Here is a 105,249-nt window from a genome sequence, read left to right on the forward strand (position 1 = left end):
CTCACAGAGAGTTGTGAGTCTGTGGAATTCTCTGCCTCAGCTGGAGGCAGGTTCTCTGGATGCTTTCAAGAGAGAGCTGGATAGGGCTCTTAAAGAGGTGGGGTAGCGTTGCTGATTAGAGAGGAGATTAACGCAATGGCAAGGAAGGACATTAGTTTGGAGGATGTGGAATCGGTATGGGTAGAGCTGCGAAACACTAAGGGGCAGAAAACGCTGGTGAGTGTTGTGTACAGGCCACCTAACAGTAGTAGTGAAGTTGGAGATGGTATCAAACAGGAAATTAGAAATGCGTGCGACAAAGGCAAAACAGTTATAATGGGTGACTTCAATCTACATATAGATTGGGTGAATCAAATTGGCAGGGGTGCTGAGGAAGAGGATTTCTTGGAATGTATGCGGGATAGTTATCTAAATCAACATGTAGAGGAACCAACGAGAGAGCAGGCTATTTTAGACTGGGTATTGAGTAATGAGGAAGGGTTAGTTAGCAGTCTTGTTGTACGTGCCCCCTTGGGCAAGAGTGACCATAATATGGTTGAGTTCTTCATTAGGATGGAGAGTGACATTGTTAATTCAGAAACAATGGTTCTGAACTTAAAGAAAGGTAACTTTGAGGGTATGAGACGTGAATTGGCCAAGATTGACTGGCAATTAATTCTAAAAGGGTCGACAGTGGATATATATATATAAGGATTTGAGTATAGGAGCAGGGAGGTTCTACTGCAGTTGTACAGGGTCTTGGTGAGACCACACCTGGAGTATTGCATACAGTTTTGGTCTCCAAATCTGAGGAAGGACATTATTGCCATAGAGGGAGTGCAGAGAAGGTTCACCAGACTGATTCCTGGGATGTTAGGACTGTCTTATGAAGAAAGACTGGATAGACTTGGTTTATACTCTCTAGAATTCAGAAGATTGAGGGGTGGGGGATCTTATAGAAACTTACAAAAGTCTTAAGGGGTTGGACAGGCTAGATGCAGGAAGATTGTTCCCGATGTTGGGGAAGTCTAGAACAAGGGGTCACAGCTTAAGGATAAGGGGGGAAATCCTTTAAAACCGAGACGAGAAGAACTTTTTTCACACAGTGAGTGGTGAATCTCTGGAACTCTCTGCCACAGAGAGTAGTCGAGGCCAAGTCATTGGCTATATTTAAGAGGGAGTTAGATGTGGCCCTTGTGGCTAAGGGGATCAGGGGGTATGGAGAGAAGGCAGGTACGGGATACTGAGTTGGATGATCAGCCATGATCATATTGAATGGCGGTGCAGGCTCGAAGGGCCGAATGGCCTACTCCTGCACCTAATTTCTATGTTTCTATGTTTCATATCACTGTCTATATCTCTAATTTCCCTTTCCCTAACTCTCAGTCTGAAGTAGGGTCTCGACCTGAAGCGTCACATTTATTTTCTGCTGAGATGCTGCCTGACCTACTAAGTTATTCCATCTTTTTTTACATCTGTCCATGTTAAACTAGACCCTACCCAGGAGATCAAGCAGTGCCTGTGGAGGCAGATGGGTGATTGACGTGGAGGGAGGGCTGTATCCTCTTCCGCAGGTCCCGCCCATCTGACCTTGACTGACAGCCTGTGACGAATCACAGACGATGGGACGGGTTCTATCCCTGACTGACAGCGCACTTCCCCAATCACAACGAGGGGCGAGGGCGGGCCCTTGTCTGATTGACGCAGTCCGGGGGGGGGGGGGGGGAGCGCCGTTGCCAGGTCACCAGCTGCGCGTTGCGAGGTGCGCGTCGGAAGCCGGCCGGTGCGGACGCGGAAGGGTGAGCGGCGCGGCCTGGGCAGGCGAGGCCGGGGATCGAGCGAGAGAGCGAGGAGCCCGGGGTCGGACGCTGCCTCCCCGCCGGCCGAGGAGCGATGGAGCGCAGGCGGCTGGAGACGGCGGGTTCGAGTTCAGGCTCCAGCTCCAGTTCGGGGTCGGGTTCGGCGGTCGCGGGCCTCCCTCCACGGGAAGACTCCGAGATGGCGCTGGCCGGCATCAACATGCTGCTCAACAACGGCTTCAGGGAGTCGGACCAGCTCTTCAAAAAATACCGGTCAGTCAGCACATTGACAGCGCTCCCGGCGCCTTCAGGTCCATTCGGCTCAGGCCCGCGGCCGGCCCCAGCGCATCGCGCTCTGTTCGGGTTCGGGTTCGGGTTCCCTCGGCTCAGGCTCGGGTTTGGTCCCCTCTCTGTCGCGCTCGGCTCGGGTCAGGTTCGGATCCCCTCAGCTGCGCTCGGCTCGGGTCCTCTCGGCCGCCCTCGGGCCGAACTCGATGTTGCGGATGGGAGAAGCCTGAAATAAGAAAAAAGGTTGTGAGGCAACAAGACGGCAGGTTGTCCAGCCGCCCCCTTCAAGCACCAGAGACACGGGTTCGAAGCTGACCTCGGACACTGTGTGGGTGTTTGAAGATAATCCCTGTGACTGCCTGGGTCCCCACCCCATCCCAGGGATGTGCAGGTTGTTGGGTTAATAATCCACTAAAAAATGTGTGTAGGGGAATGGTGTTGTCTGTTGGGTTGGGGGGGGGGGGGGGGATTTGATGGAAACGATGGCTATTTTGGTGCAAATATTGCCAACAATTTGTGCAACCACATCGAAAATGTGACCCAGAGATCAACACTTCTACTTCCTCAGGAGACTAAGGAAGTTCATCATATCTCAAGTTCAAGAGAGTTTATTGTCACGTGCCCCACGTAGGACAATGAAATTCTTGCTTTGCTTCAACACACCAGAACATAGTAGGCATGAATACAGAACAGATCAGTGTGTCCATATACCATTATATAAATATATACACACATGAATAAATAAACTGATAAAGTGCAAATAAACAGATAATGGGCTATTAATGTTCAGAGTTTTGTCCGAGCCGGATTTCATAGCCTGATGGCTGTGGGGAAGCAGCTATTCCTGAACCTGGTCGTTGCAGTCTTCAGGCTCCTATACCTTCTACCTGAAGGTAGTGGGGAGATGAGTGTGTGGCCAGGATGGTGTGGGTCCTTGACGATGCTGCCAGCCTTTTTGAGGCAGCGACAGCGATAAATCCCCTCGATAATAATAATAATAATACATTTTATTTGCGGGCGCCTTTCAAAGTCTCAAGGACACCTTACAGAAATTAACAAGAGAGAAAAAACATAGTCGGAGTAAAATAAATAATAAGGACATCACCAATACCCAAATTAAAGACAGAATTTGCTCCAAAGACAAAAAATCAAAAACACAATGTGAAGAGAGAGCAGCGGCAGCTAAAGCGTGCCAGCGTCCACTCTCCCTTCCGACAGCCATCTTGGACACAAACTAACATATTCACATTACACACAAAAAATCATCCCCCCACAATGGATACCACTATGGGGGAAGGCACACTGTCCAGTCCCCATCCCCAGTTCACCCAAAGTCAGGCCTATTGAGGCCTCCACTATTGCCTCTACGGAGGCCCGATGTTCCTGGCTGTTCTGGCTGCGTGCTGTTGCCCCGGAGTCGGGAGATGGAAGGGAGGTCAGAGCCGATGATGGACTGGGCAGTGTTTACTACTTTTTGTAGTCTTTTCCGCTCCAGGGCGCTCAAGTTGCCAAACCAAGCCACGATGCAACCGGTCAGCATGCCCTCTTGGTTCTTGGTTTCTTGGTCCTCCAAAATATTCCAAATGGAATTTAAACTGGAGATGGTGAAGGGAGGGCTTAAGCCAGAAAGGGTTATTGGGAAGAAAGAGCTACTTTAAATTTAGTTGCATCTGATTGGGTAACTATAGTGGGGTGGAGATTATTCCATGCTTTAATTGTGCGGGGGTAGAACGAATTGCTGTATACATCTGTCTTTGTAGCTGTGATCACAAATTGGATCGAATGCCCTTGTCTTCCCCTAATTGGTTTGGGTTTGGTGTAGGTCTTGTAGTCTATGTCGAGCTGACCATTTAACATTTTGTAAAAACAGGTCAAATTGTGAGCTTCACGTCTGTCTTGGAGAGGGTTCCACCCCAGAGCATTCAGAAGTTTGGTGACACTCGCTTCTCTCTCATAGGTGTTCGTAACTGGTTAGCCTCTCTCCTTGACATACCGACTCGCCATAATCTTCTCAGGAAATAGAGGCGCTGATGCGCTTTCTTTATAATTGCATCACTGTTCTCGGACCAGGATAGATCTTCAGAGATATGCACGCCCAGGAATTTGAAGCTCTTGACCCTTTCCACCTTCGACCCATTGATATAAACGGGACTGTGGGTCCCCATCCTACCCCTTCTAAAGTCCACAATCAGTTCCATGGTTTTGCTGGTGTTGAGGGCCAGGTTATTGTGCTGGCACCATTTGGTCAGTCGGTCGATCTCTCTTCTATAATCTGACTCATCCCCGTCAGTGATACGTCCCACAACAGTGGTGTCGTCAGCGAACTTGATGATGGAGTTCGCACTATGACTGGCTACGCAGTCATGAGTATAGAGTGAGTACAGCAGGGGGCAGAGCACGCAGCCTTGAGGTCTCCTGTGCTGATTGTTATCGAGGCTGACACATTTCCACCAATACGGACAGACTGGTCTGTGGATGAGGAAGTCGAGGATCCAATTGCAGAGGGATGCGCAGAGACGCAGTTCTGCGAGTTTGGTAACTAGCTTGGAGGGGATGATTGTGTTAAATGCCGAACTGTAGTCAATGAAGAACAGCCTGACATATGAGTTTTTGTTGTCCAAGTGGTCCAGAGCGGAGTTGAGAGCCAGCGAGATTGCATCCACCGTTGATCTGTTGTGGTGGTAGGTGAACTGCGGTGGGTCCAGGTTTTTGTCAAGGTAGGAGTTGATTTGCACCATGATCAACCTCAAAGCACTTCATCACCACCGACGTTAGTGCCACTGGTCGATAGTCATTGAGGCGTGTCACCTCGATCTTCTTGGGCACCGGTATAATTGATGCCCTTTTAAAGCAGGTGGGAACCTCGGATCTCAGAAGTGAGAGGTTGAAAATGTCTGTAAAAACTCCAGCCAGTTGGTCCGCACAGGTTTTTAGAACACGACCGGGTATACCATCAGGTCCAGGTGCTTTTCGAGGGTTCACCACTCTGAAGGATTTTCTGACGTTGGCCTCTGTGACTGAGACTGAAATACCATCACAGCGAATGGGGGCTCGAGAAGGCACATCAGTGTTCTCCCTATCAAAGCGTGCGTAAAGCTCATTGAGCTCGTCAGGCAGTGATGCTACGCCGACATTCGAGCTGCCTCCTGATCTTGCCTTGTAGGAGGTGATTGCATTCAAGCCCCGCCACAGCTGCCGAACATTTGTCTCATCCTCCAGTTTGGAGCAGAAGTCCCTTTTGATGGCCTTACCAAGGTCGTATCTGGACTTCTTGTAGACCACTGTATCATCAGACCTGAATGCCCGGTGTCTGGTCTTCAGAAGTGTGCGGATCTCATAGTTCATCCAAGGCTCCAATGACTCTTGCCAATTTTTACCGAGGTAACATAGAAATAATCCTATTGGGAGATATCCCAACTTGGTTTGTCAACAACTCTGCCCAAGACTGACAAATTACAGAAAGTAGCAGGCAGCCCAGTCCTTATCACAGGCCTGGCTGCCAACACACACATCACAATATAGACTTCAAACAACATCAAGAAAGCAGTCAACATAATCAAGGATCCTTCACACCCCGGTTATTCATTCTTCTACCCTCTCCTGTCAGGCAGAAAATACAAATGCTAGAAAGCTCATACCAGCAGAGTGAAGAATAGCTTCTTGGCTAGAACCAAGGAAAGGCAGACACTGGCTTACAAAAGAAAACACAAAGTTCTGGAGTACCTCAACGGGTCTGGCATCATCCATTTAGCAGGGTCAGTCTGTAGAAGAGTCCTGACACGAAACATCACCTATCTGTGTTCTCCAGGGATGACGCCTGATCCACTGAGTTACTGCAACACGTTGAGTCATAGCTTCTTTCCTGCTGTCATCGAACTCTTGAACGGTTCTCCTATTTGCTCAAGAGGTATTCCTGGTCGTTCAATCTACTCTGTTGTAGCCTTACACTTTTTTGCTGAACTTTCTCATTTACTATAACACTATATTCTGCAGTCTATTTTCACTACCTATAACCTTTTGTGTCTATGGTATGATTCCACTCGTCTCTGGGGAGAAGTAATGGGAGACCCTTCTTTCTCGACCCGAAACATCACCCATTTCTTCTCTCCAGAGATGCTGCCTATCCAACTGAATTAATCCAGCATTTTGTGTATCTTCAATGGAAATCAGCATCTGCAGTACCTTTGTATGTGTAAATGTGTATCAATAGGTCTAAGGACCTATCATTATTCTAAACATACCGGAAACACTCATCAGGTCAGACAGCATCCATGGAAAGAGAAACTACTAACCTTTCAGGTTCAAGACTGTACTTGCACCTTCAAGCCTAAGATCTGGGAACTGGGAAAGGGCGAATAAGAGACTGCACGGGTGTTGTTTCAAGTTGGGACCTTTATCCATACATCCCGACCCAAAACATCAACTGTCATTTCCCTTCACGGATTCTGCCTGAGCTGCTGAGTTCCCCCAGCATTTTGTCCTTAGCTCAGGATTCCAGCATCTGCAGTTCCATGAGTTACCACCTTATTAACCAGTTGGCCTGACCCTTTCTCTTATCCATCATTCTCCACCTTCTCTGCAACTGCAAGCTAACTTGTTTTCTCTCTTTTACATGACAATTGCGATGAAGGCTCCTTCATTTGGAATGTTAATCATGCCACTGCCTGGGCTGATGTTTCCAACATCTTCCGATTTTATTTTAGTTTATCTGCAATTAAAAAAAAAATCAAGGCAGTTAATTAAATGTAGAACATTCTAATTTATTGGAGGGGTTATGGAAAATGTAGTCAGTTGAGTGATGGTAGAAAGCCATAGCACTGAGTTCTGGTAGATGTACATTATTGTTTGTTTTGATGCTCTACGGATGCTGCCTGACCCACCGAGTTCCTCCAGCAGTTTGTTCTTTATTCAAGATCCCAGTGGCTGCAGCTTCTTTGTCTTTATTTGTTTTGAGAATTTTAACTTTAAAGGTTTATTATTGACATGTGACTGAGGTACAGTGAAAACCTTAGTTTTTGCATGCTATCTAAGCAACTCGGATACCATATGTAAATACAATCATCAAACTATATGTAAATACAATCGTACAATAGATAAAGCAAAGGGAAAGAGAAAGAATGCACAATATAATTCTCAACATTGTAATGCAACAATTGCATAGACAAAGTCCGATGTCTGTAATGGGGTAGAGTTGAATCGGACAGTACCCTGGCTTATGGATGGAATGGTCAGAAGCCTGATAATGGGAAGAAACTGTTAGAGACTCTGCACACTTTCAAGCTTCAGCACCTTCCGCCCAACGGGTGCAGGGTGAACGAATAACTGGGATAGGACAAGTATTTCGTTATGTTAGCTGCTTTTTCGAGGCACCGTAAGTGTAGATGGAATTATTCGTGGGAAGTCTGATATGTGGTGATGGACCGGGCTACATCCACAACTCTGCAGTGTCTTGCGGTCTTGGGCGTTTCCAAACCAAAGTATGATGCAACCAAACAGTCTACTTTCTATGGTGCCTGTGGAAGTTTGTATAACTCAGTGGAGACCTGCCAAATTTTCTCAGTCTCCTGAGGCTATTGGGATGTTGGTGTGTCTTCTTGGCTGTCGCCTCAACGTGGTCAGTCCACGATAGATCTTCATAATATTTGCACCAAGGTACTTGAAGTTAAGAAATGAGTTAAGTGTTTCACAAAAAGTGGTTGCAAAGTGTTATTCTGAAGTGTTTGCAGCTGAGTGTTGAGCAATCTTATAACATTTTTTTTAATGTTTTTTTTTATTTTTTATGATACTGCCTGTAAGGGAAATTCATTTTGTTGTCTCAAATTGAGACAATGACAATAAATTTGAATACAATACAAAGAATACAACTGTGGGAGAGATGTCTTATTTGCAAGTTACGGATCATACAACTTGTTTTAGTTCCCTTTTCCTTCATGCAATAGTCAAGAGAATTCAATTGGCTCAACAACGGAACAATGAGATTCTTACTTGCAGCAGAATAACAAGCAAACACAATACACGTAGATTATATTTAATTTTAAATTAAATGGTTGTTGGGATGAAGCTGTTCTTGAACCTGGTTGGGGTTTGTGGACTCCAGCACTGTAGGTTTAGGTTTATTTTTGTCACATGTGAAAAACAGATCAGATCAGATAATACTATACATCAATACAATTGAGTCTTATAAAGTTGGACCAGGCTCTTCGGCCCAACATGCCCATGCCAACCAAAAATGCCCTATTTACACTAGTCCCACCTTGATCCACAACCTTTCCTATACATGTACCTGTCCAAATGTATTTTTAATGTTGTTATAGCCAACAAGGTAGACATTATAGGTAGTAGTACATTGGGTGGTGAAAAGCGAAAAGTACAGAGAGCAGAATATAGTTCTCAGAATGGTAGCACACCAGTTCTATCGACAAAGTTGAATGTCCACAATGGAATTTAAGTGGATCAGACAGTATTTTTCCTGATAGTAGGAGTGAAATGAGAGCATGACTAGGTTGATGGTTCTTTGCAATTGGCTGCTTTATGAGGCAACATTTCCTATAGATCTCTTCGATGGTGGGGAGGTCAGTACCTATGATGGACTATGCAGTATTCACCACTCTCTGTAATTTCCTTTCCTAGGCATCTAAGTTGCAGAATCAGGCCATGGTGCAGTCAGTCGGTATAGAAATATAGAAAGTAGGTGCAGGAGGAGGCCATTCGGCCCTTCGAGCCAGCACCACCATTCCATATGATCATGGCTGATCATCCAGAATTAGTACCCTGTTCCTGCTTTCCCCCCATATCCCTTGATTCCATTCATAAGAACTATATCTAACTCTTGAATACATCCAGTGAATTGCCTTCCAGAGAATTCCACAGATTCACAACTGTCTGGGTGAAAAGGTTTTCCCCCATCTTAGTCCTAAATGACCTACCCCTTATTCTTCAACTGTGACCCCTGATTCTGAACTCCCCCAACATCGGAAACATTTTTCCTGCATCTAGCCTGTCCAATCCGTTAAGAATTTTATATATTTTTATAAGATACCTCTCATCCTTCTAACATTCCAGTGAATACAAGCCCAGTCGATCTATTCTTTCATCATATGACAGTCCCGCCATCCCGGGAATTAAACTGGTGAACCTACGCTGCAATCCCTCAATAGCAAGAATGTCCTTCCTCAAATTAAGAGACCAAAACTGCACACAATGCTCCAGGGCTCTGTACAACTGCAGTAGGACCTCCTTGCTCCTATATGCAAATCCTCTTGCTATGAAGACCAACATGCCATTTGCTTTCTTCACTGCCTGTTGTACCTGCATACTTACTTTCAGTGACTTACTTTCATGTACAAGGGTACCCAGGTCTCGTTGCACCTCCCCTTTTCATAATCTGACACCATTCAGATAATAACCTTTTTCTTAACCTCACATTTATCCACATTATATTGCATCTGCCATGCATCTGCCCACTCACCCAACCTATCCAAGTCATCCTGCACCCTGATAGCATCCGCCTCACAGCTCACACTGCCCACCAGCTTTGTGTCTTCCGCATACTTGGAGATGTTATATTTAAGTCCTTTGTCTAAATCGTTAATATATATATTGTAAATAGCTGGGGTCCCAGCACTGAGACTTGCGGCATCCCACTACTGGTCACTGCTTGCCATTCAGAAAAGGACCCGTTAATTCCTACTCTTTGCTTCCTGTCTGCCAACCAGTTCTCTATCCATGTCAATATCCTACCCCATGGATATTCAAGATATTATTTGTCGACAAGACAAATTTCAAATTTCTGAGGAAGTAGAGACATTGATGAACTTCCTTTATGATCACACCAATGTACTGGGCCCAGCTCAGAGATATGCATGCTAAGGAGCTTGAAGCCGGTCACTCTCCACCGTCAACTCCTCGATCAAGAGTGCTTTGTGGATCCTCTGCTTTCCCCCGTTAAAGTCAACAATTAGCACCTTGTCTTGCTGATATTGAGAGGGAGATTGTTCTTCTAGCATCGTCAAATCAAATTTTCAATCTCCCGCTTGTACTATGAGTCATTACCGTTTATTTGTCCAATAAAAATAATATCTTTGCTGGTATTATGCACAGAACTTTGTATGTGCATGAATTATTTTAAACAGTTAGATCAAGGTTTAAGATGAAGCTTGTATAAGAATTTACTGTAATATTCATATGACAGCAATGCGTTTCAGTTGGTCCTGCCCATAATCATGGAGTCTTTCATTCACTGAGTTTTGAATTCAAACCATTCTAACGTGGCTGTTCAAAATATCACTTACTAACGGATGAGAATTTACAGACTGTCTACATAATGAAGAGTAGAAAGAATGAGAATAACTGATGGTTTGAAATGGAAACAAACTCTGGACACTCATAAGTCAGGCAGCATCTGTGAAAAGACAAACAGTTAATGTTTCAGGAAAAGAACACAAGTTAGTTTTAAGTTGCAAGGATTGAATACACGATTATCTAATTTTTTAAAACTATATCGGAGGGAATTATGTGTCGAAGATGATTAGGGAGGATTTCGTTTATATCAAATTGATGTTCTGTGTGTGAGGTTAACTGGTTTTTGTTGAATGTTTTTCATTTGGTGACCAATTATGTAATGTGCCCACTTGCAATTGTTTAGTTTGTTAGAACTGCCAGTTCTCTTATAATCGTATCTGCTTTGAGGGTGATATAATGAGTTCCAATATATTTGCAAGGTTTCTGATTCTCATTTGCTACCTGATTGCTGATGAATTATTTGACTTTGGGTGGCTCTGTACAAGAAACGTGTGTTCATTGGTCGAGCAGGAACCACTGAAGTGAATTACTCGGTGTTGCAGTTTATATTGTGGGTTATCGGTCTGGTGGCATAGTGCAATTTTTTAACTTTAGTTCAGAATTAAGCGATGCAAAAGGCTGATTTAATAAAAAGCTTTATGAAATGTCGCCTGCGAAATGTTCCAGTACATTGCCTCATGCTCAATCATTCAGTTTCATAGACTGAGGTTGTTAAAAATCCAAGTGTCCATGCAGTTAATAAGTCATTTTTTTCCTATCTTTTTTAAAATTTTAGTTTGGCTTACAGTTTGTTTTGGAGTTTCTTTACTTTTTCTATGTGGGGGAGGGGGGGTAGGATAAGGGGGAAACCACTTCCCAGTCACCTCCTGGCGAGGACGCGACTATTCTCCGAGTCGCGTCCTCGCCTCCCTCCTCGCGGCCTACCAGCTGGATTGGCGCGGCCTTTCCTACCGGGGACCGGACCAGACCTCCAGCAGCGACGGTGCAGCGTTGGATTAATCATGGAGAGGAGATGCCTACCTGGATGCCTACCTGGAACATCGGGCCGCCCTTAGCGGCGACTGCGGAGGGCTTGGGAGGCCCCGACCACGGGTGAACATCAAGTGCCTTCCCTCCCAGTGGGAAACTTTGATTCTGCTGCGTGGGGATGTTTATGTTGGACTCTATCGTGTGTTGTGTTCTTTATTTTATTTGTATGGCTGCATGGTGACCACACATTTCACTGTACCAACTGGTACACGTGACAAATAAATGTATGTTGTATCTTGTATGAGGGATAACTGAAGATAGACACAAAAAGCTGGAGTTACTCAGCTGGACAGGCAGCATCTCTGGAGAGAAGGAATGGGTGACGGTTTGGGTCAAGACCTTCCTTCAGGAATAACTGGTTGGGTTGTGACCGTTTTAAAACAGAATATGCAAGAAGATTTAATTTGATGTCTGTATATAAAAAATTGTGCTTATTCACAGTGAAAAGCAGGGATCTATTTCCTTTGCTGGAGTGATAAATAAGTAGGGGGCAATGAGGTGGAGGAACTAGAGGAGATTTGAAAGGAATGCTTCCATCTGGAGACAGGCAGTCTGACATATTTGGAGCCCATGCCCGAAGGACTGCTTGAAGCAAAAAATATCCTCGCATCTGATGACCTTCAAGTCTTACAATATGAATGTCCAAATCATGAGTGGATATCCAGCAATTTCATTATAGCGAGAATGGTTAGAAAGAGAGGTTTTTATGTATTGACAATGCCATAAAATATTTGTAGCAGTGAAGTACTTCCCGACGTCTATAAGATCGATATAAGATAAGGCGCTATTTTTTACTCTAAAGTCTCTCTCCCCCTCCCCCTCCCGGGTCCTCATTACCTCCTTGAACCAATCGCTTGATCCTGTCCTGCCAGCCTTTTTTCAAAATTTAGCAACTCAAAATGGGGGTACATCTTCGAGGCAGGTGCGTCTTCTTCACCGGCAAATACGATACTTGTGAATGCAGTTATTTCTGTAATCTAGCAAATGCAGCTATAAACGTGTGCAAAACACAATATCTCGCATTTTAAGCTGATAATGACCAGATTACCTATTGATTTAGAATAAACGTTTGGCACGTTTCTGCTCTTAAAAATAGAGGCCTTTAACATGACTTGAGAATGTAATAGGGCCTTGATTTAATATTCACGCGTTCAATAGATATGGTCACTGCAGCCCCTTCTTGGCATGGCTGTGACATTTTTTAAACGTGTACAAACCCATAGTTTAGTCCACTGAGCCTTCAGGAGAAACAGTATTTATCATGCAGAAACGAGCAGGAGAGAAAAATATTTAAGTCTATAAAATATATAAGGTATAGGAAAGAACTGCAGATGCTGGTTTAAATTGAAGATAGGAACAAAATGCTGGAATAACTCAGCGGGACAGGCAGCATCTCTGGAGAGAAGGAATGGGTGACGTTTCGGGTCGAGGCCCTTCTTCAGTCTCATCCGAAATGTCACCCATTCCTTCTCTCCAGAGTTACTCCAGTATAAAATATATAAGTTTGTTGTCAAACTGGAAGGGGTTCTGTGTTGTACGAGGATGTTGCCAGGACTCGGGGGCCTGACCTATAGGGTGAGGTTGAGCAGGCCAGGACTTTATTCCTTGGAGTGCAGGATGAGTGATCTTTTAGACGTGTACAAAATCATGAGAGGAATAGATTGGGTAAATGCAGAGTGTTTTGCCCAGAGTAGGGGAATTGAAAACCAGAGGGCATAGATTTGAGGGGGGGAAAGATTTAACTTGAAGAACCTGAAGGGTAGCCTTTTTTACATGAAGGCTGGTGGGTGTATGAAACAAGCAGCCAGAGAAAATAGTTGAGGCAGAGACTATCTCATCTACTAGTGTAAATGGGACATATTGGTCAGAGTGGGCAAGTTGGGCCGAAGGGTCTGTTCCATGCTGTGTGACTTGACGACCCAATGGAAATGTGACATAAACATCACTGTGAAGTATATATTAGCTCTGAAGAATATACGGGCTGTTCTGGGCAAAATGCAAACTACCCTCTGTTTTGTAGTTGCAGTGGTGTGTGGAAAGTAGAACTCACCACAGGGCTGTGGGGTGCTTTAAATATCCATATTTTTGGTCAGATATCTCTGCGTATGATTCTGCTGCAGCAGTATTTGTATTTGCTGCCCTGAGATCCTGGAAGCATTCTCCGTGATGAAACCCGTGATGTGCCTCCCTCTCCTGTTTTATTTTCTTGAAACGTTTATCAACCTCTCCAAACTAATCTGTTCTTGGAGTTTGCAACTAATTTCAATTGGTAGCACATGTGGGCAATTTACTTCAAAGATCTATGAAATGTAAACCTCCTGACATTGAACTTTTCTCAAGTCTATCTTCTTTATCTAATGTATCTAATTTAAATGATATTTTACCACCTACACAATCTAGTTCTTTCATAACTTTTACTTCAATCAGATCTCTTAATTTTTAAGAATTCTTAACCCTGTGCCTAATTTTGGAAATGTTGGAAAGGAACAATTAGTAAAAGTGCTTAAAACTATTTGCTATACTCATCTTCCAAATAACATATAGCAAAGACGTGTATTTTCCCAAGTTGTAATAAAAATAATTCAAAAGTTAAATTGAGAAAGTTAATAGAACATGGAAACGTGCAGAACAGGAACAATCCCTTTGGCCCACAATCTCTATGCCAAACTTAAATGCCAACATAAACTAACCACACCTTTCCTGCACATATCCACATCCCTCCATTCCCTGCACGTCCATCTGCCTTTCTATAAGCCTCTTAAACACGAATATCATATCTGTCTCCACCACCACCCCTGGTAAAGCCTTCCAGGATGAGGAGGAATTTCTTTAGCCAGAAGGTGGTGAATCAGTGGAATTCATTACCACAGATGGCTGTGGAGGTCAAGCCAATGGATATTTATATGGTGGAGATTGATATAATTTTGATTAGTATGGGTGTCACTGGTTATGAGGAAAAGGCAGGAGAATGGCATTGAGCGGGAAAGATAGATCAGTTGTAATTGAATGGCGGAACAGACTTGATAGGCTGAATGGCCTAATTCTACATTCTAGAATTTATGAACTTGGGAACATGGATAGGTGACCCAAGAAGGGTTGCAACCCGAAATGCCAACTCTATGTTCTCCGGTGATGATGCCTGACCCAGGTTTCTCCAGCATTTTGTGTCTTATATTTGTGGTGTGATTGCTCATATGTTGATTGAAAAGGTATTAGGATTTGTCCATTTTCTCCCAAGTTTGTTGATGTGAACTTTTGGAAACAGATTTATTTCTAATTGGTAATAGGATAATAAAGGTGAGGTTACAAAACACTTGCATGAACTCGGGGTAGGTGGCCGGTTTCATAGTGGTCTTTGAACTCAGAAATAAAATGAAAGGCACCTTAAAACATTTGGACTGAATGGAAGTGTTCTGCAAAGTGTTGTCAGTCAGTACTTGTTCCACTTAATTTAGAGACACAAGGAACTGCAGGAATTCTGACATCTGGTGGAGAACACAAAGAACTTGAGTAAATCAGCAGGTCAGGCAGCATCTCTGGAGGACATGGATAGGTGACGTTTTGGGTCGAGAAGAATCCTGACCTGTAACAGCACCCGTCAAATAACCTCCAGAGATGCTGACTGATCCTCCGAGTTCCTCCAGAACTTTGTTAATTTAGATTAAATTCCATGTGAACAATATACTGACTTGGAAGAAGTACAAAGAACTACGGAGGGTCAGGGCCCTGACCACGGGTGAACAAGGGAGGAAGGGGAGGACTGTCTGAACTGTATTGCCTTCCATCACAGTGAAGAATGCTGTGGTGGATGCCTGTGTTGAATTATGTTGTGTATTGTGTCCTTTTTTAATTGTAACGCTGCATGGTAAATTACATTTCACTGCACCTTATAGTGCATGTGACAAATAAATTTGAACTTTGAAATGCATTTCTGTCTCACTGATAAGTTTTAGACTCCCTTGCCCTCAAAAGCCTATTACCATTCGCCTAATCTACGCCTCCTGATTTTTGTATACCTCAAAGGTATCAGGCTTCTGAATGGTTCTTCCACAAGATAGGGTACTTTTCGATTCACCTCTACCCCAATGTGGACATTGGCATTTGAACTGATGCACTACAATGCTGAGAACTATATTCCACACTCTGCGTCTGCCCCTTTGCTTTGTCTATTGTACTTGAGTTTGATTTAATTTATGTTAAGTATTATCTAATTGGATAGCATGCAAGACCAAAACTTTCACTGTACCTCGGTACGTGTGACAACAATGAACCTAAACCTTCAACTTCCTACGCTCCAGGGAAAAAAAAGTCCCAATCTATCCAGCCTCTCCTTATATGTCAAGCCCCCGAACTCTGGTAACTTTGTGGTGAAAGCTATTGGTTTAAAATGCCTGTATCTTAATGTGATGCACTTTGGCATTTCAATGGTTAAGCTCTGAAATAGGCAAAAATTCAATATTGACTGTGCTATTAAACCAAGCACAATTTTGCTGAATCGTGCCAACTGGCAGTGACTTCTATGCAACTGCTTGCTAATGTTCTTATGGCTAACATCAGCAGAAAAGGGAGGCCTGACATGATTCATCAGGATAAGAGGAGTATGCTGGTCATTGTAATATTCCTGTTGTCTCCCATGCCAGGATTCTGTTTTTGATGTATTACAGTTGTTACTGTACCTGAATTTGGTGACTGGATTACTTTAATATTCTGGGCTTGCGACAGCACGAAATAGGCTGTGTTTATTGTCCATTGTTTGGGCTGAGCCTTGAACTGCTGCTGTCTTTTTGGCACTCCCAAAATGGAGATGACCACGACATTACCCTAATAAACAGATGAATGCTGCTATATGTTCTGTTGTCGTGATGTGGGATTTAAAGTGGACTTCAAAGATGAAGTCGACTCTGCTCATTCTCCTTTAAGCAAGTTCTTCGGTTTCCTTCCACACTCCAAAGACGGTGTCCAATTGGCTTGGTAAATTGGTTTTGGTAAATGTAAACATTGTCCCCAGTGCGTGTAGGATACTGTTGGTCGGTGCGGACTTGGTGGGCTGAAGGGTCTGTTTCCGCGCTGTATCTCTAAACTAAACTAAATTCTGACCCAATGCTGCTGTCAGGACAACGGGACTTTAAGACCATGTTAAGACTACATTTTTAAGAACTATGAAACTTGAAGGATGCAAGATGGTGCTGGAGATATGGTGACTCGTGTGTGTAATCTCAGTGTAATCTACTAATCTTGCTCTCTTGTACTTAAATATGATTGTGCTTATGTATAGTAAGATTTTTATTGAAAGGGGCAGACCTTTTTGAAATTACATATTTATTGAAGTACACTGATGTAAAATGTCCCAGCTGTCCTGGTGGAATTAGATCTACTACTGTGGACTAGAACTTTGGCACAATGTGATAATTAGGTAATGTAGAATAATGTCTGTGCCAAAAGTTGCATTCCAAAGTGTTACATTTCAGTTGGTGTAAGGGGCAAATTCTCTTGAGCACATTGAATCTTTTGGATTCTCTACCCCAAGAGAGCTGTCTATCTCAACCCAGAATATATTTAGTGATGCAGAATCACCCTTTGGCCCACCGAGTCTGCGCCAACACCCCATACACTAACACTATCCTGCACGTGAGGGACAATTTTATACAACCTACCAAAAGACACTTCTTTCAGCAGTTTATTTTTTGCTTGAGAGGGCTGCATGACTGCCTCCTGTGTATTTTCTTCGGAAATTTAACCTTAAGATCCATTAAAAAATATTTATGTGTAAGATAATTTGGTTACAAATATGAGTTGATGTTACAATGAGTAGTATTGTTCCTAATTCTAAGCAATTTCATGTATTTTCCAGGAACAACAGCCCTCTAATGAGCTTTGGAGCGAGTTTTGTTAGTTTTTTGGTGAGTAATCATACAAAAGCAGTGTTTGTTTAATCATTTCCCCCCTTAAATAAGAGTAATGGCATTCTGCTGCAGTACTGGCCCTGATTCGTTATATTGTGGCAAGTGTTGCTGTTAATAAAAATTGGATATTTCGATATGTCCTAACCACGCCAAGGCATCGTGTTTTCATTTCATGGGGCTGTTTCCTTGCTGCTGGTTCCCCCTGTTGATGCATCTGGTGCAAGATTGTACAATTTAGCTAAACGTTATTCAACACAGCTTGAATAGGCCAGAGTGGTCACTCTACCCCTTGGTGAATTCTTCATTTTGGGGAGTTTTGGAAAATAAGTTTAATGTTTTGAAAGTTTCTTTGTTTTGTTTTAAATTTACCACCGGTGACTGTATAGTACTTCAGTCTAACTATAGATAATCAATCTATGTAGACACAAGGAACTGCAGATGCTGGTTTAGAAAAAATGACTCAAAGTGCTGGACTAATTCAGCAGGTCAGGCAGCATCTCAGGGGAACATGGATAGGTTATATTTTTGGGCGGGATTCTTCTTTGGACTGTGTATTTCGATCTGAATACTGCATTTTAATAGTAAGATTAAACGAGAACTTACCAGTTTGAAGTTTGATCTGTATTTTATGAGGAGTTACGATGAGGGATTACGTGAAGAATCCCGCCAGGACGCACGCGTGTCATTCTTCAAAGCAGCGGTGTGAGATCACAGGTAACTGTAATGACTAAACATAGTAAGATTAGAGAAGAGGTACCAGTTAAGTATATGATCAGGGTGGGAGCGGAGGGCACGTAATCCTTCATCGTAACTCCTCATAAAATACAGATCAAACTTCAAACTGGTAAGTTCTCGTTTAATCTTACTATTTTACTTCAGAGTCACGTGAGTGACTACGTGAAGATTTTAAAGCTCTGTGATTTCATGCCGTGGAACGAGTCCATGCATCACGTCTGCCTTGACTGTTGGGAGGAATTGTGTTAACATGATTTGGACATGAATTCGACATTGAAATCATAAAAATTTTTAACACAAGTTTATAACCCCTTTATATGGGTTTAAATTAATTTACAGAACTTAAATTGTTTCTGCAAACGTTCCAGGTTTCATTACTGGTTTATTACAACATAATTGGAATGTTTTCCCCTCCAGACCATCCTGCTGCCTTGAGGATTTGGTCCATTGGTACATCCAACTGTATCGCTGCCGATGTAGCTGCAGCCCTGGTGGAAAGATATTTTTAAAAATGTTAGTATCCACCCCAGCCTGTGTTAGCAACTGTTTCAGCCATCTTGAGATGGTCTGGACCGTCACTCTTGGTGTGGTTGCTAGTGGCTGACCAAAATGTGCCTTTTCATTGCCTCTTAGGATATTCGTTTTCTCCATGTATAACGACAGATGTTTTATTATACACAGACAGTCATCTGTTGGGTATGACCTAATTGTATATTGAGGCCTGCTGATCCCTTTTCTGTTCTGCTTACTATCTCATGAATATGAAACGTAATATTTTCTGTTGAGAAAGTCATGTTGTCCAGTCTAGTTTTTGCAGTGACTGTATCCTCTGTGCCGTGACCAATACCATTAGCATGACTGTTTTAATGTCAGTCTGTGTAGGGACAGAACTGTTGCTGGAGACCAATTCCTGAGCATCTTCAGGATTATTCTCACATCCCATATATGGGAGTATCTGGTTCCCCTCATAGGTTTTGTACCAGTGGGTGAGTCCCAACAGTGTAATGGTCTGTCCCCTGCCATAGGTAAGTCGATAGGGCACTTCTGGCGCAGTTGATGGCACTGTAACTAAGCCCCTCATCATAGTGGAGGCCTGCCAGATATTCCAGAACAGATGGGATGTTCATGTCTCTGATTCCATGTTTGATACCACTGGGAACCATGGTTGTGTAGGCCAATCGGGTACTACCAATACCAGATGCAGAGTCTTGTTGTATTTCCTTAATACCCGACTGATGAGGCAGGAAAGGAGGGAATGCGTAAATAAACAATTTCCCCTCCCCCCCCAATGCAGCGAAAATGCATCTGTCGCCGCTGCCCCAGGGTCTGGTTCCTGTGTAACATAACTTGATAACTGGGACCTGGTGTCTGCCACTGAATTTAGTCTTCCTGGTAGATAAGTGGTTGATATCCAAATATCTCTCTGGATACACCATTGCCAATTTGTATAGCCAGATTGTCACATGATGTCGATTTGTTTCCACCCTGTGGTTAATGTATGCTACCACGGTGGTATTGGTGGCTCCGCACCCAAGTGCACTGGCATCAGTTTGTAGTACCATGGAAAGGTTACTGACAATGCTTGGATAGGAACAAGGCCAGATGTTATCTATCCACCATTTTAGTTCCATTTTAGCTTGATTGGTAGTTTCACAGATCTGTCAAAGTGACCTGCATAATTTAGAGTGCTTGTATTGTGCTCTCTGTATGTTTTGGTAATGTAGAGGTCCAAATTGTGTGGCTGGAAAGGCAGCCATCATTATGCCAATTGCTTTAGCTACCAATCTGATGGATGGTTTGCTGATGTCAGTGAGGTTATTATAAGCCTCTATTAAATCTCTAGCCTTTCCCTTTAGGCAGAGTCACCGACATGTGAACTGAGTCAATTGTGAAACCCCAGGTAGTCCATAGTAGTGGAAGGCGTTAGTTTAGATTTAACTGGATGAAATGAATCCCAGTTCCCCAAAAAACTTTTTTGTGGCTGTTACAGTTTGTTTGGCCAATTCCAAAGTTTTGCCCATAATGAGTATGTCATCTAAATATGCTATGACCATGTGTATATGTTTCTGTAGAAACGCTAGGGCTGGTTTCAAAATTTTTTGTGAACAGCCTGGGTTGATGATAACCCATTTGGCAGTGCTTTATACTGTCAGAGTTGTCCCATCCAGTTGAATTTTAAGTAACATCTGTGGTCATCTTGTATAGGCACAGATTAGTAAGCATCTTTTAAAATCGATGCTGGCCATTGAAGTAACCTTTGGGAATTATTTGTTAAGCAGTAACAAAGGTATCTATTTTGTCAGATCATTGATGATGCGATGACCATCATCTTTTTTGTTTTTGATAGATATATTGGACACGAATTTTAATGGTTCGTGTTGAGTTTTCTCAATTACACCTTTTACGTAAAGCCGCTTCAGTTCAGCTTGCGTTTTTGATTTCCCTTTATCAGAAAGCACGAACATTCGGTTCAGTATATGTTGAACTGGAGGGCTGTACTTGTGTATAAACTCTGTTGTATATCCCTGGATACTGCTTAAGATGTAGATATCGGTTGTTATCATGCTCCATGCATTCAGAAAAGAGTGTAATCTCCACCCAATCTCCGTGCCCACTGTTTGTAGGGAACCAGACCCACCTACCTCCATAGTTACTAGTGGCAGGTTTACCTTTTTGTAGGTTCTTCGCTGTTGTTGTAGCGCTGGGGTCTGGATTTACGGTTTGGTTGGCGTTGGAGATCCCGCATCTTCCAAGAAGGCCGGCCTGGGCCATGGCCTCCTGCACACTTGTCTTTTCTTCTGCGGACCCCTTTTTCCAGGTCAGCCCAGAACTGACCCGCAGTGCTCCCCTCTGATGGGGTAGAAGCACTGTGCAGCCCTCAAAGAGGTACTTCTGTGGGTTTATCATAGGGCCCACAGTGACCCGACTCCATCTCCCAAAGTCTGTCACATTGGAGCAAAGCTCCATTCGCCGCTTCTTCCTACTCCAGTGCTCTCGGGCGCTGGCCGCACGCGGTTATTCAAAGTCGGACTCCTCCGAGTCCACGACCTTGTTTGTTTTATGTCTAGCCTTACCGCCCAGCCGCGTGGATCTGGCCGGTGCGGAGGCGACATCGGGCACAGCTGATCCCACTACGGGTAATCCAAGTGCTGCTGGCTGCCCGCTGCTCCACGGTCCTCCTTCTCCAGCTTTGTCCTTACTGTCCTTCCGTGGAGTGGATATGGCCGGTGTGGAGGACATCTGGCACAGCTGATCCCATCTAGCCCACCAGCTTTGTCGCAGCCCATTGTTTCTGCACCTGCAATCAGCATGGTAAATACAAAAAAGACCGCAGCTCTTATCTGCAGGTCCAAGTTAAAGTCGTTGCTACGGGTGAACGTCGTTCCACCCCGTCTGCTGCCGTTATTGACTGGTCCAAAGTCAAGGCCCCATTTGAATAGTCTCCCACCCGGCCGTGGTGTTCTGGCCGGTGTGGGACCAAAAGTCCCATTACGGGAGACTAACGTGCCTTTGGCTGCTGCTGCCGGCTGCCTGCGATTCCGCTGTCTTCCCCAGCCAGCTTCACTAGCAGCACTTGTGGACACTCCTTTGTCCAGCGTCCCCTCCTGTACAGACCCAGCGCAGGGAAACATTGGTTTTGCTCCCTCTCCCGCCCGGCTCGGTGCGGGAGCGAGTCGGGAGCGAAAGTTGGGCACAGCTATTCCCATTACGGGAGATTAGCGTGCCTTTGGTAGCTGATGCCGGTTGCCTGCGAATCCACGGTCCTCCCCAGCCAGCTTTACTAGCAGCACTCGTGGACACTCCATTGTCCAGCTTCCCCTCCTGTGGAAAAACCCCAGCACGGGGAAACATTAGTTTTGCTCCCTCTCCCGCCCGGCCCGGTGCGGGAGCGAGTCGGGAGTGAAAGCCGGGCACAGCTGTTCCCATTACGGGAGACTAACGTGCCTTTGGCTCCTGCCTTTAGCTGCTGCCCGCGACTCCGCGGTCCTCCCCAGCCAGCTTCACTAGCAGCATTTGTGGACATTACTTTGTCCAGCTTCCCCTCCTGTGGGAAAAAAACCAGCACGGGGAAACATTAGTTTTTGCTTCCCTCTCCCACCCGGCCGGGCCCGGTGCGGGAGCGAGTCGGGAGCGAAAGTCGGGCACAGCTGTTCCCATTACGGGAGTTTAGCGTGCCTTAGGCTGCTGCTGCCGTTGCCCACAACTCCGCGGTTCTCCCCCGCCAGCTTTCCCGCAACCTTCATGGATCCGGTCCATGTTTCCACCTAAAGGTGAGTGGAAAGGAATGCAGAGTCTTCTTGCCTGCTGTTCCCGACTTTCAAATTCTGGAACGCTGAGTCTCCTTACCTGCTGTTCCTGGTTTTCAAATTTTGCCGCTAGGGGAACGTCGTTCCCCCTTGCTGTGACTTGTTGCAATGTGTGTAGCGATATGACACGTATGCGTCCTGGCGGGGTTCTTCACGTAGTCACTCATGTGACTCCGAAGTAAAATCTAAGTCGATCTCTATTTCATTTTTAGTCATTTAAAATTGACTTGGAGGTGTTTTGATGTTGCATGTTTAAATGCCCTATTTTGATTAAACCCATTATCTGTTGTGCCAATTAAGGTTTACTCTTAAATATACAAGTAAATATATGGAGCTGACAGAAAGCTGTCGGTTCCATGGAGAATCTTAAGTGTTTTGAGTTTCTGTGCATGTCCAATGAAAGGCAGAAGTGGAAGACACGATAGAGATCAGATGCCAGCACATCAACTCATCTGCTTTGCCATTGGACCTACCATTGAGCTCTGTGGCAGAGGTGTGATGTGTTAAAGTATGGGACTGGTTGCCTCTCACATCTGGTCCCTCAGCTTTGTACCAGAGTAAACTCCTGGAAATGGGCAAGTGCTTCAGTTATTTTAATTTATTCCTCCATGCTTTAGACTTTGAGAAACTGGTGGCTATGTTTGTACACCATGCTTTGCCACCCCAGTTTAGTTTTAGTTTAGATTTTGTTTATTGCCGTGTGTACTGAGGTATAGTGAAAAGCTTTTTTCGCGGCATGCAGAAAGACTGACGATACCTGATTACAATCAAATCTTCCACAGAGTACGAATACATGATAAAAGGAATAACGTTTAGTGCAAGATAAAGACCGATTAAAGATAGTCTGTTTGAAAAGATTGACAATATATTCCCTCCTGACGATTAACTATTATCTCCCATCTTTACTTCATTACGTGGTACATTTGTCTCAACTTGTCTTTTCCTAACAAGGTTATATTTTTATATTGTAGCTCATTGTTTGGCCAAAGAGCATGCTTTTGCAGTAATGGAAATTGATGGCAATGCAACCTCAACATGTCGTACTTCGCTCACAGGGTTCCTTTATGAAAATTTTACATGTGCTCACGTTAATTTCAAACATACTGTTGAGCTGCATTGACGAGAATTTATTAAAGGGATCCAAATTTGAATTCCTGACATTTGGCTAAAATAAAGAAAACAGAATTGAAAGGAAAGTGTGATATTATTGTTTATCTTAAAATGTTTTGCAAGGCTCAATAGTTAGTTGAGTTTATTTTATTGTTGTCCGTACCGAGGTACAGTGAAATGCTTTTGTTGCATGCTTGCCAGTCAGCAGAAAGACAAACAATGGTTACAATTGAGCCATCTACAGTTATGAGTTTAACTTCAAATGTCATGTTACCAGCATGCTAAACTAATGAAAGCATCCTGCAATTATACAGTGCCCAGGATCTGCAGTGTTTTGTTTTGTGTACTTGGCTTGTTGAATGTTCATGGAATCGCAGTACATGGTCATTTGTCTCATGAGAAGCAGGATCAGGCCATTAATCCCGAGAACCTGCTCTGTCATTGAATAAGAGTGTTGGTCTCGATGCCAGTTTTCTGAGCTCTTCCCATAACCCCTGGATAAGCTGTGATTTAAATGTCTGTCCTGGATTGGGGGGGAAGTTGGATTTTAAGATGATATAAGACAGACATGAGCAAAAGTAGACTGTGAACTGTTACCCATATGCGAGTCTATAAATCAGACAAGTGGCAGTTTTTCATAAGTTAAATGGTGAGATTTCAGGACCAGCATGTTCCTGTAAAGGGCATGGACAATATGACCACAAATCCTGGGATGTCAGGGGATATTGAGGCAGGGAAAAGGGAACCGGTGAAATGAGACGGGCCAGTTTCTTCCCAGCTGTTATCGGGCAACTGAACCATCCTTCCAACAACTAGAGAGCGGTCCTGAAGTACTATCTACCTCTTTGGAGACACAATGAACTATCTTTGATTGGACTTTACCGGACTTTATCTTGCACTAAACATTATTCCCTTTATCCTGTATCTGTATACTGTGAATGACTTAATTGTAATCGTGTATTGTCTTTCCGCTGAATGGTTAGCACGCAACAAAGGCTTTACACTGTACCTCGGTACACGTGACAATAAACTAAACTAAACTAACCTAGGAGGCTGACAGTAGTGTAGAGGTTATAGTGGGGTATTTTTAAAAATGTAGGAAGGCAAAAGGATGAACATTTTGTGAGTTTGTTAGGAACAACAGAGATCCCAGGGAAAGAGTCGGACCCTTTGGGGACCAAAGGAGCAATCTGTGCATCGATAGGCACAGGTGAGGTGATGAATAAAAACACCCATCTCATTGTAGCTGGGGGATTTGTAGAGGCGTTGCAAATAAAAGGGAGTGGACAACGATAAACAAGGACTGTAGATTCAGATGTTGGTTAATACACAAAAGGATATAAAGTGCTGTATTAACTCAGCATGTCAGACAAACATGGATAGATGATGTTAGGGTTGGAACTCTTCTTCAGACTGATTCAATCAGTTTGCTGGTTTATACTGAAGACAGACACAAAGTGCTGGAGTAACTCAGCAGGTCAGACAGCATCTCTGGAGAACATGGATAGATGACTTTTCTTGTTGGGATCTTTAGACCTTGCTTCTCTAGAGATGTTGCCTGACCTGAGTTTTCTCCAGCACTTAGCACTTGTGGATTTAAAGATGGATATGTTTGCAGCAGTGGTAAGATAGAAGTAGGGAACTAGAAATTGTGTGGAGGGAAGATCTCCTGAGAAGTTGAGGCCAGAGACTGGGAAATTGGCCTGATGTCCAGTGTGGGGATAAGTTCCAGAGAAAGGTATGGTGTTCTGAAATATGAAGTTTGCACTACGTTATTCTCCTGCTCTACCTTTGTACTTTCTCCCTCTCCTCTATTCTCATTTATCTCTCTCTCTCTCTCTGCATTGCAAGATCAATCAGTTATGACTAACAAGCCTTCACCACTTTCTTTCAAATAGTACTACTTCATCTCCCACAGCCATTTCCATTGTTCACTCCATTCTTCCCCCCTCTGATCTCAACACCTGCTTCTATTTTCACTTCATCCGATGAAAGGTCATCGATCTGTATCATTAACAGTTTTTCCCTATCTACAGATGTCTGACCCAAGTATTTCTAGTATTTCTGCGTTTTTTATTTTTGCTTTCAGTTTGCAGTTGGTCTCCCTGTGCCGTCCTTTTCCATAACTATTGCTTCAAGAGATTTAATTTTGCAAATAAATTTGTCTCGCAGAAATAAATGAGGAGGGTACATTTTCTGAAGGTAGTTTTATTCCTTTTAGTAATTCCTTTTACTAAGGAATTATAGAGCAATTGCACAATATCAAATCACTGTGTACACTAATGTTGATTACGGTGCACTTTTGAAATAACTGTTAACAAGACTGACCTTTTGGGCTTGTATTTATTGTGATTGAAGCTAAGCTTGTCGCTAATCATGTCAGAAGATGAAAGAGTAATGCAGACTTTATATTTCAGAACGCCATGATGACCTTTGAAGATGAAAAAATGCAGCTGGCTTGTGATGATTTAAAAAGCACAGAAAAACTGTGTGAAAGTAGTGAAGCAGGCGTCATTGAAACAATCAGGAATAAAATTAAAAAAAACGTGAGTACATTGTATTGCAGCTTAAGCCAAATAGTAGGGAGAATATTGAAAGGATACAAAGGAGATTCGCCGGAATGTTCCCTGGGTTTCTCGGCTTGAGTTACAGGGAGAGGTTGGATAGGCTAGGACTTTTATCTTTGGAAAGCAGAGGCTGAATGGTGACCTTATTGAGGTGTACAAGATCATGAAGATAAAGTGAATGTCAGTCTTTTATCCCAGGTAGAGGATTCTAAATCGAGAGACCACAGGCTTAAGGTGAGAAGGGATTTACAGTGCATTCAGAAAGTATTCAGACCCCTTTACTTTTTCCACATTTTGTTATGTTACAGCCTTACTCTAAAATGGATTAAATTCTTTTTTTTTTTTATCATCAATCTACAGATAATACCCCATAATAAAAAACAGTTGTTTAGAAATTTTTGCAACGTAATTAAAAGGAAATTACTGAAATATCACATTTGCATTAGTATTCCGACACATTACTTAGTACTTTGAGGCACCTTTGGCAGCAATTACAGCCTCAAGTCTTGGGTATGACGCTGCAAGCTTTGCACAGTTGTATTTGGATAATTTCTCCCGTTCTTCTCTGCAGATCCTCTCAAGCTCTGTCAGGTTGGATGGGGAGCATCGATGCACAGTTATTCTCAGGTCCTTCCAGAGATGTTCGATTGGGTTCAAGTCCGGGCTCTGTCTGGGCCACTCAAGGACATTCACAGACTTGTCACAAAGCCACTCTTGCGTTGTCTTGGCTGTGTGCTTAGGGTCATTGTCCTGTTGGAAGGTGAACCTACGCCCCAGTCTGAGGTCCAGAATGCTCTGGCACAGGTTTTCATCAAGGATCTCTCTGTACTTTGCTCCGTTCATCTTTCCCTCGATCCTGACTAGTCTCCCAGTTTCTGCCGCTGAAAAACATCCCCGCACCATGCTTCATCGTGATGAGCGGTGCCTGGCTTCCTCCAGACGTGACGCTTGGCATTCAGACCAAAGAGTTCAATCTTGGTTTCATCAGATCAGGTCTCATGGTCTGAGAATCCTTTAGGTGCCCTTTGGCAAACTCCAAGCGGGTTGTCATGTGCCTTTTACTGAGCAGTGGCTTCTGCCTGGCCCCTCTACCATAAAGACCTGATTGGTGGAGTGCTGCAGATATAGTTGTCCTTCTGGAAGATTCTCCCATCTCCACAGAGGAACTCTGGAGCTCTGTCAGAGTGACCATTGGGTTCTTGGTCACCTCCCTAACCAAGGACCTTCTCTATTGATTGCCCGGTTTGGTCGGGCAGCCAACTCTATGAAGAGTCCTGGTGGTTCCAAAGTTCTTCCATTTAAGAATGGCGGAGGCAACTGTGCTCTTCGGGACTTGCAATGCTGCAGAAATTGTTTTATACCTTTCCCCAGATTTGTGCCTCGACACAATCCTGTCTCAAAGGTCTACGGACAATTCCTTCGTCTTCATGGCTTGGTTTTTGTTCTGACATGCTGTCAACTGTGGGACCTTATATAGACAGGTGTGTGCCATTCCAAATCATGTCCAATCAATTTAATTTACCACTGGTGGACTCCAATCAAGCTGTAGAAACATCTCAGAGGATAATCAATGGAAACAGGATGAACCTAAGCTCAATTTTGAATGTCAAAGCAAAAGGTCTGTGCACTTATGTAAATGTGATATTTTGCAAACATTTCAAAACATCTGTTTTTGCTTCTTCATTCTGGGGTATTGTGTGTAGATTGATGATAAGAAAAATGAATTGAATCCATAAGGCTGTAACGTAACAAAATGTGGAAAAAGTGAAGGGGTCTGAATACTTTCTGAATGCATTGTAAGAGGAACCCTGGGGGTAACTTTTTCAATCAGAAGTTAGCCTGTATTTGGAAAGAGCTGCCAGAGGTAACGATAGAAGCGGATACAATTATGACTTTTGAAAGATTTGGATAGATATATGGACAGGAAGCGTTTAGAGGGATATAGGTCCAATTCAGGCAACTGGAAAAAGCACAGAATGCCAACTTGTTCGGTCTGGACAATGTGAGCCGAAGGGTCCGGTTCCGTGCTATAGAGCTCTATGATTAACAACTTCTGTTACAAGTGCCTCTGAGATACGTACATGCAGTCAACGGTGGTGCGTAAAGACCTGTCCTGACTAATTTGAATGGGCTTCCTGGTAATCAGTTGAAGATGAATCAAACAATACCCTAGCTTATTGAAGGACCATTCAGAAGCCTGATAACATGTGAAGAAGCTGTTCCTGAGTCTGGTGGAATGGACTTTCAAGCTTCTGCACCTTCTACCGGATGAAAGTGAGGAGAAGAAGCAATGAGCAGGGTGGGACAAGTCTTTTGATTATGTTGGCTGCTTTCCCGAGGCAGCGTGAAGTGTAGATAGAGATGATAGTGGGGAGTCTGGTCTGTGTGACGCATGCACCGATGAAGGGCCAACGATATATTTTAGTCATAACAATGTTTGGCGTGGAGGGGAACCTGCAGGTGACGGTGTACCACCTAATTTTCTCCTTCATTATAGTGAGGGATGCTGCTGGAGTAGCTTGGGTGAGTAACTACACTGCCTGTGTAGATGCTACACACTTCACCTACTGTGAGTTTAAAGGTGAGAAGGTATGATTCTGTGAGTAATATAGCCAGGCTGTTATTTGTTGAGCTGTGGGACATCTGTCCACATGTGGTTGCTAGGGGAAGGAAGGATTTAGAGGACTATGGGCCAAATGCAGGCAATTGAGACTAGCCCAGTATTCCAACTTGCTCGACACAGCCGTGGTGGGCTGGCAGGTCTTGTTTCCGTGCTGTAAGGCTCTAATGTTGCAATGAAATAAAAAATAGTAAGGTAAGAATAGGGTAACACAGTGGCGCAGCAGAAGAGTTGCTGCCTTATAGCACCAGAGACCCAGGTTCTATCGTAACTACGTGTGATGTCTATATGGAGTTTGTACATTCCCCCTGCAACCGCAAGGGGTTTCTCTGGGTGCACCGGTTTCCTGCCACATTTCAAATGAATGAATGAATGAATGAGCCAAGTATTCACATACAAGGAATTTGCCTTGGTACTCCCCCCACAAGTGACAACATGACATAAAGTGACAGTTAAGAATGGTACATAAAACATTAAACATTAATAATAAAATATGTGAATTAAATAAAATACCAGAGCAAAAGGAGGCTCCAGATTTTTGGTTATTGAGTAGATCTACTACTCGTTGAAAAAAGCTGTTTTTGTGTCTGGCTGTGGCAGCTTTGACAGTCCGGAGTCGCCTTCCAGAGGGAAGTGATTAAAAGAGTTTGTGGCCAGGGTGAGAGGGGTCAGAGATGATCTTACCCACTTGCTTTCTGGCCCTTGCAGTGTACAGTTCGTCAATGGAGGGAAGGTTGCAGCCAATAACTGAATTGGATGATCAGCCATGATCATATTGAATGGCGGTGCAGGCTCGAAGGGCCGAATGGCCTACTCCTGCACCTGTTTTCTATGTTTCTATAACCTTCTCAGCTGATCAGACAATTCGCTGCAGCCTCCAGGTGTCGTGCTTGGTGGCTGAGCCAAACCAGACCACGATGAAGAAGGTGAGGACAGACTCTATGATGGCCGTATAGAATTGGACCATCATTGCCTGTGCAGATTGTGCTTCCTTAGCTGCCGCAGGAAGTACATCCTCTGTTGTGCCTTTTTGACTGTGGAGTCTGAGATGATGGTTCCCAGGAATTTAAAAGACTCCACAGATGTGACTGTGGTGTTGTTGATGGTGAGTGGGGTGAGGGGAGGGGGAGTTCTCCCAAAGTCTACAATCAATTCCACTGCCTTAAGTGCATTGAGCTCTAGGTTGTTGCGATGGCACCAGGACGCCAGCTGTGATATTTCCTGTCTGTAGGCAGATTACTCCCCATCCTGGATCGGTCCAATCAGGGTTGTGTCGGCCGCAAACTTGAGAAGCTTGACAGAGGAGTCAGTGGAGGTTGGTGTAGAGAGAGGAGAGGAGAGAGTACGCAGCCTTGCGGTGCTCCTATGCTGAGCGTTTGCGGGTCCGAGATGTGCTTTCCCAGCCTCATATGCTGCTTCCTGTCTGTCAGGAAGCTGGTGATCCACTGACAGAGCGGTTCAGGCACAGTCAACTTAGAAAGTTTGTTGTGTAGTAGCTCTGGCACAATGGTGTTGAATGCAGAGCTAAAATCAACAAACAAAATCCTCGCCTAGGTCCCCTGGCGGTCTAGGTGCTGGAGTATGAAATGCAGGCCCAGGTTGACTGCGTCATCCACAGATCTATTGACCCAATATGCAAACTGCAGAGAGTCCAGCCGGGGGGGTTTGTGATATTTTGCAGCTTGACCTGCACAAGCCTTTTAAGGGTCTTCATGACTACAGAGGTCAGTGAACAGGCCTGTAGGCATTAAGACCAGTAATCCTTGCCTTTTTGGATACAGGGACATTAGTGGAGACTTTGAAGCAGGCAGGGACAGTACAGGTTTGCAGGGACTGGTTGAAAATGTCTGTGTAGACTGGTGCCAGTTGTTCGGCACAGAGCTTGAGAGTAGAGGGGGAAACATTGTTCGGTCCTGGAGATTTCAGGCTTTTCTGCCATCGGAACAGCCTCTCCACGTCTATTTTTATTGTTGATGATTGAGAAGTGATGTTGTGCTGCACGGAGGGTGTGGGTAATTGGGTGTGAAGTGGTGATTGGAGAGTGGTGGGTGGGAAAGGTTCCAGTCTTTTCAGACTGGAGTCTTGCTTTAAGATATGCGGGTTTGCAGGTTAATTGGCTTCGGTAAAATTGTAAATTGTCCCTTATGTGTAGATTACTGCTAGTGTACGGGGTGGTTGCTGGTTGGTGCAGACTCGATGGGCTAAAGGGCTTGTATCCGTTCTGTATCTCTAAAGTAAAGACTAGAGCATTACTTCGGATGTCAGCATATTATTATCGCTTGCTACCTGTTACCATTATGCCTGCATGTGGTTGGTTAGTATCCCATATGTGGAGTTTGAAAATTACATGCTACTTTCCTGAAATACAAAAAGAAATGTCAATTTTGCATCGTTAACAATATCACCGGCTCTATTACTGAAATTTTTTGTTTTTAAATGTCCCCCACCTCACCCAACTGGGCCTTCACTGATGTGTCCAGTTCTTATCCAGCACTGAAAAATTCAAGCACCTTGTACTGGAACAAAAACCTGATCAATGTTTCCATATTCAACGTAGTGTTGAATAATTGATTATCTATAATGTTTAATGAGTGGAAGAAGCCTTGCAATGCATAAGTGAGCAAGATGAATAAGCAAGTGTGGTATTTGTACTGCGCATGGCCAGGTCATAGGACACTCGATATAAACATTCTCGGCAGCTGAGCTGCTGCGTGTATACAGACCTGCGATTCATCCGTAATCAGGATTGAACCCGGTTCTCCAGTGCTGCAAGCGCTGTTGAATTGCTACTGGAGTTCACAACACTATTTCTCCCTTCTCCACTGGTCCATGCAGAAATCTTAGCAGTGACAATCTAACATGCACAAACTGCATGTGACAAAAACGTGCGTCAGAGGGCCAATTTCTCGGCATTAATATTGGAGATTGGGCGGAGGTGATGACATGCCAGATGGCGGGGACTATTCGCAGCAAGAGAAAGGCCTTTAGAGTACAAACTAGAACCAAGATATTACAAAGCATCAAACGCCATGGAGTGCAGTTGTTAATGATGTATTGTGAAATGCGTCAATTGGTGCTGGTTTATTTCGTGACCTTTCCCCCATGTGGTGGGGGAAATCTGGCCATTTCCAAGCCTCGGGGATCGACTCTGACCTGGGTCACTGTCTGTGGAGTTTGCACGTGCTCCCTGTGCAATATAACGTTGGTTTCCTCCATATTCCAAAGATGTGCGGGTTCGCAGGTTAATTGGCCTCTGAAAATTGCCGCAAGTGTGTAGCGAGTGGATGAGAAAGTGAGATAATGTAGAACACGTGCGAATGGGTGATTGGCGTGGACTTGGTGGGCTGAAGGGCCTGTTTCCGTGCTGTGTCCCTAAAACAAATTGATTTTAGAAACATAGAAAAATAGGTGCAGGAGTAGGCCATTCGGCCCTTCGAGCCCGCACCGCCATTCAATATGATCATGGCTGATCATCCAACTCAGTATCCCATCCCTGCCTTCTCTCCGTACCCCCTGATCCCTTTAGCCACAAGGGCCACATCTAACTCCCTCTTAAAAATAGCCAAAGAACTGGCCTCAACTAGGAACCTTCTCTCTCTCCTTCCTCTCTCTTTCTCTCTCTCTCCCTCCTCTTTCTCTTTCTCTCTACCTATCTCTCTATCTTCGCCCCCCCCCCTCTCCCCTGCCTCCTATTCCCCACTGTCCCAACAGATGAATCACGGTCCGATCCCCCTCAGCCTGTGTGTATGGGTTCATTCTCACTCTGGCTGCCCTCCCGGGTTATGCCGGGTTATTATACAGGGGTGAACCACGCACCCCTCTCCTGCATAACCCCAGGAGGCAGATTTGTGAGTGGAGTCTCACTACCATCCCCTCCCGATTGTCCCATGCCTGTCCGGGGGGTTGGCCGGAGATGTCCAGGGTGACCCCTGGACTGACGGGACACTAGCCCGAAACAGTGGCGGTCCCACCACCGTACAGCCAGCCCGGAGAAGAACCCGTTCCCCGACGGGCCAGGGACCTCAACTGCACCTCTCGCCTTATCCAGTGTCTGTTGGTTAACCCCCTCGGTGCCGGCGAAAGCTGAGCTCCAGTCATCAATCGGGATACACACAAAATGCTGCAGTAACTCAGCGGCTCAGGCAACATCTCTGGAGAACATGAAAGGTCACCTGTTCCTTTTCTGCTGCCTGTCCCGCTGAGTTACTCCAGCACATTGTGTCTACCTTCGGTGTAAACCAGCATCTGCAGTTCCTTCCTACACGGTAATTAACGGGGTATCGATTACCCTATCAAATATCGATTAAACTAAAGAGAGAGAGAGAGAGAATGTCCTCCAACGCTGCCGGGAGAGGTTCTGCGGAATTCAAGAGGGTGGATTTGTGAAGTGAGATAGAAATAAGATTGAATTAATGTTCATAAACGAGCGCGCCTGTCCACATTTAAATTGACAGAATTCTAGATTAATTAATTGGTCGAATAGTTAACAATTTATTCACAGTTTATACAGCCAGCGCTTCGTTCACTTTTTCTTTATCACGATAACCTTTGACAAATCCCATGATTCCTTCCTCAGAATACGAAACTGGCTTATTGTTTTCTATCATGTTTTGAATTTGCCAAATATCCTATACACCGAAGATTGTTATTTAAACTATCAATTTAAATTGCTCATTCGCAACTGAATCTTTTGTGAATCAATTGAAGGATAGATTTATTTTATATTCTCCTGATTAATCCTTTCTTCAGAGCCATTTTGGATTAGACAACTGAGCTAGTGTAATTTCCAAGGTACAAAAGAACAAAAGATATATATTGATGGCAGCTGTAAGGCCAGTGGAGGAGGCAATAAACGTGTGTGTTCCCTAATTTCTCTGGCTTTGTCGAAGTTTGTGTCTGATGAGAATTACCTGATTAACCTTTGTTTTCCTTCTCTTCATCAGGTTGATATGCAGAGGCCAACAGCTTTAGACGTTGATAGACTCCAAAGGCAAATCATCATTGCTGACTGCCAGGTCTACCTTGCTGTACTGTCTTTTGTGAAGCAGGAACTCTCAGGTAGAGATACAAGCAATTGTTGATGCAGGTTTACAAAAAAAAAGAGGGGAATGAATAAGGTGAATGCACAGTCTTTTACCCAGACCAGGGGAATCAAGAACTAGTGGACACAGGTTTAAGGTGAGAGGGGAAAGATTTAATAGGATCCTGAGGGGAAGGTTTTTCACTCGAAGGGTAGTGGGTATATGGAACGAGCTACCAGAGGAAATAGTTGAGACATTTAAAATACATGTGGATAGGTACATGGATAGGAAAGGTTTAGAGGGATATGGGGCAGATGGGGCATGGGCTCAGTGTGGCAACTTGATCGTCATGAACAAAGTGGGCCGAAGGGCCTGTTCCTATGCTCTGACTCTCAGCATCAAATTGAGCATTTGAATCAGCATAACAGGCAGTGGATGAAGCACTGAATTGGTTGAAAAGGTCAGCTCACTACCAGCTGTTGAACTGGATAATAAATGCTGGCATTTAAAATCAAGTGCTGCAATTGACATATTCTTTCTCTTTCAAATCATAGCATATATTAAAGGTGGATGGATCCTCCGAAAAGCATGGAAAATTTATAATAAATGTTACAGTGAAATTGATGCTCTACAGCTAATGCATAAGAAAAGATCTCAAGAATCGCTGACATCAGATCGGGCAAATGATAATCATATTCCCGCTATGTCTTTGCACCAAGAGTCCCTGAGCAGACTGAAAGGTGCTGTCAGCTTTGGCTATGGGCTCTTTCATCTCTGCATTTCAATGGTGCCTCCTAACCTGCTGAAAATCATCAACTTGCTGGGGTTTCCTGGAGACCGTCTACAGGGATTGTCTTCGCTAATGTATGCCAGTGAAAGTAAGGACATGAAGGCCCCGTTAGCTACGTGAGTAGGTGTATAAGTATTTTTACTTTTGAGCTTCACAATAGAAAGTGGTACTTTGCATTTAGAACATACAGAGGAACAGGCCCTTTGGCCCACAATATCATTGCTGAATTTAATCTCTGAACTGATCACCTCGGTCTGCATGTGATCTATATCCCTTCACTCTCTGCACATCCATGTCCCTTTATAAAAACCTCTTAAACATCATTATTGCACCTGCCTGCACCACCACACCCCTGGCAGTGTGTTCCAGGCATCCACCATTCTGTGCAAGACAAAAATAAACTTGTACATGCTTCCTACAAAATCAACATCGCTGACCTTAAGCAATACCCTCTAGTCTTTCACATTTCTAGCCTGTGAGATAGGTGCTGACTCCCCCAATCCATGGCTCATAATTTTATAAACTTCTGTCAGGTCTCCCCTCAACCTCTGACACTCCAGAGAAAGCAACCCAATCTTTCTCATCGTTAATACCCTCTAATCCAGACAGTAACCTGGTGAACCTCTTCTGCACCCTCTCCAAAGCAAGAATGAAATGATACATGTTCAAATCATAATGTCAAAATATCCTACCTTGGCGGACACCAAATATGTAAACAATAATCAGTAATCTTGAAATGCTCTAATTAATTGAAGCATGACTCTTGCATTCCCATCCTTCTACTATTAAAGCTTATCAAATCATTTACTTTCCTAATTGTTGACTGTATCTGCACGCTCTCTTCAAAATCTCCACACGTGCACTCGGGTGTTTGAGTGCCATTTCCTAGTATTTCACCATGTTAAAAAATTACTGTTGGTTGCTACTTCCCCATTTACTTAGTCTGAGCATATTCCTTTACAGTCTCTTTAACTACTCCTCCCAGCTTGCCTTACCAGTTGGTTTTGTATTGTGAGCAAGCTTCGATACATTGCACCTAGTTTCCTCATCTAAATCAGGGGCCTCCAAACTTTTCATCATGAGAGCCACATTATATATTAAGGTAGGTAAGTCACGTACCTTTGAATGTTTTCTTGGAGTGTTCCTACCATTGATGCAAGAATCGCTGGTTGCAAGTTGCTTGCAGACGCGTTGAGCATTTTCAGTTTTTATTATGCCAACTCTCATATTTTATCACTAATAATAGTGATAAACCTCGCCGTGAATACAGGGTATCCTGCAGAAAGTATAAAAGTAGAAACAAAAAATTGCAGATGCTGGTTCATTAAAAAGGACACAAACTGCTGGTTTGGCTCAAAGGGTCAGACAGCAACTCGAGAGAACATGGATGTGTGGCATTTCAAGATGGGATCGCTGTCTGGGACTACAGATTATTTAAGGTATACAGACGTCCTAAACCTCTGCTCCTGTTCTGCTGCTTTCCCCACTAGGTTAGCCTTGCTGTGGTACCATACAGTAGTGCGTCCTTTCTTTGCATTGCCTCCTGATCCACGGCATGCAGCCAGGTTGCTCATCCCTCCCACAGCCCCTGATCCCGTCCTTACATTGAGTGAGCCTCGGTCATGCTCGTCAGGGAAGGGCTGTGGCTCCTGCCGCATCTCCTCCACCTGCCTCGCTTATGGCCACACCTCTTCCTTTCTCTTGGGGCTTCTTTCCTTGCTCACTGCCTACTGAATTAGTTAAACTGGTCGGGGTGTGACCATCCCCTGGCACAAAACATCCAGGTAATACTACTCCCCTCCCTGATGTGCAGCGTATGAAGTTGGGTCTCCAGCTCATCAATGCGGAGCTGGATAGCCCAACACTGGTTTGAGGGAAGCAAAGGAAATCCTGCGGACAAAGGAATCTATTTATCCAGACTCTTCATTGTTTCTGTTTTTCAAGGGACGAATTCAACGATTGGAGGTATTTGTTTTATATTACGTGCTTAAAATATAATGCTGGAAAAGATTACAAAATAACATAAGGGCAGCACAGGGATGCAGCTGGTAGAACTATTTCTTTACAGCACTAGAGACCCGAGTTCGATCTTTACTTTAGATTTTATAAATACAGCGCAGAATGGTTAAGACATGCTTGTTCATAACAATATTTTTTCAATTTATGAATTTACATTTTTCACATAAATTGTATTAGAGCACATTTTATTTTATGCATCAAACCTGGGTAGTCATTTGTGGGCTGTTTAATCAAGTGTAGCCTGTCATATTAACCAATCGGTCTGTTCTGAAGAAGGGCTTGACCTGAAACGTTACTTATCCATGTTCCCCAGAGATGCTGCCAGACCCGCTGAGTAACTCAAGCAATTTGTGTCTTTTGGTCATTTTCTATACTTTCTGTGTTCTTTGACCAGTGCAGCAGCAGAGCTCTTTGGACAAATTGTCCTAGCGTATTTATCAGTCAACGGTGTGGCTAGTCTCCTAAACAGATGTCAGTGAGGCCACATCTGGAGTATTGTGTGTTTGGTTATGGTCACCCTGTTACAGGAAAGATGTTGGGAAGAGTGCAGAGGTGATTTACGAGGACGTTGTCAGGACTCATAGACCTGAGCTATAGGGAGGGAGGGTAAGGTAGGCTAGGACTTAATTCCTTTGAGCACAGGAGGCCCAGGAGTGATTTAGAGAGGTGTATATAATCAGGAGAGAATAAAAAGGCTTGAGGAATTGAGAACCAGAGAGCATAAGTATAAAATCATGAGGGGAATAGATAGAGTGGGGAATTGAGAAGCAGAATCTTAAGTATAAACTTATGAGGGGGATAGATGGGGTAGGGGAATTAAAAACCAGAGGACGTAGGTTTAAGGTGAGAGGAAATGAAGCTGAGGGGCAACTTTTTTCAAACAGTGGTGGGGATATGGAAGGAGCTGGCAGAATAGGTAGGTGAGGTGGGTGCAATAATATTTAAAATACATTTGGAAAGGTATTTTGATAGGAAAGGTTTAAAGATATGTGGTCCAAACGTGGGCAGATGGGACTGGCTTAGATGTGCCATATTGGTCAGCATGGCGCGTTAGGCCGAAGGGCCTGTTTCTCTGTTGCATGGCTCTAACTCTATGACTCTGTCGTAACTTGCAACTGTGTGTTCACAGACTCCAAGAAGTTGCTAGCAATCTCCAAAACTTTTAACATTTATCTGACGAAGTCTCTTCTATAGTCTCATTATGTGGCTAGATGCCAACATTGTTTGATAATGGTTCAGAGGGATCTTTTACCACATTGTCAATGCAATGTTCATGATGCTACTGCTTGTATGAGGATATTTTTAAGATGTAAGTGGCTAAAGAACAGTCTTAACAACAGAAGACTAACAACGGAAGAAAAGTAAAGTCCTTGTGTATGGGCAGATTTTTTTTAGCAGACAGTTGATGTCATTTTTTTGTTTTCTTCCTCAGTGTAAAATTAACAGTGCCTTGACGTCATTTCAAACTGCATTAGAGCTTGCGGTGGATCAGCGGGAGATCCAGCACGTGTGTCTGTATGAGATAGGTAAGTGTTTGTTCTCAGGGTTCGGGTTTATTTTGCAAGTCTGACAGGAGCCATTTGCTGCGTGATTTATGACCTGCTCCATGCTGTACCTCTAGGGTGAGCTGAGGCTATGTCGTTTCTAACATTCATACAGTGTACGTTCTTGGAAACGGCTTGCACCTTTGTAGAACTTGCATTCTGAGATCCTGGGCTAACTCCTCGCGGGTAGCTGTGGGAGAGAAGGAGGGAAGGGAATAATAAAAGGAGGGGATTTTACGTGGCATCTAGGTGACCCAGAGTAGAGGATTCTAATACCAGAGAGACCTTTGGGACAAATTTTTCATTTGGAGGGTCGTCCATATCGGGAATGAGCAGCCAGAAGAAGTTATAGAAGTGGACACAATTACGACTTAAAAGAGACACTTGGCCAGATATATGCATAGGAAGGGTTTGGATGGGCTAAATGCAGGTAAATGTGAGGTGCTACACCTTGGCAGGACAAATCAAATCAAAATAGGACGTACATGGTAAATGGTAGGGAATTGAAGAATACAGTTGGACAGAGGGATCTGGGAATAACCGTGCATAGTTCCTTGAAGGTGGAATCTCATATAGATAGGGTGGTAAAGAAAGCTTTTGGTATGCTACCCTTTATAAATCAGAGCATTGAGTGTAGAAGCTGGGATGTAATGTTAAAATTGTACAAGGCATTGGTGAGACCAAATCTGGAGTATGGTGTACAATTTTGGTCGCCCAATTATAGGAAAGATGTCAACAAAATAGAGAGAGTACAGAGGAGATTTACTAGAATGTTGCCTGGGTTTCAACAACTAAGTTACAGAGATAGGTTGAATAAGTTAGGTCTTTATTCTCTGGTGCGCAGAAGGTTAAGGGGGGACTTGATAGAGGTCTTTAAAATTATGAGAGGGATAGACAGAGTTGATGTGGACAAGCTTTTCCTTTTGAGAATAGGGAAGATTCAAACAAGAGGACATGACTTCAGAATTAAGGGACATAAGTTTAAGGGTAACATGAGGGGGAACTTCTTTACTCAGAGAGTGGTAGCGGTGTGGAATGAGCTTCCAGTGGAAGTGGTGGCGGTATGTTCGTTGGTATCATTTAAAAATAAATTGGATAGGCATATGGATGAGAAGAGAATGGAGGGTTATGGTATGAGTGCAGGCAGGTGGGACTAAGGGAAAAAAAGTTGTTCGGCATGGACTTGTAGGGCCGAGATGGCCTGTTTCCGTGCTGTAAAAAATTGTTATATGTTATAAATGGGAATAGCCCAATATGCCATGTACTCGGCTTGTACTCGTTAGAATTTAGAAGATTGAGGGGGGATCTTATAGAAACTTACGAAATTCTTAAGGAGTTGGACAGGCTAGATGCAGGAAGATTGTTCCCGATGTTGGGGAAGTCCAGAACAAGGGGTCACAGTTTAAGGATAAAGGAGAAATATTTTAAGACCGAGATGAGAAAAACATTTTACACACAGAGAGTGGTGAATCTCTGGAATTCTCTGCCACAGAAGGTAATAATAATAATAATAATAATGGATGGGATTTATATAGCACCTTTCTTGATACTCAAGGCGCTTTACATCGCATAATTCATTCACTCCTCAGTCACACTCGGTGGTGGTGAGCTACTTCTGTAGCCACAGCTGCCCTGGGGCAGACTGATGGAAGCGTGGTTGCTAATCTGCGCCTACGGCCCCTCCGACCACCACCAATCATTCACACACATTCACACGCAGGCAAAGGTGGGTGAATTTTCTTGCCCAAGGACACAACCAAAGATCTTAGAGCGAAGCAAGATAGGTTACTCTCACGCAAACGTGAGGTCCGCTCATGGGCGGTTTCATGGGTGATTAAGGTGGGTGAATTTTCTTGCGGCCAAAAGGACACAACGACAGTATGCACTCCAAACAAGACAATGGATGTTTTTAAACCTTGTCTAGTCTGAAATACATTGTGTGTGGATTTTCATGTATGGGGTAACAAGGAGAGAAGGCAGGTCAATCACCCTGCAGCCGGGTCGGTTCTGGATCAAACACTGCTTGTGAGCCATTGGAAATTATTTAAAAAACATGACAATTACCAGAATCAAATTTTATTCTTGACGAGAAGTTTGATGACATCTGACCCACACAAACTGTTGCCCTGCAACATTGATTACAGTGCGAGTCGGGTCGGGTTAGGTAGGCTCAGGTTGCTAAAATGGGCGCGGAAAATGCCCATGATCCCCTCCATAGCGTACTACACGTCAGTCCATTGCATTTAGCAGGAGTGGCCTATCTTGCTCTGCTATAAGATCTTTGGACACAACGACAGTTGCACTATTCGCCTACACAGGGGGTATGGAGAGAAGGCAGTCAGGATACTGATGATGGCCATGATCATATTGAAGGCTTGAAGGGCCGAATCCACTCCTGCTGTGCCACACAGTCAGCTAAGGGCCGGATTCCACTATGACTAGATTTGGAATTAAATCAACATAGTTACTGAGGAAGGGGATTTTAATTTGCGATGTGGTTCATAACTTGGACAGTGCGGTGTAAATGTAGATGGAGCAGCTGTCCTTTGCAATTTAAAAAAAAATATTTTTTTTTAGATTTATTAGAAGCAAATGTACAAAAATAGAACCAACGGCATATGAAATAATACAGTTATTGTACAGCTTCAATTTTAACTTTTAGCTATAGCTGGAAGAAAAGAAAGGAGAAACAGCAAGAAAGAGAAAAAGTGAGATGTGCAAAGATAGAACCCCTAGACTACCAAAGTGGTGTAGCCAAAGCATGAATAAATGAAAGAAAGAAGAGAGGAATAGGAAAAATAAGAAAAATAAAGGACAAAAAGAGAAAGAAAGAAAAAAAGTGGTGATATACCTGTCTCACATATCCTCCCCACCCACCTCACCCAGCCCGTAATTAGATTTAAGTCCAAAGTTGTGTTGTACCATACTATCTTTGTAATAAATCAATGAATGAGGTCCATGTCTTCGAAAAATGATCTGGTTTTTCTGCCAAGACAAGTCTAATATTTTCAAGATGTAGCGTCTTGGACATGTTTATAATCCACATCTTAAGAGTAGGGACGGATGTATGTTTCCAAAATTTGAGTATTAGTTTTTTCGCCGTTATCAGGCCATAATTAAGGAAACGTCTTTGAAATAATGATAGCCCAGAGCAGGCTTCTGACGTACTTAGAATAATCAATTCCGTATCGGGATCCAATTTCATTTTTAGTGTTTTTGAGAAAATTTCAAAAATTCCTCTCCAGAAATTATGTAACTTTATACAAAAGTCAAAGGACTGTGTTATAGTTGCTTCCTGAAGAAGACATTTGTCACAAATAGGAGATGACTTTGAATAATAGAGACTGTGCAGTATTTTAAATTGAATTAACGAATGCCTAACGTTAATCGAACAATTGTGTGTATATATAGAAGGTTTTCTTCACATCTGTCTTTTAGAAGTTTTAGGCCAAGTTCATCTTCCCATCTTTGCAATTTATTTAATAGTTAATCATTTGTCCTCGTGAAGTACTGTGTTGGATCAACTGATTCAACTATTGATATTCAACAAGTTACTCGCCTATTTTCAGGTTGGTGTACCATGATAGAAATGAATTTCAAGGATGCCTACAAGTCTTTTGCACGACTTAAGAATGAGTCCAGGTGGTCCCAGTGCTATTACGCTTATTTGACTGCAGGTTTGTGTAATTTTGCATATTTGTTTTAAAAAGAAGCAAATGCATGCTGCAGTTATAACTTGTGATGTGTGCTGATTAATACAGATATTGGTTTCCTGCATAATTCAGTTCGTTATCCAGAATATATATGGAACCATACAGCACAGGGGCAGGCCATTTGGCCCACAATGTCTGTGCTGAACATGATGCCAAGGTAGATGGTCAGAACCTTTTTCTCAGGGTGGAATGACAAGGACTAGAGATCATAGCTTTATGGTGAGAGCGGCAAAGTTTAAAGGAGATTTGTGGGCCTCAGCTTTTTTCCCCATAGGCTAACGGGGGCCTGCAACACGCTGCCAGCGGTGGTAGTGGAGGCAGATATGAAAGTGGCATTTGAGGCTTTTAGATAGACACGTTGGTTAAGTATTAGATGACCAAGAGCTTGTTTACTAATTAATCTGTACTGAGAAAGATAAGAGCAGAAGAAATTATGAGCTGGGGCCAGAAACATGGTATCTCGTGTCTACTGCCTCAGTGTAATCTACCATTCTTGCACTCTTGTACGGGGTTTCTGTATGGTAAGATTTTTACTGAATTGTATGTAAAAAAGAATTTGACTGTACCTAGGTACATGTGACAATAAAGTACTATTGAACAACATGGATATGCATGGAATGAATGGATATGGTTCATGTGCAGGCACAGGAGATTAGTTTAATGTGGGATCATGTTCGACACGAACATAGTGGGCCAAAGGGCCTGTTCCTGTGCTGTACTCTTTAGTACACTGTTCCATGTTTTCTGGTTGCCAGGCTGTGATTCATCATGTGTCCCAGGGATTGATGCTTGGGCCCCAACCTTTCACAATCTGTGTCAATGGTTTGTTCGAGTTAATCAAACATTGTGTGTCAAGTTTGCTGATGACATGTCTGGGAAAATGAAGAGGAGTGATGAGAATGCAGAGGAGTTTCAGGGGGATGTGGATAAGCATAAAGAATGCGCAATAACCTGGCAGATGGAGCACAACATGGAGAAAGAAAGATGAGGTTAACCAGTTTAATACGTATTAAAAAAAAGATGTTGATAGGGCAGCATGGTGGCGCAGCGGTGGAGTTGCTGACTCGCAACGTCAGAGACCTGGGTTCAATTCTGACGACGGATGCTGTCTGAACAGAGTTTATATGTTCTCTCCGTGACCATGTGGGCTTCCTCGGGGTACTCTGGTTTTCTCCACACTCCAAAGGCGTACTGGTTTGTAGGTTAACTGATTTGTAGGTAAACTGTAAATTGTCCCTGGTGTGTAGGATAGTGGCAGTAATGGAGTCATCATTGGTCAGTGTGGACTCAGTGGGCCAAAGGGCTAGTTTCCACTCTGTAACTCTAAAGTCTAAAGTAATAGATGGATATGTGTGTACATTCAAAGGGCCCTGGATATCCTTATATACATGCTACTTAAAATCACCATGCTCGCAATTAGGAAACCAGATTGTCTAACACACGGTCACAGGGCGAACGTACAAACTCCGTACAGACAGCACCTGTAGTCTGGATTGACCCTAGGTCTCTGGCGCTGTGTCGCTGTGCTGCCCCATTAGTTTTATTTTTTATATATACCAAACTGGTTAACCTGAATCTGAACTCTGGAACAAGGGCACAAGAACAGGATGACATCCAACTCTAGACACCATTTTTAATTGAAAGATAGTCTATGATAGAATCACTCCAAGTCATCCCACGTGATCTGGTGTTAGGTGGGGAGAAGCATTATCATCTTCATAAATCTTGGTTTATGGTGCAGGGAACATTAATATTCAGATTTCTGAACGGTCCTTCCATAAGCTTGGGTACTGTCCGATTCACCCCCTACCCCATTGTGGACATTAGACTTTGTCTCTGGAACTGATTTGCTACAATGCTGAGAACTATATTCTGCACTCTGGATCTTCCCCTTTGCTCTACCTATTGTACTTGAGTTCGACTTGATTGTTTTTATTTATAGTATTATCTAATCTGGTGCAAAACAAACCTTTTCACTGTACCTCAGTACACTTGTCAACTTAAATCTATTGTTAGTAATAAAGTAATACATTATTTGAATTTATTTGGATATGAAAAAGGGTTCTGACCCGAAACATCACCTGTCCATTTTCTCCAGAGATGCTGCCTGATCCCCTGAGTTACTCCAGCATTTTGAGTATATCTTTGGTCTAAACCTATTACAGGTGCACAACCTTTTATCCGAAGATCCAAATAACGAAAAGCTCCGAATAGCGGACATTTTTTCAGTCCTTGAAGAAAGGTCCTTGAAGACGTTCACCGAGGGCGGCCCGCAGAGGTGACAGCGGAACCTCCGGTCGGTCCTCGAAGAAAGGGGAACTAAATCCCCAGCCCCGTTCCAACTCCAGAGGAACACGCTTCCCGTAGGGACAGAAGCTGATGGTGTGCAAGGTACGTCTTGTTCTTGAGGTTGCAGATGAGGGGGCGCAGCTCGGGCTGTGACGTCTCCGGCCACCCCCCTGTACAGGAGCTGAGACTGGGAACTGTACCGCCCTTGCAGGTGAGCAGGAGAGTGGGGTTGTTAGCAGTTGCAGAGGGAGGGGGCAAGTGCGGTACAGTTCACATTCTCAGCTCCTGTCCATGGGGGTGGCCGGAGACGTCAGGACCAACGGGACACCGACTGCAAGCACGGAGATCCCGGAGACTCACAGCCAGCAGCAACTCTAGCCCAGCCCCGTTCCAACTCCAGAGGAACCCGGGTTGCGGATGAGGGGGCGCAGCTCGGGCTGTGGGCGAACTGATACTTGTCGCTGTAGCAGCCCATCGGGGAGCGGGTTCCTGTTGGTCCTGACGTCTCCGGCCACCCCCCTGGACAGGAGCTGAGACTGTGAACTGTACCGCCCTCGCCCCCTCCCTCTGCAACTGCAAACAACCCCACTCTCCTGCTCACCTGCAAGGGCGGTACAGTTCCCAGTCTCAGCTCATGTACAGGGGAAGTGGCCGAAGACGTCAGGACCACCAGAAGCCGCTCCCCGATGGGCCGCTAAGGCGACAAGTGGCAGTTCGCCCACAGCCCGAGCTGTGCCCCCACATCGGGACACCGACCCCCAGGCCCACTGCAAGCACGGAGATCCCAGATCAGCAACTCCAGCCCAGCCCCGCTCCAACTCCAGAGGAACACGCTCCCAATAGGGGCAGAAGCTGATGGTGTGCAAGGTACATCTTGTTCTTGGGGTGGCGCAGCTCGGGCTATGGGCGAACTGCCACTTGTCGCCGTAGTGGCCCATCGGGGAGCGGATTCCTCTGGAGTTGGAGGGACAGGGAGACACAGCGGCTTTTGAGAATGATTGAAAGTTCTGCCCCACAGCAAGGGCGGTACAGTTCCCAGTTCACAGTCAGTACACCTCTCCTATACTTGTCTCCCGCACTAAGATTATCTCGCAGAGAATGATCCCAGCCTAACCCTCCCTATTCTCTCCTATTCTGCAAGAAAAAACTACATTGAAGACTCAAACTCGCGATCGAGTAACTGCCGGGATCGAGGCGCAAATTCGCGACCTTGTGGATATGAGCCGAGCACTCTACCACTGAGCCAGCCGTTAAAATCTACGCTAAAAATCTTCCAATCCGAAAGCCGAAAAATTCCGAATTACGAAAAGTGTCTGGTCCCAAGGCTTTCGGATAAAAAGTTGTGCATCTGTATTGTTAGAATGATTGTATAACATTTGATTGTTTTTACACTTCCTGTGCACCCTTTGCAAAAGTTAAATACAAAAGTTTTTTAAAAACCTAAAACACTATTTTGTTGCAGTCTGCCAGGGAGCAACAGGTGAGATTGACAAGTCACAAGAAGCGTTCATAGAAGTCCAGCAGCTATTCAGAAGGAAGAATAATCAAATAGAGCAGTTTTCCTTCCGAAGGGTGAGTAACTGAAGAGCAACTTTATTTTAGTTGTAATAGAACAAGATACTGGGTATTAGAAACTAATAGTGAATAATGTGCTTGAGAAAAAGTTTTAGAGACACAGTGTAGAAACAGGTCCTTCGGCCCAATGATTCCATGCCAACCAGTGGCAACCCCTTTCACACACTAGTCCTATCCTACACAATTTACAGAAGCCAAAGAACCAACAAACCTGTTCTTCTTTGAAATGTTGGAGGCAACCAGAGAAAACCCACGTTGTCACAGGGAGAATGTACAAACACTGTACAGACAGCACCTGCAGTCAGGATCGAACCTGGGTCTCCGGTGCCGTGAGGCAGCAACTCTACCTCTGTGCCACCGTGGCGATGATGTACCAACTCATATTATCCCTGCACATAAACTGTATCCCTCCTTTCTCTGCTTATCTAAAATCTCTTAAACACCACTATCTCCACCATCACCCCTGGCAGCCCATTCCAGACACCCCCATGCTTTGTGCAACAACAAAAAAACTTGCCCGCAAATCTCCTTTAAACTTTGCCCCTCAGACGTTAAAGCTATGCCCTCTAGTATTTAATTTTTCCAGCCTGGAAAAAGGTTCTGACTTTCTGATGGGCTTATTGTATCTATGCCTCTCACAATTTTACATGCTTTGAAAAATAGTTTAATATAAAAATAATGTGCTTATAAAAGTGATACTTCATATAATTAATATTGGGGATCTGTAAATGGTCATCGTCAGGCAGCATCTATGGAGAGTGAATCAGTTTTCATCTTCACCTTGACCACATTGGATATTACCTGACCTGCTCAGCACTTTGAATATTAGAATAGGTGCATTCATTCGGCCCTTGCCTGCACCGCCATTTTGACTGGCTGTATCAGTATCCCGTACTGCCTTCTCTCCATACCCCCTGATCCCCTAGCCACAAGGGCCACAAACTCCCTCGTAGTCAAACCCTCTGTGGCAGAGAGTTCCAGAGATTTCTCTCCAGAGAATATTCTTTTGTTTTTACTGGTATGCACTGTTATCTCTATAAACGTAGTAAATTACTTATTTCTCTGAATATGTTTACTTCTTTTTGTACAGGCTGAAAGATTTCAGAAGGAGAAGCCTACAAAAGATTTGTGTGTGCTTGCTGTCGTTGAAGTGCTGTATTTGTGGAAAGCTCTCGCTAATTGTTCCCCTTCAAACCTTCAGCGAATGAATCAAGGTAGTCCACTACAACAGCATAGCTTTATCGGATTTGAAAAAGACATAAAGCATGGTGGCGCAGCGGTAGAGTTGTTGCCTTACGGGGTTCGATCTCGACTACTGGTGCTGTCTGCACGGAGTTCTTCCCGTGACCTCCGAGATCTTCGGTTTACTCCCACACTCCAAAGACATACAGTTTTGTAGGTGTTAAGAAGGGTCTTGACCCGAAACGTCACCCATTCCTTCTCTCCGGAGATGCTGCCTCACCCGCTGAGTTACTCCAGCATTTTGTGAGGACTTAAACCAGCATCTGCAGTTCTTTCTTACACTGGTTTGTTGGTTAATTGGCTTGGTAAAAGTGTAAATTGTCCCTAGTATATGTGGGATAGTGTTAATGTGCGGAGATCGTTGGTCAGTGCGGATTCGGTGGGCCGAAGGACCTGTTTTCACACTGTATCTCTGAACTAAACATACCCTCGGAAATAGACCACTCATTCCCTCAGATCTACAAATGTCTTGGCTGTGCCCTATCTTACCCTGTCTTGTCTTGCTTTCTGTGAAAATCCTCAATGCTACATTCCTACTACAGTGCATTTAGAAAGTATTCAGACCCCGTCACTTTTTCCACATTTTGTTACGATACAGACTTATTCTAAAATGGATTAAATTCTTTTTTTTTTTATCATCAATCTACACACAATACCCCATAATAAAAAAGCGAAAACAGGTGTTTTTTCAAAGCAATTTAAAAGAAATAACTGAAATTTAAAAGAAATCACATTTACATAAGTATTCAGACCCTTCTTGCGTATGGCGTGCAAAGCCTAAAGTTGAATGTCAACTTGTTCTATTTGATCTTGTTTGTGCATGTCGGGTTGATTGCATTAGTCGAAACAGGGTGCAATCTCCCACCCCATTCATTCCCTTTACTCAGTACTTTGTAGAGACATCTTTGGCAGCGATTACAGCCTCAAGTCTTCTTCGTTATGACGCTACAAGCTTGGCACACCTGTATTTGGGTAATTTCTCCCATTCTTCTCTGCTGATCCTCTCAAGCTTTGTCAGGTGGGATGGGGAGTGCGATGCACAGCTATTTTCAGGTCCCTCCAGAGATGTTTGATCGGGTTCAAGTCCGGTCTCTGACTGGGCCACTCAAGGACATTCAGAGACTTGTCACAAATGAATGAATGCCGATTTGTCATTGTAAGCACTACAGACAACAACATTATTATTGCCACTCCATTGGTGCATAACATACAAACATAAAAACACAGGACACAATTTAAAAACAATGTTATAAAGCTAGGTATCAAGATAAATAAATAATCAGTATTGCACATGGTGATAGTAACGTGCGAGGTGGGCAGCAGCAAGGAAAAGTGCAGCATGAATAATACTCAGTGTTTTTTCATATTGAGTGTTCAGATTGCTTGGGGAAGAAACTGTCTCTGAGTCTGGAGGTGCGTGTTTTGGCTGACCTGAAATGCCTGCCAGAGTGCAACAGTTCAAAAAGGTGGTGACCAAGGTGTGTGAAGCCTTTGATGATGTTAGTGGCTCTGCTGAGGTAGCGCGAGGTGAGAAAGTCCTCCAGAGAGGGCAGTGGGCAGCCGGTGATTCTCTCTGCTGTTTTTACCGCTCTCTGGAGCGCTTTCTTGTCTGCAGCAGAGCAGCCTGCATACCACACTGACATGCAATATGTCAGTAGACTCTCAATGGTCACCCTGCAGCTTCTTCTCGGTGTTGTGTCTCCTGAGCACTCTCAGGAAGTGGAGTTTCTGTTGTGCTCTCTTGACAGTTGCAGTAGTGTTGGCCGACCAGGAGAGGTCCTCGGATATGAGGACTCCTCAGATTTTGACAGTCTGCACCCTTTCCAAACATGTTCATTTATGCAGAGCGGGGCCGGGTCTGTGGCCCGTTTCCTCCTGAAGTCCAGTATTAGCTCCGTTGTCTTTGTGGTGTTCAATGTCAGGTTATTCACTGAACACCACTCTGAGAGTCGCTGTATCTCGTCCCTGTATGCTGACTGGTCCTCCCCCCCCCTGAGATAAGCCCGACGGCAGTTGTGTCATCAACAAATTTAGTGATGGTGTTGGACGGGTGGGCGGGTGTGAAGTCATAGGTGTATAAGGAGTAAAGGAGTGGACTCAACACACAGCCTTGAGGTGCGCCAGTGTTTAGTGTGATGGATAAGGAAATGTGGGGGCTGGTGTTAACTGTGGGCGAATTGTGAGAAAGTCTTTGACTAATGTGCAGATGGGGGAGGAGAGGCCTAGGTCAAGCAGTTTACTGATTAAAATGTCTGGAATGATAGTATTGAATGCTGAGCGATAATCAATAAACGTAGCTTTCCTGGTGTTCCAAGTGGGTCAGTGCGGTGTGAGTTGCTATGGCGATTATGTCCTCTGGATCTGTTCTCTGTAGGCAAACTGATGTGGGTCAAAGGAGAGAGGTAGGCTGGTTCTGATGTGATGCAGGACTAGTTTCTCAAAGCACTTTATAGTCACTGGTCTGTAGTCATTCAGGTCCTTAGGGACTGGCTTTTTGGGAATAGGAATGATAGTGGCTGACTTTAAGCAGGGTGGTATGATGGCTTGTGACAGGGAGATGTTACAAATCTTTGTAAAGACCCCAGCCAGTTGGTCAGCACATGCCTGGAGTACTTTACTTTACAAAGCCACTCCTGCATTGTCTTGGCTGTGTACTTAGTGTCGTTGTCCTGTTGGAAGGTGAACCTCCGCCCCAGTCTGAGGTCCACAATGCTCTGGAGCAGGTTTTCATCAAGGATCTCTGTACTTTGCTCCGTTCATCTTTCCCTCGATCCTGATTAGTCTCCCAGTTCCTGCCGCTGAAAAACATTCCCACAGCATGATACTGCCACCACCCCATGAGGTATGGTATTGGCCAGGTGATGAGCGGTGCCTGGTTTCCCCCAGTCTTGACGCTTGGCATTCAGGCCAAAGAGTTCAATCATAGAAACATAGAAAATAGGTGCAGTAGTAGGCCATTCGGCCCTTCGAGCCTGCACCGCCATTCAATATGATCATGGCTGATCATCCAACTCAGTATCCTGTACCTGCCTTCTCTCCATACCCCCTGATCCCTTTAGCCACAAGGGCCACATCTAACTCCCTCTTAAATATAGCCAATGAACTGGCCTCAACTACCTGTGGCAGAGGATTCCAGAGATTCACCACTCTCTGTGTGAAAAATGTTTTCCTCATCTCGGTCCTAAAAGATTTCCCCCTTATCCTTAAACTGTGACCCCTTGTTTTGGACTTCCCCAACATCGGGAACAATCTTCCTGCATCTAGCCTGTCCAACTCCTTAAGAATTTTGTAAGTTTCTATAAGATCCCCCCCCCTCAATCTTCTAAATTCTAGCGAGTACAAACCGAGTCTATCCAGTCTTTCGTCATATGAAAGTCCTGACATCCCAGGAATCAGTCTGGTGAACCTTCTCTCTACTCCCTCTATGGCAAGAATGTCTTTCCTCAGATTAGGAGACCAAAACTGTACGCAATACTCCAGGTGTGGTCTCACCAAGACTCTGTACAACTACAGTAGAACCTCCCTGCTCCTATACTCAAATCCTTTTGCTATGAATGCTAACATACCATTCGCCTTCTTCACTGACTGCTGCACCTGCATGCCTACTTTTAATGACTGGTGTATCATGACACCCAGGTCTCGTTGCATCTCCCCCTTTCCTAATCGGCCACCATTTAGATAATAGTCTACTTTCCTGTTTTTGCCACCAAAGTGGATAACCTCACATTTATCCACATTATACCGCATCTGCCATACATTTCCCCACTCACCCAGCCTATCCAAGTCACCTTGCAGCCTCCTAGCATCCTCCACACAGCTAACACTGCCCCCCAGCTTCGTGTCATCCGTAAACTTGGAGATGTTGCATTCAATTCCCTCGTCCAAATCATTAATATATATGAATGAATGCCATTTTATTGTCACTATACACATGTACAATGAGATTAAAAGCAGCTCCTACTCAGTGCAGACATGTAATTAATCAAAAACAAAACAGGGGGGGGGGGGGGGGGGGGGGAGGGGGGGATAAGGTGCACAGTTCTGCGGCGCTATATACATATCTAAAAAAAGACAATGGATGAATAGAGTGAATGAATAGGATTCCTATATACAGTACGGGTACAGTTACAGTACAAATTACAGTAGGTGGATAGATGGAAGTCCGGGGGTTTGGCTGTGAAGTCAATACATGTGTGAGTTCAGGGAGGTTATGGCTTTTGGAAAGCAACTGTTCTTGAATCTGTTTGTCCTTGTTCTGATGCACCTATAGCGCCTCCTTGAGGGCAGCAGGTCGAACAGGCCAAATGCAGGATGGGAGCTGTCCTTGATGATGTTCTTCGCCCTGCTGCGGCAGCGGGAGGTGTAAATGTCCCTCAGAGAGAGGAGAGGGCAGCCAATGATCTTCTGTGCTGCCCTAACTACCCTCTGAAGCCTCTCCCTGTCTGCCATGGTGCAGCTGCCATACCATGCTGTAATGCAGTATGTCAGCAGGCTCTCAATGGACGAGCGGTAGAAGGTCAGCAGCAGGTTGGCGTCCAGGTTGTGCTTCCTGAGGACCCTCAGGAAGTGCAGCCGCTGCTGAGTTTTCTTGATAACCGCTGTGATGTTGTCTGTCCAGGAGATGTCAGCGGAGATGAGGACGCCGAGAAACCGGAAGGTGTAGACCCTCTCCATACACTCGCCGTTGATGTATAGGCTAGATTGGGTATTAGCTGGGGGTCGTAAATAGCTGTGGTCCCAGCACTGAGCCTTGCGGCACCCCACTAGTCACTGCCTGCCATTGTGAAAAGGACCCGTTTACTCCTACTCTTTGCTTCCTGTCTGCCAGCCAGTTCTCTATCCACATCAATACTGAACCCCCAATACCGTGTGCTTTAAGTTTTTCTATACTAATCTCTTATGTGGGACCTTGTCGAAAGCCTTCTGAAAGTCCAGATATAACACATCCACTGGTTCTCCCTTATCCACTCTACTAGTTACATCCTCGAAAAATTCTATAAGGTTCGTCAGACATGATTTACCTTTCATAAATCCATGCTGACTTTGTCCAATGATTTCACCACTTTCCAAATGTGCTGCTATCCCATCTTTAATAACTGATTCTAGCAGTTTCCCCACTACCGACGTTAGACTAACTGGTCTGTAATTCCCCGTTTTCTCTCTCCCTCCCTTTTCAAAAAGTGGGGTTACATTAGCTACCCTCCAATCCTCAGGAACTACTCCAGAATCTAAAGAGTTAAAAAAAATTATCACTAATGCATCCACTATTTCTGGGGCTACTTCCTTAAGTACTCTGGGATGCAACCTATCTGGCCCTGGGGATTTATCGGCCTTTAATCCATTCAATTTACCTAACACCATTTCCCGGCTAACCTGGATTTCACTCAGTTCCACCATCTCATTTGACCCCCGGTCCCCTGCTATTTCCGGCAGATTATTTATGTCTTCCTTAGTGAAGACAGAACCAAAGTAGTTATTCAATTGGTCTGCCATGTCCTTGTTCCCCATGATCAATTCACCTGTTTCTGACTGCAAGGGACCTACATTTGTTTTAACGAATCTTTTTCTCTTCATATATCTATAAAAGCTTTTGCAGTCAGTTTTTATGTTCCCTGCCAGTTTTCTTTCAAAATCTATTTTCCCTTTCCTAATTAAGCCCTTTGTCCTCCTCTGCTGGACTCTGAATTTCTCCCAGTCCTCTGGTAGGCTGTTTTTTCTGGCTAATTTGTACGCTTCATCTTTTGTTTTGATACTATCCCTGATTTCCCTTGTTATCCACGGATGCACTACCTTCCCTGATTTATTTTGTTGCCAAACTGGGATGAACAATTATTGTAGTTCATCCATGCAGTCTTTAAATGCCTTCCATTGCATATCCACTGTCAACCCATTAAGGATCAATTGCCAGTCTATCTTGGCCAATTCACGTCTCATACCCTCAAAGTTACCTTTCTTTAAGTTCAGGACCCTTGTTTCTGAATTAACAATCTCACTCTCCATCCTAATGAAGAACTCAACCATAACATGGTCACTCTTGCCCAAGGGGCCACGCACAACAAGACTGCTAACTAACCCTTCCTCTTTACTTAATACCCAATCTAGAATAGCCTGCTCTCTCGTTGGTTCCTCTACATGTTGGTTTAGAAAACTATCCCGCATACATTCCAAGAAATCCTCTTCCTCAGCACCCCTGCCAATTTGATTCACCCAATCTATATGTAGATTGAAGTCACCCATTATAACTGTTTTACCTTTGTTGCACACATTTCTAATTTCCTGTTTGATGCCATCCCCAACTCCAATACTACTGTTAGGTGGCCTGTACACAACTCCCACCAGCGTTTTCTGCCCCTTAGTGTTTCGCAGCTCTACCCATATCAATTCCACATCCTCCAAGCTAATGTCCTTCCTTTCTATTGCGTTAATCTGCTCTCTAACCAGCAACGCCACCCCACCTCCTTTCCCTTTCTGTCCATCCCTCCTGAATATTGAATATCCCTGGATGTTCAGCTCCCAGCCTTGGTCACCCTGGAGCCATGTCTCCGTGATCCCAACTATATCATAGTCTGGATCCCAACTATATCATAATCTGATTTCATCAGACCAGAAAATCTTGTTTCGCATGCCATTTGGCCAACTCCAAGCATGTTGTCATGTGCCTTTTACTGAGAAGTAGCTTCCGTCTGACCACTCGACCATAAAGGCCTGATTGGTGGAGTGCCGCAGATATAGTTGTCCTTCTGGAAGGTTCTCCCATCTCTGCAGAGGAACTCTGGATCTCTGTCAGTGAGTGACCATCGGCTCCGTTTGGCCAGGCGGCCAGCTCTATGAAGAGTCCTGGTGGTTACAAAGTTCTTCCATTTAAGAATGATGGAGGCCACTGTGCTCTTTAGGACGTGCAATGCTGCAGAAATTGTTTTATACCCTTCCCCAGATCTGTGTCTTGCCAAAATCCTGTCTCTGAGGTCTATGGACCATTCCTTTGTCTTCATGGCTTGGTTTTTGCTCTGACGTGCACTGTCAATTGTGGGACTTTATATAGACAGGTGTGTGCCTTTCCAAATCATTTCCAATCGATTTAATTAACCACTGGTGGACTCTAATCAAGTTGTAGAAACATCTCAAGGATAATCAATGGAAATAGCTTGAACCTAAGCTCAATTTTGAGTGTCATAGCAAAGGATCTGAATACTTATGTAAATGTGATATTTCAGTTATTTCTTTTTAATTACTTTGCAAACATTTCTAAAGACCTGTTTTCGTTTCTTCATTCTGGGGTATTGTGTGTAGATTGAGGATAAAAATGTTTTTTAATCCATTTTAAAATAAAGCTGTAACGTAAGAAAATGTGGAATAAGTGAAGGGGTGTGAATACTTTCTGAATGCACTGTATGTCGCTACTCGTATGTTCTTTACATAGAATAGTTAATGTCTGGGGCGTGTTGCCAGAGGAGATGGTAAAATCGATACAATTGTCACATTTAGGCAGACACTTAAATAGGCAAAGGCATAGGTGGAGACTGTCTTAATGCGGGCAAATGGGATTAGTGTAGATGGGCAAAAGTGTAGGCATGGATGTGGTATGACACTGGTTCAGTGGCCCATCTGGTCCTCTTCACTGTTCAATTTCTCGAATAAATGTAATTAAGTGTTGTGACTTGTAATTTGTACACTGAGGAGATAGTGTCTTCCTCACCTGGATTCTAGTCCTTGATGAACATATCTCTCACTCACTCTCACTTCCCCCCTCCTCAGCCAAATGGAGCACAGGTGCCAGTGTCTGGCAGGGTTGGTGGGGGGGAGACTACTGGTTCATGACTAAGACTAGTGAGTTGGGATAGCTCATCTTGCTAGATCTGTGCAAAACGTTGGTGGGACCACACTTGGAATACTGTGTGCTCTTCTAGTTGCCCAGCTACAGCAAGGATGTCATTAAGCTGGGAAAGGTACAGAAAAGATTCATCAAGATATCGAGATCGGAAGCATTGAGTTATAGGAAGAGACAGGATAGGCTTGGCCTATTTCCCCTAGAGCATAATGCATTTCGTTGTCTCTGTACTGTACACTGACAATGACAATTAAAATTGAATCTGAATCTGAGCATAAGAGGCCAAGACGTGGCCTTAAAATGATCAGGTGCATGAATAAAATGGATGGTCACAGTCTTTTTCCCAGGTTAGGGAAGTCTAAAACCAGAGGCCATAGTTTAATTTCGTTTAGTTTGGAGATGCAGTGCAAAAACAGGCCCTCCTGTCCAATGAGTCCGCACCGACCAGCGATCCCCACACATTAATACTATTCTACACACACCAGGGACAATTTACACATACACCAAGCCAATTAACCTACAAACCTGCACATCTATGGAATATGGGAGGAAACCGAACATCTCGGAGAAAACCCACACAGGTCATGGGGAGAATGTACAAACTCGGTACAGACAGCGCCGTAGTTGGGATTGAATCGGGTCTCCAGTGCTGCATTTGCTGTAAGCAGTAACTCTATCGCTGCGCCACCGTGACTGCCTGGTAAATGGTTGTAATGAAGCACCTCAGACCTGAAATGTTTCTGTTTTTATTTCTACACATGCTGCTCCTGGGTAAGAGGGGAAAGGGGACCCGAGAGGCTACTTTGTATTTTGGCTTGAAATATTCTGTTATGCTGCAGCAAGCAAGAATTTCTATCCAGAATTCCTATCTGGGACACATGACAATAAACTCTCTTGACTTGACTTGACTTGACAATAAAGCACCATTGAACTCTAAAACTTTCCTATCTAAATATTTTTTAAACATTGTCATTATACCTGACTCTACTACCGCTTCTGGTAGCTTGCTTCATATACCCTCCAGCTTTTTGTGTCTATCTTCGGTTTAAACCAGCATCTGCAGTTCCTTCTTACACCCTCCTATTTATTTGTCATTACAGTTTTAATCTGATGTTGACAGTGAGACAGTGGTTGTGCAGTGTAACATCTAACATGTCCTTTTTTTAAAATTTATTTAGCCTGCCAGGAAATGTCTGAGCCATTAACTATTGGGTTAAAACACCTACTCCTTGGTGCAATACACAAGTGTTTAGGAAACACCGACGGTGCTGTTGAGGTGTGTATTGTCTGGTTTTCCCCAAACAACCCCACCTTTGTGTTTTAAAAGTACAATATGAAATGTTAGGGGGAGGGGGGTGGGCAATACAACAGTTCTGTATTACCTTGTGCTAAAATATAACTAAAATGGCAGCACAGGGGACTGGCCACTGTGATTCTTGCAGATTATCCTGACCTCCCATCTACCGGGTGTTCAATCCTGACCTCTGGTGCTCTCTGTGTGTGGAGTTTGCACATTCTCCTGGTGATTGCGTGGGTTTTCTCCGGGTGCTCCGGTTTCCTCCCACATCCCAAAGATGTGTGGGTTTGTAGGTTAATTGTTTTCTGTAAATAAGCCCCTGGTATATAGGGAACAGATGAGAAAGTGGATAACATAGAATTAGTGTGAACAGATGATTGATGTTTGATGTAAACCTGGTGGGCCAAAGGGCCCGTTTCAATGCTATATTTCAATTCAATACAGAAGTATTTTAGTCAATTATGCAATGGTATATAACAATTAGCTCAATTGCTGCTGTAGAGTTTTATTTAATGCATGTTTGCGTGCATTCTTCCACTGTTGTTTAGCTATGGGGAAAATATGGTGACATGAAAGCACTTTAGGTTTAGGTTTATTATTGTCACATTACCAAGTTATAGTGAAAAGCGTTATTTTGCATGCTATCTGTACAGATCCAACAATACTCTCCATAAGTACAATCAGGACAAACTCAAGTATAATAAGTACAGCGCAGGGGAAGATAAAGACTATATTGTAATATAATTCTCAACATTTTAGCGCATCATTTCCATAGACAAAGTCCAATGTCTGGAATTGGGTAGAGGTGAATTGGACAGTACCCTAGCTCATGGAAGGACCATTCAGAAGCATGATAACAGAGGGGAAGAAGCTGTTTCTGGGTCTAGTGGTGCATGCATTCAAGTTTCTGTATATTTTGCCAGGCGGGAGCTGGGAGAAGAAGGAATGAGTGGGGTGGGACAAGTCTTTGATTATGTTGGTTGCTTTTCCGAGGAGGGTGAAGTGTAGATGGAGTCGATGGTGGGGAGTCTGGTCTGTGTGATGGACTGGGCTACATCCACAACTCTCTGCAATTTCTTGCAGTCTTGGGCAGAGCTGTTCCCAAACCAAGCCGTGATGCAAACCAGGCGCATTTTACAATCCTGGGTTAATAGAAACATAGAAACATAGAAATTAGGTGCAGGAGTAGCCTCGGCCCTTCGAGCCTGCACCGCCATTCAATATGATCATGGCTGATCATCCACTCAGTATCCCGTACCTGCCTTCTCTCCATACCCCCTGATCCCCTTAGCCACAAGGGCCACATCTAACTCCCTCTTAAATATAGCCAATGAAGTGGCTATAATGAATACCTTATGGAAGTACTGTGCATCCAGTGTTTAAAGATGCCACCGTTCCCTCTCCTTACAGGCATCATGCTGTTACGAATGTACTGTAACATGTCTGTTTTATCTTTTCTACCTTCAGTTCTTCCAGTTAGCTATAAAAGATGAACTAAGTCGTCAGGCCAATTCTTACATACAGCCCTATGCCTGTTATGAACTGGGATGCTTATTATTGGAGAATCCAGAGGTAAGGAGGGGTTTCTGTATATCTGATCCCAGTGTCAGAATGGCAAATTACTCCAGCTCAATGTAACCGCTTCTTATTTTTTCTGATTTTTCACTTTGAAGAATTGGAGCTCATAGTTTTAAATAATTTTCCATGTGGTTATACTCATAGAGCACATAAGCAGGCCCTTCAGCCCACCCTGTCCATTCTGACCAGGTTGGCATTATGTGTTGACACAAGGAAGTGCAGATGTTGGATTTAAAAAGAGACACAAATGTTGGAGTAATTCAGTGGGTCAGGCATCTTCGCTGGAGAACACAGATCGGTCCTGAAGAAGGGTCCTGACCAAACCATCACCTATCCATGTCTTGCAGAGATGTTGCCAGACCCGTTGAGTTACTTCAGCACTTTGTGTATTGTTCTGGCATTATTTGTCGATTTTATCATTTATGTTATCTATGAGCACTGTGTGTTACAGGCCTGTTATGCTGCTGTAAGTAAGAATTTCATTTTTCCATTGTTGGTGCTTAGGACAATTAAACACTGTTGACTCATGAACTCATCCTGTTAACACAAGATTTTCAGAGCCATCATCTGCAGTTCCTTCCTACACATTTTCAGAACCAAATGGTTTTCTGGGCTCCTCTGGGGAAGTTTTGTTTTTTATGTACATTATTTGATAATTCCTATGTGTTTTCTTTCAGTTGTCCCACCCATTTCATCTCAACATTTCCAAAGAACAAATTTTCTGAACTAAAAGAACAGCTGCATTTTTTAAGTTTGAATGGAGTGGTGGGGCAGATCAGTTTTGAATTTGCAGACTGGTCTAACTCTGTTCCTATGTCCCCTCTGTTCTTTCTACAAAAGTTAGATTTTGCATCTCAAGTAGGTTCTCAACCCAAAACGTCACCTATTCATGTGTAGGAAGGAAGTGCAGATACTGGTTTACACTGAAGTTGGCACTAAATGCTGGAATAAGTCAGCAGGCCAGGCAGTATACCTGGAGAAAAGGAATAGGTGACATTTTGGGTTGAGACTGAGAATCAGAGAAGAGGGAATCTAGAGGTATGAAAAGATACAAAGAACAAATGAAAGAAAGGTATGAAAATAAATCCAGCAAGGATGATCAAGGAAAGGTGGGGCCCACAATGGTCCATTGTTGGCTGTGGAAAAGGTGATAACGAGGGGAACAGTGGAACTAAACAGGGCGACAGTGAAACTAGCAGGGTGACTTGGGTAGGGAAGGATGGAGAGAGATGAAATGTAACGGTTATTTGAAATTTGAGAAATCAATATTCATACCGCTGGGCTGTAAGCTGCCAGAGCGAAACATGAGGTGGTGTTCCTCCAATTTGAGTTGGGCCTCGCTCTGATAGTGGAGGAGGCCCAGGACAGAAAGGTCAGTATGGGAAGGGGAAAAAGTGTTGGCCACCAGGAGATTATGTAAGCAAAAGTGTTCATCGAAACAATCAATATTTTAATAGGATTTGTATTGTTCATATATGTCTTGTGTACTGTAATTGTAATTTGGGTGCACCCCAACAGTACTGAGCTTATTGTAGCAATGTTACAAAATTTTGAGATTTAAAAAAATCAAGTCTGTAATTTATCCCATCAGATAAAGCATAAAAAGAAGTTTAATTTGACACCTAATTCACTTTAATATCTCAAGTATTTAAAAAGTTATGGCCATTGTCATACTCGTAAATTAGCATCTTGTTCCCTATTGATTTTCTATGGACATAACAAAAAAGCTGTGATCGTGTGCAGTCAAAAGCCCATAACCTTCTTAAAAATTAAGAGAACTGAATGAAATTTTCAGTTATCGTACATTGAACCATTCTGAAACAAATATAAAATAATCTTACTTGGATGACCTGAAATTAAAGCATATAATTAGTTAGTTACCCAAGTGGAGCTAATTTCAAACTTCAATTACTAGATCCAAACATCTATCCATTTCTTAATAAATGATTAACATTTTTAAATAGCCTGTGTCCAAATAATATTCATAAATAATTCACAATAAAACATGATTTTTAAATCTCATTTACATTAATTTATAGGCCAAATGGAAGGAATTTAGTGTTCAATTGCTGTAAATTAAAGTCCATTTTAAATCAGCTTTCTTGTGGGTTCCTGTGAACGCGCTGGTTTAGAACGTTCACATTGCGGTAGATTTGTGCCCTCAAATGCGCTGGGATAAAATACTGCGGGATATAATGGGCCCAAAATGAGCTACTCGCAATATTAAACTTTGTATAAAGGGATCTTAAGAAGCCCTTTTTAATGTAAAAATAAACAGCTTACCTTCTGTTGTCTGCTCTATGCGACCCTGACGGCTGACGGTGGTCGCGGGTTTAGAGATTGATTTTTAAACTACTATAACTATTATACAAGGCCTTTAAAACTAATAATAGCTTTTGCGACGGGGTCTTCCAGCGATTTTTCGTTAATAATTAACTACGCTGAACATCTTCGATTGGAACCGCCTAGAGAAAATCGTGTTTTAAACCCGCCCCCCTCTAAACGGCGCCAAAATCGCGCACACCCGCAGCGACAGATTTTCAGCGACGCTTCAGGTAGGCTTTGCAACATACCTACTTATTGGGGTGAAGAATATTGTTAATGTATGTTTTCTTCAATGGCAGATGCTGGATAAAGGCAAAGCTTTGCTCTACCAAGCCAAGGTAGGTTAGAAGATGGATTCACAACCTTACTGTATTTTTTCTTTTCATGGATGTGTTTCAGACTCATAACACAAAGTGGCCCTTCAGCCCAACTTGTCCATGCCAACCAAGATTCCCTGTCTAAGCTAGTCCCATTCGTTCATTTGGCCCATATCCCTCTAAACCTTTCCTATCCATATACGTGGCCAAGTGTATTTTAAATGTTGTTATAGTACTTGCCTCAACTACTTCCTCTGGCAGCTTGTTCCGTATACCCACCACCCTCTGTGTGAAAATGTTGTCCTTCGGGTTCCTATTAAATCTTTCCCCTCTCACCTTAAACTTATGTACTTTGGTTCTTGATTTCCCCATCCCTGCATAAAAGACTGGATAAAACATTCTGTACATTCACTCTAATTATTCCCCTCATGATTTTATATACCTTTGTAAGATCAGGCCCCTCAGCCTCCTGTGCTTCAAGGAATAAAGTCCTAGCCTGCACAACCTCTCCCTATAACTGGTAACATCCTCGTAAATCTTCTCTGCACTGTTTCCAGCCTAATGGCATCTTGCCTGCAGTACAGCTACCAACACTGAACACATTCATAAGTTATAGCACAGAATAATGTCATTCGGTCCATCAAGTCTACTCTGACAATCTTTCCTTCTCAACTCCATTCTCCTGCTTTCTCCCCGTAACCCCTGGCATCCATACTATTCAGAAATCTGTCAATCCCTGCCTTAAAAATATCCATTGACTTGGCCTCCACAACCGTCTGTGGCAAAGAATTCCACAGATTCACCACCCTCTGGTTAAAGACATTACTCTTCATCTCGTTTCTAAAGGTACATCCTTTTATTCTGAGGCTATGGCCTCAGGTTTGGTGGTATGCAGAATTTTGTATGTAATGTCGACATTTTGGTATCCACTCTAATTGAACATTTCCATTTGATGTAGAAAAATGATATAGAGTCTTATCGCATGGAAACTGGCCTTTCGGTCCAACTCGCCCACACCAGGCCAGTCATGTCAAGTCTACACTAGCCCCACCTGCCTGTATTTGGCTCATATCCTTCTAAACCTGTACTATCCATGTACCTGTCTAAACGTTTCTTAAATGTTGCGATAGTACCTCCCTCAACTACCTCCCCCGGCAGCTCATTCCATACACGCACCACCTTTACCGTGAAATATTTACCCCTCGGGTTCCTATTAAATTTAACCCCCCACCACTCACCTTAAAGCTATGTCCTCTGGTTCTCAATTCCCCTACTCTGGGCAAGGGACTCTGTGATTCTACTCGATCTAATCTCTCATGATTTTGTACACAATTGTGTGATCCTGCACTTAATGCCTATTTTCTCCCGCAGGAGGAGTTTGCTGGGTATGACTTTGAAAACCGGCTTCACGTGCGCATCCATACCGCTTTAGCATCTCTGAAAGAAGTTGTTCCACAGTGACATTTGCCAAACCGGAGTCCTCTTCAGTGCACATACGGTTGAACTTAAATCGATTTCTGCACTTTACGCTGTAAATGCACAGCAAAGTGGTCAGCCTGAACTCAAGAAAGGTTCCATTAGACCTAAGCATGTAGAATAGTTTTGAATGTGTAAGGATGGTTTCGCCGGCGAGTGTGAGATGCAGGAGATCTGATGCTTTACTATCGATAGTTAAACAGGGGGTGGCTTAGATGGCTCCAAGGAGTATCAAGTGGCCTTGCTCATTTTAACCCCACTTTGATTAACTCTGTAGCCCAGTTTAGATCTTAGCTGTATAGTTGAACGATGCACAGAGCCCATTCCTGTCATTGGCACTGATTCTAATGGGTTTGGTTGACGTTAGTAGGTCAGGACTGAGGGAGGATTCATGGCTTTTGCCTAATTCAGGCAGAATAAACAGCCATATAGTTACAAAATAAAATAAATAGCCATACTATTTGTTGCTCTAATCTTATTTATATTTTGCCGAGATTTTATGCCATCGTTATTTTAAAATGTGTAAAATATTGGTAGCACTTTTTAATCCCTTTTGTATCAGACCCAGAGAACAAGGGAGTCTAGTTCATTTCTGCTCAGGGTCATTTGTTAATTATGAGTGTAGGATGCAGTCTTTTTTGAAATGCCTCTGAACCTCAGAAATAACTACACCAAGATGTTATTTGATCGTTCTGTGTTGGCATTCTTTTAAAAGTATCCAGATACCTCAGTTGAGGATCGGATGCAAATTGTGAAATTCATACATTTTTAAAAGTATAACTCTGGAAAACAGGGTACTGAACAAATGAAACTGCCTTGTAGCATCTCAGTGTCAAATTACCTAATTCTCCTGCGTTTTGTCATATTATGATGTTGGGTTTGTATCTATTGTTACAAACATCTTACAGGGATAAACACAATTTCATTCTGTGTTAGCTAATGCTATTGCCAAGTTATTTAAACTCCATTATCTGCAAGATGTGAACCATTGGATAGGAACATGTAACATATCACTTGGATGTAGTAGACACCACTTGGAAACACCACCATGATTTCTTTCAAATATATTTTTTTATAAATTATTGAACTAAGGCACGGTTTAAAGGCAGTGAGACCTGCGTACTCCGTCCCTGAAAGGTGCACATTTGCGTTTCTGTATATATTGCAACGTGTGTAGATTGTCCAGCTGCCATGATTATTTCGAGCGCCAAGCTTCTCTCTTAATTCCTCACGGTAGCATCATTCTACAGGCACTGGTACCTTGCCCACATTGCCAATTGGCTTGGTGCAGACCCTGGAATGGTTCTGTCAAACCAAAACTCCAAGGACAAACAGAACTATTTGTTGCTGAGCCAAATCCAAAGTGCTGGAGGAACTCAGTGGGTCAGGCAGTATCTGTGGAGGAAAATGAACAGGCGGTGTTGCTTCAGACTGAAGACGGTTCCCGACCTAAAATGTCGCCTGTCCATACCCTCCACAGATGCTGCCTGACCCATTGAGTTCCTCCATGCACTTTGTGTTTAGCTCAAGATTCCAGCATCTGCAGTTCCTTGTGTCTCTCTAATTGTTGCTGGTTGCACTGATTAATTTTCATTCTGAATGTTTAGCCTGTTGCTCAGAAACATGTCTTTCTTGTAACTTCATATCCGTTGTACTGTTTTACGAAGCTGATGATCCGAGAAGTCCAGTCCCCTTATGTACACAATGTTGTGTAATTTTACATCGTGGCTGGATTTGTTGTTTATAAGGATAGGAATGACATAACTGATGTTTTGAAATCGTTGACTTGGGTAAAGTAATGTAATCTGAATCTTTGCAAGTTCATACACTGGAGTGTTACTGACTCTTGGCTGTGGCACACATACTGCTCAGGGGAAGGGAAACTAATTATTAATGAACCTAAGATAGACACAAAAAGCTGGAGCAACTCAGCGGGACAGGCAGCATCTCTGGAGAGAAGGAACGGGTGACGTTTCGGGTCGAGACCGGAAGCGTCACCCACTCCTTCTCTCCAGAGATGCTGCCTGTCCCGCTGAGTTACTCCAGCTTTTTGTGTCTATCTTCGGTTTAAACCAGCATCTGCAGTTCATTCTTACATATTAATGAACCTAGTCTTGTTAAAAACCCAAGAATTAATGGCTGTGCTAACCATTGTGTAAATGGAGGAAAATGTGTTCATCTTGCATTGAGAAGACTTCATTCTAGAATGAACTAGGACTTCATTCGTAAATGAGCTTGTCAGGGGACACAAAACAAAGAGGTTTGGGCCTGCTCATCTCACTGTTACTGTGAGGCTGAGCACTGAGAATTGGATCGGTTCATTGTGTACATGAGTGGAAATGTGGATGACAAAATCTGTCCCTATAGTTTTGACTGTATGTAGACTGCTGTTACCCACCTACATTAAACAATGTGACCAGACATGTGGCTAATATCTATAGTTATTTGTTATTTTATTTATTGAACGATCTTTGTTTGTTTATTATGTTATCTATTGAGTACTGATGTGTTATGCTGCTGCAAGGGAAGAATTTCATTGGTCGATTTCAATACATTGATTACGTGCTTGTAAAGCAGCCTGTAAATCAAAGAGTAAATGAAACATATGCCAGACACCACATGGGACTACGCTGCCAGGCACGTTATTCTGAAAATAAGAGTGCGTAAATGAAACTTTACCAAAGTAATTAGACAAACGTGTCATTCTAAAAATGGGTAAATCAAATACGCATAAAAATGTACGGTGCCTGTATTGGATCTCTCTTCAATCTGAAACACTTTGAATTAACTTTTTAAAACGATTCAAAAATTAATATTTCCCTGAGTTGCAGGAAGCAGCAGAGACAGGTGGCAAACTATATTTCAAAACAATTGGACGTCAGTTATAGCAGCTTCGTAGTTGTTTGAAAGTAGTTTTGATATATTTGACGGAAATATTATGGGGAGCATATAAACATTTAAAACTCTTGTTAGTGTAACTGCTTTAAAGCAGGATCATATATTTTGTATATAAACAAATACACACACAATGTTTATAATACCTAGGTTAGACTTTAAGAAAAATGTTTGATAAAAGCTAGTTTCCAGACTGTAACACCTTCCAGAATTTGTATTTTTGTTTGTGTTCATTGCTCAGGGGTGCTGGCAAGACTGGCACCTGAGGTTTTACCCTGTGTTGGAATATGAAGTCGGTGATTATATCTGTGAATGACTCAATTCCTTGTCTTGGGTATATAAGGACAAAATAACAATATGTGGCAGGGATGAAGGGATGAAGGTAGAGTAGCTTGAGGCATGAAGCGGACTTGTGCATGATGGTCAGGTGACGTAGCTGCTTGTTTGTATTATAGATTGCTGCACTGGGACCATATGTCATTAACTATTTGTGTCATCAGTCTATTTATCGATTGCCCTCCCCCCACCCCACCCCTCTTCCAGCTCTCTTCCCCCCCCCCCCCCCCCCCCCCCCCCCCCCATTAAAATAGTCTGACAAAGGATCCTGACCCAAACGTTGCCTACCCATGTTCTCCAGAGATGTTGATACAAGAAACTGCAGCTGGTTTTGGACAAAACAAGAGACAAAATGCTGGAGTAACTCGGGCAGGATCTCGGGAGAACGTGGACAGGTGACATTTTGAGTCGGAACCCTTCCCACTGATTGTGGAGACAGGTGAGAAAGCTTGAAAAGAGATGGGGAAGAACAAAGCCTGGTAGGTTGATACAGGTGAGGGAGGACTTTGATGTGTTTGAATAAAGGGCAGACATGAAAAGACAGAAGGTGTGAGCCATAAGGATGGAAGAGTTGCAAATTGTGAAGCTAGAGGAAGGAATGTAGCAGAGAAATGGATGGGAGGATTCACAACACTTCATTCAAAAACATCACCTGTTCATTTTTTCAGAACTTTATGGGAAACCAGCATCTGCTTTTCCTCATGTTTTAAGCCCTATCCCACGATACGAGTTCATTCCAAGAGTTCTCCCGAGTTTGCCCTGATTCGAACTCGGAGATTTACGGTCGTCAGTACTCGGGGCTCTCGTGGACAGTCTTCATTATGTTGAAAAATCTTCACACGTCTTCCCGTGCTTACCTGCCGTTAGCGAGTCTTCCCGAGTACTTGACTTTAGCGTTACGAGCCGGTAAGAGACGTCCCCGAGCTCTGACGTACCCGCTACGTTCATTCTCCGTGCTTACCACGATTTGATTTTTATTTTTAAACTCGGGAGAGCTCTTGGAATGAACACATACCGTGGGACAGGGCTATTTGAGTTGATTTTCAGGTTTTTGTTCTTTCAGCTCTATTGCTCTCTCTCCCTCTCTCCACCAATGCTAGTTTAGTTTATTGTCACCTGTATTGAGTTACAGTGAAAAGCTTTTGTTACATGCTAACCAGTCAGTGGAAAGACTACATGATTACAATTGAGCCGACCATCCAACAGATACAGGATAAAGGATATAATGTTTAGTGCAATGTAAAGTCCAATTAAACATAGTGCGAAGATCTTCAATGAGGAAGATGGTAGGTCAGGACCGCTCTTTAGTTAGTGAGAGTTTAGATTTGATTTGATTTGATTCAATTTATTGTCATTGCATTTTCCAGTGCAACAAAATGGTTTAGCCTGCAGTCATAACATAGAATAAATAACAAACACTCAACACAGTTTAAAGTCCCAAAGTCATTGTCTCTTCCCTCCTTGCTCTCCCTCTCCCTCTGCGCTGAGGCATTCCAAGCCTCCGATGTTGTGACCCCGCCGGGTGATGGTAAGTCAGTCCCGCGGCTGAATCCGTGCTCCGCAAACGGGCCGGTTCAAACTCCGCGGCCCGGGGCGGTCGAAGCTGCCGTCCTCCAGTCCAGCGGACGCAGCTGTAGTTGCGGGAGCTCCGGAAAACAGAACTCGAGCTCCCGATGATGTCGTCCACTGGCCCGCGGCCGAGCCGCCGAGGCACCAAAGTTGGGTCGCCCCCCAACCACAGTCCCGAAGTCGGCCAGCCCCGCATTGGTAAGTCCTGGCTCTGCCTCCGCAGCCTCGAGGTCGGTCACAGTTGGAGGCCGCCAGCTCCGCGATAGGCCTCAGCACAGACAGATACGGCAGGAAAGGTCGTGTCCCCCCGAAGGAAGAGTCATAAAACATGTCACCCCCCCCCCACACATACACGACTAAATAAACCGAAATAAACTAAAAATGGGACAAGAGAAAACAAAAAACAGAAAGGACAAACGGACTGCAGGCGAGCCCAGCTGCAAGGCAGCGCCACCACTTCCGGAAGCTAAGATTAGTTTATTGTCACGTGTACCAAGGTACAGTGAAAAATGTTGTTGCATTCTAACCAGTCAGCGGAAAGACAATACATGATTACATCAAAGGCAGACACAAACATAGAACATAGAAATTAGGTGCAGGAGTAGGCCATTCGGCCCTTCGAGCCTGCACCGCCATTCAATATGATCATGGCTGATCATCCAACTCAGTATCCCGTACCTGCCTTCTCTCCATACCCCCTGATCCCCTTTAGCCACAAGGGCCACATCTAACTCCCTCTTAAATATAGCCAATGAACTGGCCTCAACTACCCTCTGTGGCAGAGATGTGGCAAAATGCTGGAGTAACTCAGCGATTCATGTGGCATCTCTGGAAAGAGGAATGGGTGATTCATCATACCCCTGGGTTGTAAACTACCCAAGTGAAATATGAGGTGCTGTTCCAATTTGTGCTGGGCCTCACAAGGTCGTGTAAAAATGGGAGGGTAAGTTAGTGCTGAGCAACCGGGAGATCAGGTAGGTTTAGGCGGACTGAGCGAAGGTGTTAAGCGAAACGATCGCTGAGCCTGCGCTTGGTCTCGCTGATGTACAGGAGTCCACACCTGGAACAGTGGATACAGTAGTTGAGGCTGGAGGAGTGAACCTCTGCCTCACCTGAAATGGCTGTCGGGGGAGGAGGTAAAGTGACAGGTGCTTCTTGTACTTCCGGTGGCGCTGGTGCCAGCAGCCTCCACCTACAGCCCGGTATCTTTTTGTTTTTTTGTTTATTTAGTTATGTAAAAGTGTGTTTTTTTGTGGTTTTTTGGTGTCTTTATGTGGGGGAAGAGGGCACGGTGCGGGGGATACCGTCCTTCAGCCGCTTCCTGGTGAGGACGCGACTATTATTCGAGTCGCGTCCTCGCCCCCCCCCCCTCCCCCCACAGCGGCCTACCTACCTGGATTGGCGCGGCCTTTCCTGCCGGGATCGTCCGGAACTCCAGCAGCGCTGGAACATCGCGGGGCTGGCGATGCCTTACCGGGGGTCGCCGTCTGGAGCCCGGAGTGCTGGACCTGCTGCACCAACATCATGGAGCTGCAGTTTGCGGAGCTCCCAACGCGGGCGGCGCTGACTAACAACGCGGGGTCCTGGGACTCTGCCCGGCTCGGCCTGTGGACTCAGGAGCTGCGGACTCCGGCAGCGGGAGGCGGCTGATCAGGAGGTCCGGGCCGCTGAGGAGGAGGATGCTCACCGTCGGGGTTTGGCGTCGGCGTTCCACCAGCCCGGCGTGAGGGCCTGAACATCGGGTCACCCGGGGCGGCGACTGCGGGTGCTCGGAAGGCCCCGACTACGGATGGACACGGAGGGGAGGCTGGCTGGACTATGGTGCCATCCTCACCTGGGTGCCATTTATGTTATGTTGTGTCGTGGACTTTCTGTGTTTGTGCTTTTGTTAAATTTTTAATTCAATTTCAATTTTATTTTTAATATGTTTTATTATTTATTTTTATTATTTTTCTTGTGATCTTTTTTTAACGATACTGCCTGTACGGGAAATTCATTTCGTTGTCTCAAAGTGAGGCAACGACAATAAAATTTGAATACAAGAATACATGAATACAAGGTGTTGCATCCCCTGCGGATGCAGGAGAAAGTACCTGGGGATCACAGAGCGGAGCTGTGCTTGGGGGGGGGGAGTGGTTTGGGTGAAGCAGTCCTGTCACGTCATTCAGAGGGGGCGGGCCCAACGTTGACGGACAGTACACACATCCAATCACGAGGCGGGTAGGGGGCGGGCCCAACGTTGACGGACAGCCACCCCCACGTGAGCGCTGACCGGGCCCCACGTGACAATAGGTCCAGTGTCCGCGCGCCGCCGCTGCCCCGCAGGGTTTCAAAATGCGTTTGCCCCGGGCTACGGCAAGCGGCGGCGATTGAAGTGCGGTGCGGCGGCGTGGACACTCACCCGCGCCCGGACCCGGTGAGAAACCTCGCGCCTGCGCGCGCTCCCGAGGGGGACATCCCATCTGCGCGCGCATGTGACCTGGTTTGAAACAAAGATTATAGAGGAAACTCACAACCGCGCCCGCGACAAGGGTTTTCCGCGTGCACGCGCACCAGTGGGAAATCCCTCGTGTGCGCGCGTGCATCATATGCTGTGCGCGCCCCCAACGTGCTGCGGGGACCCCCCCCTCCCCGTATGTGCACGCGCACCAGTGGGAATTCCCTCGTGTGCGCGCGTGCATCATATGCTGTGCGCGCCCCCAACGTGCTGCGGGGACCCCCCTCCACGTATGTGCACGCGCACAGCCGGCAGTGCGCACTCCCGTGTGTACACAAGCCCAGTCAGTGTTCAGATTCCCAACCTGGACTGGGACTCGCTAGCAATGCAGTGCCGTGCAGTGCCACCCGCCCAGTGTGGGTGCACCACCGCCCGGGTGCTCACACACTGACTCGGCGGGTCAGGAGCAGCATCTCTGCTGGGCGGAACGAAAGGTGTGTGAGTTGTCACCTCCAGATTCTTCCCAGCTGTTATCAGGTAACTGACCCGTCCTATCAACTGCTAGAGAGCGGCCATGACCTCCCATCTACCTCACTGGAGACTCTCGGATTATCTTTAATTGGACTTTATCTTGCACTAAATGTTATTCCTTTTATCCTATATCCATCCACTGTCGACGGCTCGATTGTAATCATGTATCCTCTTTCTGCTAACTAGTTAGCATGCAACACCTTTTCACTGTACCTAGGTACACGCGACAATAAACTAAACTACAGGTGATTGGGGAGCGTTGTGAATGAAGCGGGTGCTTCTCTTTGTCCATTGCATTTGGTGCTCAGGATCGGTGAGAACATGGGCAGATGAAGACTGCTTTGTCAAGCCCCTGACTGCCATAGCCACTGGAACATCTGGTTGATAGCCATTTCAGTTCCCCATTCCATCCCCAACATCACCTGTCTGTGAGGGTGAGGCCAAATGCAAACTGGAGGAAGAGCATATATTCCTCGGGCAGTCCGCAAACCAATGGCATGAACATTAAATTCTACAATTTCAGAAAGCTTGGGCCATCTATGCAACTGATCCTTCCACATGTACTCTTTCCATCAGCCTCACACCTCTTCTAGCTTTGTCCCCACCCACTCCATCATCTCTCCCCTCGGTACCCATTGGCCCACCCACCTCACTTATTTTGTCTCATTGTCCTTTTCCCATCAAATGTCATCGTTTGCAACCCATCGTTGCTTTCACCATTCACGTTCTACCACCTGCTGTTATCTCCACCCCTCTCTCTCCCACCTGACTCATACAGGAGCTGAATTGGACCATTCGGCCCATCATGTCTACTACATCATCCAATCATGGCTGATCTATCTTTCCCTCTCAACTCCAATTTCCTGCCTTCTCCCCATAACCTCTGACACCCGTACTAATCAATAATTTGTCAATCTCCACCTTAAAAATATCCATTGCTGGCCCCCTTGTCTTCTGTGGCAAATAATTTCAGATTCACCACCCTCTAACTAAAGAAATTCCTCATCTTTCTAAAGGTATGTCCTTTTATTCGGAGACTGTGGCCTCTGGTCTTAGACTCTCCCATGTGGAAACATCCTCTCCACATCCACTCTATATAGGACTCCATCCACTAATCTACCCCTCCTCACCATGATCCATTGGTCACGTGCCAGCTTTTGCCCTGGCCCACTCACCTCTCATAGGGAGATACTGCCTGTCTCCCCTCCACTCTTTTAGTCCAGAGGAAGGGTCCCGACCTGAATCGTCGCCTGTCCATTTTCCCTCCACAGATACTGCCCAACTGGCTGAGTTACTCCAGCAATTTTTTATTGTTCGTTCACACTGGAGTATGGCTTGCCCATGGGTTCACCTGTGAGACTTGTAGGACCAGTGGTAACTCCTCCAAGTGGTTTAAGCATCACCTGCCAACCGATGCCCATCATGTGCCATATGCCATTCCAGCAGAAACCATGGAGAGAGTGTCCAGAAGTGCTCTACCCCTACATAAAATGTTTTGCTGCCTTTACTGAAAGTCAGTGGTGGAGCATAAAACTATTACACTATTCAAGAAAGTTTCTGTGACATGAATAATGGCTTTCTCAATGTTTTTTAAGAAAGTTTGTGGGAAGTTGATGTCATAATAAAAATGATTATAAATGTAGCTGTGTAATCTCACTTTGGGACATCCTGGATTATTTTTAAAACATAGAACAATATAGCCTTCAGCCCACAATACCTGTGCCAAACATGATGCCAACACCTGTTCTTATCTGCCTGCACATGATCCACATCCCTCCATTTTTCTTTGGTTAATATTAAGATTTTAATGCAGAGGTATAATGGCAAAAGTTAGACACGGAGATAAGCTAGAAGTTGCGACAGATGAACTGACAAGGACTAACCCTGTACTCAATTTTCCAGATTTCTTGAAAGTGTGAAACACAGTGATATGATTCATTCTGAAGAGAACTAAAAATACTATTTTTCAGTTCACAAGGTAATTCAATAGTTACTTAGATAGCATGTGAAATAGCATGCAAAATAGAGTATTGAAATAATTGCTGAATTAGAAATGTTTGAAAGTAAACACTGCTGGTGTAGGGCTTGAATTGCCCGGATTTGATTTGAGACTGTTCATAATCCAGAGGGCAACCCTATCGAAGTTAGTGGCACAGTGTACATGTGGGGAAATGGTAGACCTCAACACCAGCTCCACATGATCACATGAAGCCATGATCACATGAATCATATCCCGACCCACGCATGCCCCACGTACGTTAGAGAATTGCTGCTCCATGCTGATTAAGAATGGAAAGAATCAATGGAAGAATTTGGCAACCGTGAGATCACATCAGCTGAGACGGACTGAGGCAAGTACCAGGCAGTGACAAAGCAAAGAAAGTCTAAATTACCTGTCAATGTTGGTGCACCACAGGAATAGGTCCTTCAGCCCACGATGTTCATGCCGAGTGTGATGCCAAGTTAAACTAATCCCCCCTCTGGCTGCACATGAATCATATCCATTCTTTCCATGCACATCCACTTGCCTCCACAGATGCTGCCTGGCTTGCTGAGTTCCTCCAGCACTTTGTGTTTTGCTCAAGAATCCAGAAAGGCAGTTTCTTTAATCTCTGGAAGCAGTTACTGAGGCCAATGTATTAAAAACTCCCCTTCAAGCAGCTGGCAACCAACATTGTCAAGGCTTGTTTTTCTGGCAGTTCATTGTGCACACAGAACACAGAGTTCTGGATTAACCGCAACCGTAATGGCATTGCCATCTCCATCGATATCCTGAGTTTACCATGGAAAAACAAAACCTAGCTGGATACAGTGGCTGCAACACAGGATCACAGGCCAGGCATGCAGGGAGTAACTCAGCCTTTCCATCATCATAGTGGTACAGCTCTAGAGTGTAATGGAATATTCTTCACGTTCCCAATGTAGCACCAACAACAATCAAGTAACTAGGCACCATTTAGGATGAAGTAATCTGTCCATTCCCTTCACTGGTCCTCAGCTGCACTCTGATCATCTGCCAAACGACAGAGGGGATTCTTGCCCAGACTACTCCCAACCCTTCAACCTTCACTGCAATGATACACCAAGGTTTCTGGTGCATGGGAGCCATCTATGTCCGTTCATTGTTGTTGGGTGTAAATCCTGGCACTCCCTCCTCAATGGTACAGTGGGAGCACCTTCACCAAAAGGACTGTAATGGATCAGCAATGTTCCTTACCACCACCATTTTAAGTTTATCATTGTCACATGTACTAAGGTAGAGATAAAATGAGAGACAGAGATAAATCCATCTCAGGAATCAATTCCTTCCCTCTATCATAAGTACAGGTAGTTCTGCTATGGAGTCTGAAGAAGAATCTCGACCCTAAATGTCACCCATTCCTTCTCTCCAGAGATGCTGCCTGTCCCGCTGAGTTACTCCAGCATTTTGTGTCTACCTTCGATTTAAACCAGCATCTGCAGTTCTTTCCTGTACATAGTTCTGCTTGAATGTGTGTTTCCATAAAACTAATTAGATATAACGCAATGAATGACTTAGGGAGCACTATTTATATTACATGGGCGAAATTGGTTATAATGCGATTTTGATCGGGAATTAGAGAACTTCTTAAGTTACTTTGGAAATTGACAAGCAGAAAAAAGTTGTCTTGAATTTAAATAGTACAAGGGAAAAAGTTTCCATGTAACCTCCTTGCAGTAAACCAACCCCATTGCCTCTTGAGAACACAGTCTGCCCATTTCACAGCGAGAAGCCGTGGAAATTGATAAGCACTCAATTTTATTGACATGTATAGTGCCCTCCATAATGTTTGGGACAACGACCCATCATTTACTTATTTGCCTCTGTACTCTACAATTTGAGATTTGAAATAGAAAAAACACATGTGGTTAAAGTGCACTGTCAGATTTTAATAAAGGCCATAGATTTTAATAAAGGCCATAGATTTTAATAAAGATCCTAGAACTTATGAAATCAACAATACACCTCCATCGCCCACAAGGAAGGTCTCAAGGCTCTTCGGTTCTTCCTTGAACAGAAATCCAACACGGGTATATGGCACTGTGAGACAGCAGCTCTACCAGCTGCACCACTGTGCCACGCTATCGTTGGGGAAATGTTTTACTTAAATATTAGATTTAATACAGTTAGACTAGAATTCAAGCCATTTTCACTTCCATTATGTTCATATATATTTGTTTTCATTCTGATTTCAGATATATTATTAATTTATCAAGATGCCGTCACACGGTAAACTTGTAGTGCCTGATGGCTTGAAAACTCTGTTGGAGGCATTAGGCAGAGCTGTGGTGCAAGACCAGCCTGACAACATCCAAATATTTGCCTCTTCGTACTTCATTGAGTTGTTACAATTTCGAGAAGGTTTGTATCCTGCCTTCATTTACTTTGTTGTTGAACAAATGTATTAATCTCAATTGTAGTTGAAATTACAACATATATTTTTAATGGTGAGTAAAGTACAATTGGATTTATTGTTTATTGTTTCTATTTCCATTAGTGAACCCAACACTTGATATATGTGACCTGGTTAAAATGTTTCACATGAGCAGAGGTAAGACAACTGACTAATTCATTGAATGGAGAGTAATCAGTTCCTCTAGTGACACTGCTGAATAATTGTACTGTGGGTGTGTTTCACTCAACTAAACTGTAGAAGTGTATAATTATTAAAACTGCACTTACAGTTTAATGAATCATAGCATCAAAAGATTATCATGGTTTGAAGCAGATTTTTAGAATGATCTATTCAGTCTCATTCCTTTGGTCTTTCTATGAGGGTTTGCAAATTATTTTGCTCCATCACCTACCCCTTACCTTGTTATGAAAGCTCTTATAGACTCTATTTTCATTAAGCAGTGAGTTCCAGAGTTGCTTCTCACATTACTCTTGTCACCTTTGCCATGTTAATTTTTGTCTCTGAGCTTTGAATGCCTACACGTGGGAACAGGTTTTCTACACTTATTTAAGATATGATCTTGTTTTCCTTGACCATTCCTCTTCTCCTCAATCATCTTTGCTACAGTCTAATCTGTAATATGTCCAACAGTAGGACATATCTGCTTTCAAGCCTGCAAATAGGAATATATTCCTATTCCTATGAATAGAAGGTGAGAGATGGAAAATCAGTGTTTGGAAATTGTCATGTTTTTTTGGATGCCTTAATTCATAATTATATTCAAATTGTAATTTGCAAATTGATTGTTGATCTCCATGAGCTACTTTGAACATAGAACAGCACAGGAATAGGCTCTTCAGCCCACAATGAAACCAAGATAAACATCTTTGTCTGCAAATGATCCAAATCCCTCCATTCCCTGTACTTCCATGTCCCTACCTAAAAGCCTCTTAAACACCAGTTATATCTGCCTCCACCACCACCAATATCTGTGTAAAAAAACTTGCCATATAAATCTCCTTAAACTCCAATGAGTTTTGGCCTCGCGCAAACATAATTTTTCAAATCACTTTTGGGTTTTCAGATAAAGTGTAGGGATGAAGAAATTTACAGTATTGACATAATGACGTTTCATATCGGGGCCCTTCTTCAGACTGAAACATCACCTATCATGGTTTTCCAGGGATGCTGCTTGACCCACAGTGTTCCTCCAGCACTGTGTATTTTTTTGTTAACCAGCATCTGCGATTCATTGTGTCTACTGTATTGTTCCTCTTTTGATATATATTTTCCATTTAGTAGTATTTTTATATTATTGGCATGCCTAGAATTCAGTTTCAGAATGCAATTTTAATGGAGAATTATGCAGTTTAGTGTCCTTTCTTTCTGGAAAGGAATGAGAACAATTTGGGGGTAATTTTGCCTCCCTCTGGAATATTACAAGGGAACCTAAACCACCTGTCACAATGTTCAAATTTTCAGCCTTTAATTTTGGTTCAAGAATTTGGCAAAATTGGGAATATGTGTTCATTAAACAAAATCTTTTGCTCTCATAAAGTGAAACCAAGTAGCAATGCGTAACAATAACAATTACAGCCCAGTTGAGGAGTTTGTCTTCATTATTTCCTTAACGGTACCATCATTTTCCTTTAACAAATATATATATTTTTTCTGCCTGTTTCCACCCACGTTTCTATTCTTTTGACCAGCGCATCCCAAAAGTTACTGGCATGGCATTGGTCAATATGAGCACCTTGAAAGCCAGTGCTGCGTTCTTAAAGTAAAATTAATGAAAATTTTTAATTATGCATAGTTCATAATTAGTGTAATTCCTCACGTGGTATTATGTCAGAGAAATAAGGCTTGCAGGTGTGTTTTTTTCACTTTTTATCAAGTAACATTGATTTAAAAATCCACATCGAATTTGTTATGCTCATTGTATTTAGATTGAAAGGAGTTGAGGGTACCTGCCAACAGGTACACATTTAAAGGTAGCAGAGTGGTTGTAACAACATATGAAGTAGAAGATGTTGTAGAACATTAGACTTAGTTTCTAATCACTCAGATCATGGCAGATCCTTTACCTCAGCACCACCTTCCTGCGCTAATCACACATCCCTTGATTTCCTTCATCTCCCAGGGCACAGACAGAAATCTAATCCCTTTCCCTCGAACTAAACCCTGCTTTATGATGATACTTACCCAAAACTGTGCAGAAAACAGGCTTTAGGCCTTAAAATTTGAATTTTTGGGGCTAATCGGTGCAGCTTTTTGTAAGTCCAATCCACTATGGAATTTGTGTCAAATTTACAGACAAAAAGGGGATATAGAGATCCACTAAACATAATCTACATGGATGATCACAAAACTGAACAGTTACAATATCAATACAATACAATTTATTTGTCACTTGAACCTCATAGAGGCTCAAGTGAAATGTTGTTTCTGCAGTCATACATACAAGAAAAAAAAGACCCAAGACACAACACACTTTACACAGACATCCATCACAGCTCATCTCCACCTCGCTGTGATGGAAGGCAAAAAAAACGTATCTCTCCCCTGCACTTCCCTCTCCCCCCGATGTCAGAGACTATCAGAAAAGTTTGAAGAGTTTGAGGGGGAGAGTGAGGGGCATGACCTGATAGAGATCTGTGAAATAGTGAAGGAGTTCAAAACAGTGAATTTCTCATCGGCAGACAGATCAGTACGAATTGGCACACTTGTTCCTCGATAGCCATCAACACAGGAGCCCCTCAAGACTGTGTGCCCTAGTCCCGATATACCCATGACTATATAGCAGACGCAGTTCCAACATCATCTCCAAATTTGCCAACACCACCAAGTTGTTGGATGAATTGCGGGTAATGATGTCATAGTGTAAGAGGGAGATCGATCATCTGATTGAATGGTGCCAAATCAACAAACTTGCTCTCAACATCAGGAAGACCAACCAGCTGATTGTTGACTTTTGAAGGAGGCTGAGGATTCAGGAACATTGATGGGTCAGTGGAAGAGAGAACCAACAGCTTTAAGTTCCAGGGTGTGACTATCTCTGAAGATCTGTTCTGGATCCAGCATATTGGTGCAATCATAAAGAAAGCCCATCAACGTCTCCACTTCCTTTGAAGATTGAAGAGACTCAGTATGTTGACAAATACTCTCATAAACTTCTCAGGGATACGGTAGAGAATCTAATGACTGGTGGCATCTTGATCTGGTTTGGCAACACGATCGATCAGAAATGAAGATGATTTTTAAAAATGGTCGACACTGCCCAATCCAAGGATACTGACTTCCCCACCATCAAATAGATCTAACAGCCTGAACAATGCAGCTAGCATCATCAAAGACCCACACCTGCTCTCTCATTTCGTTCCTGCCACCGGGAAGAAGGTATAGGAGTCTGAAAGTCATGACCACCAGCTTCAAAGAATAGCTTTTTCCCAACAACCATCAGGCTCTTGAACACTACACAACTAATCTCAACTATGAACTGTGGACTGTCTTTAATTGCAATAAAAGGCCTCTTGACTATTTTTGCACTCGCACTGGGTTATTAATTTATTGAATTTTTCATTATTATATATGGGTATTGTGTTTGCAGGCCTGTAATTCTGCTGTTAGTAAGAATTTCATTGTTCCTTTGTCAAGACATATAACTATTAAACTATTGACTCTTGACAGTATGTGTAGAGAAGAGGTTTATGTGTGAGGAAGACTACAAATTAAATCATAAATATTACAATTGCTTGTCAAGCCTCAGATCAACTTTAACCTAGTTTCAAGTTTAGTTTAGATTTATTCAGTCCATTATATCTTGTTGCGTCTCTTGTAGCGTTCTGCAGCCGGAGGAGGGGGTTGGCTTCAGGCGGGGGCTGTCGGGGGCCGGTGGGGGAGGGGGGAGCGTCCTGCAGCCGAAGGAGGGGGGCGGCTTCAGGCGGTGGCCAGTGGGAAGGGGGCTTTTTGGACGGTTAGTATGGGGGTTGTGGGCCGAATGGAGTCTTGTGGACTCACTGTTCACTCACTCACGGCTTGTGGACTCACAGTTTGCACACTCACGGCTTGTGGACTCACTCACGGCTTGTGGACTAACAGTCGCTCACTCACGGCCTGTGGACTCACAGTCGCTCACTCACGGCCTGTGTACTCACAGTCGCTCACTCACGGCCTGTGGACTCACAAGTTCGCTCACTCACGGCTTGTGGACTCACAAGTTCGCTCACTCACGGCTTGTGGACTCACAAGTTCGCTCACTCACGGCTTGTGGACTCACAGTTCGCTCGGCCACAGCTTGTGGACTCACAGTTCACTCAGCACGGCTTGTGAACTGAGGGGGCGCTGTCCTGTGTGGTGTGGCTACCCAGCCTGCAGCTGTTAGTTTTTCTCTTTTAAAAAAAAAAAATTAGTGAGTTTTAGTGTTTTGTTTTTGGAGTTCTAGTCTTTTTTATTTGGGAGGTGGGGGGCAAACTACTTTTCAGGGTCCCTAACTGGTTGGAGAGGCAGCTTTTCTCCGGGCTGCACTTTCGACCCGCCCTTGCGGCCCACCAGCGGGCCTGGAGCAGCGTTTCCTGAGGGGACCACCCAGTACCTCGGCTTCGGCGGCGGCAGCACAGCCCTGAAGCGCTATTGCGGAGCGGGCGATGGCTTGCCCGGGTCGCCGTGCTGGAGCTTCAGTGAGCTGAAGTGGCCAGCTGCGGGCGGTGGCGCTGACTTTTCATCGGGAGCCTGGGATCTCTTGCCGAGATCGCCAGTGGTGGAGTGCCATCCGGCGCGGCCTTGTTGGCTTCGGAGTCCTCGGTCTCCGGTAAGGGAAGCGGCCGTTCCAGGGTTCCCAAGCCGCTAAGACTATTCTCCCGACGCCGGAGCACCATCACCCGGCGAGAACGGCCTGGAACATCGGGCCTCCGTAAAGGCAACTGTGGAGGCCTCAATAGGCCCGACTATGGGTGGACATGGGATGGGGACTGGACATTGTGCCTTCCCTTATAATGGGAACCATTGTGGGGGGATGTTTTTATGTTTACATTTCTTTATTACTGTGCTGCATTGGCAAGAAGCATTTCACTACACCTAGGTGTATGTGACCAATAAAATAACCTTTGAACTTTTGAACTCACAGTTCACTCAGCCACGGGTTGTGGACTCACAGTTCACTCAGCCACGACTTGTGGACTCACAGTTCACTCAGCCATGCCTTGTGGACTCACAGTTCTCTCAGCCACGACTTGTGGACTCACAGTTCTCTCAGCCACGGCCTGTGGACTCACAGTTCTCTCACTCGCAGCTTGTGGACTCACAGTTCAGTCACTCACGGCATGTGGACTCATAGTTCACACACTCACGGCTTGTGGACCTTGGACTCAGGCTCGACTTCTGTACTCAAGTGTGATTTCCGGACTCAAGCGCGACTTCCGGACTCAAGAACAACTTCCGGACTCAAGAGCAACTTCCGGACTCAGAGCGACTTCCGGACTCAAGAGCAACTTTCGGACTCAGCGCGACTTCTGCAATTAGCATGACATCCGGACTCAACACAGCTTGTGGACTCACAGTTCATTCACTCACGGTTTGTGGACTCACAGTTCACTCAGCCACGGCTTGTGGACTCACAGTTCACTCACTCACGGCTTATGGACTCACAGTTCTGGACTCACCTCTCACTCGCTGCTTCTGAGCTGACTGACTCACGCCTGGCCTCCGGGGCTTTATTCTCCTTGCCCCCGGAAATATCATGGCTTCATGGTGACTGACAGGCGAGAAGGCCAATCTGCTGATCTCACAATATTTGTAAACCTTCATAACTTTTCTAATATTCCACCGATCGGAACAAAACTTGGTGCGCTTGGAGCAGAGGGGAACAGTGAGTAAGGTGGAGAAAGATCTTGGCGATATAGGCTACCGTTTTTGTTTTAGTAATAGAATAGATATACACTGGAAAAAGTGTAGTGCCAGAGGAATAGTGGATAGATAATACAATACACATTTAAGAAGGAGTTTAGATTACATTCTTGGAATTATCGAGTAATATAGACCAATCAGTGGAGGAAAAGTAATGGAAATACTGCTAAGAAAAAGAATATTAGAATGCCTAGAGACGGAAAATATAAATGAGACCTGATAAAAGTATATGTAATAGAGGCATAAATAGGGGGTAGGCAGTTAGAAATGTTATCCCAGGTCTAACTGTCAAATACTAGAGGGCACAGCTTTAAGGTGAAAGTGGCAAAGTTTTAAAGATATGTGCAGGGCAACAGTTTTTACACAGACTGAGCTATCGAGGCTGATAATGGAGGCAGATATGATAGTGGTTTTTAGATAGATACAGCACATTGTGGACAAGAGGCCTGTTCCTGTGCTGTACTTTCTGTGGTTTGTAGTAGGAATATTCAGCATGGATTTCAAAGTAGAACATCTTGTTTGACCCCGCTGCACCCGCTGAGTTTCTCCAGCTTTTCTGTGTAACCTTCGATTCTCCAGCATCTGCAGTTCCCTCTTAAACATCTTGTTTGACCATCCTTATTGATTTTTTTGAGGAGATAGTGCAGAGAGTAGACTATTGTAATGTTGTTCATGTCATTTATTCAAATTATCAAAAGGCCTTAACTTAAGTAAGATACCCCAAAAGAGACGCACAAATGGTTAGAAAACGTGGAGGTAAGAGACAAGTAGCAGAATAGAATGTTTGTCGGCTTCAGGACACAGAATACAGGAGTTATTTGCAGTGGCGAAGCTGTCATTTCTAAATTTGTCTATACTATATTAAGGAAGGCTGTCAACATTGAGTAACAGGATAGAAAAACCAAAAGGATCTTGCAGTACAAAAACACCAATAATTAAAAGTTGCAGAAATTGAGCTGGAGTTAGCACTTCTTCTCCGCGTTGGCTGTGAGTCTGGGCCGGTGTCCCGTCAATCCAGGGCTGTCGATTAATCCTGTGGGACAGGCTGGAGTTAGCGGAGTTGAGCTGGAGTTAGCGTGTCTTCTCCTCATTGGCAATAAGCCTGGGCCGGTGTCCTGTCAATCTAGGGTCACCCCGGACATCTCCGAATAGGGATGGGACACTCGGGAGGGGACGTGGACGGTCCAGTAGCAATTCAACAGCGTTCGCAGCGCCGGAGATCCGGGTTCGATCATGACTACGGATGAAACGCAGATCTGTGTCAATGCAGCAGCACAGTTGTCGGGAATGTTTGTATCAAGTGACCTTTGACAATCTCCATGATTCCTTGCATTTTTCGGAATACCAAACTCGCTTATTGAAAAGTAGGCATTATGTTAAAGTGTATTGTTGCTCAGTTGCACTATGCATAATGTAATGCTTACAATTGTGGTGCCATTTTATAAAATGATAGAGAATGACTAGGGAAGATACCGGGCTGAATGAGAAGATGGACAGGTACATGGAGAGGTGCTTTTCAGATAGGCCTTTGACCAGTAGTCCTCTTTACTCTTTAGATATTATAGTCAGAATGGCAGTAAGGGAAGTGGTATGTTTGTTTTACAGGATGTATGAGATCAGGGAAGCTTTCAGCGTATGTGGTGACTATGCCTTTGGCATCCAGCTACATCTGCTGACCGACTGAATCAAGCAGTTAGGTTCACTCAGAAATATCTGTGATGCTGATAGGAGTTTCATTGAGATAGTCACACCTAAAACAGAAGCAGGAGGTAGTTGTTGAAGATCTTGGCAAAGAGCCTTTTTGAGGATCATTCCAACTTCTTTAGTCACAAGTGAGGTCCCAGAGGTCTGGAGAGTAGCAATGTTCCTTTGTTTAAAAAGGGAAGTAGAAATAATCAATAGAATTATAAATTGTTCAGCCTCGTGTCAATGGTAAGGAAACTATTGGAGAGGTTTCTCTGGGCTAGGAATTACATCCCATTTGAAAGAGAATGGGATAATTAGGTTCAAGTTCAAGTTCAAGTTCAAGTAATAATAATCTTTATTGTCATTGTACAAGACAACAAAATTTTGTTGGAGCAGTCCTCCAGCTGCACAGGAATATAAGTATAAAAATACGTTTAACAAAGAACTATTAAAAAATTAGACTATAAACATATAGGAGTATGGGCGGGTGTGTGAGAGAGAAGGGGGGAATCAGTGTGGGAGGGGGATAGAGTTCAGTAGTGTCACAGCTCTATGGTAGAAGCTGTTTTTTAGTCTTGTCGTGCGGGCGCTCAGTGTCCTGTATCGTCTTCCTGAGGGCAGGGGGGTGAAGAGGCAGTGTCCAGGGTGTGTGCTGTCTCTAATGATGCCCTTGACCCTCCGGATGCAGCGGGGTCCGGTAGATGTCCTCCAGTCTGGGGAGCTGGGTGCCAGTGATCCTCTCAGCAGTTTTAATGACGCGTTGGAGAGCTTTCCTGTTCTCTGCGGAGCAGCCAGAGTACCATACTGTGATGCAGTATGTGAGAACTGACTCGATGGCTGACCTGTAGAAGCTCACCAGCAGCTGTTGTGGGAGACGTGCCCTCTTCAAGCACCTCAGGAAGTGAAGCCTTTGAAGTCCTTTCTTGGCCGTCGCCGTGATGTTGACGGTCCAGGTCAGGTCGTGGCTGATGTTGACCCCGAGGTACCTGATGTTCTGCACAGCCTCCACTGTCTCGCCGTTAATGGTGATGGGCTGATGGACGAAGGTCTTCGGTCTCCTCCTGAAGTCCAGGATCATCTCCTTTGTTTTTGCTGCGTTGAGGATCAGGTTGTTCTCACGGCTCCAGCTCACCAGGTTCTCTACCTCTGTCCTGTAGGCGGCCTCGTTGTTACTCGTGATCCTGCCTACCATGATGGTGTCATCTGCAAACTTTAATATGGTGTTGGCCTCGTGGGTGGGTTTGCAGTCGAGAGTGTAGAGGGAGAAGAGGAAGGGGCTCAACACACAGCCCTGTGGTGCACCGATGTTCAGGGTGATGCTGGAGGAGACCTGCCTCCCCATGCGCACAGTCTGTGGTCGGCCGGTGAGAAAGTCCAGGACCCAGCTGCTCAGGTGTGTGTTGAGGCCCAGGTGGTCCAGCTTGGTGACTAGTTTATTGGCACAGGGATGATTGTGGCTGTCTTGAGGCATGTTGGGACGGAGGCCTGCAGCAGGGAGGTGTTAAACAGGTCCGTGAGCACCGCAGTCAGCTCCCCTGCGCAGTGCTTCAGAACCCGCCCTGGTACTCCGTCAGGTCCGGTGGCCTTGTTGGGGTTGATGTGCTGCAGGGTCCGTCTCACGTCGTGGGGGCTCAGAGTCAGCACCGGTGGTGAGGGTTCCTGCTGTGCCCATATGTTGGCGCAATCAAACCTGGCAAAAAAACAGTTCAGGTCGTCAGGGATGGATGAGCTTTGTGCGTGTTTGGAGCTGTTGTAGCCGGTGATGGTTCTGATGCCCTGCCACATGCGTCGAGAGTCTGAGCTGTTAAAATGCCCCTCGATACGCTTCGTGTAGCGGTGCTTTGCTTCCCTGATGCCCTTCCTCAAACTGGACCTTGCTGTTATGTAGGCCTCTGCATCACCTGAGTGGAAAGCTGCATCCCGGGCCTTCAGCAGACCAGTTACAGCGCCATTCATCCATGGCTTATGGTTGGGGAGTGTCAGTATTGTCCTCTGTGTGGTGACACTGTTCATACAGAAGGTGATGTAATCCAATACTGATGAGGTGTAGGTGTTGAGGTCTGTGTGGTTGTTGTGAGTGGCAGCCTGTTTAAAGATGTCCCAATCAGTGTACTCAAAGCAGTTCTGTAGCCTGTCCATGGCTCCTTCTGGCCAGACCATGATGGTGCGAACTGTTGGCTTTGTCCTTGCAATGAGGGGTCTGTATGCAGGTGTTAAGTACAGACTGATGTGATCGGATCGGCCAAGATGGGGGCAGGGGGACGCTTTGTAGCCCTTGGCAATGTTGCAGTAGACCTGGTCCAAGATATTGTTTCCTCTGGTCGGAAAATCAATAAACTGGTGAAATGTTGGCATTACAGTCTTCAGCTTGGCGTGATTGAAGTCTCCTGCTATTAAAAACACGCCGTCTGGGTGGTTGTTTTTCAGCTGGTGGATAGCATCCTGCAGACTAGCCAGTGCTAGCTTAGCGTTAGCTTGCGGTGGTATGTAAACAGCAGTGAGGAACACCATTGTAAACTCCCTTGGCAGATAAAACGGTCTGCATTTCACTGTAATAAACTCCAAGTCCGGGGAGCAAAAAGTCTCAACAATGTCAGTGGTGGTGCACCATGAGTTACACACATATATGCACACACCACCGCCTTTATCCTTACCGGAGTCAGCTGTTCGGTCTGCTCGATAAACAGTCTGCTAGCTCAATAGCAGCGTCAGGGATGTTCGGATTCAGCCAGGTTTCGGTGAAGAAGAAAGCACAGCTACTTATCCTGTTTGAGTGAAGCCTCAGTCTGAGTTTGTCGATCTTGTTGACAATTGACTGGGCGTTGGCTATAAACAGGCTGGGCAAAGCTGGTCGGTCCGGTGAGCTCCTCAGCCTAGCGTGGATGCCGGCCCGCTTGCCCCGCTTTTGCTTCCTCTCCCGTCTCCGTCCCCGTCTGCCCCGCTTGCTGCTTCGGCTCTTGTTATGTTCGTTCCCATTTGTATGGGAAGGCTCGCAGTGCAGAAAGTAAACATTTAAAAAAACACGAAAAACACAAAAAACCGGCAACTAGAGTGAGAGCTCCGAGCCGCTGCGACTGTGCGCGCCGCCATCTTGTCACTAGTGAGTTTATTGTCATGTGTCCCTGTATAGGACAATGAAATTCTTGCTTTGCTTAAGCACACAGAAAATAGTAGGCATTTACTTACAAAACAGATAAATGTGTCCATATACCATGATATAAATGTACACACACATGAATGAATAAACTGGTAAAGTGCAAATAACAGAGAAAGTGGTTATTAATAATCAGAGTTTTGTCCGAGCCAGGTTTAATAGCCTGATGGCTGTGGGGAAGTAGCTATTCCTGAACCTGGTTGTTGCAGTCTTCAGGCTCCTGTACCTTCTACCTGAAGGTAGCAGGGAGATGAGTGTGTGGCCAGGATGGCGTGGGTCTTTGATGATACTGCCAGCCTTGTTGAGGCAGCGACTGCGATAAATCCCCTCGATGGAAGGAAGGTCAGAGCCGATGATGGACTGGGCAGTGTTTACTACTTTTTGTAGTCTTTTCCTCTCCAGGGCGCTCAAATTGCCGAACCAAGCCATGATGCAACCGGTCAGCATGCTCTCGACTGTGCACCTGTAGAAGTTAGAGAGATTCCTCCTTGACAAACCGACTCTCCGTAATCTTCTCAGGAAGTAGAGGCGCTGTTGAGCTTTTTTGATAATTGTGTTAGTGTTCTCGGACCAGGAAACATCTTCAGAGATGTACACGCCCAGGAATTTGAAGCTCTTGACCCTTTCAACCATCGACCCGTTGATATAAATGGGGCTGTGGGTCCCCCTCCTACTCCTTCTAAAGTCCACAATCAGTTCCTTGGTTTTGCTGGTGTTGAGGGCCAGGTTATTGCGCTGGCACCACATGGACAATTGCTCGATCTCTCTTCTGTATTCTGACTCATCCCCATCAGTGATACGCCCCACAATAGTGGTGTCGTCAGCGAACTTGATGATGGAGTTCGCACTGTGGTTCGCTATGCAGTCATGGGTATAGAGTGAGTACAGCAGGGGGCTGAGCACGCAGCCTTGAGGTGCTCCCGTGCTGATTGTTATCGAGGCTGACACATTTCCACCAATACGAACAGACTGTGGTCTGTGGATGAGGAAGTCGAGGATCCAGTTGCAGAGGGATGCGCAGAGACCCAGTTCTGTGAGTTTGGTGACCAGTTTGTAGGGGATGATTGTGTTAAATGCCGAGCTGTAATCAATGAATAACAGCCTGACATATGAGTTTTTGTTGTCCAAGTGGTACAGTGCGGAGTGGAGGGCCAGCGAGATCGCATCCATCGTTGATCTGTTGTAGCGGTATGCGAACTGCAGTAGGTGCAGGTTTTTGTCGAGGTAGGAGTTGATTTGCTCCATGATCAACCTCTCAAAGCACTTCATCACCACCGGCGTTAGTGCCACTGGTCGATAGTCATTGAGGCACGTCACCTTACTCTTCTTGGGCACCGGTATAATTGATGCCCTTTTAAAGCAGGTGGGGACCTCAGACCTCAGAAGTGAGAGCTTGAAAAGGTCCGTAAAAACTCCCGCCAGTTGGTCCGCACAGGTCTTTAGACAGTCAACTTGGCTTTTTCTGCGGCAGATCAGGTCTTACTAACTTGATTCCGTTTTTTGAGGGGGTGATGAAGGTCATCGATGATCCAGTCCCCCACAAAGGCATGTCAGTTAGAGCAAGTCCTCTGTTAAACTGTAGGATTTTTGTTCAACATTTTGCACTTTAGGATTAACATACCAAGAAAATTCAAATCTTAAAATTTTTCTAATTGCATATTTTGTTTAAACATCTTGGAGACAGAAATTAACATGCAATCTTAATTTGGGCAGCAACATTAAACTGTAAATGGCCAATTCTGCAGGATGCCGTGAGATTAATACTCCATTACTTTCATGGATAGTGCCCTTCTTCTTTATATCTCTGTGGAGTGTTTTTCACATTAGAATGGCTGTTCTTATGCCACTCTTGTGAAAAATCAAGATTCCCAGTCATTTTCTTCTCTCAACTTTCTCACAGATACCCAGATTGATGGCATTAAAAGAGCAAGGTGTGGTCCCCAAATGTTTCCCAAAGACCTAATTAACGGTCTCCACCCGAAACATCACCCATTCCTTCTCTCCAGAGATGCTGCCTGTCCCACTGAGTTACTCCAGCACCTCATTAACATTACCCTTTCAATCTGAAGACCATTTATTGACAGATCGTGTAAAACGTCTTTGCATTGATCTTTCTCACAATTATGCCTTTAACTGTCACATTCAGTTTTTTTTTTGTTTAATTAATACATAGGCAAATATAGCTCCCCTAAAAGGTAACAAATCCAGGTTTCTCACCCGTCTTATACTGTAGAATGTTGTGTAAACTGCAAAATCTTCCATTTTCCTCGCATTTTGGGAGAGACTCAGCTTTTGCAGTGGAAACGTAGGAGGCGAGATCAAGTTGCCCTCCATTAGTGCAGTCAACAATGACTCTGAGTAAGCAGTCAGCTGTTTCTGGACAAAGACCATAGAGGCATGATGGATGTCACGTGTATTGAGGAACAGTGAAAAGCTTTTTTGTTGCATGCTATCCCGTCTGCAAAAAGACTACATGATTATAATCAAGCCTTCCACAGTGTACAAATACATGATCAAAGGAATAACGTTTCGTACAAGATAAAGTCCAGTAAAGCCTGATAAAATATAGACTGAGGGTCCCCAATGAAGTCGGCCTCATCTCTCAGCCCATTATCGATCTCAAAAGTTCATATGTCATAGGATCAGAATTAGGTCTTTCGGGCGATCAAGTCTACGCTGCCATTCATTCATGGCTGATCTATCTTTCCCTCTCAACCCTATTCTGCTGCCTTCTCCCCGTAACCTTCGACACCTTTACTAATCAAGAACCTGTCAACTTCCACTTCAAAAATACCCATTGACTTGGCTTCCACCGCAGTCTGTGGCAATAGATTCCACATATTCACCACCCTCTGGCTAAACAAAGTTTTGATTGGTCTGTAGAGTATGAGAAGTTAACCAATTCAGGCATTCTGAAGAACTACAAAAAAAAATGTTTCATAGTAACTAGAATTTTTGTTGGGAGAGAGGGGAATAGGTGTCTGCAGATGCTCTGACAATCCTGAAACAGCCAAAAACAAGTACAGGCATCTTATAAGTAGAATTACAAATGAAAAAAGTATTTCAAAAAATCGATTCTCTATTTCAAGATTCTTCAATTACAGATTTTCAGCTTCATCTAATTTACGGAATATAAATCATCATTAACATTTGATCCTGGTACCTTTCATCCTTAAAATGGGTGTAACTGTTCTGAATGCACTGGTAGGTTAATTCTGAGATACTCCACTCTCAGCTAGGTTTGTGCACACAATATCAATGGCGACCGGACCATCAGGATGCTCACTGGACTTCTCCAGATTTACAAGACTCAACAGAAATCCTATAGTAGAAGCAATTGCTACTAGTATCCACAACCTTTCTCACTGGAAAACCTGCTAATGCCTTTGCAATAATGCTGAAGTGAATGAAATCAATAAAATGTCTTTACAAAGGAAGTAGTTAGAATGAGGAACTTGCAAATCACATGGAAAGGCTCAAATAAATAAATTAGATGAACTTACAGGGAATTTAGGCAAGCACATGAAGGAGAAAGGAATAGAGGATATGTGACAAGTAGGGAAAAGACATATACAGTGGCTTGCAAAAGTTTTCATACCCCTTGAACTTTTCCACATTTTGTCACATTACAACCACAAACGTAAATGTATTTTATTGGGATTTTATGTGATAGACCAACACAAAGTGGTGCATAATTGTGAAGTGGAAGGAAAATGATACATGGTTTTCAAATTTTTTTACAAATAAAAAACTGAAAAGTGTGGCGTGCAAAAGTATTCAGCCCCCCTGAATCAATACTTTGTAGAACCACCTTTCGCTGCAATTACAGCTGCAAGTCTTTTGGGGGTATGTCTCTACCTGCTTTGCACATCTAGAGACTGAAATTTGTGCCCATTCTTCTTTGCAAAATAGCTCAAGCTCAGTCAGATTGGATGGAGTGCATCTGTGAACAGCAATTTTCAAGTCTTGCCAGAGATTCTCAATTGGATTTAGGTCTGGACTTTGACTGGGCCATTCTAACCCATTAATATGCTTTGATCTAAACCATTCCATTGTAGCTCTGGCTGTATGTTTAAGGTCGTTGTCCTGCTGGAAGGTGAACCTCCGCCCCAGTCTCAAGTCTTTTGCAGGTTTTCTTCAAAGATTGCCCTGTATTTGGCTCCATCCATCTTCCCATCAACTCTGACCAGCTTCCCTGTCCCTGCTGAAGAAAAGCATCCCCACAGCATGATGCTGCCACCACCATGTTTCACAATGGGGATGGTGTGTTCAGGGTGATGTGCAGTGTTAGTTTTCCGCCGCACATAGCGTTTTGCATTTAGGCCAAAAACTTATATTTTGGTCTCATCTGACCAGAGCACCTTCCTCCACATGTTTGCTGTGTCCCCAACATGGCTTGTGGCAAACTGCAAATGGGACTTCTTATGGCTTTTTTTCAACAATGGCTTTCTTCTTGCCACTCTTCCATAAAGGCCCGATTTGTGGTGTGCACGACTAATAGTTGTCCTGTGGACAGATTCTCCCACCTGAGCTGTGGATCTCTGCAGCTCCTCCAGAGTTACCATGCTGCTTCTCTGATCAATGCTCTCCTTGCCCGGCCTGTCAGTTTAGGTGGACGGCCATGTCTTGGTAGGTTTGCAGTTGTGCCATACTCTTTCCATTTTCGGATGATGGATTGAACAGTGCTCCGTGAGATGTTCAAAGCTTGGGATATTTTTTTATAACCTAACCCTGCTTTAAACTTCTCCACAACTTTATCCCTGACCTGTCTGGTGTGTTCCTTGGGCTTCATAATAATAATAATAATATATTTTATTATCATTGCAAGTCAGTGCAACGAGATTTAGTATGAAGCTTCCAACCGATGTAAAAAAAGAGTTAAATAAATAAATCTGTGTGACGTGGCCATCCGAGGGAGACAGTCCAGGGGGGGTGGGGGGCACTCAGCAGGGCCAGTTCAGAGCCGCTATAGCTCTGGGAATAAAGCTGTTTCTGAGTCTGGAGGTTCGGGCGTAGAAGGTCTTGTAACGTCTGCCGGAGTCCGTTACAAGGGTGTGAGAAGTCTTTATGGATGCTGACGGCCTTCCTGAGGCACCGTGTGTAGTAGATGCCCTCCAAGGCTGGTAGCTGTGTCCCAATGATCCTCTGCGCTCTGTGGACGACTCGCTGAAGAGCTCTCCTCTCCGCCTCCGTGCAGCTGAGATACCACACAGAGACGCCATACGTTAATATGCTCTCTGTGGTGCAGCGGTAGAACGTTGTCAGCAGCTGTTGGGGCAGACCAGTCTTTTTTAATGTCCTCAGGAAGAACAGTCGTTGCTCTGCCTTCTTGACCAGCGCAGCGGTGTTGGTGGACCATGTGAGGTCCTCAGAAATGTGAGTGCCCAGAAATTAAAGCTGGACACTCCACACTTTCCCCGTAAATGGAGATTGGGGCGTATTCTCCATTATGGGACCTCCTGAAGTCAATAATCAGCTCCTTGGTCTTGGAGGTGTTTAGTGACAAGTTGTTACGTGTGCACCAGTCCGCCAGGTTCTGTACCTCAGCTCTGTATTTTGTTTCATCACCGTTGGTGATCAGCCCAATCACTGTTGTGTCGTCTGCAAACTTCACGTGGTGTTGGTGTCGAATGCAGGAACACAGTCGTGAGTGAAGAGGGAGTAGAGCATGAGGCTTAGTACACAGCCCTATGGTGTGCCGGTGCTCAGGGTGATAGTGGAGGACAGGTGCGGGCCCAGTCTCACTGCCTGCGGTCGCTCCGTCAGAAAGTTCAGGATCCAATCGCATATCAGCGAGCTGAGGCTTAGCTGGTGGAGTTTGGTGGTGAGCTTGGTGGGGATGACCGTATTGAATGCAGCTATAGTCAATGAAGAGCATCCTCACGTACGTGCCCTGTCTGTCCAGGTGAGTCAGGACAGTGTGAAGAGCCAGAGAGATGGCATCCTGTGTTGATCTATTTGCCCTGTATGCAAATTGATGAGAGTCCAGTGAGGCACGGATGCTGGATTTGATGTGGAAGAGGACCAGCCTTTCGAAGCACTTCATTGGGATTCATGATGCTGTTTGTTCACTAATGTTCTCTAACAAACCTCTGAGGCCTTCACAGAACAGCTGTATTTATACTGAGATTAGATTACACACAAGTGGACTCTATTTACTAATTAGGTGACTTCTGAAGACAATTGGTTGCACTGGATTTTATTTAGGGGTATCAGAGTAAAGGGGGCTGAATACTTTTGCACGCCACACTTTTCAGTTTTTTATTTGTAAAAAAATTTGAAAACCATGTATCATTTTCCTTCCACTTCACAAATATGCGCCACTTTGTGTTGGTCTATCACATACAATCCCAATAAAATACATTTACATTTGTGGTTGTAACGTGACAAAATGTGGAAAAGTTCAAGGAGTATGAATACTTTTGCAAGCCACTGTATGAAGCAAAACACCAACAAAGATCAAGTGGCCTGTTTCTGCTGTAACTTCTTTGTAATTCTGTGAGCCCAAATCTGTTTATAATATGTTTAGAGGAATACTGTAAATAAAGGTGCATTATAATTATAAATATTATTAACATTCGGTGTTTACCTTGCTGTAACTAAATAATTTTACTTCTTTCTTTACAAACCACAATAGCTGGAAATATTGATGAGAAGGCACATCGAGCTGTCTCCGATGATCAACCTGTTAAGTCAGTGTCTAAGGATTCTTCACTTATTAATCAGGAAATTATGTCAAAAATCCTTGGTGAAAAGGCCCCTCCTACTACGCGACATGAAGCCTCAACATCCATGTCTTTGATAAGGAACGCTTCAGCACAGCAGCAAGCTCCAACATCTCTTCCACCCGAAACTGTCCCTCAGCAACAAACTGTACCAGCTCCACAGGACAATATGGCTCGTGTACCATATATACGTCAAGATGTCCCACCTATTCCCTATGAAGCTTTGATGAGGTCACCATACATTCGTCATGAACCTGTACCTATTCCGTGTGAGCCTTTGATTAGGGCTCCATATTATCAAGAAATGATACCTGCTCCATATGACCCTTATATTAGGGCCCCATATTTCACTCAAGAACCTATGCCTGCTCCATTTGAGCCTATGATTATAGCTCCAGCACTTCGTCAAGAACCTGTTCCTCTTCCATATGAAACTCTAATTATGGCTCAGCCTCCTCGACAAGGCCCTCTACCATGTCCTGCTCCATACGACTACATGGTTAAAAGTACACCCATTCATCAAGAGATGATACGTCCCCCATATGAACCACCAAAATCACCTGTTCAACAAGTAACCATGCCTTCTGCAGGTGACAGGAAGACTATGTCTGTTTCACCAGCAGCTGAATCTCCACAGCAGACGGTGACTTCACCTCCTCAAACAGAACATGCACCTACGACTTATAGTAACAAGACCATGGAGATTTGTCCGGCTCCTGGCTCATTATCATCTCCCTCAGGCCGGGGCACGTCCCCAGCCGCACCTCAATATGAACAAAAAACCCCAGCTACTTACCAACCATCAATGACATCTCAATATCAGTCCCCTCCTGTTTACGCACAACCTGTACCGTCTCCATTTCAACCTTATTATCAAGGGATGCCACATCAATATGCAAATGTTGGTCCAGTTGTTTACCAGCCCTTACCATCTCAATACAGTAATAGATCTCCTCCTGTTTATCAACGAACCTCATCACCTCAATATCCATTAATGAATCAACAAACAGTGCCTCTGGCATATGACAGTTGTTCTCCACCCATCGATGACAAGTCTGTTTATAAATCAACTGTTGGCGACATTTCATCTCGACGTGCCCAACAACCATCTGTGTGGCTCCAATCACCTTCGCCACAGGATGAGTTAAGGATGAGCTCTGTTCGTCAAGAAACTTCAGCTGCTGGAACTGGCGATGTCTTAATTATTTGTGAGGACCATTCATGTGATCAGTGTAAGAAGGTACCATCCATTCACCAAGATCAGATGGCTCCTGGCAGTACGACATCTATCTGTGAAGAACATTCATGTGAGCGTTGTACGAGTCAGGACAAAACATCTACGAGTGGTGGAGTCACAACTGTGTGTCAAGACCATTCATGTGATGAGTGCAAGAAGAAGTCATCTACTCAGCTGCCTGTATCTGCTCCAAGTGGTGATGTTGCAGCTGATTGTAAAGAACATTTGTGTGATCAATGCAAGAAGTTATCTCGTAAAAGGTTATCAGCTGCTCCAAGTGGTGATATTGCGGTTGATTGTAAAGAACATTCATGTGATATGTGCAAGCAGAAGTCAACTAGTCGTCAACAATTATCCTCTGCTCCAAGTGGTGACGTCTTATCAGTTTGTGAGGAACATTCATGTGATCAGTGTAAGAAGTCAACATCTCAACTAGTAACCTCTGAGCCATGTGATGAAGATGTTGCAGCAGTTTGTGAAGAACATTCTTGTGATCAATGCAAAAAATCAACTTCTGAAGCAGTATTCTCCGCTCCAAGTGGCATTGTCGCAGCTGTTTGCGAGGAACATTCATGTGATCAATGCAAGAAGTCAGATACCCATCTAGTATCCTCAGCTCCAAGTGGCAATGTTGCAGCTGTTTGTGAGGAACATTCATGCGATCAATGCAAGAAGTCAGATACCCGTCCAGTATCCTCCGCTCCAAGTGGCAATGTTGCAGCTGTTTGCGAAGAACATTCATGCGATCAATGCAAGAAGTCAGATACCCGTCCAGTATCCACAGCCCCAAGTGGCAATGTCTCAGTTATTTGTGAGGATCATTCATGCGATCAGTGTAAGAAGTCAGACACTCATCCAGTATCCTCCGCTCCAAGTGGCAATGTGTCAGTTATTTGTGAGGATCATTCATGCGATCAGTGTAAGAAGTCAGACACTCATCCAGTATCCTCCGCTCCAAGTGGCAATGTGTCAATTATTTGTGAGGATCATTCATGCGATCAGTGTAAGAAGTCAGATACACGTCCAGTATCCACCGCTCCAAGTGGCAATGTCTCAGTTGTTTGTGAGGAACATTCATGCGATCAGTGTAAGAAGTCAGATACTCAACAAGTATCTACTGCTCCAAGTGGCAATGTATCGCCTGTTTGTGAGGATCATTCATGCGATCAGTGCAAGAAGTCAGATACCCGTCAACAAGTATCCTCTGCTCCAAGTGGCAACGTATCAGCTGTTTGTGAGGATCATTCATGCGATCAGTGTAAGAAGTCAGATAGTTACCAACAGGTATCCTCCGCTCCAAGTGGCAACGTCTCAGCTGTTTGTGAGGATCATTCTTGTGATCTATGTAAGAAAAAGTCTTCTGGCAGTCAACAGTTTTTGTCCGGTGCAAGTGGTAATCTCTCACCAGTCTGTGAGGAACATTCATGCGATCAGTGCAAAAAGTCAGATACTCGTCAACAAGTATCCGGCGCTCCAAGTGGCAATGTATCAGCTGTTTGTGAGGAACATTCGTGTGATCAGTGTAAGAAGTCAGATAGTTATACACAAAGATCCTCCGGTCCAAGTGGCAACGTCTCACCTGTTTGTGAAGAACATTCATGTGATGTGTGCAAGAAGAAGTCATCTGGCAGTCAATTTCTGTCTGGTGCAAGTGGTAATCTCTCACCAGTCTGTGAGGAACATTCATGTGATCAGTGCAAGTGGTCATCTACTGATCAAGCATTATCCTCCGCTAATAGTGGTGATGTCTCTTCTGCAAATGGCGAACATTCGTGTGATCAGTGCAAGAAGAAATCATCTACCTGTCAGAAGTTGTCCTCTGCTCCAAGTGGCGAGGTTTCTTCTGTTTGCGAGGAACATTCGTGTGACCAGTGCAAAAAGAAATCATCCACCTGTCAGGAGTTGTCCAGTGCTCCTAGTGGCAATGTTTCTTCTACTAGCGAGGAACATTCTTGTGACCAGTGCAAGAAAAAATCATCTACCTGTCAGGAGTTGTGTTCTGCTCAAAGTGGCGATGTTTCTTCTGCTAGCGAGGAACATTCTTGTGACCAGTGCAAGAGGTCATCAACTTCTCAACGGGTTTCATCTGCTCCAAGTGGTGATCTCTGTGAGGAACATTCATGTGACCAATGTAAGAAGACGTCATCAACCAATCAACAGTTCTCCACTGTTCCAAGCACTGATCTGTCCACAGGCTGCCAAGATGCATCATGTAATCAATGCAAGAAAAAGTCATCCACTTGTTTAGTTGTCTTCTCTGCACCAAATGATGATGTCTCAGGCGATTGTCAAGAACATTCTTGTGATCAATGTAAGAAGCAGTCATCAACCTCTCAACGGGTCTCATCTGCTCCAAGTGGTGATCTCTCATCTATTTGTGAAGAACATTCATGTGACCAATGTAAGAAGAAGTCATCAACCAATCAAAAGTTCTTGTCTGTTCCAGGTGGTGATCAGTCCACAGGTTGCCAGGACCCTTCATGTAATCAATGCAAGAAAAGATCATCCACCTGTCAAGCAGTCTTGTCTGTTCCAAGCAATGATCTTTCAGATGGTTGTCAAGAACATTCATGTGATCAATGCAGGATGTCATCCTCATCTGGTCCAGAATTTTCTACTCCTGCAAGTGCTAACGCCTCATCCAGTTGCCAGGACCATACATGCGATCTGTGTCGAAAGGCGTCTTCCACACGTCCAGAATTTTCAACTGCTACAAGTGCTAACGCCTCATCCAGTTGCCAGGAACATACATGCGATATGTGTCGAAAGGCGTCTTCCACGCATCCAGAGTTTTCAACTGCTGCAAGTGCTAACGCCTCATCCATTTGCCAGGACAATACATACGATACATGTCGAAAGGCGTCTTCCACACGTCCAGAGTTTTCAAATGCTGCAAGTGCTAACACCTCATCCAGTTGCCAGGACCATTCATGCGATCTGTGTCGAAAGGCGTCTTCCACACGTCCAGAATTTTCAACTGGTACAAGTGCTAATGCCTCATCCAGTTGCCAGGACAATACATGCGATACGTGTCGAAAGGCATCTTCTACACATCCAGAATTTTCAGCTGCTCCAAGTGCTACTGCCTCATCCAGTTGTCAGGAGGATGCATGTGATCAGTGTAGGAAGGTGTCCTCCACACGGCCAGAGTATTCATCTGCTCTAAGTACAAATGCCTCATCTAGCTGTCAGGAACATGCTTGTGATCAGTGCAGGAAAGTGTCCTCAACTTGTCAAGATTATTCACCTGGTCTAAGTACGAACGCCTCATCTAGTTGCCAGGACCATTCATGTGATCAGTGTGCGAAGATGTCCTCCACCTGTCAAGATTATTCATCTGCTCCAAGTACCAATGCTTCTTCGAGTTGTCAAGATCATTCATGTGATCTCTGTAGGAAGACATCATCTGCTCAAGATTATTCATCGGCTCCAATAGGCGAGTCTGTTTGTCAAGAACACACATGTGATCAATGTAAGAAGGAGTCATCTACCCAACAAGTCTATTCCTCGGCTCCAAGTAGCAATGCCTCGTCTAGTTTTCAAGAACACTCATGTGATCAGTGTAAAAAAGATTATTCGTCAGGTCCGAGTCGCGCTATCTCATTTGGTTGTCAAGATCCTTCATGTGAACAATGCAAGAAGGCTGCATCTAAACCTATTAGCAATGTTTCAATGGCTGACCAAGAACATGCATGTGATCAATGTAGAAAGGATTCATCTACTGATCAAGAATCTAATAAACCATGCGGGACATGTTTAGAATGTGCCTCAAAAGCCTCTAGTCAAAATTCAACAAGTGGTCAAGATATCCAGGCTCCCACTTTGCAGTGCTTGTATAAAGCTCCATCTTCTGCAGATGGTCCACCATATAATACGTCAACTGAGGCATCAACAACTTTTAGTCCACAGAACAGTATATGCAAGGCCCCACATTATCAGCAAGGAAGTCCTGATGGAGGTAATTATGACACAGTACCCACTAATAAGCCTATTTTCATGCACCTTTCCACAAAATGTTGCATTGTGAACTACAGTGATTCAGCAACTTGCGTTGAACCTGTAACTTACCATGAAACCACAATGCACCAAGTGTCAGAAATCCATTTGAAGGATGAATTGAAGGATGAACCTGAAGCAGTTTGCGATAAAGAGGAGCCACCTAAAGAAGAAGCAGAGGCTGATGCGTGTTCTTATGAGGAAGCAGCAGTGGAAGATAAGAAACCTGAGCAAGCATCACCCTGTCCTCCATCTGAAGAGGATACATCCTGTCATAGCTCCACAGATTCTGTATGTGATAAATCAGAAGGGGATGCACAGGATAAAACATCCACTAGCGAAGCGTGTGCCGGTAAGGAAGATTCAGATATTTGAAGATTAAATGATTTTAACCAAAGAATAAGAAAGAAAATGTTGATCAGTCATATCTTTCTACCGAACAATGAACGTTGTCAGTCTAAAGGAGATACTAGTAGTTAAAATAGGTTGGGGAATTGACAACTTGCTTTCAACTATATCCCACTGACTAAATTTTCAAATTTGCACTTGACAAAGTCATCCACTTAAAATCGTATACCTGCTCTGGATTTATAACTGACCAATCGATGCTGAGCTTAGTATACATTCTCCCAACACATCCCTATACATTCCTTTGTTTCAACTTAGGGGTTTAATGTAATATTAAGGAAAGGGTAGAAATTATATTTAAATATAGCATCACTACAACTACTGTTGTCACCCAAGGCCAGACTGAAGAGCTGTGTAGGTGTCTCTGCCTAGAGAGAATTGCCAAGAAATAAATCCCAGATCCATAGTTTTTTTCCCCACATTTCCTCATGATCCAGATATTGCAGGAATGCTCATTTAGCTTCAGAAGTTGACATCCCCATGTCTTAACCATGTTATCTACCATTATCCCTGTAGACAATCCCATCCTTTTCCAAAGAACAACACAATCAATTACAAATAACCAAAGACTCTTGGTTTCTCTTTGGTTTCCAACCATGTGATTACAAAGGGCGTACAAGAAGGGAATAGATCGGGTAGATGCACAGAGTCTCTTGCCCATAGTAGGTGAATCAAGTTCAAGATGAAGGGAAAAACATTTAATTGGAATCTGCGGGGTACCTTATTCACACAAAGGGTGGCGGGGGTATGGAACAAGCTGCCAGAGGTGGTGGTTGATGCAAGGACTATCCTAACATTTGAGAAAAATTTAGACAGGTACATGGATATAGGACAGGTTTGGAGGTATACGGGCCAAACGCTGGCAGGTGGGATTAGTGTAGCTGGGATATGTTGGCAGGTGTCGGTAAGTTGGGCCGAAGGGCCTGTTGCCACGCTGCATCACTCTATGACTATGACAACCAATTTCCATTGTCTTTCAGGCCGTTGTGGTTTGGAAAGTGGCGTGCGATGAGTTAATGAGATCATACTATAAAAACAACCTGGCATTCCCCTATCCAAAATGGCCAATCAGCCTGCCCCGTTTATTTTGAAGCCAGTGCAGATCCTTTTTTAAGTGTTATATGTTGTTATTTTTGTTACAATTTAAGTGTATTGGCATTGGTTTATTTTTAAGTGGGTAATGTAAAGTTAGGAAGATGGAGGAGAAATACTGCATGTGACAAAAGGGTAAAATATGTGAAGTTTAAACTCTTTTGTCGAAAAACATTCATGAGGGAACTCAGCATCCAGCCTCATATTTCCATGCTCCCCCTCTCTCCCCTCCACCTATCTCCTTCCTCCCATATCCCTCAGCCTTTATATTTCACTCCTCTCCTTGTCTGACACCTTTTTATCTTCTTTTCAACTCTGCTCTGTCACAATCTGCACCCATCTGCCAGTCACTCCTCTCCCTCACTTGCCATGCTCTTCACTACCCCACCTCCAGCTTTCTTCTCCCACACTCCATCATTTTGAAAAACGGTCTCAACCTGAAACATCATCTCTCCATTCCCTCCACAGATGTTACCTGACCCATTGAGGTTCTCCAGCATGTGTTTTGAGGGAACGTAAAATTGTACCTAAATTTCATGAATTAGCATGTACCGTGAGTTGTATGGATGCAGCTAAAGCAAAATGAACAGATATGACATGGAATTCATTGTGAAAAGAAATGTATATTTTTTTCATATAGTTGAGGGAGCAGGAGCAGGATAGGATCTATGTTGGGGTAAAGATATTTAAGCATCTTTGTACAACAATCACTAAAATCCATTTGCATTGACTAAAGGAAGTTAGCCTTAATTTAACAGGAATTGAAAAAACAAGTGGTGGTGATGCTTCAAATATACAAAGCATACAAGTCAAATCCAATCCGAATAATTTTAAATAATGTTTCTCAGAGGAAACGTTTGGAATTGGAGGGGCTTGAATGCCAACCAGATCGGCATGGACAAGCCAGGCCGAAAGGCCTGTTTCCATGCTCATAGGTGTATGAGGAATAAAATTAATTTGGAAACAACTCCTGGAATGAAGGGAGTTTCTTATCCAGATGAGCAGTTTAGGAAAATGGCAGGAATGAGAGTACGAGAATAAAAGTTTTTTTTTTTAATGTGTAAGCATCGGAACTAGCACTTCTAGTTTTAGAATAAGAGTCCCACTCAAGATGGTAATGTGGAGGAATTTATACTCAGGGAATTGCGATTTTTTTGAATTGTGAAGGTTGGATCATTAAATATATTCAAAGCTGATTTGGTAGATTTTTGCCCAGTAGGGGTAGTCGAGGATTATGGAGAACAAGCAGGAAAGTGGAGCTGAGACAAAATTAGAATCTTCTTGATCCTTGATCTCCTTTTTGAATAGAGAAGCACCCTCAAAGAACCATATGGCCTACCCTGCTTTAATTTCTAATGTTCTTAGATGTGAGCAACATATTTTATTACACAGTGATCATTATCTAGAACTCTCTAGCTTACAGAGCTATGAGAAAAGTGGGATGACTAGTTCACTCTTGAACTCCCTTATTGGCTCTGCTTCAACCACCTGCACAACCACGTAGACTGACCTCTCTAAGCTAAATCGGTGAAAATTAATAGAGGGATATTGTACCCGAGCTTGTGAGCTGCTGCCTTAAGGCACCAGAGACTTTTGGTGCTGTCTGTGGGGAGATTTCACGTTCTCCCTATGTTAGTGGGTTTCCTCAGAAAGTTTCCCCAGAGTTTCCACCCACATCCCAAAGACGTGCAGGTTTGTAGGTTAATTGGCCCCTGGAAATTGTCCCAAGTGTGTAGAGAGTGGATGTGAATGTGGGATAACATAACTAGTGTGAAAGGGTGATCGATGGTTGGTGTGGACTTAATGGGTCAAAGAGCATGTTTCCATGCTGTAGCTCTAAACTAAACAACTTTAGCTGGACCCAAAATGCTGCGGTAATTCAGCGGGACAGGCAGCATCTCTGGAAAGTCTGCTTAAACCTACCTGATCTCCCGTTGCTAAACACTTTAACTCCCCCTCCCATTCCCACATTGACGTTTCTGTCCTGGGCCTCCTTCATTGTTAGAGTGAGGCCCAGCGCAAATTTGAGGTACAGCACCTCATATTACGCTTCGGCAGCTTACACCCCAGTGGTATGAACATTGACTTCTCTAACTTCACGTAACCCTTGCTTTCCTTCTCACTCCATCCTTCCCCCTTCCCAGTTCACCGATCAGTCTTACCATCTCCAATTACATTTTTGCTTTGTTGTTACCTTCTCCCAGCTAACAATGATCTATTCTACATTTTCCTTGATCTCCATTCCCTTTGTCCTGTTTTCACACTTTACAGACCTTATCTATGTATCTCCCTCTCCCCTGACATGAGCTTGAAGATGGGTCTCGACCCGAAACGTCACCCATTCCTTCTCACCAGAGATGCTGCCTGTCCCGCTGAGTTACTCCATCATTTTGGGCCTATCTTCGGTTTAAACTAGCATCTGCAGTTCCTTCCTAAACACAAATGACTGGGTTACTCTTGAGAATGGGCATAGATTCACTGGGCTAAATGATTCTAAATTGGGATGAACAATGTGCTCCGTTACATCATTAGCCCCAGTTATTAATTAACACACAGTTAACCATGCAAGATCAGCCAACCATATGAATTGCTATCAAGCTTTCTTTTCCACTAGACTTTACCAATTGCATGGATTTAAGGTGAAAGGGGAATCATTTATCAGAGAGCTGCAGGAGCAATTTCTTTATACAGAGGGTTCTACAAAATTGGAACAAGCTGCCAGAGGAAGCTGTAGAGGTGGGCACATTGTCAATGTTTAAAAGACATTTAGACAGCTACGTGGATGGCAATGGTTTAGAAGGATATGGGCCAAACGCAGGCACTGTACTAGCTTCTATTATAAAACCTGGTTGGCATGGATGGGTTGGACCAAGGAGCCTGTTTTTGTGCTGTATGACACATTGACTCTAAACTCACAGGAAAATAATCATTTTTTCTTGACAATTCCCAGCCAACTCCTAAACTCCAGGCTACAGCACTCTGTCCTTTGCTCATTCAAATCACCATCACAATCGTCTTATTTTCTTCGGCTACTGTCTATTCAGCATCAAAAACCAGTCCGTAACCTGAGGTCAAGCTGTGCTCCTTCAATAATCCATTATTCATTCCAATTGCTACTATCGATCTGTATCTGTCAGTGTGTAGCCTTTCCTCACACACACTTTTCCTAACCATGACCTTGCTACACCCTCTGCAAATATCAGTAGCTCCAACTATCAGTACTCCAGTTGAGTATCCTCCCGACATTGTTATTGTTATTGTTGTTTACATCCATTTTGATTCCATTTACATGATGTTTGCTCTCCAATATAGGTATTCAGAAACCTGAACAGACTGTCGATGATGGTGGCTGCCAATTAAATTCGTCTAGCAAAGATGAGGCCACAACACCTCCCCTCACTGAGGAAAAGACAGCAGACTCCACTCCACATTGCCATCTAGCTCAAGCTTCTTCAAAGGAAGCAGCAGATGCAAAGGCTCATTCTGCAGAAGAGGATCTTGTTGCATCTTGTCCTGAGGAAAAGAATGCTGAGGGCAAGGACAAGCAATTGCCCTGCATGGTTGATAAGGGCTTTAAATTGGTATATGGTAGAATTGATGAGTTGGGAACTAAGATGGATGATTTAATTGGCAGTATTAAAAATCTTGCTGATGTAATGTCTAAGGAACAAACTGCAGATGAGAAGCAACAACGAAAAGCAGACTCTACCCCAGAAGGAACATGCCCATCGAAATCTCCAGAAGCGACTCCAGCAGCAGCAAAATCTCCAGAACCAACAACAACAGCAAAATCTCCAGAAGCGACCTCACCAGGGACAAAATCTCCAGAACCAGGGGCACCTGGGACAAAATCTCCAGAAGCAACAGCACCAGGAGCTGCATCACCAGGAAAAAAATCCCCAGAAGCAACGACTCCAGGTGCTGCATCACCTGGGAAAAAATCCCCAGAAGGAACCACACCTGGAGCAACTTCACCTGGAACAAAAACTCCAGAAGCAACATCACCTGAAGGCAAATCACCAGAAGCAACAATGCCTGTAGAAACAACACCAGAAGCAACAAGTCCCGGAGTGAAGACCCCAGATGCAGCAGGTACAAAGACACCAGAGGCAGATCCAGAATCAACAAGTCCAGAAGCAAAAACGCCAGAACCAGAAGTAGAAGCGGAAGCAGAAGCAGAAGCAGTAGAATCAAAAGAAGAATAAATGACAGAACCGGGACAACAATGCATTCTACCCTCTTCGAATCTGTGTGGAAAGATAGCCTAGGGTATGTCTTCTTAAGCAAAACACAAGAGAAGGCTGAAGACAATAGTTATGATAGTGAATCCTGGTACTTTAAAGAAACTTGTAAGAATCTGTGCAATAAAGATCTAATTGCCAATTAGTTCCCATTTCTTAAAAAATTCTAGATAGAAATTCCTATTGACAAATTGGGAGTATAAAGATGGAGTTGAAGGGGAAGTGAGTACAGGAAAAGTTACAAATGACTCCCGAATTAATGGGAATGAAAGTTCAAGAAGGCATAAGAGAGTAAGGTCAGGGCCAATTGTCAACGGTGCCAAAGGGGGGTGGTGAATACCGAGGTCAAAGTGTTGTATATGAATGCGCAAAGTATAAGAAATACAGTGGACGAGCTTGAGGCTCAGTTAGAAATTGGCAAGTATATTGTGGGAATTAGAGACATGGCTGCAAGAGGGCCAGGGCTGGGAACTGAATATTCAAGGATATACGTCCTATCGAAAAGACAGACAGGTATGCAGAGGGGGTGGGGTAGCTCTGTTGGTGAGGAATGAAATTCAGTCCCTTGCAAGTGGTGACATTGAAACAGGAGACTTGGAGTCAGCATGGATAGAACTAAGGAATTGTAAGGGTAAAAATACCCTAATGGGACTTATCTGCAGGCCCCCAAACAGTAGTCTGGATATAGGGTGCAAGTTGAATCAGGAGTTAAAATTGGTATGTAGTAAAGGTAATGCTACAGTTGTTATGGGAGATTTCAACATGCAGGTAGACTGGGAAAATCAGGTTGGTACTGGATCCCAAGAAAGGGAGCTTGTGGAGTGTCTCCGTAGAGGATTCTTAGAGCAGCTTGTATTGGAACCTACCAGGGAGAAGGCAATTCTGGATTTAGTGTTATGTAATGAACCGGATTTGATAAAGGAATTTGAGGTTAAGGAGCCATCAGGAAGTAGTGACCATAATATGGTCACGTTTAATCTACAATTGGAGAGGGAGAAGGGTAAATCGGAGGTGTCAGTGTTACTTGAATAAAGAGGACTATGGAGCCAAGAGGGAGGAGCTGGCCAAAGTTGACTGGAAAGATACCCCAGCAGGGATGACAATGGCAGGTATTTCTGGGAATAATACAGAAGGTGCTGGATCAGTTCATTCATAAGAGGAAGAAATATTCCAAGGGGAGTAAGGGGCGACCATGGCTGACAAGACGTCAGGGACAATATAAATATAAAAGAGAAGTACAACGTAGCAAAGATGAGCGGGAAGGAAGAGGATTAGTTAATGTTTAAAGAGTAACAGAAGATAACTAAAAAGGTAATACGGGCAGGAAAGATGAGGTACGAAGGTAAGCTAGCCAAGAATATAAAGGATAGTAAAAGCTTCTTTAGGTATGTGAAGAAGAAAAAATAGTAAAGACTAAAGTTGGACCCTTGAAGACTGAAAAGAGGAAATTTATTATGGGGAACAAGGAAATGGCAGATGAGTTGAACGGGTACTTTAGATCCTTCACTACAGGACACAAACAATCTTCCTGATATACTAGTGGCCAGAGGATCTGGGGTGACGGAGGAACTGAAGGAAATCCACATTAGGCAGGAAATAGTGTTGGGTAGACTGATGGGACTGAAGGCTGATAAATCCCCAGGGCCTAATGGTCTGCATCCCAGGGTACTTAAGGAAGTGGCTCTAGAAATCGTGGACACATTGGTGATAATTTTCCAATGTTCCATAGATCAGTTCCTGTGGATTGGATGGTAGCTAATGTTATCCCACTTTTTAAGAAAGGCGGGAGAGAGAAAACAGGGTATTATAGACCAGTTGGCCTGACATCGGTGGTGGGAATGATGCTGGAGTAGGGGCACATTTGGATAGCAGTAACAGGATTGGTCCGAGTCAGCATGGATTTACGAAGGGGAAATCATGCTTGACTAATATTCTGGAATTTTTTGAGGGTGTGTGTAACTGGGAAAATGGACAAGGGAGAGCCAGTGGATGTAGTGTACCTGGACTTTCAGAAAGCATTTGATAAGATCCCACATAGATTAGTGGGCAAAATTAGGGCACACGGTATTCGGGTAGAGTGCTGACATGGATATAAAATTGGTTGGCAGGCAGGAAACAAAGAGTAGGGATTAACGGGTTCCTTTCAGAATGGCAGGCAGTGGCTAGTGGGGTACCGCAAGGCTCGGTGCTGGGATGACAGCTATTTACAATATACATCAATTATTTAGATGAAGGGATTCAAAGTAACATTAGCAAATTTGCAGATGACACAAAGCTGGGTGGCAGTGTGAACTGTGAGGAGGATGCTATGAGAATGCAGGGTGACTTGGACAGGTTGGGTGAGTGGGCAGATGCATGGCAGATGATATTTAATGGAAAGATTAAATGAGAACTTACCAGTTTGAAGTTTGATCTTTATTTTATGAGAAGTTGCGATAATAATAATAATAATAATAATAATAAATTTTATTTATGGGCGCCTTTCAAGAGTCTCAAGGACACCTTACAAAAATTTAGCAAATAGAGGAAAAACATGTAAGCGGAATGAAATAAATAGTAGAGACATAACTAGTACACAAATTAAAGACAGAATTCAATTCAAAACACAATATGAGGCAATTCAAGCACAGATGAAAAGGGAGGGGGACGTGGGGCTAAGGATAGGCAGAGGTGAAGAGATGGGTCTTGAGGCAGGACTGGAAGATGGTGAGGGACACGGAATTGCGGATCAGTTGGGGGAGGAAGTTCCAGAGCCTGGGAGCTGCCCTGTAGAAGGCTCTGTCCCCAAAACTGCGGAGGTTGGATTTGTGGATGCAGAGGAGACTGGCTGATGTGGATTTGAGGGACGTGAGGGTTGGTAGGGGGAGAGGAGGTCAGTGAGATATGGGGGGGGCAGATGGTGGCGGGCTTTGTAGGTGAGGACCAGGATTTTGTAGGTGATCCGGCGGGAGATGGGAAGCCAGTGAAGTTGTTT

At 44.2% G+C, this 105,249-nt stretch overlaps 2 protein-coding genes across 7 annotated transcripts; both read left to right on the forward strand.

The window, feature by feature from the left end:
* The first annotated feature begins 1,716 nt into the window (after positions 1–1,716).
* Positions 1,717–64,073, forward strand: ttc39c (tetratricopeptide repeat domain 39C). The gene is made up of 15 exons (XM_055634271.1): positions 1,717–2,051; positions 17,248–17,296; positions 25,869–25,997; positions 33,582–33,696; positions 34,214–34,565; positions 35,940–36,006; positions 36,307–36,414; positions 37,901–37,994; positions 41,582–41,689; positions 45,477–45,586; positions 46,680–46,803; positions 55,838–55,935; positions 57,424–57,528; positions 60,159–60,197; positions 61,548–64,073. The coding sequence occupies exons 1-15, from the start codon at positions 1,873–1,875 to the stop codon at positions 61,635–61,637; spliced, it is 1,767 nt and encodes a 588-aa protein (XP_055490246.1). The 5' UTR covers positions 1,717–1,872; the 3' UTR covers positions 61,638–64,073.
* Positions 64,074–68,708: 4,635 nt separating this feature from the next.
* LOC129696409 (proteoglycan 4-like) lies at positions 68,709–102,422 on the forward strand. 6 transcript variants are annotated; one of them, XM_055634272.1, is made up of 6 exons: positions 68,709–68,868; positions 71,323–71,398; positions 73,636–73,801; positions 73,938–73,991; positions 91,214–96,886; positions 101,347–102,422. In XM_055634272.1, exons 3-6 carry the CDS (start codon positions 73,657–73,659, stop codon positions 102,237–102,239), a joined length of 6,765 nt encoding a protein of 2,254 aa, XP_055490247.1. In that variant the 5' UTR covers positions 68,709–68,868; positions 71,323–71,398; positions 73,636–73,656; the 3' UTR covers positions 102,240–102,422. The 6 variants fall into 6 exon arrangements, with proteins under 6 accessions (XP_055490247.1, XP_055490251.1, XP_055490252.1 ...); XM_055634273.1 differs by lacking the exon at positions 68,709–68,868 and adding an exon at positions 68,896–69,426; XM_055634274.1 differs by lacking the exon at positions 68,709–68,868 and adding an exon at positions 68,896–69,383.
* Positions 102,423–105,249: the final 2,827 nt, after the last annotated feature.

Source organism: Leucoraja erinacea, chromosome 4, assembly GCF_028641065.1.
Source record: "Leucoraja erinacea ecotype New England chromosome 4, Leri_hhj_1, whole genome shotgun sequence".
Taxonomy (NCBI): Eukaryota; Metazoa; Chordata; class Chondrichthyes; order Rajiformes; family Rajidae; genus Leucoraja; species Leucoraja erinaceus.

Coding starts and splice junctions, on each gene's coding strand:
- ttc39c (XM_055634271.1), top strand. CDS start 1,873: ATGGAGCGCAGGCGGCTGGAGACGGCGGGTTCGAGTTCAGGCTCCAGC. Junction 36,415..37,900: donor GACGAATTCAACGATTGGAG/GTATTTGTTTTA, acceptor TTTCTTCCTCAG/TGTAAAATTAACAGTGCCTT. Junction 41,690..45,476: donor TTACGCTTATTTGACTGCAG/GTTTGTGTAATT, acceptor ATTTTGTTGCAG/TCTGCCAGGGAGCAACAGGT.
- LOC129696409 (XM_055634272.1), top strand. CDS start 73,657: ATGCCGTCACACGGTAAACTTGTAGTGCCTGATGGCTTGAAAACTCTG. Junction 73,802..73,937: donor GTTGTTACAATTTCGAGAAG/GTTTGTATCCTG, acceptor TATTTCCATTAG/TGAACCCAACACTTGATATA. Junction 96,887..101,346: donor CACTAGCGAAGCGTGTGCCG/GTAAGGAAGATT, acceptor TCTCCAATATAG/GTATTCAGAAACCTGAACAG.